The sequence below is a fragment of the Zeus faber genome (genome assembly GCF_960531495.2).
Source record: "Zeus faber genome assembly, chromosome: 9".
Taxonomy (NCBI): Eukaryota; Metazoa; Chordata; class Actinopteri; order Zeiformes; family Zeidae; genus Zeus; species Zeus faber.
This window is the reverse complement of record NC_137197.1, coordinates 24,038,735-24,182,913: the sequence shown is the minus strand read 5'-3', so window position 1 is coordinate 24,182,913 and position 144,179 is coordinate 24,038,735. Positions and strand designations below refer to the sequence as shown.

Below are 144,179 nucleotides of genomic sequence, written 5' to 3'. Positions count from 1 at the left end.
TAACTCAAGATTCTTTTGTCAAAAAACATTTTTTTATCTTGCTCTTCACGAGAAACAGCCATTCACTATGTGTGCCATGTACAGTATGTGCATCTCTGCATGTATATGCTGCTTCAATTGTTCGTGGCGGGGTCCATCTTTCCCAGCAAGAATGTACTGGCCGGGCATGCACAAGAAGTGAAAGGCAGCTGCAGTTCATTTGATAAAGCAGCCTAGATAATTGTGGTCAGTAAGTGACCAAGTTTTTGATTGAATTCTGGGACTTGCAGTGTTATCCACCCAACACAGACAATTTTATGGATTGGCACTTTAGTTAAGATTTCTGTTAAACTGCATGAAAACTCTACATGCTCTACTCTGCATAGAAACTGTCTTTTCTACAGCTATCAGATGCCTACAGTGAGTTGGTTCATTTAAATCCTTTTCTTTACAAACCATATTGACTATATCAAATCTCATCTCCAGAACTGGTAAACAAGGGACAAGGGGGTAGAACAGCAGGGAGGTGCTGCAGAGGAGAGGGGAGTTATTTACTTTTCAACTGGAACACTGGCATCCCTCACTATCTCTTCAGTGGATTTTGTGCCATTCAGCTTCAAAGAAAAGAAGAAAGAAAACACACAGTCCGACCTCGCTGTCACTGCAGTGGCAAGTCCCACTGATGCGTGCTGCACTCAACTAATATCACAGCTGAGCTTGCGAAACACACTGTCGACAGTGATTCTGCCAAAGTATAGCTTACATATACTGCCGTAGCTTATAGCTTAGCTTTTGCACATAAAATAATGTCCTGCGAAGCAAAAATTAATATGTGTTGTGATTAATATGTGAGTTTTTCACACCACAGAATATTGTGTTATTGACCACCCAGCCAGATTTGAATGATTTAAAAAATCACCAAGTATATAAAATGAGTTGTGGCAGACAAGGGGGAGTGGTTAAGCCATGTCTGGGGCAGTCTCCGTGGCACCGCAGCTTTCCTGGGTCTGCCCAATCATCCACTTTAGCGTTGATTGGTCGGACCGGGCTGGAAGAGTTTTCATATACTGTATGTTGTTCTGTCTTTAAGGGGGGAGTTCTGTCTTTTCAGGGTCCTTGCCAACGGGTGTCCCAGAAGGATGGAGTGGGCCCGCCGTGAGCACCAGCGGGACGTGAAGTGGCGCGAGCACGCCGCGACACATAGCTGGCCCACAGCTGCCATCCAGGAGCCAGCTGGAGGACAGGCCCCGAGTCCGGCCCCAGGACCCACGCGGGGTCCCCAGCCTGTGCCGGTGCCCTGTGGGAGGACCCCTGGAGGCCTGCTGCATCTGCCCCCAGGACCCTCGTGGTAGTCACTGGGACCACAGGCCTGCCAAAGGACCTAGAGGGGGCTGACCGGGGTTCCGCCTCGCGCTTTGGTCTCACGGGACGCTGTCTCCTCTTCCCTTACTGTCCCCTCTCTGTCCCCCATTACCTCCCAGGGCGATACTGCCAAGGGCGCACAGAGTGCTGCTCAAACGCCTGGGCAAGGGTGCTGGCGCTGCAGACGACCCGACCACATTCGGCAGGACTGCCCCTTGATGGAGGTCGGACATGTTGTTTGGGTCGCTGGTCCGCCAGGTCGGGGAGGGACCTACAACGTACCGGTAAGAGTACAAGGAGGTAGACATCAGGCTTTGCTGGGCTCAGGCTGTTTTCAGCTGATGGTCCAGCAACGCCTGGTTCGACCCAGGGCTTTGTTTGAGGAATCACGGCTGGACATTGGGTGCATGCATGGGGATATTCACATGTATCCGGTGGTGCGGCTTGAAATTCGCTACCAGGGAAAAAAGCATAAGGTGAAGGCTGAGGCTAGTTCCCACCTATCGCACTCCATGATTTTGGGGACGGATTGGCGAGGGTTTGACACTTTAATGAAGGCGGCTGGGGTAGTGCACTCATGGTCAGTGGGGAGATGTGAGTGTTGCGTTGTTGTACGTTATGGACCTGAGAGCAAAGTTATGCGCTGGGACAGAATTCACAGGTAGAAAATTTGTGCAGGCAGAATTGAAGGCCATGCTGGACATGGGGGTGATAGAGGAGTCTACAAGTAGTCACATAGTGCTGGTAGGTAAGTTAGATGGGTTGGTCCACTTCTGTGTAGACTACCAGGTTGTTTGGGGCCCCAGCCACTGGCACTGACCAGCCCTTTGTCTGATTTAACTCAAAATTATGTCCCAGATCCGGTCCAGTGGATGGAGGTGTGCCAGCAGGCATTTGAGAAGGTAAAATCAGCAATCTGTGAGAGCCAGTGCTGGGTATGCCTAACTTCTCTCTCCTTTCTACCTGCAGACTGACATGTCGCACAAAGGGCTGGGGGCAGTGTTGTCCCAGCAGGTGGGGGGTGTCGACTGACAGGTGCTGTACATCAACCGGAAGCTCTCAAAGTGGGAGTCTATGTACAGCACTGTGGAGAAGGAGTGTCTCGCCATCAGGTGAGCGGTCAGCGCCCTCCGGTATTACCTCCCTGGGTGCCCTTTCACTCTCTGCTCGGAATACGCCCCACTGCAGTGGCTCCACCGCACAAAGGATATCAACTGTTGGTACCTGGCTGTTCAGCCCTTTAGGTTCAAGATGATCCATAGGCTGGGGAGGTGTATATGGTGGTAGCCAACTTCCTCTCCCGCTTGGGGGGGGGGGGCTGGCAGCCAGATGGCTCCCCTGTATGTGGCAGACGAGGGGCCGTGGTTAAGCCACGTCTGCAAGGTACAGAGCTGGCTTGGCTTCATGGCGACGCAGCTTTACTGGGTCTGCCCAATCAGCCTCTTTAGCACTAATTGGTTGGACCCGGCTGGGAGAGTTTTCATATATGTTGTCTTTCGTCTGTCTGTTTTTCAGGTAGGATCGCATGCTGCGTGACGCAGAAACGCCTGCGGTCCAGAGTATGACCGCAAGTAACAGACTCTGATTATCCTTATTATTTTATGTTCGGGTTTGTCCAGCTAGCCTTTGTGTTATCATTATTAATCTCTGCTATCGTCTGCTAAATGACTAAAAATGTAAATGTAAATGTAATTAATAAAATCCTCAGCATGCGGGTGCTTCACTGCCAGAACAACTCTGTCTCCCTCCCTAAACCCGTAGATGTGGGTAGAGACTCCCACATTAGGTTTCAAAATCGTGACAAAAAAAGGCAATCCCCTCTGCTCTGAGACTGCGGGGGTGTGTCTGCTGAAGAGGCTTAAACCACACCCAATAGCATTAATTGTGTTAAACGTTTACATTGGAGTAAATTCCATGTTTAAATGTTCTGCCGAACCCAGGCCTGTGTCTCTAGATGCTCACCTCAAAGCGCCACTGTCTGGTTGCGGGACTCCCTGCTCTCCGGTGCCCCCTGTTCGCTCCTCCAGTCGGGGCTGTGCAGCCTGCTAGCATGCAGCTAATGCTAACATAACCAAACCTGCGTTGTCAAACCAATGGGACCGTTCTTTTTTGTTCTGGGCCATAGGCGCCGATATATGTTTCTGCCGGTGGGTGCCGGGGGGAAGGGAGCCCACAGCGGAGGGGAGATCCCTTTTACTCCAGGTATTTATTCCCAGTACAGCGTTTGATCCCAAACTCCAGGCCGTTAGCTTCAGTCCAAGCTCCGACCCGGTGTTTGTATCGTGTTAGGGGAGGGGATATGCCAAGTATGACAGCTCCACCTCATCGGGTCATGATCAAGCCCCACCCAAAAAATCCGGACCACAAAAATGATGAGGAACAGTTTAACGGTCTAACTCCATACTTCAGTACTACATCGTTCAGTCTTTTCATATTTGTTTTAGCAATCACTGAATTCACCTCACAGGGACTTTAAATACCTCCCTAGCCACAAATGAATGTCACTTCTCTGTTAGACTGAATTTGTTTCAGTCTCTCTGCGTGTCTGGCTTGCCTAACCATCACGCTGCCTGTCTCTCTTTTTATTTTCATGATCCGGTAAGCATCCCCATTAACCTCTCCTGCTCCCCCCAAACAGTTTCTCCTGCACCAATCAGCCAGATAATTTCTGTAATTAAAAACAGTGAAATTAAGCCATTGATGAGAAGCTGGAGGTGCGGAGGCTTCCTCAATGGCCCCCCCTGAGAGCAATCAGTGTGGTCGGACGTAAGCAGCCGAGGTACGGTAGGGGGGTGAAAGGAGCCGGTGGATGGTGTGTGTGTGTGTGTGTGTGTGTGTGTGTGTGTGTGTGTGTGTGTGTGTGTGTGTGTGTGTGTTGGTCTGGAATAGGGGAGGAGTGGTGGAGAGGGAGACTATAATGGTTTTTGTGGCCATTGTGCAGCCGCAAATTATTGGAGGTCACTCCAGATAAGAGCATCCACTTGATGCCTCATATGAGAAAAAAAAAGAAAGAGAAAACAACACGTCGGGTTATCCCAGCATGTTCCCAGCAGGGTTAGCTCTGCGGCCGGCGGTGCGGCGGTGCCGAGCGGCACTGGGGCGTGCGGGGCTTTGCGAACGCTGGAGGAACGGTGGAAAAGAGCGGCGCACACAGAAACACGCCCAGCAGACTTCCCCCGAGGAAATGGAGGGTTTCAGATGACTCTCTGTGGAGGAGCTCTGGCTGTAGACCTCATTTGTAAAATGTCATGTAGTGCAGAAGAAAGTGTTTGTGTGTACAGTATGTGTGTGTGTACTCTTGTGGGTAAGGAAAGGGAGTTGGGCGACGGAGGATAGAGAGATAATGGATAAGAAATAGAAGGGCTAAGAGGCAAAGAAAGAGAGGGGGAGGGGGAGAGAGAGGGGGGTGGAGAGAGGGTGGGGAAGAGGGAGGGAGGGAGCAAGCGAGAGAGAGGGGGAGAGAGAAAGGAGAGAGGGGGAGAGAGAGAGAGAGAGAGAGTCCTTTTTATTGTGGAGAACATCAAGTAGAATTCCCATTCCCTGTTTGATTTAGTTGTACTCAAGAGTTCAATAGTGAGTTTCTACTGTATCTTTGTGATTAAATGTGTGTTTATCGATGTTTTAAAAGGGAAGAAAATGAGAGAAAGGGAGTGGAAGCGGTAAAAGAGGCAGGGAGATGTAGCTTTAATGAATAATCCATCAGGCAATAGTCTAAATATATATATGGTATAACAGCACTTGGACAAGGCAAGACATCACAAACAACAAAGCACTGGAAGCATGAAGTGCATTAGCATCTGTGAAAAGCAATCATGGAGCAGGAGGAATCCAGCCTGTACCCCCAGTCAGGATGGAGAGAAGAGCAGGGGACGTGGGATGGGGAAGGGGTGTAGCTTGTGGAGGGATAAAGAGAGGAGCAGGGGAGGTGGGGTGGGGAAGGGGGGTGGAGAAGGGGTGTAGCCAGAGGAGGGATGGATGAAGGGATAGGCTGAAACATAGCGCAGGGAAAAAACAAGGGAAGCCCCAGCACAACTGCAGAGAGGAGCACCAGGGAAAGCCCCACTCCATGGAAAACCATCCCCGCCCCGATTTCTCCAGCATCCACTGTCTCCACCCCACACAGCATCCACCAGGTCTCATCGCAGCATCCACTATGTCTCCACACAGCATCCACCAGGTCTCCACGCAGCATCCACCAGGTCTTCACGCAGCACCCACTATGTCCCCACACAGCACCCACCTGGTCTCCACGCAGCGTCCACTATGTCTCCGCACAGCATCCACCAGGTCTCCACACAGCAACCGCTATGTCTCCACTCTGCAAACCCTATGTCTCCACACAGCATCCACCAAGTCCCCACACAGCATCCACTATGTTTCCACAAAGCATCCACTGTCTCCACACAGCATCCACCAGGTCTCCATCCAGCACCCACTATGTCTCCACTCACAACAGCATTCTCCAGGTCTCCACGCAGCATCCACAAAATCTCCACGCAGCAACTATGTCTCCACACAGCATCCACCTGAAGGAGATGGAGCTGAGGTGATGCCGCATCCCCAGCACACAGTCACTACTATAATTAATATTAACAGCAATAATAATGATCCTTCACACCCATACCCGACATAATGCGTCCTTAAACCGCTGAACCCTCGGGGAACAGCTACATATATAATGCTCAAAGCTTTACTGAGCCTTACTTTAGTCCCAGAAGTTGGAAGAAAGAAAATACCTTTATTATAGCGATTTAAGCGCTGAAAGTGCGCTCAGATAGACAAATAATACCAACCGTGCCCAGATCACAACAGTGGCCAAGTCTCTGCAGTTTAGAGGCACAACATCGAATAATTATTCACTAGTACCACTACTACTATGTGTTTCACCACAAAGAAATCGCCCGTGCGCCTCATCAACAAACTTCATCATCGGGAGGCAAACAAATGTCTGGGGACGGGTGCTGCACTGTCGGTGATCATGCACGGCTTAAAGGCGGACGTAACGGGACTCCGGGCGGATCACTCGCGGCCAACACGTCCCTCCCCATCGATTCTGCCAGGCTCTTCGGGTGGAGGCTGTAGGCATGCCTCCAGCGCACGCTTTACGCAGTCAGCGGGCACCTCCACAGCCCCTGCAGCAGCGTTGGGATTCCGCGCACGCCGCTCAAACCACAGGCAAACAGGGGCACGGGGAGGATGGACCCACACGATCGGGTCGGTCGGTTCTCAGTGGGGCGAGAGCATCCGAACGGAGTTTCTTCTTCTTTTTTTTTTTTTTTTAATCAAATAAAAAGTGGCTGCACGGGGAAAGAAAATAGTGACGCTGCCATGTGGGACCTGTCAAACCCCCCCAGCTACACGTGTTGCGTATTTAAAGAATATTTCACAGCTTTCAGAGTAGACAACCGCTACTACTATGTGTAGCTTAATGGAAATAGTGTGATGTTGGAATCGCTTTTGTGATGATGATGATGATGATGATGATGATTTTATTATTATTATTATTATTATTATTATTACTATTATTCATAACAATAATAATAATAATAATAATGATGATGATGATGATGATGATGATGATGATGATGATGATGATGATAATAATAATAATAATAATAATAATATTCATAATGATAATGATAATCATCATAATAATAATAATAAGAAGAAGAAGAATAAGAATAAAAACGCACACGTTCCACCAGCCAGTGCGCACCGCGCCGGTCACCCAGCTGGTTGCGTGGGGATGCGGGTCAGGTGTCTCTTACCGTGCCCGGTGCCGGTGGCTGTGGATGCGAAGCGTCCCGCCTCTCGCCAGGTCTCCGCTCCTCTCCTCGCGCTCCCTCGGTGTCGGCGCTCGGGCTCGGGCTCGGGCTCGGGCTCGCGCAGCCTCCGGTAGTAACTCCGCTCGCGAACCCGACACGCACGCGCCAACCTCCGCTCCCTCCCTCGTGCAGCTGGGCCCGGGCGGGGCGCGCGCGCGGAGGGCGGTCCGCCGTGCCCCGGTGAAGACGAACAAACACACATTGACATATATCAAAAAAATATATATATGCGTGTGTGTGTGTGTGTGTGTGTGTGTGTGTGTGTGTGTGTGTGTGTGTGTGTGTGTGTGTGTGTGTGTGTGTGTGTGTTATTTACCCAGAACCAAAAAAAAAAAAAAAAAAAAAATTTTTAAATTGGAAATCGACATTTTCTACATATCAAAACCTTACATGACTATATATACATAGATACCGTTACATATACATGTAAATCGTTGAAATATTGTCAGAAGTTTTACTGTGGCGCGTACCCTGCGTGTTTTCCACAGGCAGCCATCAGCCGCTTCCTTAAAGGATGAGTTTGCTGTTTTTCCACCCAGGTCCCATTGGAATATTGCTTCCCATCATTAACAGCTTCTCACTCTGCTCAAAGTCAGTCCAATGGGGCAAACGTTTGAGCCTTAAAAAAAAAAAAAAAATTAAAAAATAAAAGGTTAAATATCCTTTTGCAAAACAGGGAATTCACATTATGGACGGCCATGCCTTGGTGTATTTGTCGAACATGTTTTCAATAACAGTGATATCACATTTCACTGAGAAATACTTTTTTGCAATTGCTGCGTTCCATCCTGGGCGTAAGATTGACGACAGCAGGTGGCCAGCAGGAAGCGACACAACGTCCTGTTTCGAGTCTCTTACTGGACGTGAGAACAGATGTAGCCAAAAGCGCTTATTTGCAGAAGTGTGCTGATGAAAGCCTGAAAACTTGATCAAATGCAGTCTGCAACAATTTTTTCCTCCTACCGTATAAAGTGTTGAATGAAGCCCAGACGCCCAAAATGTCTCCCATCTCTTCACTTCAAGGTTTATTCAAGCACGAAGACAAGTGCAGCAGGTACAGCTCCCTGAAGGCAACGAGGGTCACATACGTTTAAATAGTGTTTTTGGGAGGTAGGTTTTTTCATCAGAGCACATGTCTTTGTTTGCTATATTATGTTTTTGCCTCCTGAAGACAAAACTTAAAATTGAGGGAAAAGTGTGACTTTGACGTTTCTTCCCCATAAAGTATAAAATAAAACAAATAGAACATAAGTTCATTCGCCATGCTAAATGGACCTATGCATTACTCCAAAAGTCCACACAAAAACTACGGGCAATTAAATCAAATCAATCAACCAATCAAGGTAAACTTTGCATTGCATACCTCGAGTACATAACACACCCTATAATAACCACCTGAACTCTGTAAATTCTACCTAAATCCAAGAAGGCAGTAGATTTCATGTGAAAATATTTATTTATATGAAAGAATACTTGCCTCCTGAAGTAGGTAGCCAGCATGCCCACACTGCCATCTTTTGTTTTTAATTCTGATATCCACACTCTTACAGGTTAATTGGCTGCTATGCATCCTGGCTGAATTAATACTGACTACAACCTTACAGAGGCAGGAAATAAAACAGAGATTGAAAGCTAAAAAGTATCAAGTCGGACCAATTACTTATAGCTACTGTGCGATGTTTAAAGCCCCCCCGGCAGTCTGCTGACCCAGCAGAAACAAAACGCCTCCAGCCAATCAGTCTGTGCACTGTCTGCTCCAAACTGTTTAGGCAGTACTTCCACTCCTCCGTGGCCTATCAACCAAGCTGGAGCCCATCGCACTTTCAGACTGTGCTCCCCCCCCTGACTCCCCCAGTTGTTTTAATTCCGTACTTTTCTTAACCCGTCCTGTCGAGAGGCGGGGGCAGGGGATTGCGGGATGAAGGGGGTAGTGTTGACGATTGACAGCAGAAGTAGATGCTGGGCCTCCTTCCACGGGGATGCAACTTTCAATTGTACTTTTAAAGGGTAAAAGTCTTCGACCTCCGCCTTGCAGTGTATACAGAGTGCATAAACAAAGCACTCTGTTCCCGTGTTCACTGACGTTCACTCCTTTCGTGTGGCACGCCGTGCTTGGCAGTTGTAAATGGGAGCCCTATTCTGAGGGAACACGCTGTTAAATCATCTCCCCGAGTTGGACGCGAGCGTGTTTTATAGTCCTGTCTTTTGTGGAGCTTGGATTAGACACAGATCATTGGGCGGGTGGAGCGGTGGTGTCCAGAACCTGCTGAGTGGACACTTGCACTGTAGTGTAATACTGCACAATAATATCACTCATGAAGTGTACAAGAATACAGATGGTAAGCGGATCATAGGACACAAAGTGTGCATTAATACTGGTTAATTGAGACTCGGAAACTACATTAATGGGCTTGCAGTCAGCTGCATAGATTGTGCAAGAAGTGCTAGACAATAGTTTGCAAATAGTAAAGGTGCTGTCTCCAAATGGGAGCAGAGAACAGACACACATCCATATACTGTATATATATACATACAAACACACACATCCATATACAGGATATACTGTACATGTGTATATATACAGTATATAGTGTGTATATATGTGTGTATATATATATATATACTGTATATACACAGACAGACATACAGTATATATATATATATATATATATATATATATATATATAGACACACATCTACAGTATATCTATCTATCTATCTATATATATACATATGTATAAATAGTGCTTATTCAATTAACACCATGCATCAGTTACCTTTGGATGAGGGGTGGTGAACCTCTTTCCTGCTTAGAGTAATGATTAATAATACCATATAGGACAGCTGGCCATGGACTATTACGGACCATTACAGGAACCAATCAATTCCAAACAATCATTACCAAAACTATTAACTATTTAAGTAAAAAATAGTCTCGAGCCATCATTTTATTTTATTTTTTGCAAATTTTTAAATAAGGTACAACTGAATACTTCAAAGTGGAACATATATATATATATACATATATATTTATAGATAATGTAGGATATGATTCTGTAATAAATAAACTGTTAGTATTGTGAGTCGCTTGGGACTGAAGCTGCTAAATGGTGAAATGTAATGTATAGATATATATATAGATACAGTACACAGCGTGCCTTCCGGGGACACTTCTCCCGCTTCCTTGCAGATACATGATGCTGGCCACGGCCGCCTCGTCTTCCGGCGCGTGACGCTGTGATCCTGTTATTGTGCTGATTATGTAGATGAGAGAGGCAAACACAGAAAAACGTATCTATAAATAACATTTTCATCATTAAATCATAGCTCAAACAGAGGGTGAGAAAGGGAGAAGGAAGATGAGAGTAAGAAGGAGAGAAGTAAATCCTGTCTAAACAACTTTAATTTAATTCAACACTACATGGAGAGTGGCTTTGATGTTTCCAGGGTTTAATGAGTTATTATATGTTGTTACTCACTCAACTATTGACCTTCTATATTCATTTGTTTTTATATATCTAATATACTGTATATACTTTAATTTTATTACACTCACTCCACATATACCCATCTGCTGTATCTATCTATGCTTACATTACATTTGCCTACATATTTAAAACAAATATATATATGCATGTATGAAAGGTGTTTATCTGTTATTTCTCCAATTATAGTGGTATCACACTACTCAGCCTCCCCGGGAAAGTTTACTCCAGGGTGCTGGAAAGGAGGCTCCGGCCGATTGTCGAACCTCAGATTCAGGAGGAGCAATGCGGAACTCTGTCCTGGACGTGGAACAGGGGACCAGATCTTTACCCTTGCAGGGTTGCTGGGGGGGATTGCCCATCCAGTCTACATGTGTTTTGTGGACCTGGAGAAGGCTTTCAACCCTGTCCCTCGGGGGATCCTGTCGGGGGTACTGAGGGTATGGGGCACCGGGGCCGTTGGTACGAGCCATCCAGGCCTTGTACAACCAAAGTGAGAGCTGCGTTCGTATGCTCGGCACAAAGTCAAACACTTTCTCAGTGGGTGTTGGACTCTGCCAAGGTTGCCCCTTGTCCCCGATTCTGTTTGTGATAATCATGGACAGGATCTCAAGGCACAGCTGAGGTCAGACGAGTGTCCGGTTTGGGAACCTCAGAATTGCATCTCTGCTTTTTGCAGATGATGTGGTTTTGTTGGCTTCATCAGACCGTGGCCTCCAGCAGGCACTGCGGCGGTTTGCAGCCAAGTGTGAAGCGGTCGAGATGACAGTCAGCACCTCCAAGTCTGAGGCCATGGTTCTCTGCCAGAAAACGGTGCCCCAAGTGAAGGAGTTCAAGTATCTCGGGATCTTGTTTCACGAGTGAGGGGAAAATGGAGCGTGAGATGGACAGGCGGATCGGTGCGGCGTCAGCAGCGATGCTGGGGTGGTACCGGACCGTTGTGGTGAAGAGGGAGCTGAGCCGGAAGGCAAAGCTCTCAATTTACCAGTCCACCTACGTCCCAACCCTCACCTATGGTCATGAGCTCTGGGTAGTGACCGCAAGAACGAGATCGTGAATACAAGCAGCCAAAATGAGTTTCCTCCGTAGGGTGGCTGGGCTCAGCCTTAGAGATAGGGTGAGGAGCTCGGACATCCGGAGGGAGCTCGGAGTAGAGCCGCTGCTCCTTCGCGTCGAAAGGAGCCAGTTGAGGTGGTTCGGGCATCTGATCAGGATGCCTCCTGGGCGCCTTCCTTTGGAGGTTTTCCGGGCAATTGGTAGGAGACCAAGGCGGAAGACCCAGAACACGCTGGAGGGATTACATATCCCAGCTGGCCTGGGAACGCCTCCGGGTCCCCCAGGAGGAACTGGAAAATGTTGCCAGGGAGAAGGGGGCCTGGAGCTCCGTGCTCACCCTGCTGCCACCACGACCGGGCCCCAGATAAGCGGAGGAAAATGGATGGATGGATGTTACTTCTTAATTTGAAGACTGTCCGCTTATTTGTTTGTTTCATTTTCTACAGTTGACATAGTAAAGTAGTAGAAATGGTTATGAATGGTTTAAATTATTTTTTTTAGTACTTCTAGTAGTACTTAGTAGTAGAAACAACAGTAACATGACTAAAGCTGTAGCAATCACAATAGTAATGGTGTTATTGGTTGTGGGTGTAGTAGTAGCAGTCGTAACAGTAATACAGGTACTCCTCACTTAATGACCTACCTGTTGAACGACCACTCGTACTTAGAACCATCTCTCCGATAGTTCTGTATTGTATGCTGTGTACAATACCGCAGCGTCTCAGCATCAAGCATCTCATCGCGCATCACCCTTTATATACTATATACACTATATACACTATATATATACTATGTACACTATATATACTATGTACACTATATATACTATATACACTATATAAACTATATACAGTATACTATATACACTATATATACTATATACACTATAAATACTATATACACTATATACAGTATACACTATATACACTGTAAACATCTCATCTAATCAACATTCTCAGTCTCGTTCCTGCAGTCTGTCAGTGTTCACTCCACTTGCGTTCGCCATCGCCACACCCCCTTACCGTGCAATAACATTACATATATTATATACACATATACACCAGCCACGCCCCCTTACCGTGAAATAACACTATATATACTATATACACTATATACACTAGCCATGCCCTCTTACCGTGAAATAACACTATATATACTATATACACTATATACACCAGCCTTACCTTAACCTTACCGTGAAATACAATATATGCTATATACACTGTATACAGCAGCCTTACCTTAACCTTACCGTGAAATACAATATATGCTATATACACTGTATACACCAGCCACGACCCCTTACCGTGCAACAACACTATATATACAATATACACTATATACGCCAGCCATGCCTCCTTACCTTGAAATAACACTATATATACTATATACACCAGCCTAACCTTAACCTTTTCGTGAAATACAATATATACTATATACACTATATACAGCAGCCACACCCCCTTACCGTGAAATAACACGGGTCCCCGCTTATCGACCAATTTGCTTAATGACCTGGTCCTAGGAACGGAACTCAGTCGTTGAATGAGGAGTACCTGTAATGGATGCAATAGTAACAATGCTTGTAGTTGTATAAGTAGCAATAGTTATGTTAATATTAATGTCATAAATATAATCATCGTAGTATGGATAGTAAGCTAGCATTTGTTAAACTGGAGAGAGAAACCAAATAAGTTGACATAAAGTGTGTTATCAAAGCGAACACCATATAAAAGAAAAATAAACATTGCAAAAAAAACAGTAAATAAAATAATTGGAGGAGATGCACATGTGCAGATCTGAGTGTTGAGTTTTGTTCGTTCGGACTTGTGATGTTGTCCAAGTCTCATCCTCTGCTCTGCCATCTGCGCTGGCAGCATCCACACAGTGGGCTTTTTTATTCAAAGACAGGACTTGGATTGTGTTTCTTGTGTTACCCATTATTTTTCCATAGACCGCATCCACGGAAAAACATAACAGACGCATCCGGAAGCCACAGCTGCCCGCGCATGTGCACAAGCACACGCGCGTGCGCATACACACACACACACACACACACACACACACACTAGTTGCATCTTTTCAAGTCTTTTCAAGTAATTATATAGGGTCTTTGTGTGTCGATTTGATATTGTGACGACGATGATCCTTGGTAGACCCCATCATCCAATTTTTGGGAGTAGGAAGTCCATAGAACTCCAAATTGGGCTCCCCTGACCAGGAATAGTAAACTAAAAATGCTGCAGGGGAAACACCAGATGCCATGAGCAGCTCACACATCACATTGACATCTGTAACGGGTCCTGAAGAAGGCTGAAAGGCGAAATGGTTGGTTAGGTATTCCACTTATCTTCACTCTATCTCCAGAAACCTGCTATAAACATTCAATTATCCAGCAGAGAGAGGGAGGGCGAGAGAGAGAGAGAGAGAGAGAGAGAGAGAGAGAGAGAGAGAGGGAGAGAGAGAGAGGGAGAGAGAGGAGGTTCCCTATATGATGCTTTGTACTGTGAAATGTTATGTGTGTATGTGTGTGTGTGTGTGTGTGTGTGTGTGTGTGTGTGTGTGTGTGTGTGTGTGTGTGTGTGTGTGTCTTTCGGCGCATCTGTGTGTCACAGCAAACCACAGTGGGCATCAGTCACGCTGTCAACCAGGACAACTGCAGTGACCTTTGAACCAATCCCAATTAAACACACACACACACACACACACACACACACACACACACACACACACACACACACACACACACACACACACACACACACACACACACACACACACACACACACACAGCTTGAGAGAGAGAGGTAGACACACACACACACACTCACACACACACACACACACACACACACACACACACACACACACACACAGCTTGAGAGAGAGAGATAGACACACACACACACACACACACACACACATACACACACACACTCCTATTAAATATAAAAGCACACATACTGTATGAAAAACATCTAAAACAAAAACACAAACAAACACACAATCTCCTTCTTTCTCTTTCTCTCCCCCTCTCTGTCATACTTGTCGTTTTTGGGAGGCGGCTGCGGGGCAGTCTGTCACCACGTTCTGGTGCAGAGCGCTGAGCCACCAAACCGGCTCCTCTTAGTTGTCCTCGTCGTGGGCGGTCTCCACTGTCCTCTCTCAGCTGTGAAGAGGAGAAAATGGAAAACTAAAAAGAAAACAACAACATCACAGAGTCCATGTTGCATCTTTTCACTGTTCATGGCAGAAAAATGGGGGAGTTCTTGGGTGATCATTCAAAGTGACTGTAATGAGACGGCGCAGTCGGAAAAAAAATGATGTGACTGGCAAAAAAACACTTCTAATGGAGAGGGTTTTTTTTTTTTTAAATGTGTGTTTATTCATGTTGACCTTGTTCTATTGGTACCATCCATACTTCTCTATGATACACAGCATCCGAGACTTAAACCTGCACCTGCAGGTCCTACGAGAATATTTTGGTCTATTTCTGCATAGAAACTCACATTCGTGTCCATTCCCCATGACAAAGGTATTGTAGGTCTGAATTTGGGGTGAAATTAGCAGCTACAAAAACAGTAGTGCTAGTTCAGCACACCAACGGTTTGTAAGCAAGGAGGAAATATTATGCACTGTACATATAATAAATAGATATACATCCAATGAAATTTTGTCATTTACGGGTTATGGTGTTTCATCTCTCTAATAACCTGTCATTCATATCCATATCTACTACTGTTTTGTGTCATTAAGCATGGTAAATACAAACATAATTTCTAAACCAAATCAAACACAAATTATTCATGTTTAACTTGTTTTGTATTTGTAATTTATTGCATTGTTGCTTTTGTTTGTTTTTTTCAAATTTAAAATCCAATTAAAATGTAAATCATGAGTAAATGCTTCCATTGAAAAGCTGTAAAATTATTATTTTTTTTCCTCATCGAGACACATCTGTGTGGTGGTTGGTTACCATTTGGACACGAATAGAGTTTGTCAGTTTCACACATATGATGCTCCAGCAGCACAAAACCAAATGGGCACAATGCTTTGCTCCAGGGCACGCTGGCAGTTAGTTTTGCAGAGTGTGGTGTACTGTAAGTTCTATAAATGCCACTCGGGTCCAACCACACACCTCTGCTTTAAAATCTGTGACATTCCAGTCATAGGCCTCTCTGCCTCACCAAGGGGTTTTCAAAATCTCGGTGTAGGTCGCGGTATCAATAATTCACATTTGAGGCCGGTTCCAATGAATCCCACAATAACTTTGACCAAATATCTATGCAACCACAGGTTTGGTGTGTCCATTGCAACTCAAGCCATGACCTGATGTGAGGGGTTCTGAGAGTCATTTCCACACCATGCCAAAAAAAACCTACTTGAAATGCAGAGCAGCACTACTACAAACATTTTAAAGCTTTTGCAAATAGTCCCTTATCAAGAAGTTGTTCAATAAGAAATCAGATCAGTAAGAAGAACCAATAATTTGCATTGATGTCTGTTAAAGTGAACCAAATAACATTGCCAACACACCGGGATAGCATTGGTCTGTATTAGAACAACAGCTTTTAACCATTTTTCTTGAATTGAGAGTTCTCAATCACCGTGATTTTATTTATTTTTTTCCTGGTTTTGGAGGAAACCGAGCACAGTGACCGTTTGCGCAGCTCGGATTGGTGGATCGCTACATCAATCACGCTTTTTGAATTTGTCACAGGTAAAAATAGCTTTACAGTCTTCCAACATCCATAAAATACTACATGTACATTTGCAGACAGCAAGAGTTTGTTCGCGGCTATAAAAGATGCCAAGAGGGCGTCAGCCAATAGCACAATAGCAAGAGCAATTTCAACAATATTCACATGATGAGATGAAGGGTGTAGGTTAGATAGGTAGATGTGTAGATGTAAACATACTGTAAGAGTGTGAATCCAGCCCCACAGAGGAGGAAGGAGCTTCCGTTATCACACAATATGGCGTGACGATGGTGGCCGATGTACCAGACATCACCTCCCACACCACCCGCTTTATCTAAATTAAAATCTGCAAGACTGTCCTCAAGTAGACGTAGAGAGAGAGAGAGAGAGAGAGAGAGAGAAAGAGAGGAGGGATGCTGATATAGATGTAGGACCAGAGAGAAAAGACAGAAGTACAATGGGCAGAAAAGAGAGCAAGAAGAGAAAAGAGAGAGAGAGAGAGAGGAGGGATGCTGAAATAGACAAAGGATGAGAGAGGAAAGACAATTACAATGGACAGAAAGAGAGAAAAGAGAGAGAGAGAGAGAGAGAGAGAGAGAGAGAGAGGTATGCTGATATGGACTGAGGACGAGAGAGGAAAGACAGAAGCATAATGGACAGAAAGAGAGCGAGTAGAGAGAAGGAGAGAGAGAGAGAGAGAGAGAGAGAGAGAGCATTAGAGAAAGAGTTGCAATATTGGAAATCATTGTGCTGACGTCCTCCTGGACGCTGGTGGAGGCAGGAGGAAGATAACGCTCTGGGAAGTGAGCGTCCTTCAGCGCCGTCCACAACGATTTTACAGACTTTCTGAGAGTGTTGAAGGACCTCGAGTAGTTGGTCAAAGTGAAATATATAACGAAATATAAATGACAGTAAGCACTAAGCACTATAGTAAGAAAATAGAAAGGTCATTCGTAGATGGACAGAAAGTCAGACGGAAGGTGAGATGTCGCGAAGAAGGAGCAAAGGAAAAAGAACAGATGAAAACAGATGTGAAGGAATGGAGTGAAACTATCAATCCCTATCGGGCCAGAACATGGGTGTAGTGGAAGAAAATTAAATAATAGAGGAGGAAGGAGAGAGAATGGAATTGAAACGAGGGTGACTCTGCAGAGCGAGGCACGATTAAATAGTGTGGTGAAGAGGATTAAGGGAGGTGGCGCAAATGGTTAAGAAGAGGAAGAGAAGAGGATGGGGTGGATGGAGAGGAAAGGGGAAGAGGGGTGGGGAGGAGACGAGGAGAGGAGGTGGGAGGAGAAGAGAGGCGGAGAAAACAGGAGAGGGGAGGCGAAAGAAGAGGTGAGGTGAAGGGGAGCGGATGGACAGGAGCAAAGGAGAAAGGAGAAGTGGGGAGGGGGAGGAGAGAAGGAGGAGAGGAGAGAGCTCATTTAAAGCCCCTGTTGTTCGTCTTATTAAAACAAAGTGATGTTGGTGACGCCTCCGCTGCTGTTACTGCCCCTGCACTGTGACTTTCGGTGTTTCACCTGTTTAACACTCACACATGCACTACTGTGTTGGCTGCTCTGGATGAAAACATGCAAATGGATAAACGTATTTGTGTGTGTGTGTGTGTGTGTGTGTGTGTGTGTGTAAAATAGCTCAATAAAAATCATGTAGGTAACCCTCTGGCTGGTGATAGGGGGGTGGAAGACAGAGGGAGAGAGAGAGAGAGAGAGAGAGATGCTTGAGGGAGAGTAGGGATAATGGGATATATGATAGAGGGAACGAGAGGTGATTGAGGGATGGATGACAGAGGGAGGGAGAGAGAGAGAGAGAGATGGTCGAGGGAAAGGAGTGATAGAGGGAGAGGGATGATAGAGGCTGAGAGAGGTGATAGAGGGGTAGACGATAGCGGGAGAGAGAAATGAGAGGGAGAGGGGGAGATTACAGTGGTAGAGAGAGAGGATAGAGAGAGAGAGAGAGAGAGAGAGAGAGTTAGATGATGGAGGGAGAGAGAGAAAGAGAGAGGGATCAGTAACAAGGACTACAACTTTTCAAAAATAATGAGATCAGTAAGTGTCCGCAAGCGTGTGTGTGTGAGATGGTGATTATGTTGAAGGTCCGCTCCTGTGCAGTCTAAAAATGGACTTTGGGGAAATAGAATGAGGTGAGGAGAGGAGCTTCTTCTTCATGTGTGGCATGGCAGCCGTCACTGCCGGAACACGGCACTTAAATCTAAAGCGAAGGATGGAAAAGAGGGAATTGTACGTAAAAACATACTATTAGTCACAGTGGACATCGGTGCCAGCGGTCAGAGTGGACCTTAAACACCGTACATAGAGGTGTCCCATGAAGTAAGCACTTAAAAAGCCAGTAAAACAGTGATATGTGGTTTACAATCTGTGTAGACTCCTCTCTTCGGCTTGCCATACCTGTTTTCACCTTGAAAAGTGAGTCCTACTGTTTATGACTATTGGAATATATGATTTATCTATAGTGATGGTCACAGCATTCCACCACGATAGTCATTTATATTTTCCGATTATTATGAGGTAGACTACCAACATGACTCCTTTATGGGTTTTTTGGTTGTTGTTGTTTTTTTTTGCTTTGATGCTCACAACCTTCACCGAAACACCTGAAGGAAAAACTTCACTTCAACTCTTATCACACAAGAAAACAAGGACATACTTGAATGAAGGAGTCTATTTTTACTCCCTTTCCAATCCTTCCACATAATCCTCTGCAGGAGAGGTGGAATTGGCTGCTGTACCAGGTCCAAATCTCACATTATTGTAACTCGGAAATAGGGCTGAAAACACAGAATTGAATTTATCTTTAAATATGCTTGAATTGTTTCAGATAATTTTTTTTAAATAAAAATCAAATCCAAAACTTTATTGCAAACAAACAACATAGGTAAATTCAAATAATATTTTAATGTTTTAAAATTATATTTGGATTTAAAAAAATCTCAAATATAATCTGGATTTTATTGTATATTTACATTGTGTATTGAAATGGATGAAAATGACGATAAATGAGTATCAGTTTTGTAAATTCCAAAATACACTACATCACCAAAGGTATGTGGACCTTCTAATTCTTGGGTTTGGTTATTTCAGCCACACCCATTACTAACAGGTGCATAAAATCAAGCATATAGCCATGCAATCACCTGAGACAAACATTTGCAGTAGAATGGATCGTACTAAAGAGCTCGGTGACTTCACTGATTGTGAAGTGGAAGTGTCCAAAAGCAACAACAGCTCAACCACGCAGCGGACGCCACACAAGCTCACAGAACGGGAGCACCGAGTGCTGACACGTTGCGTCTGTTCTCGGTTGCCTCACTCACTAGCGAGTTCCAAACTGCATCTGAGGGCAGCGTCAGCACAAGAACTGTTCGTCGTGAGCTTCACGAGTTGGCTTTCTACGGCCGAACAGCTGCACACAAGCCCAAGATCACCATGCGCAATACCAAGCGTCGGCCGGAGTGGTGTTAAGCACGACGCCATTGGAAACGCAGTGATGAATCACGCTATATATGGCAGTCTAATGGACCAATCTGGGTTTGTTCGATGCCAGGAGTATCCGTGCCTTAACGCATAGCGCCAACTGTCCAGTTTTATGGTGGAGGAACCCTTTTCTGGGCTGTTTTTCATGGTTTAGGCTAGGCCCCTTCATTCCACTCAAGGGAAATCGTAATGCTCCAGCATAAGGGTTTGGGCGGGGCCGCTTTTCTGTCTCAGCATGACACTGCCCCTGGGAGGTCCATAAAGAAGTGGTTTACTGACTGGTGTGGAAGAACTTGACTGTCCTGCACAGAGCCAGACCTGAACGCCATTAAACACCTTTGGGAGGAATTGGAACACTGACTGCAAGCCAGGCCCCATCGCACAACATCAGTTGCTGACCTCACTGATGCCCTTGTGTCTTAATAGAAGCAAATACCCCCAGCCATGTTCCAAAATCTAGTGGAAAGGCTTCTCAGTACAGTGGAGGCTGTTAAAACAACAAAGGGGGACCAGCTCCATATTAATGGTCATGGTTTTGAAATTAAATGTTCGACAAGCACAAATTGGTGTGGTGTTAGGTTGTCCACATACTTTTGGCTATGTATAACATACTAAAACTATGCGTGAGTGTGGTGTGGGGGTGGTGTGGTTTGAGCAGCCACACCTGCCCTGGGCCGAGGTGATTGGGCCCGGCATCAGTGTGGCTGTACACCTGTTGCTCTTGATTGGCCTAACGAGCAACAGGTAAAACCCCCACCTCCACACACACACGAGAGAGGAGCCCTTGTCATGACATGCTGTCCATCTGCTCCTGGGCGTGTTCCACCTAGCCCACTCACTACAATAAAACTGGTCTGTTCTGTACTCCATCATCTGCGTCTCTGTGCCGGAGGGCCCCGAAGACGCTACTCGGGTGGGGTGTGGCAGGAGCTAAAAGGACATTTAGGACATTAGTACCACCTAAATGTGTGCATTTGGGGGGAGATGGGCAATTAAAATGTCTGCCAAGCGGAATATATCTATTTAATCCGCTCCTGCTACTCCCTTACTTCTATTATCTTGCTTTCGTTAGAGTCAGCTGTGAAGACAGATTTTACCTCCTCTGGAAGGTTTTATCCTGGGACTCTGTAGTGTTTGCCGGGTCGGAATCCAATTGATGGAACAGCGGTTAAGTGGTGCAGTGTTTTGGCTTTGGCTGACAGCAGGTACTGCCTGTTTTCAGCAAAACAACACAATTAATCAAGTTTTTTGAGGTAACAAATACTGATCAAATGGGCAATTAGGTCGAAACAATATACACGTATTTTTAACAATAAAAAAATATCCCAAATTCACTGCTTTTATTAGATTCCACTGTTGTTGCACTGGAAAGATAACAAAAAGTTCTAATAAATTAGTGTGCAAAGCAGTGGATAACACTGTCTCGCTCTGTGCATTCACTCAATCAGAATAGTTAGCAGCCTCTGTAAATGGAAGGTATCCGTAAAGATGTAAATCTGTCAAGACTCATTTAAGGGGTAATTACATTCCAGCGATCACTAGAAAAACATTTCATTAACTCAAGACACTTTTTTTTTTTTTTTAATCCTCCAGTTGGAGCCTAGATTTGCAAAAAATCTGAAGCTCTCGACCATTTTGGACGGTTTGTGCTCCCCAGCGGCGAGCTGCGGAGGTGTCCTGAACAAGGCGTCTAACACCAAACTGCCCCAGTTTAAAATGCTTGGTGGACACCAGTGGGAAGGAGGCAGCGGCACGGGGCAGCTCACGCAGGTAAATTCCAAATTAAGGCTTGTGTGCTTGGTCAATATTTGCAGGGCAAATATCCAAATTAAATAGCAAAGATTTGGAGTTTCTGATGCATGATGCAAGGTTTCTTTGTGTGTGTTTGGAATAACAGTGGTTGAGTGAGGAGGAGGAGGAGGAATATGTTGATGTTGTCAAGTGTTTCCTCTATCTAAATAGTGGGAGAATTAGGAAAGGGAAAATGATTAGCGGGGGATGAAGGGATGAATGACAGAAGGTTAGAAACAGATAAGTGGATGGAGAGAGGTAGGAGAATTCCTCCGGCACATTAGCATGTAATTATACACAAAAAGAGAACTGAATTACACACACGCTCACACCCTCATTAATTAACTTACACTCATTGCCTGAAGCATTGGTGCATGCATGTGGTCGTGTGCATACGTCTACACGTGCACAAGAACACGCTATTACATCGGGATCACATTCACCTTGATCTGCCCCAGTGAGCTTGCCCACTCTACATATCTGTGATTATTCTAATTAGCACCAATCGATTCTAATTACATGTTATCTTTCAAGGGTCAAAACCCCGGCAGCAGTGAGGTTGGTCTCTCTGACCGGCAGTTGCAGCACGTCAATGGGCATTTTTAAGTCGTCACGCATAGTGACTAGGGCTGCCACTTCACAAACAGTGACATTTGCAGTACAAGAGTACAGAGTTTAAGTACAAGGTTTGAAATGGTTATTTTTTTTGGTAAAATGTAAATGTTGTCCTGAAAGCAAAACCACTGATCTAGAGCAGCGATGGCCAACCTCTGCAGGCTGCACCGCATTCAATCACAATAATAATAACTTCCAGGGGGTCCAAAGGGAAAGAGGTAGCTGAACGTCAAGCCTTTAATAGGCTTTAATAGTAAAGGCCTTTGCTCTTCCACCGGTCAATAAAATGGAAAAGTGGTTGCAGGTTTTAATCCAGGACAAAATGGTCCAGTCACACTCCTGAAAGTTATGCCAACTTGATGTTAACTTCTGTGAGAGAAAGCTCCCCCTGGATCTGACCAAAGTCAGCCACTCAATGGCTTCTGATATTCATTCAGTGTTTAGGAAGCTTGAATTGCCTCAGAGATCTGTTATATCATTTGTATGCCAGCTAAATGAAGCCCAACTCCTCAATGATACCAACGCGGCCTCTGGCTTGGACCACCTGTTATGAGCTTGCACGATGAATGCATCAACCATCCCAATGTTTTGACTGGAAGCTGTAATTAATTCACACTCCACATGCAGGAGAATGAAAGCCCTCATACAGATATATGCATTTATATTGGCTGACCACAGGTGGTAATAAACTGTAGGGCCCTAGATCTCAGAGAATTTCCCTAAAACTGTGGCTTTGAGGGTTGAGGCAAAGCAATGCGGTCTACAGAGACTGATTTATGCAAGGCCGCTCTGCCCGGTAACAAGCCGCTGAATCCCTGAATCATATCTCTTACTACATCACCTGAGTGAGCCCTTCCTCACGTGATGGATCAGAGGTGACATTTGGAAGAGATGTAAAGGGGCAATTCTGCTTGTGCAGCATTTATTGTGTTGAACTGCTTTCTGTGCTGCAGTTGTGCACATTCATTTGGAGAAGCCAGGTGACACCATGTGGGAAAATGGCAGCTATGGATTTTCCAGAATGAATTATAAATCCCAGTCTGCCTGTGTCCTGGTGTGTATGTGTGTGTTAAGATATTACTAGATGTTACTGTATGTGTGTGTGAGATCTGGAGGTCATTTCCTTGTAATTTCCTTGTTCCTTTCGTCATACTATAGCCTCTCAGGAACACTTCACCCGTGGTCACTCACGGTACAAATACAGTGAAGTATGGATGCGTGCGCACGTGCACACACACACACACACACACTAGTCATGGGTGCATTGGTGTGTGTCCCCTCGATTTTCTTTCAATACCACATTATTTACGCAGAAATACATGGAAAGACATGGGAAAACATAGGAGATACCTTGAGTCTCCCCTTTCCATACAATAATATATATCTATATATTAATTCAGATGGAAAAATCCATACAAGCAGTATAACCCAGTGTTTCCCCTTCAGCATTCTGTGTAATCAAGTGTTTAGTGACTGTAGCTGCTGCATGGAGGGATTCCCGCGTTCCCTTCCACACCAGTAGAGATGCAGCGCCACCTGCTGGATACATTCACTTTACTTATTCCATCTTGGCATGTTGACAAGGGAAATTTGCATTTCAAAATTTTGAAAATGGTGTGTGATGTGTGAAATAGGTGTGTGAAGCTGTGCTCTAAGTTGAGATTTGGGTTTTGTGGGACCGCTGAAGCGGCCACGGCACTCACATGGAATATAATGTAAAAATGCCCTTAGTAAAACATGAGCAGTAGACATGAAAACTATGAGAGCAAAATGCTAGGGACTACGACGACATGTTGCAGTTAAATGGCCTCTATCAAGGGGCAAAAATGTATATTAACATAATAAATACAACTGTTCTCAAATGGTTTACTAAAAATGTAGTTTAGTGGGATAAAAAAATATATATAGAGATTTTCTTTCAGTTGTTGATATTCTAAACACTCTTCACTAACATGTCCTTTTATCCTGCAGCGTCCAAACCCCTGGTCTGTGAGCTCTGACCTATCTGGACTCGCCTACAGCGATAAACTGGTTTTCATCGTCCAAGGTGCTCAGTGTCGCTGCATGTCCTCGGGGGTAAACAAACCGTCCCCGAGGCCTGGACATGGTCACCGGCCCCCGCGGCCCCCGGGGGCAAATGGCATCGGAAATGTGTCTCTGCAGCCGCGTTGGAAAGGTGTGAAACGTCATCGGACCTTAGCTCGGCTCAACGCGCTGACCCGATCACTTCTGGTCAGCCTGAATTGAGGAAACCTGGGAAATAAGCTTTATTCGGTCATTAAGGGACTCGAGGTAATTTGTTTACTGGAGAAGAAGTGATTTAGGGAGCTGTTACCGTGGCAACCACCGTCACGTTGCCTAGCAGGAATAAGACAAACAACATCGTCCAATTTCCAATTAGACTTCATCATTATTCATGGAGGACAGGAAGGGAGGCAATGCTTTTTGTGCAATGTGTCTATTGTAATGAATCTGTTTTGGAATAATGATGAAACCAGGAAAAATAAATATAATAGCTGAGAGAAATGTACAAGGTCCATGGATCAGTTTAGACATATTACACATTCCTGAAAGGGACAGTTAACTACTTAACCAAACTAACGAGTTTCACTTTACATAGTGACGTCATAACCTGGAAGAGAACACAGCAATGCTATGATGACAAGCCCGCAATGTTGTGGCTTTCTAGTTGTTGAGAGCAGTTTTTGTGTAAGGAATTTGAAAATCGTAATGGTAGTAATTCTAACAATAAACAATATCAATCAACTCTGTCCTTAACTTTTAAATAACTGTTGGAGACTTCGATTTTAACTGAATTATCCGAGCACTAGTGACAAAATCTAAATGAAACAAATATTCACTTGTAATTTACACTAATGTAATGACGTTGTGGGTTGTCAGAAGGTCCTTTCATTTCTGGATTCAAGGGAACTTTAAGAAATAATTTGCTAAAGAGTTTTGAATCCCGGACTGGGAGTTGGAGCCTTTCCAACTACAGGGAGAACATTATTTAAACCCAGAACGGCCTTTGAAATTAAGCAACCTGATCCCTTTTCAATGGCACAGATGTTGTTCACAGACACTAGACAAATAACAGAGGTTGGAGAGATGGCTGCCATTATTCACTGGAAACATTATTGCCCTTTACAGAAAACATGAATAGCTTGATACAGTTAGAAAGAATAGGATCGGAGAGGGAACGACTCAACGTTTACATCTTTGTCACCGCAATGGGATTTCTGCAATGTGTGACATCACAGGTCGGGGGTGGAAGTTGTAGAGGCAGACTACATGAAGTATAGAGATAAAATAGCTCAAATAGCTTAATTGGCTTTCAAATACCCTGGAATTATAAGTAAAGCTTCCCTAACAAAGTGTAAGACATACTATATGTACTATCTTATTTACTGGAGTGAGTTTGTCTATCACATAAAAAAACAGGCTGAAAATGTATATAATGGCATGAAAGAAAATGGCGTAGAAAGCCAAAAGTAGAATAGTAGTAGTATATCGTAATAAATCAACTTCATCTAAACAGGTCCCGTTTCATTTATTTTGGTTTTATAGACGATATTAATGGCATAGGTTAGACAACAAAATAACATCATCAATTTAAGGACACTGTGGCAAACCGGGGGACACAGCCAAGCCAACCTTCTCTGGGGGTTGGGAGCAGTGATGGGGGGGGGGGGGGGGGGCTATTAATCCAGCGCAGGCGTTGCAGCCAATCTGCAGCTGGATGTGGACACAGCAAGGCCGAGTCAGCGGAGGACAGGGTGCCAAATGTCCAACACCACCCAATTTCCAGCGGTGAGCGGTTGTGTCATGGAACTAACCCACCTAGAGACGGCCGGGGACAAGCCAGATCACCAGTGAAACCACACCGCTCACCGCTCTCTCTTGTCTTCCCTACAGGAGGACAGGAGCTCCCCAGTGTGAGGGGCGAATGATTTATCCCGTCAACTGTCTGGGTCATCAGGTTTTATTAAGTCTTGCCTCGGTCCCCTGGGTTGCCACAACATATTCAAAATAAATTATTTAAAAATGTATTCTCAAACTGCATTGTGTTAACCTCACAATAGGCAGATATGGTGGCTGAAGCTTAACCACGGTATTGGAGCACATTTTGTAGAAAAATACAAAAATATTAAGTATCAAAATATTAAAGTAGGTATCAAATCACCTATCGAAATATTGCTTAACCATCATGAGCAAAGAGTTTCATAAACATTGGCGACATGTGTTGTAAGTAATCTGTAAATGATGTATCAAATATTGTGGAAACAAGGAGGTAGAGGCCAAGGAAGGGATTAAGGGCGGAAACTAGGAATCAAGTGATTATTCCAGGGGGCCAGGGGAAGGGGTGAAGTGAAGGGTGAAAGGAGCAAGAGAAGGAGGCAAGATTAACGTAACGTGTCAGTGATTAAAGAGAGAGAGGTGCCGATAACAGGATGATTGGTGGGGTTAAGAGGATTACTCGGGATGAGGAGATAGTATCAATTAGAGGAGGAGGGGAGGACGCAGCGCCGAAGAATTAGATGCGAGGAGCGGGAGAAGGACTTGACAGTCAAGGGAAGAAGGAAGGAATCAAGGAGATATCAGATCAGGAGGAGAGGAGGGAATGTTGTTCTGGTGGCATCGAGGGAGTTCTCTCTGTCGTTGTGACTCTGCTGTTGGGTGACAGAAAGGAAGGAAGACAGAAAGAATTGATTGAATAGCAAATACAAAGTACACAACATACATACGGTACATAGAGTTTCTAATATTGTAGAGTTTCTAATCTTGGTAAATGTCCCATTTTAGCCTCATATCTGTACATATTGGTACATTTTTCTGAATCTATTGTGATTTAATTTCCCAACAGGGATTATTAAAGCGCTATCTTTCATGTATCTGTATTTGCTTAAATTTTGTCAATAAAAGTCTCTTCAAATTGTACTCCCTTATATTTCAAAGCAAACACCTTGTTTAAATATTCATCTTTTTCTTTGAACAGTCTCACATCACTTTAGGTTGAAAACAATCTGTAGTAGTTTCACGAGTACTGGAGAAACTTTGTTGCAGGGTATTGGTACTTTTACTTAGATACATGGTACTTATTCCACAACTTCAGAACATCATGTATTGATCTATTAACAAAGGGAAATTGGACTGACTTGTAACAGGGCGGCTACCTCAACATGAAATGGAAGATAACTGGCCCAAAACACCAGGGGAGCCCAAAGCCAAGAGCGACTCATGCAATTATGTGACTGGAGGTCCTTAATGCAAGAACAGCCAGTTAGCCTCCAACTGCCCTCAACCACCGCAGCTCCCCCGCACTGCGCTGCCTGTTTGAAATATTTTTATGGGTCATTTGGGGATCCAGCTGTGTAGCTCGGAGGCCGGGGCATGAGTTAACTACAAGGTTTTCGCATGCGGCGGCAGTGCTGCGAGGCTCTTTGGTTGATTAAAGTTGGCAGCAAACGGCATTTGTCTTGACGTTATGTGAACCATAGTAACCAGGTTTTCATCTCACAAGAAACCAGTGCAGGTTGAATTATGTGCTGTTACTCCCTCCCATTGCCTAACACACACACACACACACACACACACATATACACACACACACACACACACACACACACACACACACACACACACACACACACACACACACACACACACCCCGGCACTTTGCTCTGCAGAGCCTGTGCTGCATGTTGATGGGAAGCCATGCTGTCATTGCTCTGCTGTGACTGATGTCTGGTTGACAAGCGAGACATTTTTGCCCCGACTTGAGTTTGTTTTGATTTGATAAAGGTATATAAACACCCCGACATCAGCAGGATAATTTGTCTGGCGTCAGGCCCAACACAAGCGTCTCCCCTGGGAGACTGGAACAACCTGGAGCACAGAACAAAATCTTTTCCTTTTTTCTGCTTTCAGTCGTCGCGCTGGTAGGGAGTGGTTGGAGTGGCGAGCGTGCCAGCATGCAGACCCAGCTGTGCACGTGCAATACATGCATGCAGGTCCCTGACAGTGTGTGGCCGTTTGTGTGTATATGTGGTCGAGCAATTAATTTGGCCGATATTTGCCTATTTTGAGATAATCTGCATCGGCCGATGCCTGCACTCACGAGACCGATAAACAAAAAATGTCTGCAGAGTAGCTTTGTCAAAAATATCGATTTATCCATACATATCAATTCTGAATATTTGAAACTGTTTCAATGCTCATTTTCTGCACTATCCATATACCGGTATAGACAGTAGTCCTGTGTTTTTTGATTACATGTGGACATTTATTAAGTTGATAAAAAAAAAATGTATTAAAATAAGTGCGCTGCAGAGACAACGCAGACCATAATATTAATGTTAAATAAATGTTCATTTAAGTTGAGCAATTTTGTGTTCCCATTTGTAATTATTATTAAATTGTTGTATTTTATCAGATGCAAAAAAACCAACATGATCTATATTTATATTATAGCACAGCATTATATATCGGCGATCGGCCACCCCACTCTCCAAATATCGGCACCAGCCATTGAAAAGCCCATATCGGTCGACCACTAGTGTGTATGAGTAAACATTCCTGTGCCCATGCACATGCGTGCATGCATGCATACCAGGGATGAGTTTGTACAGGTTAAAACATCCCACCTTGTGTTTCATGTATGTTCATTGTGCCCACGAGCAGCACACACATGCAAATACATGCACACACAAGCACAAGCTCACCATTTCACACACCCACACACAAATGTGGGACTGCTCCACCCTCTGTCACTGAACCTGTCGTATATGCATAATCATAAACCTTAGTGTGGATTTGTGGATGTACTGAACACTACATGCCAGTACATTGGCATGCACGCCATGTGCACCTCTAAACTCATGACGCACGCAGACCTTCTCAGAAGTGTTAATGGAGAGGAATAAATTTGCCTTCTCACAAAAACCTCTCAGCAGTCTGGTCCACAGTGCGTTGGACAAGGTGCTGAGTACGAGGTGGCAGGGCAGAGCGAAACCAACAGGATGAGGCTGATGAAAATGTCAGATAAATAAGTAACAAGGGGAGTGGAGCTGAGAGGTATTTCTCAACATTCTTTGGAGATGTTGGAGTACAGCACACAGCAAGTGTTTTTTCAAACGATCTCTCAGACCCTCTGGTGTAAGCGCTGAGCAATAAATGAGGCGTAAACATTGAGAGAATGACATTTTTGAATGTCAACAGCCCATTTTTACAGTAAATTACATTTACAGCTTTAAAGTGATTTTTTTTTTGTTGTCCTCATGCAATTTGGATCAGTGTTCACCACTTGATCAACATCTACATATACTGAACAGACATGAACCAGTGGCCTGGAAAACTGACTTTCCTCTGCATTTCTTCATCCTCTACTTGATTCTATTGACACCATTGCTGAACGTGCATAATTTTTTAAGTCGTTTACCGAACCTTCTTTATATGCTGTACATCGCCTCACATAAATTCTGTTATCTTCTTTCCTCCTTTCATTATTCACCCTCGTCTCACTTTTACCAAACCTCCCTTATTCCTAAAAGACTCATGTGCCGTCTCCCACCCTGCTGAATGTCTCATTTAGCTCCTGCCAATCAGCCTTCCTGCCCACAGAGCTTCAAGCGCACATGTCCATTTGTTGATATTGCAGTGGGCCGTCCAGACACCACAGAGATTTTATTCGTTTTTATTAATCCACTTGTATACACTGTATATATATTATGTTTTTATGGTTATTATGTAAGAAATGTAAGCGTCTGGGTTCAGCTCTGCTTTGTGAGTTGAAAATAAAAGTAATTAGAAAACAGTCAATAAACTCCATCCGTGTAATTAACAATCTGGTTGGGAAATCACAAAAGTGTTACTAAGCTTGTGAAATGTTATTGCTTAAGGAGATAAGTGACATTTAATTATACTTGTTATAATTATGGGCAAAAAAACCCCTTTGTTTTGCTTTGAGGCAAATAGAATAAATTCCTTACATCTTTCATGAGCTTTGGTTTATTGTCATGAAATTTGGTTTTAGTCAGGTGCATCGTTGTCCATGGGATTTTTGTTATGAAGGTGTTTTTGCCTTTATAATTTAGGATATGTTCTCGGCGGGGATGAAAATAAGAATTTTGATTTATTCCATTTTCAATTATTCTGGACTTGAAATTGATATGTGTTTACTGACAATGGATCCATATTCCCATTTAGTTGAGGAGACATTACTGAATAATTTTGGGTATGTTAGGTTGTTTAGGCCAAGGGTTTTAACAGCGGAAAGAGAGGCGTGTGGTAGAGAGGGTTAGGGAAAGCAATTAGACTGTTAGGGTTTTGCAGTGCATCAACTGCAATGGATGCAATTCAATTTAGGCAATTCTCTAGAACAGAAAATAGCACACACACACATCCCCCTCTAGCCCACCTCAGAGGTCGAGGCAGACTGTGAGCTCCTCCAGCGTTAAGCTCCGGTCACGGTTCCTGTCGCAGTACTGAGCAAACTTCTTAGCGCACCGCCGCGGCTTGAGCCGGCGTCGCAGGTACTGTCGCAGGGGCCGCGCCTCCCGCTCACTCAGGGCCCCGCTGGAGTCCACATCTAGGCGGGCAAAGTGCCATCGCAGCGCCACCTCTGGCAGGGAGGATGGAGTGGTCGGAGGGTCAAGGTCCAGGAGTGTGGAGGTGGAAGGGGGAGAAGCAGATGTTTGTGGGTTTGGGGTGATGGCTGAGGTATTAGAGACCCTGGTTGAGAAATAACACAGTGAAATAACACAAAAAAAGATTAAAGTGACAATGTCTTACAATCATTTATGACCACTTAAGAGGGCACTAGTCAATCATAACCCAATCAAAACAAAACAAACTTAAGCTCCCCTGAGATCTAGCCACTCTTGTCCAATGTTGATTCTGGTGTTATCCATCTCTTTGTTTGACGTTTTGTTTTGCAATGAAAAGGCTTTTTGTTCCACACGTTTCAGAGCCCAAGCTTCTTGCAACATGTTTTGTCATCGAGTCTGTCATTTAACTACTTTCTTGGAAAGTAGAAAAAAGATGGATTTATCTAAGAGGATAAAAGAGGCTGCAATTACAACAGAACAGCTTCGTTACACTCAGCGGGAGCAGTCTAGGCCTCAAAACTCTCTACATACAATCGAGATATCTAGATACCACATAATATTATAATGTTAAGAGGGTCCTTGGAATGTGACATTTCACAAATCATTTATGGCTCCTTACTCTAAATTAAAAAAGGTTAGATATTGTTTCTTACAAATGAATGATTGTACCGAATACTGAACTCTAAAAGATATGTGCAGTTTGAGAAAAAAAGACAAATCTTTGTTTACATTACTAACTAAAATTAGATTGAACCTGATGTAGAAATTGTAGTTGATTTTTAACCCTTGGTTAAACAGATTATTTGACAACATTGAATTATTTCAACACTGGAGTCGAGTAATCCGGTCTAAATGGAGTTTTTGTTTCTCTAAACTATTTTCTTCCCGCTTTATCTCTTTATCAAATCCAGTTTTAATTACATAAGTGAGACTTGAGGCAGGAGTTGTGGCTCCAAAACGGGTCTCCACTCCATTTAACCAGCACAGTGTGTCGCCATCAATGGAGGCCACATCATCTTCGATTTGGGATTGCTTGCAATTTGGCAGTATGTGTGTTGGTGCATGCGTATGTGAAGATTTGTTTTTGAGGGGGCTGATTCTGGCATTTTACATAACACTCCAGATGCCTTATTGAATGATGCTAATTTATACAGAAAAGTACGAAGTGAGAAAGTCAAATGTACTAAAAGAGTGAAAAACGGAGAGAGAGAGAGAGAGAGAGAGAGAGAGAGAGTGAGTGAGAGAGAGAGAGAGAGAGAGAGAGAGAGAGAGAGAGAGAGAGAAAGAGAGAGAGCGAGCGAGAGACAGAACTGTTATCTCTCCTCCTGTTCTGGTACTTTGGTTGGTTGGCTGCTTAACACCTGCACACTTTATGCAATCACATACTGTATAAGAAGTGACATCAGGAATTGTACGAACTAGCTCCCATGCACAGCATTGAAAATACATCTGCTATCATGACACTCTTTCATTTGTTGGGGTCAGAAAAACTGAAAACACCTTTGAAAAGACTGACTTTCAAATTTGTTTTGAACTGCAGTAAACCCAACTATTTAGCAAGCTCACTGTTCACTTAAATTTCACTTTAACACCATGCTGAATCATTTATAAAAAGAGTTCCATGGTGATGCATCTTTATCCACGCTGGGAAAGCCAAGATAGTTGCTTGTGTATAGATGCTTCAATAAATACATAATCATTTTCTTTTTTATTGTAGATTACGATCCTCAAGTTATTTTTGTTAATACTACATGTAATGGCTTTATAGCAGTCAAATATGAACTTTTAATTATTATTCATAGTGGACTTGACGGTAAGAAACATTGTTGATACTGCCGCAGATTCTATGAGCAGTTTTTTAATTTTAAAACTAACTGTTGAGGACTGAGTTTCCCAGCATGCTCTGCTTCCAGCTGCAAGGCTTTGACCAGACTCTGGACAAATTCCTTCTTACGAGCTCCAGGGCACCCTGAAAAATAGAAAGGAGAACACAGAAAACAGAGCAGAACAGATCTTTATATCGAAATCAGAAATACATTTTGATTTTAAAAACATTACCATTACCGTTGACTGACTTTCTAATAAACAGTTATGCTACTTTATTTTGTCTTTCCTTTCAAGCCAGTATTTTTTTTAATCACTGTACAGAATTCAACTGAAGAGAAAGTAAATTACAGCCTCTTTTGTCTCGATGCAACTGGCACCAGATGTGCATCGTCAGTGCAGACCAGTCTTAACTCTGCAAGAGTTCCAAACTCCGAAATCATGAACTGTGACATCTCCTCAAATCATGCTCGCAGATATTTACCTGGAAGGGGCCTGTCTTTGAACCTCCTGTCTAACTTGGCCTCCTCTATCCCAGTGCATTCTGGGAGGCGATTCCTACAGAGAAAGAAGAAGTTCCCTTTGTAAACTAAAAATTTAGAAAAGGGCTGCACGATATTGATTAAATAAAATATAACAACACATTTGTTACCAATACTTTGATGCCAATAATTTGATGGTAGTACAACAATATAAATAAAATACATAACACAACAGACAACAGCCCGAAGAAAACAGTGGATTCACAAAATTGGACAAAGAACAGCATATGGAACAATATAATTGAAAATGAATTGATTGCAAATGTACTAATTGAAAACTGAAGATCATGATTGATTAATTAAATAACCTGGTGGAGGTCCCTGGCAGCGGCCTGCCGGTGTCCAGTCGGACACACCAACAGTAACCTGTAGCAACGTGACATTGCACAGGGTTGTAGCGTCCGTCTGCAGTGCATTCTGGGACAAAACGATCCTCCTGCAACACAGAACGCAGCTGGGAGAGCAGCGATGTACGCTCACGCTCGCACGTCGGAGGGCTGTCTGCGCATGCACACACGCGCACGCACACGCACACACACGCACACACGCACACGCACACACACACACACACACACACACAAGGATTAAAACATACAATAAAAAACATTACATCACAGCTAAATTGAATTATTTGCACTGTAATAATAATCAAAAAGGGAGTATTGTCACACCGGTGGGGCGTCTGGCGGAGCGGTTTCCTTTGGGGTCAGAGTTCAACTGGATGGTGACCCAGAGGGGGGGCGCTGTGAGCTCTGGAAGAAGGGAGCGTTTATTATTTTTCAATGCTATCATTTAAGAGGTCAACTCTATATTACAAGTCTATATATTAGGCTGCAGTGCACAGTGAAGGATGGGCTGTGATACTATACGAAACAAATGTTAGGAACCAAATTCAAACGTATGATGATCCACTATTTTCAGTGTCAAAACATCACCTCAATATATAAATTTTTGCAGTTAGGCTTTTCCATTGTTACAGCAACAACTCATGCAGGAAATCAGATGAATTAAATGATTTTTTTTCTGTGACTGGTGTGCTCTTCTCAGAAAGGCAAACTGCCAGGAGTCATTAAGCCAATATCGCCTAATGTAATCTAGCCAAATTGGATATAATCCAACTCTGATCTAGAGATTTATTTGTCACAATCACAATTATATTTGCACAGTGTGCAATGTGCAGTGAAATGCACAATGTGCAGTGAAATGTTCAAAGGCAGGCTCCAGAAAAAACTCTGCAAGGAGGTAAGGAAATTTAGTAAAAGGCAATTTTAAAGGAATATAATTTGATATTTCTAGATAAAATAAAAAATATATAGTAACCCAAAAATGCAACCAGAAAATAAATTCTGAAAAATATAAACAATTAATATTATATATTCTGTATTTTTTTTCATTTTCACTGAATTTAGTTCTCTGGTATACATTGAGGGGTGAACCCTAATTTTCAATGATGCCGAGATCACATTAGGCAGAAAGAAATAACACAAATAAAAAAACTAAAATAGGTCAAAAAGACAATAAGAACACAAACATCAAAACTGGTTAAAACAATTCCTAGTTAAAACAATTACATTTGAAAACAATGAGATTTGTAAGAATATTTCTAAAATGTCCCGATGGTATCAAGGAATGAATATTTAAAGTGCATTGTAGGTTATTCCACGAGTCTGGAGCACAAGGGATTTAAACACAAAATTTAAAAGCAGTCTTTCCGAGTTTAGAGTTGACCCGCGAAAGATCTAGTGAAATCCAGTCCTGAGAGCGGGTTTGATAAGCTCCTGTTTTGAGGTGTTATAGTGAAGAAATGTAAATTGTTAATTTTTTTAGGAGCACTTTGTGAAAAATAACAAAACACAAAAAAAGACACCAGTGTTGATCTTGTCTTGCGAAGAGAGAGGCCCAGCCAACTTTTTCATAGAGAGTACAATGATGGTGCTGTAGGTATCACCAGTAATAATTCCAAGAGTAGAGTCATTTATAGTGTCTTAGGGCTTAAGGGTGGTAACAGCAGCATGTCTATATATTAGATCACCATAATCCAAGACAGAAAGTAATACAATTTCAACAATAATTCTTCGACTAAACGTGGGAAAGCAGGTTCTATTTCGATAAAGAAAGCCAAGTTTCGGCTGCAGCTTTTCAACCAGTTTATCAATATGACCTTTAAAAGTGAGTTTATCATCAATCCAGATGCCTGAATATTAATAGTGTGAGACTACGGTAGCTACAGTCCGCTTTGAACGTTGTATATAAGGTCAAGCAATGGACCTAACAGGAATGGTTGTGTAGTTTATAGTGGAAGGCATACCAGTCCCGCTCAGTAGAGCTTAGGGGGCTGCAGGAGTAGTGGATGGAGGAGAGGACTGAATAGTGTATGAATGTGTGGGACTCACTCACCGTCCGGGGGTGAATGCATTGCAGGAGTGCAGTGTATATGTATATACACTGTATATGAATATACTCTGCACTGCATGTGTATATGTATGTGTATATATACACAATAATCCAAAAATGTATCAACACAAAACATCTATCATGAGGGGAATAAATAAACAAACAAACAAACAAACAAACAAACGTTGATAAGTAATAATAATAGTTAAACCGAACCAAGCTATAACTATTGGCAAGTGGCTATAATATTTAGGTTGAACCAATCAATGAAGCCAAGGACACTGGACAAAAATAGCTTGGGATTTATGCACTTAAGATGCTGGAAAAAGAGAAAATTGTTTTCGAAAGATATATTAACCACATTTGGAAAATGTGTGTGTGATTACATGGTCTTTTTGTTACCTGTTGCATGTCTGCTGGGCTTCATAGTCGGCTTTGGTCCACTGGTGTCATCTGGAATGAGAAATTATAAAACATCAATGCAATAACTAAATGTCTTTCACACATTCAAATTTAGTGTATTTATATTTAGTGACTTTGAAAGAGCAGAGACAATTAAAGACATTGTTTTTCTTCAACTTGTTCTCATGTTTGACACCCTAAACAATCCAGTTTTAAATTGCACTTTAACATATTTCAAATTATAAAGTCTAGAGAATTCAGCTGATGCTGAATGCCAGCACAGAAACATATTGATATTTAGGCCATATAGCTGACAGGTTTTATTGTGAGTGGATTGGATAGCTGGAGTGGATAGTTCACTTTGTATAACATGAAAGCCTAAAGTAAAAATGTCTAAGGACACGATACAGAATGTGTGAAGGAGAGTGCAGAAGAAGAGAGGAGGCTGGAGGAAGAGCACAAGAGAAAAGTGTGAAGAATGAGGGATATATTAGGCAGAGAGAAGGGCCATGTTGGTACGTTCAGCCAGCTGCTAACGTGCTTGGCATAATAATGCCAGGAAAACTTCCTGACAAACATATAACTTTTTGCTTTAATGATTGTAAAATACTTAATACTTTACAGCCTTAGAAAATGACAAAGTGCTCAGGTCATGAATTTAAAAGCCATGTCATGGTGTGCGTCATAATTTAACGACTGACAGGTAGGTTAATATGAAGGGTAGAATAGTCCAGGGAGGTACATGGTGGTCCATGTCCTCCTAGGGGTCCTTGAACAAATTTCAGAAGGTCTCAATCAAAATTATAGAAATATATATACATAACATTTTATCATTTAGTTTATTGTAAAAAAAAATATGCAAAATATATGTATTCATCTCTAATAACGCAGAGTTTTACCACTTTTCGTCAGTTTAATATAAATGTTCAAACAACATTCTCAGCCAGAGCTTCATTTTCCAAGGGGGAATTGCCATAAAGAGGTTTTGAAACCAACGGGCTAATATAAAGGGTATCTGTTTGGAGGCACACTTTACTGCTGCCTCCATGAATGTCAGTAGAATTAAATGAATTTGCAGTGAAGCCTATTCCTCACCTCCGTGCAGAGATGACTCCCCACCAGCGGACTTTCTCTTTAGCTCAGTCAGGTGATCTGTGGTATATGCATGCAAGATAGAATACTTCACAAAGTGATTGAAATAAAATTAATTGCAGATTTCTGCTCAAAGAGGCTGTATGGTAGACCAATTGCTCTGATCTGCTACTGAGGGACTCCAATCCTCTGGAGATGCTGGGGGAAAGTGTGCAAATAATACCCAGTCAATAGGTGGTCTAAAAAAAATGTAACGAAGCGTGCTACAGTTCAGCAATAAATCTGCATCTCATTTCATTTGTGATCCCCCTCAGAGATCAATATCTGCTTCATCAGCCTCCACCATAATTTACACAATGCTTGGGACCAAGATGACGAAGACTGTGGAAGCGCTAGGAAGCTTGAACTGAAGGCTGTGATGCGCTAAGCAATTTGTTCTCAGAGAATTATAAAGCACTTATAATAGCACGTTATAGAGCACAAGACAGACGCTTAATGTCAATTATGCCTTTAACTATATGAGACCAAGCTCATTCCCTAATTAACCACCTCATTTATATGCAATGATTTTCAGAATTGCCATGCCATTTTTTCAGATTAATCTTCAGTCAATCACATCCTGAGATTTTTTTTTTTTCCCCTCTTAAGGTGCCCACAGACTACATGACTTTCAACATCCTGATGTCGCCGGGGTGTTCACACTACATGATCCTTTTTTCTTTTTTTTTTTTGTCTCGCGGACATAGCGGTGTTCAAAATACACGTTGCGTCCCGGACAGGGGTGATCAAACTACATGATCCTACATTCGGCGAGCGATGACAGCCGCGGGAGACACCCACTGTTTTGAGTAAACACCGGCAAAGCTTGACGAGAATTTAGTTTATTTCCACGTGATTTTGCCAAAAGCAGAAGAGTAGAACTAAAGGAGCTTCATTATGAATAAAGGTTTGCTGTGCAGTTGCGTGTCTGCTCATTTCCCCATTTCACATTCCCGGGCTCCACTATATGGTAGCCCACTTCTTCTGGATAAGTCAGTTATTAGGATGGGTACAATTCAGCGAAATGCTTTTTGTTGCCTCAGTACTTGTACTCTGTGCAATCAAAATTAGTTGAATCTAATCTAATTTATTTTGTGCAAAAGAAAAAAAAAGAAGATTATGTAAATTTGGAGGAGAGAGAGATGTGGACTGCATGGAACTGCGTGGATTAATTCTGCAGTGCGAGGTGAATTATTATACATATATTATAAAATAAGTCCTAAACAGTGTTCAACGAAAATACCTTATATTCCTTTATTTTAGTATACATTACATGCATTTCATATATGCTTCTATATTACTCCTCCTCCCCTGGTTACCACTTACGCTCTCTTGGCTCATACACTGTTGCTTCTGTCATCGAGCTCCCGGTGCTATTTCACATCACATGAGCTTGTGTCCCCGAGCTCCTGATGGTATTTCAATCTACAAAAGCTTTGTGCTTGAAAACCTTGGGAATTTGGGGTAGCTCAAAAAAGCTTTCTTGGGCAGGTCCTGGTGTGTCAAAGACCCGGCCAAACTATACAAGCGGCGGTGATGGGAGGGCACTGCGAGAGGTGCCGCTGTGAAGCATTTTGATCCCGATCTCAGAAATTTGTCTGGGACAGGCAGATCTGGGAAGATACTGTGTAGTCCTAACAGGGCATTACTCCCATGCATAAAAAACGGATCTTAATATAAGTGTAAGGCGACCCGACCTGTGCAGTTTGGCGTATGATGGAGGACGGATGTTCCGCTGACAGGTTTTCCATCCGGGGTGGAGCACCAGCAGTAGCCGGTCTGGTTGTGGCACTGCACATGCAAGAAGTGCCCGTCCACGCTGCACTGGGGCACAAAGATGGCCACCACGGGGTTACCATGATTACCGCTGCTGCTGTGAGCTGTGGCCTCCAGGGCCTGAGACCGGGCTAACTGGCATTTGGTCTGGCTAGGGTCTAAAACAAGGCAAGTCAGACATGCAAGCATTAGTGTGGCTGTGTGTGTCTGAGAAATCACAATTGAAAATATAGAATTATATTTAATGAAAAAATAATGCACTCTTGTGCATTGTTTGTAAATGAGTTTTCAAATCTCTGTGGAAAATGTGCAGCTGAGCAAACTACTGACTATCGCACTGTTTTAATTGAGAAGGACACGGGAGACCGAGTTCTCCTATTTTCTGAGACATATTTTGTGATGCGAAATCCCAGACACGTGCACTAGACATATTGACATGACAATGGACGGACCACTGCCTGCATGCCAATTAAAACACAAAAGATTACCACCATGTCCACCAGACTCTGAAATGGGAGCCAGTGGAACTGGGTTCTGTCTGCTCACTAGCATTATTGTTTCCTTGTTGTCCATCTTTCTGCTTTCAAATGCATCCATTCAGAGTTCTGATGACGAAGTACTCAAATTGCATGTTTGGCTTTTTCAGATCTAGAGCATTAAACAAATGTGGCATGAATTGCAATTAAAAGGATCAAATTCCATATGGCCTTTTTCCATCATACTTAATAAAAACAAACCCTCTAAAGTAGCCTTAGTAATATGATCTTCTGTGGGTACCGGTGCAGTGTGTCCGTGCGGCCGGGCGGAGCTGCATGTTGACGCACTGCGCCCTCTGGAAAGAGCACAGTGACTTGTACAGTCGCCCGTTGCTGCCACACACGGCTCGGTGGCGCCCCCTCTGGCAATCCAGGACACACCCCCGAGGCCACATGTTCTCTGTGATCAGGAAAGGCTGAGCACACACACATACACGCAGACACACACACAAACACAAAATTGTTTTTCTTCATAGTTAATGTAGATGCAATTAATAGAATTAGCTTTGTTGTTGGAAGTCATTTAGACACCAAAGCTGCTCACACACATGCACTGTCAACCTGAAATTATCCTGACATTACCCGGATGAGCTGTATGTGTGAGATACCTCCAAATACATTGAGTATCAACGCAAAAAAAGCCCGACTACTGATAAGTCTGTAGCCTCAGCCGCCATCATGCATGTATGCTAAAACTCGCCCCTTGTCTAAACCAAACTGATTATTTCAAGGGTAGTGTAAACGCGTCTGACACGGACAATCTCCGGCTTTTTGCTTCATGTGTGAAAGGGTAAATCAAGACAATGTCCAGATAATCAGGTCCGGACATTATGAGGTCAGGCTTTGTCCGGCGTGCATGTGTGAAAGCAGATCAATATAAGGCAGTATTTGCTGTTACTGGTATAAATGCTGCAGCTGAAAAACACATTCAGTTAATGAAGGGATCATTCGACATTTTCAAATTGATTTTCTTTGTTTAACCATTGCTTATGATGGATTATCAACCCACACAAACCCTATGACAGATAATAGGAAAACAAAAAATCAACTAATAGTGTTGCTGGAAGAGCATCATGCCGACAGTCCATGAGTGTGCGAGAGAGAGAAAAACATTTCAAGAAAAATGGAGAGCAATGTTTGTCAAAAAATGGCCAAATTACAGGGTGAATGGAGGCAATACATATGGGGAAATGACTGTGTCTGTGTGTGTGTGTGTGTGTGTGTGTGTGTGTGTGTATATGTGTCTTGGCCCTCGTTGGATGTTAAATCCATGAGAACTACAATTATGTAAACGGCCACATAAACAACTTGAGCTAATTGAGGAAGGGTTGCCAGATTTTACCCCTGCAGACACACTCTGTCAACAAGCTCCATTGACAAACCTTGCTTGGCTCCATAGGGAAATACATTTCTCCCAAGACGATCACTGGGATTTCTTTCTCCCCAGCTGAATGTGAGCTTGGCTTGCACAAGTAGCAATCCTTCTTCACACTTTTCCACCAAAACTCTTATATTTTGCTATTCTTAACCTCACATTTGATGTTGACCAAGTCAAATGTGTTTGTTTAGTGCTTTATTGCAATTAGTCCAAAAGGAGTTGGTATGTTTCCCTAACCCTAAGCTCTCAGAAGGGCAAGGTCCCAAAAACCGCAGATGGAAAAGGGAAACAGCTTGAGAGGGAAGCCTTCCAGGATGGCTAAGCAATAAATAGCGGCCAAGTGGGCAATATACGGTAAATTATGATTTAAAAAAAAGACAGCAACACAGACGAAAAATTTCTACAGGAATATGACAGTAATATATTAAAATTTCCATAAACCAAAGAACTTGGAGAGAGAGACGATTGTCGGATAAGGTATCAATGTGTGTTATTCAGCGTCAAACAACGGTGGCCGTGAAGAGATGTCCCGGTGGCAGAGGGGAGAGTAGAGGACAGAATGGAGAAGGAATGAGAGGAGGGAATCATGGTTTAGACAGGTTTCTCAATGAGATAGGTACCGGAAAAACCCAGAGGGCGCTCTGAGATCACAGGGGTCACTGGGAGCTAAAGGCTGAAAGGGGGGCGTTCCAGCTATTATGAGGGGTGTGCCAACACTACAACAATAGTATGGTAAAAGCTATGTTATTTACATGAAACCTTTGACCGATTTTGAATCATATATTTGGTGTTTTTTTATTACTTTGTGCCATTTTACAGGATATCAGATCAGATCTTGGCCCCGCATCCAAGTTACTGCCACATGCTTCCCCAGGGTCTTGATGCCCATCGTCCAGCTAAGGATCCCACAACCTCACACGCCTCCTCAAAATGTACATTTGACCGTGAGGCTACCACACACATGCCTGAAACACATGGAAGCAAATACACACACACAGGCCTGCCTCCCCACTGTATCCTCAATCAATACCTCTTTGTCTGCAATTCAAATCCCCCCGAACACACACACAGCACCATCACACATGAGAAAATTTGTTATGGTATGTATACAGTGTTGACATAATTTAGCAGTGAAAGAGATCTCTGTGCTGGATGTGGCAGCGATGTTAAGTCATGTATTGACTGTGAAGCCGGGAGCCAGGAATCAATGTGGAAATAATGGATGGATTTGACAGGCCTGGGGTAAAATAAATGCAGTATATGAAGGGTGAAAGGGAGGGAATAAATGGAGGGAAAGGAAGAATGAAAGCGTGACCAGTGACCACAGTGAGGTGTGCCACACTGCTCACTCCCTGTTTTTAGTATGTTTACACTTTTTGGAACTGTTTAAAAAAAAAAGGGGGGGGGGGGGGTAACTCAGATGAAAATGTGGTTAAATAATTCAAACTACAGGCATAGTAATTAAATAGTGTATAGCCATAATGGTATTCGATTATTCTAACAGAGTAGACTTTTGACGAAGCAGTATTAATAAAGAGGCTGAGCCCAAATGGGGTGAGAATTGTTTCCGTGGAAAACGTATCCAGAACAACGAGGGGAGTTGGTTGACAGTCGAGATAAGGGATAAAAATAGCTGACAAATAAACTTCTCGTGGCAGTTTCGCCTGCCACATCAGTGGCCTTTTCAGGGCCCTCCGTCACAGACAATGGAGTAGAAACACACCAATTTATTGTAGAGTGAGCTCGGTGGAACAAGCCCCCAGACGGACAACATGTCATTACAAGGGCTCCTCTCCTGTGTGTGTGGGGGGATTGGGGTTTTACCCGTTGTTCGTTGATTAGTCTTAATGAGCAACAGGCAAACAGCCTCCCTGATCCTGGGCCCAATTACCGAGACCCCAGACAGGTGTGGCTGCTCAAACCATCCACACACCACACTTTTACTGGGTTTTTAATTGTAATTTTTACACAAGTTGAAGTGACAATCCATGAAATTGGTCATGTTGGTGGATTTCACTGCAAGTCCCAGAATTACAGGTCACTTGTGGAGGTGGAGATATTCTTTCATCCGAGGGTGCTGTTGTTTTTGTGAATATTCATCCATTAACGATAACTAGATACACTGCATCATCAAATTCCGCACAGCTGCCTTTCACTTCCTAGATGTGCCCAATCTTTGCATTCTCGCCGGCAAAGGCGAACCCTGCCATCAACGATGGAAGCGACATGCATAACGCAAATACATTAAATGGCTGTTTCTTATAAAGTGCCAGCAAAATAAAGTATCAAATAATTTTTTTTAAACAAAGTAATCTAATGGATTGACATTTCAATGCCATAATCATGACACAATGCTGCCATGATTGTCCCTCAGTGTTTTGGCTTAGAGGAATTGCTGGTATTTCCAACTGTACTGAGTGGCCTGGCTCTTCACAAATGTAAACATAAAACAAAAAATTTAACATGTAAAATCTGGTTAATCAAGTCATGAGAAGGTCTGTAGAAATGAAAGCAAGGTGTCTAGCTGGACATGGGCCATTTTTTTCCCGTCCACTCTAATTTCAATAAATCATTTTTATGACTTCAAATCATGCCGGCCCGTGCTTTTAAGTGGGGGGTGCTTTTCAATTAGGAAACTAAGGAACACAATCTTGAATAAAATCAGTTTTGTTTTGTTTGGAGAAACGGGGGGGAGTTTTGGAGAGGCGGCACAAATTGGCGGAGAGGAGCGGAGACGTCCCACTCATCGCGTGGCCCCTACACTGATCGTGTGGGCCCCCTCCTAGTGATTGTGGCCCTACACAACCGCATGGACTGTAGAAAAAGCGCTTATGCTACAGTACAGACCGCCCCTGCTTGAAATAGTAATATGATTTAAATTGATAATGAATTGCACAAGAAGATGTGAATGGATTTCTTTTGAGAACGAACCTGCCCTATTGTCAAGGAATAGGGAAATCCATGAAGAGAACATGAGGAAATGGCAAGAAGCAGACAGGGATCCAAAACAAGATGGGAGTGGTGTGGGTATAAAGTTTTGGGCAGACTAAGTTTCCTGTCTCAGTCGAGCTACGGCTGCAATACTACAATGTGCCCTGTGTTGAAAAGTGCCAATGCTAAGACGAACAGCCAGACAGAGGAAGTTAAAAAAAAAAAAAAAGGTGTATAGTGAGTTAGTGAGTACAGGCGTGAAAGAAAGAACAAGCCTGCACTGTCTCCAATGCCTCACACGTCTCAGATAGGCTGGATTTGAGCCTATAGCCGATTATGAAACATTCAGGCTTTTCCACAACATTTCTCGGAGCGAAGAAATATGATGTTTGTCCCTGAAACGGTTGCTGATGCCGCTGAAAGGAGCGTGTGAATGGCAGCGGGGTTTGGATTTACTGTCTGAACAAACTCCCTGTCCTGTCGTGCAGCGGCCCGTGGCGGGCGTGTCCTGAATCGGCCGTTTGTGGGAGAGGGCTTTCTCCATTAATCTCCACGGCACGGCTGAATAGCCGGACAGTCCTCGCTCTGCCTCTACCGTATGTATTTGTGAACGTGTGTGATTAGTCATGGCCATCCACGTCCGTGACCGTACTTGAGCGCGCACGCAACGCGCCCATATGGGAACATGTGAAGCAGGTGTAGTCTCCGAGGGCCCGGGCGGTGTGTGTGCGCTGCGCCGCACAAGCAACACCTTCACACACACTTCGGCGCTGACATTTACTGTGTGGAGACCAGGCCAACACACATTCCCATTCCCTACGCTCTCCCACACACACACACACACACACACCTGTCTCTCTTCCCCCTGGGTAGCAGCTTAAATATTTACCTGGCAGGGATGTGTGTGGCTGCGGTCAGACCGATCTGGCCAGTTTTTATATTAATCTACAGAGGCCTCTCTCCAGGGAGCTCGCAGACCCCAATACCAATATTTGCGCCATCACGACAAGTAATTTCTTCATAATGTACATGTCTCATAGACCGGCGCAGAATTCACAATCGGCGTCAATTGATGAAATGCATTAAATCTCAATTAAAATCAGCGCTGTCATTATTAGTCATAACAGTATAGTCTATTTTAAAGGTTTTACAACGCAAGTGCAAGAGATGAGCAGGGCAATATTGACAAATTCAAATATCACACTTTGGATTTTTTTTGATGAATACAACGACACGATTAATCTGACAATATTTTGGGGGACGACTGTTGGTGCTTTCATGAGACATTAACGCGCAAGAAATATTTGAGAAACAATCGTTAGCGCATATTACGACCGAGCGCTAAGGGGCGTTGATTGGAGCAGCTAGAAGAGTCTGTTGGGTTCAGAAAACGACATTACTTGACTGTGACGCAGCCTTTAAGACAAAAATACAAACTACATCGCAATATTACCACCAACAGACGACAGTCTCACAGCACAACATCCATGGAACGTATCGCTCCGCCCCGGTTAGAGATTAACCCCAATGACAAACGTGTACAAATGTGTAAGATGGTTGACAAAGGAGATTCAGGGTTTTTTGGGGTTGTTTTTTTTGACACTGACATTCTGGTGGATGTCTCATGGAGAGAAAAAAAAACAAAAGTTACTTTTCAATGAGCCCCATCTCGAGCTGGAGCTGCACAACGACGGAAACGGCGTGTGTCGCCTATTTGTGGTCAGTTCTTACCGTTTTCAATCATTCGTTAGCGTGAAGATTATCATCAATGAGGGGAGATAAAGAAACCACCCGCCTAAAACTACACTGCGGGTGCACTGGGCAGTGCACTGACTGGGTGGGACAAAACAAAACTAAACAAAAAAATAATAATCAACACGACAGGGTTATGGCATCACAAATACAGGGCAGAATAAGGGAATAAAAACAACGAGACCGCCGCACAGTTATCGGCGCCGTGTTTTGATGACGAACTGTTCGCGCATTACAGCAGCTGCGCTCAAAACGAGGGAAGAGCAACGTTATCATGGGGCTTCAGTTTCACCGAATCGGTACAACAACAACAACAACAACAACAACAACGACGACGACACATTTTAAACGTTCTAACGACGAGCGGCGGGAGGCGGCGGCGCGTCGCTCCGTCTTACCGCTGATCGGTCGGCGCGCGCGGGCCCGCAGAGCAGCGCGAGCGGCAGCGCGAGGCACGTGAGGGTGAGCGCGAGCATCGCTCCCGCCGCTGCGCCGCGGGAAACGAGGCGGAGCGCGTCGCTCGGGTCGTCGTCGTCGTCTTCTTTTATTTTAAAGTTCACCCATTTTTTTTTTTTTTTTTTTCAATATTCGTAAAAGGTATACTCTCAATGTCTCCAGTTGATCGGTTACGATAATATTTTGTTGTGATTCTTACTTGGGAGCGCTGTGCACCGTCCACCGCTCGTTAATGGGCCCTTGGCGGTGTGGCTGCCGGTGAAAAGCACCTTTCCCTCATGTCCAGCCCCTTTCCATTCAACAACGTGTCTTGAGTGGAGAAATGTGAGGACAACTCACGGGTTGTGGAGGTACAGAGTTAGAAATATTAATACATATTACTAGTAATACATTATATATTGTATTCTATTATATATATATATAAATATATATTAGAAAATAATATAATAGTGTTTTTTTATATTCTAACAACAAAACTTTTATATTCTAACAATACTACTATTATTAGAAATGCCCTGACACAGAGCTACTCGAGCAAAAGCGCCACATTGACATGGCAGTTAAAGTAAAAGTATTTAAAAGCTCTAAAAAGTACTTGTCGTTGCCATCAGCACCAAAAACAACGGGTGATAAAAAAAAGAGAGGCAGTCAGACGAATGGTGTTTTGTAAGGAAACTTTATGTGTGCTTGTGAAATTCACTTTATCATTAAAGACAGAAGGCGTTGCAGTTTCCAGTACAGCAGATAAGGTTTGATATTAAAGAGTACAAAAAAAGGAAAATCACAACTCCCGGGTTCATTTCTCTCCAACCTCGCAGGGGAAAAAAAAAAAAAAAAAAAAAAAATTAAAATAGGAAAAAAAAAAAAAAATGACAAGCTTTTGGTCCAAGTCTTTAGTTCCTGCCCCGCCCCTCTTCTCTCATCAACCTCAAATCCTTCCGCCCCATCCGAATTAAGCCAACACAATACTGAACTTGCAGGCCTATAGTGAATTTAATTTAGACAACACATTTTCTCAAAATGAAAAAAAAAAAAAAAAAAAGGAACAAATCAATTGGGTCAATAAATTCCCGCCGCTACTTTTAAGAACTCCGATTTCTGAACACCATATGATTGCATAGATTTGTAGACAGCCATTTTGTTTTTTTAATCCATTTATTTAGCACATAACGGAATGCTTATAGAGACCTGCCTCACACACGCTGCTTCCTCCTGCACCTTTTTTTGGGGGGTGGGGCGGACCAGCGAGGGGAAGGGATGGTGAGACGTAGAAGGAAGGAAAGAGAGAGAGAGAGAGAGAGAGAGACAGACAGACAGGGCTTCAGCCACCGACAGGCACATTTGTTCAGATTTCCACAAATATGCCAACAATCACACGGGGAGTTCGCACGAGCACCGTCACCATGGTGAACCTACGGGGGCCGGGTGAAGCGCCGGAGCCCCCGCCCGGCCGGTGGCGGTGGCCCCTGGCTGGACGCGAGGCCTTCGGTTCCACCGCTGCGCTCTCTAAGCGCATCCCACCGCGACGGCGGCACGCGCCTCCTGCCCCGATCGGCGGCCGCCGCTCCCAGGGGCTGATATTTCAAACGCCAGTGTTGAACGCTGTCGGGTTTACATGCAAGGCTTTTCAGAAACGCTAGCCTAAACTAAACAGTTACCAATATATATTCCATGACAAAGTATTCAAAAGCTCCAAAACGTTACTTCTGGAAAGACAAACCTATCTACTGGTGAAACTGCACTTTCTTCTTTTACTATCATTGGCTTTTCAATTTATGATATAATATATATATTTTAATAAATGCCACTATTTTTGTCCTACTGGAAAGCCTGTGATTGTTGATTCTCCATAATTGGGTTTCATGTGTGTCATTGGTAGCACTGGAAAAATAAGTATGTACAGCGCTGAGATAACCCCGACCCCTTCCTTTACTCAACTTGCCCCCTTCCTGTCCTCTTGACCCTTCAGCCCTCCCCAAAAACCAACAGTAAAAAAAGAACAAATATGATCCAACAAACACAGGGGGGGGGGAAGGAAAAGGGTTAATTTCGGCCATAGTTCACCTTATCCAGCGATGTGGGAATTATAAGTAAATACGTCAGGTTTTTGTTTTTTTTTTGTTTATTTTTTATTATTATTATTGTTTTTACTTTCGGGTTGGTCAATCCTCGCACGCCTCGCCGGTCTTACGACCCCCATCATAAATCTCTCTGGGTTCTAATAGACAAACCTCGACACGTCAAATCTAACACCCTCCCCCAGGTCATTCAACCCCAAACCCTCTGCAATACACACCCAAACTCTCCTGGCAAGAAAGACAAATTGAGAGAAAGAAGGAGAGAGGAGAAAAAAAAAAAAAAAAAAGCAGAAGTATTAGATGAAGCTTGTGCCCCTGAACCCCCTAGTTCCCTCCCAACCCACCCACCCCTGTCCCTTCCCACCCCAAAAAGGCAGAGAGGGTGAAGCTAAGGATCCGCACTACAGAGTAACCTTCCCTCTCTTCCTTAGTTGCCCCTGGATATGCCCGTTTGTAGCTTTACACATCGGAACGTTGGATTATTGTCGATCCGCTTTACGAGATCTAACGGAGCTAGAAAACAGTCCGTCCTAGACGACAAGCTGGCAAAGGAGTTTGGAATTTTTTCAAAAAATATTTCTAAACCGGCACACTCAGGGGCACCTGAGAACGCAACACATCATGTAGGGCGGAGTCCCCTCCCACTTCTACAAATAGCCAATTGCTGAAAAGTCTTTTTTTTTTTTTTTCCTTTTTTTTTTTGCCACCCTCCCAACTCAAACTCATTGTTGACGAATGGTTTTCCACTTGGAGCCTCTTCTCCATCTCCTTGCGCCTCCTCCTCCGCCCGCTCGGCTCTCCTCCCACTCCTCACAGGTCGCTCTCTCCGTAGAGGGCGGTGGAGAAGGACATGTAGTCCAGCGCTCCGGGGGCGGCGTCGGGCCCCGCGTAGGGGGCCATGCGGGCGATGCAGTACTCCGCCTGGTCGGGGGGGAGCTCCCGCCTCAGCTCCTCCGCCGTGATGAAGTTCTGGTGCGGAACAAGACGAGAGGCTGTTTAGTCCCCGGGGGGGGGGGGCAAAAGGCGGCGCGGCGGGGGAAGGCGCACTTTGAAATGCGACAAGAAAGTAACACGCACGCGCACATCCGTCTACTCCTCTAAGACGTAGAGGAGGTGTCTGTGACGGTAAATCAGAGCTGAAATCAAGGATCGGGGCCTGTGTCGAGAACACCGAGGAAAATCACCCAATTCATTCACTGAATCTCTTGTGTATCTTTGCTTGACAGCACTTTCACATTGTTCCTCGTTTCTATCGTCAAGAGTTTGAATTCCAAATCCAGTCGCCCAGCGGCCTTAACCACTTACTCGGGCAATGGCGCTGGAACTGGCTGACTCTTCATTTCTTAATTTCAGATGGCTTTTTCCAATTTGTGCAGAACATCCGGCGCACTAGTTTCTAAATGAATTAACAGCTTTGACTCGTGTTTGACCGACGTTCAAGGTAAATTCTGTTAAAAATTTTTTAAAAACACCCGAATTCCTTTTATAAAAACTCAACGATCACATTCTTCACACTTCCCCTTTTTGGAGTAAGAAACATTTCACATTCCCACGAGGTTAATGTATAATCCATGATTTCATCAAATTCCAAATTTAAATATAGATTTTTTTTATTAAGTCATAAATTTAACAGTAGTTCCACTCTGTTCCTCTCTGGTTGACCCTCCGTCAGTCTCCTGCGCCCTCCATGGAATATCTCGGAATATCTCCGTCACCACCTTCGGGGGCAAGCCCCACATTTTGGGAGCCAGTGCAACATTCTATTCAGGCGATACACGACCCGCCACTCTTTTATGACTAGTTGTGGCTCTTCAAAGTGTTGTTTAAAATTACATTACAAAACTCTAAAAGAGTACGTCAATAGACTTGGTCTGAGACATTGTCTGCAGTATTCAGAACTGAATTTCCCATGAAACACATCATCCTATGACGGCTTTGAGAGAGAGAGAGCGCGTCGATAGAGATGTGTTTCCTGATCAATGATCAATGATCTGTTAACTGAGTGATCAGTGGCTGATCACCTGGTTTCCACTGCCAATTTTATTATTAATTATTCGTAGTCAATCATATTATTACCCAATTTAAGTAATAACCTTTTACATCAGTCCACGTTTTTTATTTAAGCCGTTTAACTTCATTTAAGCGCGATATTCCGGAGAACACGGCATCTACGGCTGCAGCGCAAAAACCCCGGCAGGCGCAGCAGACGCGCAGTGGAGTCGCCTACGTCTCCCGTAATCCACGCGAATGCACCGCAATCTATTCTCACGCTCTGTTTGCGGTGTGCGGGAAAATCCGTGTGACAGCGGGAAGACAATCTCATCAAGAAGCTGGTAAGAAAAAAAAAAACAAAAAAAAAATGGTAATAATTATAATATGGTAATAGTATTTATAAAAAATTGAAATAATTGCCTACGTCATGATTTTCATTCCTTGATAAGATATTAAGATGCCCAATGGTCTGTCTGGTTGTGGAAAAGGGACGTTTCAGAAACTGGGCTCTTGCAAAAATATTTTTGTAAATGCGGCTCCTGTGGAGGGCAAGGTTGAGTACCGCTGCTCTATCCCAAAAAACAATCCAACACAAAAACACAGAGCTACACCCGCCCGCCTCCTCCTCACCTTGTCTCCGGCCAGGATCTTAAAGGAGGCGATGACCTGGTCGGCGGTGTCTGTGTCCGTGGTCTCCCTGGACATGAAGTCGATGAAGGCCTGGAAGGTGACGGCGCCGCTGTTGTTGGGGTCCACGATGCCCATGATGCGTGCAAACTCAGCATCGCCCTGGCAACGACAAAAAACACAGGTTAACCCGGAAACCCACACCCACACCCACACCCACACACACACACACACACCATAGGCTCCTTGAGCACCAAGTACTCAAAGAACAGGTTTTGTTCTTGGAAGGTTTGTCACTCCCGTACTCGGGCCGGACGGAGCGTTTCCCTCTGTATCGCCTGTGTGAAGGCTGCCTCATGATTGTACACAGGTTACGGAGGATTATTCAGAGAAATCGATTAGGCTGAAATCAATTTCCAAAGCTGAACTAAGTAAGTTGTACACTTTGCCACTTCCCATTTTGAGAGAGATGGGATGAACAAAACAATCTGTCTCATTTCTCTCACGACTGAACGTTTGTTGCGGCTGCACTCAAACGGCCCTTATTTAAAAGTCAATTACACACATAAAATGCGCTAAAAGCAATGCCAGTACCATTACAGAAGGAACACGGGGAACATAAAATACAATGCTATATCAGACTATGGACATGTCATTTAACTGAAGAGGCGAAGGGTTCTATGAATAGCTGTGCTGTGAGACAGGGAGGGGCTGAAAGAGCAGCATGTCTGCAGGAATCACCACGTCATACAACCTTTGACTACAGCACAACATCACAGCTCCTTGATATACTCTAATACTATATTAACACGGTTTGCTCATGGGTAATTCATGCAATGTAGTACCCCACCCCATTCCCCCCAAAACAACCAGCGCTGCGGTAGCCCTGCCATAGAACAGTTTTATCAGCCATCGTCAGCGAGTCAGGGTTAGGTTGGGGGTTGGGGCAGTACCAGGCTGTTTCCTGTAGAAATTAGAAGCGCCCGGTAATCGTCGGCCGCCATCTGTCCGGAGCGCTTCTGTGGCCAGGCGGTGCCGCGGCACAGCAGGGGGGAGGTGACGGGGGACAGAGAGGAAGAGGGGAGGGGGCAAGGCCGGAGGAGGGATAAAAGCATGGATGGATGGATACAAGAAGAGTTGAGGTAAGGAAAGAGTGAAGAAGAGAGATGGCAAACACGAAGGAGGTGTGAGACATGACTAAGAAAGAAGGAGCAGGGGAGAGATGAGAGGAGGTGGTGGTGAGAAGAGACAACAGGTTTGGAGGAGGAGAGCGAATCGGGGGTGGGGCGGGTGGGAAAAGATAAAAGCAAAACCAGTTAGCAGACAGAGTGTCATAGCATAGTGGCGGAGCTACAGGGAAGCCAGGAAGCCCAGGGGCCGGGTTCGAGAGGAGCCCAGCTCAGCGCCAGGGAACACCACCATGGAGACAGAGCCCCGTAGTGGACGAACAGGAGAACTGCACCGCTGGTGAACTGTCCCTGCTCTGCCATCGCGCCGGGAAAACGGTTTCAGTTCAGGAGGTAGATTTGGCCTCAGTGGAGGAACTACAAGAGGCTGAACTACCCAGCTTTCCAGTTCATTCTAAATGTACTTATAAGGAAAGTGGTTAAGTGGGGAAAGTGAGAGTTGGGGTAGGAACATTTAGACACCCACCGGTTTCGCACCATTTTTAATTGACTTTTCAAATTTATTTAAATTTCCTTAAGAATACTTTTTTTTTTTTTTTTGCAGTTAAATAACCACACACACACACGACAATTGTGTTATTACTGCATTATGTCATTTTAAATAGTTTTAACCTTTCTTATAATTGAATGAATTCATTATTAATGTCTGAAAATGCAAAACAAAGATAAACCCTAAAAGCAACAAGGTCTTTGAAGATTTTAATTTCGGAAAATCGGCGAGCTCCATTTCTTGAAATTCCTCCCACTGTGAACGCGCGCCCTGGAGCGGCCTTCCTGTTCGGAGACGGGTAAGAAACGCATTCTCTCTCTCTGTCTCTTGCTCCTCTGCTTGGTCATACCTGCTTGTTGTTCTCCACATCGTAGCCCAGACTGATCAGACAGGCCTTGAACTCCTCCGCCATCAGCGCACCGCTGTGGTCCTGAGATCAGCCAATCACAGGCCACGTCATGAAGATGGGATCGATCACAACACGGGGACGGAGGTGGAGGGTGATGGAGCGGCCCGTGGCATGCATGGAGAATACGGAGGGGATGGGATGGATGGACAGACAGACAGATAGACAGAACAAGACACATTCACAGATGTTTAGACCGTGCCAAAACTACAGGTGAGACACTAATGATCTCATGGGAAGCAAACACCAACACCAGAGAGGCTGACGAACTAAACAAATGGATGCTTCCAAACAAACAAACAAACAACAAAAAAAAAATCAAAAAAACAGTGATGGACCAGTAAGAGCGGGGATGTATTTTTTAAAACAACAGTACGGTGCAAGAATGACTCTCAAACACACCAGACAGTGGCATGCAGCACCAGTGGGGTGACACAGTGGGTGCGTAGGTGGTTGTCTGTAATGGAGGATAGGTGGGCAGGACTTCCTGTTCTTTGTGGGATGCTAGGTTGCACAGAGCTTCAGGTCCAACCCAAGTCTATCTTGACAAAAGCCCTGCTCCGACTGAACGCTATCCACGGGTTGGTTTTCGTTGTTGACCTTTGGGCTCCGTCTCATGATCTATAGACGTTGGCAGAGTGGTGTTACACCAAACACCTTCCCCCACTCCCAGTGCTCCGACCCGACATAAAAAAAATTAAAAAAAGTTAACCCACTCTGTGAGTGTCTCAGCTTTGGTCACCAAAACACTGATACAAGCCTGATATAGAAATACTGCATGTCCCTACGCAGGCCTCTTACTCACACGCTTGGCTCCTCTCTCCCCCCCTCCTGAGGTCTGAACAGATCATACATTCCACACATTGATATCAGTCCAAGTTACAAACAATGCACGCAAATATTACATCTGTGAAGCAGGTTCAGTCACATTTGTTTGGAAAAGACAGATGGAACATGTATCTTGATTGAAAATATTTTGCAGAAATCTTGTACTTTGTTCAAGGTTATGTGTATGTATTAATTAAGTTGTATGCATGCATTTATTGGCATACTACCAAAGACGCTGAGCAGCACATTAAAAATATTAATGCCATGTAGAGTACAGTAGAGTAGAGAGCCTTGTAGAATTTTGGGATTTTAAAAAGTATGAATTCTGAGAAAACGGTACATTCTGATTTTAATGTCAGAATTCCACGCCATAATTGTTTTCATGTGGCCTGCATGTATATATTAATGTTTAAATGATGTATTCATAAACGTGTATACAGCTATATATTTGGCTAAATCTTGTTTTCAAAGTTCTGCAGGTAGGAAGAACTTTTAAATTATGCAAATAAATTCCGACATTCTGAAAAATTAAAATAAAATAAAATAAAAAATAGCCTTGAATTCAGAAACAGCTCTCTGCCACGGTACCCATGTGTTGGGGGTATAGAACCCCCACCTAGGCTTGCCTAGTAATTTGACCTTTGATCCAAGCGCTGTGCCCCTGACCTTGTCAAAGTGGTTGAAGGAGGCGCGGTACTCGTGCAGCTGCTCCTGGCTGATGCCCTTGGCGTCGCGCGTCAGGATCTGGTTCTCGATCTCGTTGATGGTCCTGGCGATGGTGGTGAGCAGCTGCTCCCAGCCCACACGGAGGTGCTGAGCGGGCAGGAGGGAGAAGAGAGGAAGGGAGGAAAGGCAGAAAAGGGAAGCGCAGAAGAAAGGAGTGAAATGGGAGGAAAGTAAAAGATAGAAAAGTTAGACAGCAACTCACTCACCAAGAGAAAGGAGGCCTTGTGTAGTAGTGAAGCTTTTGGCCGTACATAAAGGGTTAACTTCCATTATGAAACGGACAGCTTGAACTCTAATTGGCTGATATCACACACATCTAATTGTTCGACGCAAAGCTTCAACGGCTGTGTTGACTGGTCATAAGCAGGCCTACTTTTAAGGAACTGTATTTCTTGATGGCAAAATGTACATGAATAAGTCCCGTTATTTATTGAACATCGGTGTCTCCGTTCTATTGTTGTGACACACTAACAACCCCCTATCAGCCTTAGTGTAATCACTGCAACTCAATCACTTTATATCGATTCACATCTATGCAATCCTACTGAAACAGAGTTCACAAAGAAGCATACGGCACAGCGAAACAACAACGTGAAGCTAAAAAGTCGTGCACAGCCAGGCGCCCGAGCGCACCTCCATGGTGTAGGCGGTGTATCTGTTGTCGAAGATGAGCGCCTCCTGGATGAGCTGGTGGTCTCCCTCCAGCTGGTCGATGTTGGGCTTGTACTCGATGATGCTCTGCTCGTACTCCCTCAGGTTGGTCAGCTGGTCCTCCAGCGTGCCGTTCATCTCAATCGATATCCTGCCGATCTCCTGAGGACACGGCGTTACGGTGTTATAGATATTTTATGTTTAAATTATTTTTGGTCATTTTTTATTAGCATTGTTTTTGTTGTTATGCATCATCCTGTACTGTGGTCTTGGGGTTGGCAGGGTAAGAATAAGGAATTGTATCTAATTATTTATTGTTTAAATTGTCATGTGATTAAGCTAAACTCCCCTTTCAAAGACCTTGTGCGACTTTAACTCTGTAAAATGCTGCGATGTACTTGTACTTTCTGCAGTTTGGCTCAGCCCTGGACAAAGACGACTCAAAGTCAGATTTATGAGTTCAGCCTGCTGGAGACATCCAGTCTCTAAATGAAGCCTCCCTTCACAGGTTACGCTCACATATTCATGACTCGGGTGGCGGGCATGACGGTTCACTGAGTAATGTTCAGCTCCCAGTCTAAAATATGCTCATCACGAATACTCAAACACTAGATGAGGTGCTTAAAATATTGATGAGTCGGGAAAATAAGAGCCTGGATCTCTCTCTCACACACACACACACACACACACACACACACACACACACACACACACACACACACACACACACACACACACACACACACACACACACACACACACACACACACACACACACAGACAGATCGGTGGATCTGATTGCTGTGTCATTTTAGCGTGTCAGGTAAGAAGAGAGTGTCTCTGCAGTGAATCGATTAGAGCTCAGCACTGCATCACCTCCATCTTGGTCTGGATCCAGGGTCCCACGATGTTGGCCTGAGTGGCAAACTTGCGTCTCAGATGGTCGTTGGACTGCTGTTTTGACAGTTCCTCCAGAAGGGCCTGGTCACGCTGGGGCACCAGCTGCTGAACCTACACAGACACAAAAGAAATCAGCACAATCATCAAATGTCGCACCAAGATTAACCAGCCATATATTATGGTTATGGTTGCAATACCAGAACATGACCACCAAGTGGCTAGTGGATGGCTACAGGATGGGTTAATGGACATTTGACAGAACCTTAGTGGAGCAAACATTGGAATGTTTTGCAAATTAATTGAGATCATACCGCTTCTGCCAGTTGTCTTGACATTGTCAACAAGTCGAATTACCTCGCATGAATAAAAGTATTTTCAAGAACAAACTGAATTGACTCAAGCGGAATTGTTTGACTTGAATATGCACATTTCACGGAAGCTTCATAATAAAATTAAGAACCAGACAGCGAAACAGATTTGTGATGAGATGGAAAATGACTTGCACATTCAGGAAAAAGAAAAACTACTGAGGTATTTGACTCCACCCCACCTTGTCCCATTTGCTGTCGATGCTGTCGGGTGTGATGGTGGTGTAAGGGTTGCCCCCGGACAGCTTGATGCCATTGTACTTGGCGATCTTCTGCACCTCGGCCTGGATGGCCTGGATGGCCTCGCGCTCCTTGTTGGCGTCGGGCAGTGTGGACTTGAACTGCTCATGGGCTGTGATCAGGCCCTGGAGGAGACCGAGCGGGAGGGTTACATGTGGGGCGGGTGGGGGCTAACGCAGGGGTTCTCAACGCGGGTCCTTCAAGGGGGTTCAGGGGCTCCCAAGCAAAATGGGTAATAGCTCAACTTCAAACTTAGCACTGTTAGAGAATGCATAACAATGAAGAAAAAACTTTGTTTTGAACTGTTCATCGCCCACTCCCCAACTAGAGTACAGTGTATTACAGTGCTGAACAAATGAAAGACTAAAAAAAAAAAAAAAAAAAAAAGAACATATGGAATAGAAATAAAAAAAACAGGTCAAAATAACTTTTTTTTAAACAGTTTCTAAGAGCTTGCTTACTTGGATCTCCTCAATGTTGTGAACGATGAACATGTCCTGCAGGTCCTCCATGGCTCCCTCCATCCAGTTGTTGAAGGGTGCCGCCCTCTTAGCGTACTCCAGGTATAGCTCATCTATCGACTCCAGCTGCTTCTCTGTCCTCTGTTGGCAGGAGAGATAAGGGAGAGATGCATTAACTTGCCAAGATGGTGGATTCAAAAGCCCTTGTAGAGAAGTTGAGACATGGGGATGGAATTGGTGTCGGGGAGCGGCTCGTGCGCATCGTTTTCCAGGAACCGAGCAGGAGGAAAGACGTATCCTTTTAAAATACATTTTTTATGTGAAATCCTCAGTTAAATGACCGCCCCCCCCCCCAAAACTGCCAATATCACAGCAAATCATCATATCTGTGTTTGTTTCTATGTAAGGGTTTGAGGGGAGGTTGGTGGCGAAGCGCCCCGTACCTCCAGGGACTCTCGGCGGCTCTGGGTGAGCAAGCCCAGCACGTCCCACTGCTCGCAGATCTTCTGGCAGCGAGCGTTGACGCTTGGAGAGTCGTAGTAGTCCAGCTCGCTGTGGCACGCACACACACGCACACCAGATCAATATACTTGTGCACCTGTACGCTGTTATTTTCACAGTTCATTATTTTACAAATTATCAATCAAAAGGAATTTCCCCGAGGCGGCACTATAACCTTCCTATCTCTGTCCAATGACAATTCAATAACGACAAAAGATGACAGGCGCTGATAACACTTTATCTCTGTGTCGCCATCTTACTTGAGCTCCTGAGCGATGGCGGCGATCTGCTCCACCCGGTCCTGGTGGGCGGCCAGGTCGCTCTCGAAGGCCTCGTGTTTCCGCAGGAACGCCTTGACCTCGGACAGGGAGGCCGTCTCATAGTCCTTCTGGGTGAGCATGGCCTCCTTACCTACACAGACACACACACACACACACACACACATACATACAAACACACAGGATTAGGAAAGAAAGCATTTTGAATAAAATCTCCAGAATTTTATCATTGAACCTGATTACAATGTGTTTTACCCAGACCCCTAGTGTGTATGTCTGCACATATGTCTGCGTGTTCCCAGTGTGTGTGTGTGTGTGTGTGTGTGTGTGTGTGTTACAGCTTCTCCGTACCATCGGTCCAAGCCTCGTGGATGGCGGCCTTCTGGCGGAACTTCTCGGCGAGGTGGTCCAGTCTCTCCAAGCGTCTGATCTCGTTGAGCAGCCACTCCTCGTAGCCCTTCTCGGCCCCCTCCAGGGTGTGCCACGCCCCGTTGATGTCCTAGGGACGAAGACATTCATACACCGAGTCCAAAGCAGATCATTTTTTTGTTTTTACCAATTTCATCCGCTCTCTGACTCTTGACATGGTACAGTGGTTCTTTCCACGAATCTCCTCTGTACTCACAGAAACCATGCGTCCCTCCGAGGGCATGAAGGCCGGTCTGTTGCTGAGCCGCAGCTTGGTCTGCAGGGTGTTGAAGTTGATCTCCAGCTGACACTTCTCCTGGACCTGAGGTCAGAGGTCATCAGGTCACAGTTTGAGGAAATATAACCAACAACCAAGCTCCGCCATACTTAAAATATCATCCAGATTTAGACAGCGCCACTCTCATACGCCACCTAGTGGGCAAACCTATTTAATTAACATCATAAAAGTAAACAATAACCAACAACAAAGCTCTGCAATACTTAAAATGTCACCTAGATTTAGACAGCTCAGCTTTCATACTTCACATAGAGGGCAAACCTATTCGATTAATATCATAATAGTAAACACTAGAAAAGCTAAGCGAAAACAAATTCAAATTAAGATCTTGCCCAAATGTATTCACAGATTCACCTGTTTAAAAAAAAAATGTTGGTACCTTGGGGGGTTTGTGGACACGGCGGTAGCCTCTAAAGTCCTCCAGCTTCTGCTGCATCTCAGCCATGGTCTTCTCTGGAGCTCTGTTCTCCAGCCAGGGGATTGTCCGGCGGATCCACTCCAGCAGCTGGAGCAGAGAGGAAGGACAGCTCTGTGTTATAAACCCTAAACTGCTGAATAGCCTCGGAAGAATGTTCTAATTTGTGCTCTTTACTAATACATTTTCTATCTTCATCACCAACAGTTTAATGCTTGTCTTTGTTCCATATTGTAAAGTCACAAGACTTATCTCAGACTGTCAAGTTAACATTTGGACCAATTTTCAAGATGTTGACAATTAAGTTCAGATAACTTTTACTGTAAGTTTATACATTACTTGCTTATTTTGCTGTAATTTTAGGGTAAAAAAAAATACCATTGAATTAATGGATGACTATAAAGTAATTGTGAGTTACACCCCTAGTGCATGAAGGATTTAAAAAAAAAATGTATACCTCCATAATTTTAAACTCAAAAACTGAACAAAATTATTTGTTCAAAATGAACAGAAGGAAACAACATGTGCCAGCTATTGTAGAGTCAGAAATTTATAACCATAAGTTTATAACTTATAACTGACTTGTCCTTAAAACCACAAAAATGGACGGCAAACTGTTGATATGGCAGTTAAAATGTAGTGTGTGTATATCAGTGTGTTTTACTCACATCGCTGGCAAGCTTCTCGTAGTCCTCCATCAGATGCTCGTTCTCCTGGTTGACAGCGAGCACCTTGCAGATACGATTGGCGGCTGTCTCGGCCTATCACGGAGCAGAGCCGTCAGTAAGACTCACAGTGATTGCTTGAAAGGCTCCACCGTAAACTCCATTCACTCTGACCCAGCGTGAGTGTGAAATTTTACTCTTTAATAATTGGGACTGGATAGATAACCTTTTTATGTGACAAGCCAATGCAAGCAGTCAGCTCCAAACGCTACGTGGCCGTTTTAGCGGGTGTTTGCCGTTGGTCTCGGTTAGTGTTCGATGCTACACAATCTATCATCACTTCCAATACTTTGTCTCAAAATTTTTTTTTGGTCTAAACAGGCACACACAGGCAGTGACGTTCAACACATCTAATGAGACACAGCAGGCTCTTTGCTTCCGAGAAACTGAAACATGCGGTTCCTGGCTGCCGGGTTAGTTCAATGTGCCGTTTTTCACTCTGTGATTTAAAAACTCCATGCGCGTCTGTTCATACGTCTAGTTACAGGTTCTGCTGTTGCGGTCCGAATCGCCCGAGCTGTCTAGGGTAAAACGCTATTGTACCACTGGAATAGAGAAACAGCAGAGGCATCTTATAAACTTTACATTCAATACTTATTGTACAATAAGCCACCACAGTTTTTCAAACATATACACAAGCACTACGCTGATGTACTGTGAATACACCCCCGCCCCAGCCGTCATAATCGTGTTTCAAACGACCAATTAAAAGATTATAAAAACAATATAATATGTTCAATAAACATTTTTGGATCAAAAGTGTTAGTGGATGAAAGGGAACTGGACTGACATCAAGCAATCTTCCCTCGGTCATAAGTAACAAAAAAATGATTTTACAAAACGATTTAATGATGTCCTGCGTTCCCAAACCAAGTCAGCAGTGTGATCTTAAATCTAAAGATCATAATCATAAAAATAGTGACTATCTTTTAAGGAAGTTCAGTGGGTGTCAATGCACTATGACAATGGCGATAAACCGATAAAAATTAATGCAAAATGTTAAATGTTAATGTTAAAATCGATGCAAAGGCAAATCTAAGAGGCTTGATGCTGTGTCACGGTCATAAAACACCACGGACAGGGTTTGACATTTGGAAAATGAGAAAACACGGATCACGACTGCCAACTTGTTTATGGGAACACCAGGAAAGGTGAGTATATGAGCCACCAGTGAAGAGGAAAACTGGTGCTGTCTTATCTGCATTAAAAAAAAAATTTTAAAACAAAGGCATTGGAAAAAGGAGCCATGGAAAGTGCCTCTGTTTCAGGAGTGTTTTTGTGAGGCGTCCGGCGTGAGGACCAGCGCAGAGGGGCGGGACAGAGCGGAGCAGAGCTCACCTTCTGAGCGCCAGAGAAGGCGTGATAGAAGCAGGACACGTAGGTCATGATGGCCTTCTCGTCCGGCCGCAGGGTGCCCACGATGTCTACGCGCCGCACGGCGACCAGCACGAGAGCGAGCGAGGTGGAGGGAAAGAGAGGGGAAAGAAACGAAGGAGAGTGTGAAGAGGAAGAAAAAAAAAAAAAAAAAAAGCAACCCAAAGCAAGGAGGGACCCTTGTTCCAAACCAGCAGCGAACCAAGCCCCCCCCCCCCCCAGTGGCGGCCTGGTGGAGGGGGGTTCTCAGGGGGATGTTAAAGGGCTGCGGAGAGGGCTTGTGAAGAAGGAGTGAAGAGTTTCCCCTGGAAGAGCCTGAGGTTGTGTTTTGAGACACACACACAGGCACACAATGGGTGTGCCTTATTCGAAGTGACAAAATAAACATAATTGAATACTGTTGTTTTATACTCTTACTTGTGGCACCTCTGAGCTGGTATTCATGAATAGAGGCCTTTCATAAAGCCGAATGACAGTATGAAAGACCTCTATTCATCATTAGACGTTCAAAGAAAACCTCTAACAATCGTGCAGATTGTAAAAGAAAACGCTAAATATCAGTCACTTCAAGATTTTACTTTTATCGTAGAAACAAAATGTGATTTCCAACCCGTGGACAACCCTTCTAGTGGTCAATTAGGGTACTGCAAGCGGGCCGCTAAAACATAAAAATAAAATAATAATCTTTAAACTATTTCACTGTATCACTGTGATAACGTGTGTGTGTCTCTCAAAATAAGTCTCCAACTTTCATCGAGGCTCCGCACTGCGACAGCAACAGAGTCAGACGGTAAAGCCATGCCGGAGAGAAGGAAGCACATTGTCGGGCAACGTCGTTGTTAGTATTGGAGGTCGAAGGTCACCCGGGGTGGGGGTGGGGGGGGGGGGGGGTCAAAGGATACCTTCTGCGCTCCAGAGAAGGCATGGTAGAAACTGGACACATAAGTCATAATGGCTTTCTCATCTGGACGAGCGGTGTTGACAATGTCTACAAAGCGGGAGGGAAGACGGGAGGGTTATGTACAGACACACAGACGTATACAGGTCGGACGGCGGACACTGGTGATTACTTACGACAGGTACGGCGCGCGCACACACGCGTGCGCACACACGCGTGCACACACACGCGTGCACACACACACACACACACACACACACACACACACACACAGCCAAGCACATGTGCAGAACACAGAAACACAGGTACCGTAAATACAATCAGCGACGATGGTCTACACACAGCTCAAAATGCATCAAGGCGTTTCAACTTGCCGGACGACGCAGGGTAAACAACGAGATACTACAAATAAACAGAACAACACAGGGGTGAAATGAAAGGAAGGGGCTGTGCGGATGAAGAGGGATGTAGTTCATGGACGCGGGATCAACGACTTGGTTCTGCTGCTGGGTTGAGTCGTGGTGGGCTGGAAGAACTGAACGGCGGTTCAAAGGAGTACTCCACAGACACACAGCTGGAAGATTATTCCACTCATTATTAAAATGACTCTGGTCTGAATTACGGAGGTAATAAACCCTTGAATACTCCAAGGTGATAAATCTACGTTGGACTGTTTAATGTGGGGTTTTAAACAGGACTGGATTTACCAGCAGACATCAGATTTAATCTCAATGTCGTGGGAAAAAAGCCAATTCGATAAATAAGATAAATAGTTGTTACTTATCACCCCCCCCGATATACTGTACATATATTTTACATAGGTGCTTATAGTTATAATACATACAGATATGTGTTATTGAAAATATCACAGAGCTACTTAAACAAATGATCATATTCATCAAACGTAGTTTTAACCACCTTGTTCCTTGACAAGTCCTCGACAACTTGAAAAACACAAGTGTGCAAACAAAAGACAGGGATGTGTCAATTAAAAATACCTTCGGCGTCCAACATCTTAGGAATGTCCAGGTACTTCTCAGCCACCTCAAAGGCGTTGTTCAGATTGGTCACCGGGTCGTCCTAACCATCCAATCACAGAGCGGGAATACATTCAACAGGCATTTGGACGTCTCACTGACAGAGGGTCAGTTAGCTGTATTGGAAAAAGCTGTGTGTGTGTGTGTGTGTGTGTGTGTGTGTGTGTGTGTGTGTGTGTGTGTGTTGTGTGTGTGTGTGTTCTCACCTTTCTGAGCTTATCGTAGTCAATGAGCTCAGGTCTGTGTCTGTGGATCAGAGCATTGAAGGCAAGACCATCCTTCCAGCTGTTGGGAGGGGTGGGGGTGGTGGTGGGGGGGGAGAAGCATGTTTTTGAGAGATTTTCATCCATGTAAACATCCTGATAGGAGTAGAGCAGGAGCACAAACTGATGCGTTTCAGTCCGTGACCTTCATTCCTGCCTTCAGTGATCAGTGTGTCCCCCTTGCCACCAGGGGGCAGCATTCCAACAGTGAATCATTCCTTGACAACTTGACCGTTTCCATATAATGAACCATCTTTACTTCCTACAAGACATTTCTGCTTCTGCCTGTGTGTGTGTGTGTGTGTGTGCACTGTTGTTTTTTTTCATTTATAATAAGAAATTTAATGTTTGGGAGCGTATGTTTAACCTGATATGGAAGTTCTGGACGTTGACATTCTTGTATGGAGCCGTCTTTCTCTGGCACCACAGCAGAAGACCCTCCTTCGCAGAGGTCTCTGAGACAAGAAGAGACACCGAGTTAGTCAAACGTGAACATAAAAGGTTTTTAAATGTATTCAGCCTTCTAAACTTGTTTTAAGCAATGCTTTCCTGTGGTGTAAGACCATATCCATCCCATCATCCGCGACTAGTGCTTCCTATAGGGGCTGCATGATCTTGACATTGTTGATATCATTTTTTTTTGGACGCATACCTCAATATTGATACTTTCACCATATTTTGGTTGACATATTGGTGCCTTTGTTAGATATTTATGTATGAGAAATATTTCATAAAATATTAAAGCAACGTAGCCCCAATTCATATCCATCCAAACCCTTTAACCAGAGCAACAAGACAAACGGACGCCAACTGTGGCCTAAGCACCAATCTATCAAACAAAATAAATAAATCCACAGTGTATGGGTGTGTATTAACCAGGGCTTTCAAAACTAAAACCATGTTTCGGAGGTATTTAATTTTAAAATAGGCTAACGCAATATTTTATTTATTTTGAATGGCATTGATAAGGCCAAGCGCACGCGTCCTGTGGCTTCTTAGAAACCCACAGGGAGGGCAGAGGTAATCTTGCGTGGCCAAAGAACTCTATGCACATTACACGCCAGATTAGTAAAGTGCCAGTGATCAATAGAGAATAAATGTGAACTAAACAGATGCCTTTGGTTTAAAGGGCTCAGCGAACAAGAGATATTGCAATGTGTAATCTGTGTGCAGTCCAAAATATAAAAGTAGATTGTGTTTAAATATCATACGAGAGAAACCATGGATGAACAATGGATTGTTTCGCTGGTTTAGCAATCCAAAACCTTGGATTTTCAAAATACAGGATCCCTTGCAGTGGTGAATACAAACATATGAGAGAATTTATTAATCTTTGTTTAATCAGATGGTAGTGGAAACAACTCAACATCACACAGCACCCGAGAGTGATTTCTTAGTGGAGCTCATGTAGGCCAAGATCAAGATCATGTAGGCCAAACATGCTACGCCTTGGCCCGCTCCCATTGGCCCACTCCCACCGGTACCACTTTCCAACTGGAACTCCTTACTTCCACTCTACTTCCCCTGAGGAATTTGACAGGGTTCACAGCTGGGTGGGAGGGGTTGAGTGAGTCGGGGGTGGGGTGCGCGTGAATAAAATGAAGATACTATGGACGGTTACGTTACGTCTACAGTAAAGGACAGTCGCATCCTCACTGTCGGTCGAGCTACAGTAACCAGTTACTGATAGGGCCGACAATCTTACTCCAATCAAGCTGGGGTTTGGACCAGTAAGAAGCGTAAAACTTGTCATTTTATGCTTTCCTTCCCCGTTCCTGCCGCCGTGGTTGAGCAAGGCACCAAACCCGGACTCGTCTCTTAGCCGTGAAGGCGTGCATCTATGCACCTTCCCCTCGTAATGTGATGGGGGTTCTGATGCTGCAGGCCGGCTTGTCCGGCAAAGTGCCCTGTACCTTCTACGGAGATGTCCTGGATGGCAAAGCGGAGGATGATTGTCCAGATCATTCCAAGAGTCATCTTGGCGTTTCCGTCCACGATTTCTGCGTGACAGAAGGAGACAAGTTACAACTACTTTTCAAAATTGCCGTGGTGAATCCACAGGGTAACATCGGCTTCAGCAGGCCACCAGTAGGAAGCGACACAGCTTCCTGTTTCCAGTGCAAAAATGTCAATAAAACCCCGGAAAAACTGATATTATGCAGGCTCTGTGACCATGATTTCTCCAGTATACAATAATGTGAACTACCTGTTTTTGAAAGATAGATGTAATATTTTAACTATAGGGCTTAAAACATTTCCCCATCAGACTCAACCGAAGCAGTGAGTTTTAAATTATAGTGTAGTTTACTTTTAAATTAAAGTGTAAATGTTGTGTACGCTCCAATTAAATGTTTATTTTTGGAAAACATTTCCATGCCTACAATTCCTTCCAAAGGTGTCAGTCAGCACTGTTCTGCTTTTCTGTATATGTGGATTCATTTTTTTTGGATTCATAAATGATTTATTCCACCAAATACATAGCTACATTATGTAGGCCGAGTTAAGCTATAAATGATAACGCTTAAGATAAACCTAAGTGTTGTAATCCTGTCCATATGTACACACACACACACTCACATTCATTGCACACATTTGAGAGTGAACTGTAGAATTGAAAAGCAATCTCCGTCCTGTTTGAGCTTCCATTTTGCCTTCAGGACTTCAAGCAGAGATCCTCAAGGCTGCGCACATTCTATCTTTGAGGCATAGTGCTAACAGCATCGGCCATATTTAATCACGCGCTTGTTCCATCCAGTGAACATTTAATCGCACTCTCCTTTCACACACTGCGCTCAGACAGAGTAACTGCACTAAACAGTCTCCTCTGTCCTGGGGATAAATTGTGATTTGAGTCGGGTGAGGGGACAGAGGTTTCTGACCAGCCCCTAAATCACACAGAGGAATGGACTCTCTCTCTCTGTGTGTGTGTGTGTGTGTGTGTGTGTGTGTGTCTGATAACAAACACCACAGAGCGCGCCTTAAAAATGCAGAGCTTGCCGTCATGTGCACATTTTGTACATTCTTTCGTGCCTTTCATTTTGTCTGTGGTAGTAGTGCTATGTAGTGTCACTTAAAGGGGGAAAAAGTTGGTCGTATTTCCTGTTTAAACAATAGTTGTTTAAAGGATGGTTGTTCCCCCCCCACCTCACAACCCAAGCCTGACTATATGTTGGGCCAGTGGTTCATTCTCAAACTTTTTTTAGTAGTGTAGATCTTTTTCAGCCGAGTACCCCCTTCACTGGCACTGGGAGAAAAAGTAATACAATTAAAATAAATGATGTACTTCATGTGCGCCGTTTTTTAAGCATTATATATAACTAATATTTTTTTTACACATTTTCTTAATTTTCAGAGTACCCCCCCGCATACCCCAAAGTACCCCCCATTTGAGAAACTCTGTTAGGTAATGACAGGACTCCAACGGGTCCAATAACAATTATTACATCCGTACCATTAGTACTTGCAAAACAAGGATTGACCAGGGGCCCAGTTGAAAGAAACGTAAGCGATTCTTAAAGTATTTAAATATCATTAGAGGGTTACCTAAGGCCCACAGGTAGATCGGTGAGTTATGTGGAATGATGGGCTGCTGAGAAGGTATGGCCCGTCACATTCCACCCATTGTTAAACACATACCCAAAGCATTCATCTCTTAAGGTTATCAAACCTTCAGTCCATTCTTTCATACTTCCTCACATTGTGTAGTTATCATGTTTGAACAGGGCCTCAAAAATCTGATTTCACAAACAATTTAAGGTTGTCCATTATCAATTGTTAGAAATATTATCGAAGGAAGCTAGGAAAAGACATGTAATCCAAAAATCAAGGTTCATACGAGAAGGGAGCAATGGGACATAGCGTAGATCCTTGAAATTCATAACAGAAAAATCCTGATGGGTTGGATTTCTTAGGCCCTACAGCCCAGAGCCACGCCAACTCAGCTATTCACGTGGAGTTACTCGGGGCTGTTGAGTTGTGTAATAGTGGAGACTGAAGAGAACAAGCGCTTCAAGAGTTAACATTGGTTCAGTTGATGAGGGGCGTGACCTGCGGTTCACCAGCCACACCCATCCAGCCCACTTTGAGGTTGTTGTTCCTGTTGTTGTAGAATAGGAGCCGGGAGAAACTGAAACTTCCGGGCTTAGAGGCTCTATTAATTCTACAGTGTATTTGTTTCCACGTTGGATTTTTTTCCCCCCAAGCCATTAGATGACATTCATTCCACTTATGGTTATAAAAAGTGAGTTTGAGGAAACATCAGCCCCGACGCGCCACAAAACGGACTTGCCAGAAATGGAATATAATATTCATAAGTATGTTTTAATTTGTGTATACACGTTATCCCACAAAAATAAGAATTGTGTTTCTGTTACCTTACAATGACCCTTTTTCATCTACTTAGGGAGCGGGTACGCTGTACGGTGTTGCACCGCCATGTTTCTACAGTAGCCCAGAATGGACAAACCAAACACTGGCTCTAGAGCCTTACGTGTTTTTGGCGAGTTTCGCAGCCACCGTCTCTTCCACGGAGGCCGCCCTCATGCATCGCCATGGGGAGGGGCGTTCAGTTGGTTAAGATCTGCAACCTCACCGCCAGATGCCACCAAATTCTACACACTGCACCTTTAAAAAAAAAGGTTCACTTCCATCTGATTAAATTACATCCAAATTGTGTTGTCTGACGGGTCGCCACTAGGTTGGAAAGAATGTGTAGTCTGTCTAACATGTCATTTTGCCAAAGTTCCTCAGAGAAATTTTTTTTTTTATTTTATTTTTTTTTAAACACAATAGGAAACAGGAAAATCCGATTTGGCCCAATGTATGATTCTGGATGGCAGCCAATCTAATTTAATCCATTATTTTCATAAACTCTCCCCGAGAGTCTAGACAATGTGTAAGCCTGAGTGGTCTAGAGAAGGGAGGAGTCCCTCCTGCCATCCCAGTCAGATAGCCAATAGTGAAATAACACTAAACAGCTTGTTCAACTGGAAGGGAGAGGAAGTTGCATAATAATAATAAAAAATGATGAATAAACTTCATGCTTGCAGACATTGTTGGATGATATTATTTTGTTATTATACAAAATTGCTGAAATTGTGGCTCTCAGATGTTTTATTCATTCCACTGTTGTTTCCATGCCCTGTTGGACAGTCCTAATATCAAATGACGCGTAACTGAAACCACCGCTGGGGCTCCGTGGGTCTAAACGGGGACAAGCCGTGTTCCTTAAGAAAACGTGCGCGTCCACTCCAAGGCCCTTTGACTCGTCGAGCCGTGGGAAGTGTCCCGCCTCGCTCGCCTGCCTCTCAAGGTTCTGGCATTCCTGGTCACTTTCCAGCGGGGCGACCTTCTGTGGGATGCTGGCCGGTTCTTGGCCATGAAATATCTCTACATGCGCATGTGAACACGCCTGTCTGAGCAGGGGGGTGGGTGGGGGGTGGGGGTGTGTGTGTGTGTGTGTGTGTGTGTGTGTGTGTGTGTGTGTGTGAGAAGCATTGGGAACTTAGGGGACAGGAGTTCGAGGCCAGGATGTCTATCATGATAGTACAGGTGGACGGTCTGACACACGCGGCCATTATTCAACGTGATATAGTATCCTAGTCAGGGCCCTCTGTCCTCTCTCTCTCTCTCTCAAGGAGACGTTTGACTCGCTCTCTCAGCACTCGGCCTCTTGCGTGAAATGAGTGTGTGAATAAATGATCGATGGGTCTAATGAACGTTTGATTGAAAATGAGAAAGGGTGTTAGCCGTGTTTGCTGAGGTGCTGAAGTCCAGCCACAACAATTCAAAGTCCAATTACCATTATTCTATTGTATGGTTTAGTCTGAACAACTGTGTTGTTTATAGACAATGTCTTAGTAAATTGGATTTCAGGCTGTTATTTATTTATTCATTTTTTATTCCTTTTTGAGCAGCATTTCAAACCAATTTTGTACTTTAGCAGAAGACAATGTTAACACATTTTTGTTTTGAGTTTATAACTTTAGTTTATATTTTTTCTGAACATCATATCCCCTTTATGAACAGATAAATGTATGCATGCTCAGGTGTTTTTGTTGTTTGTTTTTTAGAGGCAAACAAAACCGCTAAAATTGAATTTCAGATTTATTAATACAATTTGAGGGCTACATTTTTATATTAATTAAGGACCAACTGATGACATGGTATAATACTACTAGGGCTGCCGCAGACTAAAGATTTTTCTCGTCGAGTAGTCAGTTCAAGCCATCACTCGACTAGTCATTGCACGTTTATGGTATTAATTGAGTTATTTAAATATATATTTTTGCGGCATCAGAAAATGGTTTGAGTTCCAGAGCTGAGAAACTACTCTTACTGGGTCTAACGGGAAAATAATACACTCATGTGTGTATCCGAACAAATGATGGTGCTCTGTGTCAGTGAGTGTATGACCTCCAATTTCTGTTTGTTTGTCCATTTTGATGTCTCCATTTGGGTTAATCTTTATATGTGTGTCTTAGGGCTGCGGGAGCAAAATTTGAAATTCAAATTGAATTTGAATATAAAAAAATAACACTATTTGAATGCTGAAATTACCATTCGATTGTATATATATTTTATACATGATATACATGATAATTGATTCTTCTTCTTCTTAAATGTTTTGGCTAAAGTTAGCAAATCAATTCACATGCAATAAAGTTCAATATACGTTCATCCAGTTTGTTGCACAGTGAATTCTCAGAGAGAATAAAAAAAAATAACCCTGATTTTCATGGGTTCTTCTCTGGTGAAAGAGCTCCGGGTACTGTTACAAAAAACTGTTTACGAAAAAAAAACAAGACAAAACAACGCAGAACGTCCTCTAGTACAGAGGATCCCAACCACTGGGCCGCGGACCGTGCGGGGACGCGGGGCATTTGCCACCGGGCCGTGAGAATGTAGGCAGGAAATCTTTCAGAAGCGATCTGTGATCGCAACGGAAACAGAGTAAATGAGATACACCGAGGGTATTATTTTTCACTGTTTGGAGAAAAGATCGCTCTGATTGGAGCTGCGAGACCCCCACCCCCTGTACTAAGTTTGAGCATTGAAAATTTGAATATATACAAATATTAAAAACAACACATACAAATTTGAATGGGATTATAGAGGAATATCTGCAGCCCTAGTGTGTCTGCACTCACCCTCGGCTCCGATGGAGACCAGTTTGACTCCTTTGCTGGCGATGAAGTCCAGCGCTTTGTTGACGTTGTTGATCTTGTGGACCCTCATCTTGCCTCGCTCGGGCTTAGGTAACCGTTCACCTGCACACACACACACACACACACACACACACACACACACACACACACACACACACACACACACACACACACACACACACACACACACACACACACACACACACACACACACACACACACACACACACACACAGCTGTGGCACTGGTCTATTCCACCCCTAGCAGTTGTTCTTTGTGTTTCATCCCTGTTTGAGGTCTCCACCCCAAGCTTGAGAACCCTTCCAGCAGCTCACCTGAGATGACCTCCAGCAGCAACATGAGTTTCAGCCCATCCCTGAAGTCCTCCTCGATGTTGTCGATCTGCGTGCCAGCCTTGCGCAGGTGGGAGTTGCACCATGCTGTGAAAGTCTGCCGGAAAGGAGACAAAAGCAGGAAACAAACTGGTTATTCTGAGAGGTTGTTGATTGTTTTGGAAAATTACGTAACGTTTGATTCCCAATTCAAAGGCGCCTTGGATTGAGAATCAAAGGTAAAGTATGAATCAATTCCAAAGGAAAATAACTCGGAGGGTTTGCCATGACAACTCAGGAGATCACAGGGTGCAGAGAGTGGAGGGGTGGGTATGATGAAGATAGGAAATGGAATAAAAATAAGGCTTTGACAAAATCATTCATCACATTGAATATAACAGCTAGTACACTATGAAGTTCAGAAAGCTGCATCACTGGAATACAGCTTTACAGAGCACATTGAACTATCAAAACCCCAGGCGATATCTTATCTCTATCAGGATATCGATACTATATCGTCCAGCCCTGGAATAAAAGTAGTTTTCTTGTGGAAGCCATATCGAAGGTTTACAACCACAGCACAGGTTCAAAGTTAAGACTGTACCGAATTGATGTTTAGAATCTGGATAAGGCAACTAAATAAGACCAAACTTCTACTTCTGATTCAAAGATGCGCAATGGTGCACTAAATCATGGACATCTGAGAAATGCGCACGCATGCACGCACACACGTTGGAAACTGTGTTTTCGTACTTCGATTTGTCGGGATTCTTGGGAAATGTGTTTTGAATCATTTTATTTCGAAAAATGCCACGACGGGAACGCAGACACGCCATTGGACCAGACTGTGGAGGGCATGGTGTGTTTCCTACAGGCTACTTGACGCAGAACACCACAGTCAGTCTGCCAAGCAAGTATAGCACATGATCAATCAGCTGGGAATAAAAGGCCGAATTAAGAGACTCATTTCCCAGGCAATAGTTTAAACACAAAGCCAAAAAAAAAAAAAAAAAAAAAATTTTTTCATGGAAAAAAGGGAAAAATAGTTGCATTCTTTGACAAGAACGTCAATACTGCATCAAGGCATAGAACCTCAACACCCCCACATCCTTTGCTTTTCCTGCTTCACTGAATTGAATTTGAATGATGAAATAAAATAGAATTAATGAAATAGAAAATTCAGCGGTAAGCAGTGTAGTTGGGACGCTTTTTGGATTTTGGAAGACTCTGCACCACTTAATTCAGGGGAAAACTTCCCGCATGTTTTGTATGATTGTTTGTTTGGAAACTGATCTGACCCCCCCTCACCCCCAGCCACCGCCATCCAGCATAGTATTCCTCAGCTCCCCCACCTCAACCACCAACCTTATCCCGGTCCCGTGCACCGTGTGTGTGTAGAATAACATTATGACAGGGTGCTGGTCACGGTGCTGCCCCCTCTCCGCCTGCCCCCACCCACCCCTCTGTGGCCGTTGGCACAAAAGAGCCATTGATCCCCCTGGATAATGGTCCCCTTCAGCCCCACGCTCTGCCTCGAACCCTCCCCCAGAACGGACAGGGACACTCCGTGGGGGAAGGGGGGGTCACACAAATTCACAGTCCACACAAATAAACATACAAGGGGACTCAAGGAGGGGGGGCAGATAGATGGATGATGGACTGACAGACTGAAACAATGCTCTGAACCCCCCTGCCCTCTCTCCCACAACACTGTCCCTCGGGCTTGGAGCCGCATTTGATAACAATGGGCGTCCACGTCAGGAAGTGGCAGTCCCATGACAGGAAGTTCTACTGGGCCATCAGGAGCCGACACGACGGTGCTTTTTTTGGAGTGGGCCGAAGACATCGGCATGCCCGGCCACCCGCTATCTACATACCAGCAAGGAGGAAATAAAGCTATGTGTCACACATTCCTCTACCATGGAACAGCACATTACAAATCACCGGTTCACTAACATGCACGGATAGCTTTAACTAAATGATATCTTACAGTAAAACCCTTCTTAGAATGGGGTCCCAGAGACAAAACCTTATCAAATGTGGGCCCTGGCCTAATGCATATCAAAAAGAGCGTTGTTGATATAAGAAACGTGCGACTCACTGCTTTAAGAACTCATTGGCACATCACTAGATTCTACCGGTTTCATTTCCCACCATTAAGAGATTACCTGCTGCCATTATACAGTATGATGGACTAGAGGAGGGCTGATGCTATAGAGCGGTTTGGACAGTGAGCTTAACTGGATCGGGTTGGGTTGAACTAGAGAACTGACATTGGCAGCGTCAGCCATGAAACTGTAGCAGTTGCACAGCCGTTGAATCCTGTTGCGAGGAGGGAACACACAAACAACGGGTTGGGACCTGCAAAACCACTCATCTCTTCAACTTCTCAGCACATGCGAAACCTATTATGTCAGCATCATAAACAACAACAGGGGTATGACAAGCAAAACAGATGCTTGTCAGGCCGTGTTTACAAAAGTAATTCTGTTGCGGCATTAATTCTATAACTTACACTTACACTGCCAAGGTGTTTTAATAAGTATTGACAGACAGCGCACACTTAAATACACACTGTTTATTTTCGTGTTGCTGTCATGCCTGAGCCTGAAGGAACATCACGTCGCCATCGTGCCATAGTGTATCAATAAAGCTTTCCCAGCTCAGTTCTATTATTCCCAGTATTCCAGTTTGCCTATTCCAATTCATGTCCCTTGTTGTGAAAAGCAGGGCAACACGCCAAGCTCAATTCCTTGCACATGCAAACGGTTTGATTTTGAAAAATAGATAAACTCGTCTCCGGTGTATTCTTTGCAGATAAACTCTGCCGTGCTGGGAGCAGTGTACTGTGCCTCTGGCAAGCTTGCGTAAGACTCAAGGTGTGGTGCTGCTGTTTGCATGGAACTGGTCCCAACATGCAGCATTCTGCAGCTCTGGGCCTGAGAAACTGTTGCAGCTCCCTGCACACCAGCAACCAGGATGGCTCCGGATGCACGTGATGCTCCTGTTGCATTTATAAAATATAAATAAAAATTATTGGGCAAAGAGCTGTGTAGGTTCAACGAATGGATTTCCCACCATAACCGATATAAGGATATCACAAAGCACAGTGATGCAGCAGATCTCAGTCCATTTCAAATATCAAGGAAAGATGGTCGATAACACGTCCCTTCCTGCTTTATAAAGTCTGCTCCGGAACAACTGTCCCCCACTCTATCAATGAAGTAAGACACTGCACTGCATCTCTGACCTTTGCTTTAATTGGCTCTTCAATTTCTTCTCCATGTGGTGTGTCACTAAAGCTCCGTTCTGCAAGAGTGAATCAGATCTTCAATTACTCAGATGTAACGCGATGTTCCCTGCAGGGTGGATGGATGTAGAGTTTCCCGATGGATACAAATGAATGTAAATATCCATGACAATTTCATTTAAATGCCATGGATATGTCTGATCATTTACACTATCTATTTCAAGCTTTTTCTATATCTTCAACAGATATAGAATTAATTCACATAGTTGATGTTCATTTTTGATAAAGTAGTCTAATAATTCAATGACACATGGCTATACGCCTAGTCATCCTTGAGTAGGGATGCCTCTTTACAGTTCATTATAAAGGTTTGCCCCGCCACTAATAAAAGATGAGATATCTCCCCTGTGGATGAATAAAGTGCTAAGAATCAAAATAGTAACATATGAAACATATACAGAATATAAAATAAAAACATTTAATAAATGTCATATATAACAAGGTGAACTGTAGCAAGGAGTGTTAAGCAGTGCATGTCAAGTGAGGGGATATAAGGCTTTCTTTGGGAGTTTTTCCATCCCAGCTCATGATTTAAAAGATGTATCCTCATTCTCATATATAAAACATCTGTAAATACAAAGCAGACTGGTCTGGAGGAGACGCTCGGCTGTAACTCCTGGTGTAAACGACCCAAGCATCCGCATGTTTTTCCGCATGTTTCCGACCCCGGCAGCTGAGAGGGTTTTAGTCCCGAGCTCAGGACACAGATAACAGGATAGACGGTGAGTAGAGCCAGGAGAGTCCTGCTGGGAGGAGATTCTATCAGTGCTGACCTCTTAGCCGTGTGGGTGACGCTCTAGTAAGCAGGATGTGAGCGCTTCATTATAAACCAGTTGTAAGGAACCGAAGTAGTTATCAATAGCTAAAAAGGTCCATGTAAAAAATATAATAATAATAGTAATAATAAAGCTAGTGATAAAACAGTGTAAGTCACCTCCACACGTTTCCCATTATACTATATTTTCTCTGTCTCTTTATTTATTCATCTTATTTTGTGTCTCTACCAATTATTTATCTATTTATTTACTCTTTATTATGTGTTTATCATTGCTTAGAGTTGGTCCATTATGTACCCTGCAATCTATTCCAATGTATTTATTTTTTTGGGCAAGTATCTGATAATTTTGTCAAAGGAAAAAATAAAGAAAAAATGTAAAAAAAAAAAAAAATGTTGAAAAGTGATAAACCCTCCTGTACCAACTGCAGTGTTGCCATGCGACAAACAATTGTGCAATAACGTAATTAAGAAGAACTAGGCATAACCCCCCCCCCCACTACATCAGCGAGGACCATTTATGTTGCCATTTAATACCACTACAAAAAATGGTCCAAGATAGAGAAAATATTTATTTCAACTTTCTTTTTGGTTTGGAGAAGCGTTTGTTGTGTTTGGAAGTAGTCAGTGTCCATCGCTTCCCCCTGCGTTGACATGACAGATATACAGCAGTCTCTTTACTGCCTCTCGAACTCACGGGAAGGACCTGATGGGGGTCAGCTGTTTGATCACACACACGCAGCCTTTCAGCTCTCGCCACTGGCCCACAAGGTCAAATTTTGGAGACATTATCAGCTTGCTGGCCATTAGAAAGCACACGCACACAACTGAATTGATTAGGGATGCAGCAATTGTCAAATACGGGGCTGATACCGATACCGACAGCAGCGTGTGTCCAACAGCAGATACCGATGTTTTCTGAGTTCCCCTGAACGCAGCATCACTTCCTGCTTGGAGTGCTGCAGAGAGCAGTGTCCACGCCTTTTAAAATTGAATGACCGTGGAGTCGTCTCCGAGAAGGATAAAAAATAAAAATAGAAAATGCTAAAATGGGTCACCAAATATACTTTGGCGGCAGTAAATATACCTGGGTGGCCCACTCATGTAGTAACACACACACACACACACACACACACACTCACACTCACACTCCTTGGACAGGAATGCTCAAGAGACAGGAATTGACAACCAACCACTTACACACAGACACACCCATAATGTCCTCATATTGTTCACGTCACCTGTAGTTAATTTTCCACAAATCACAGAGTCACACCCAAAGTATTCATACTGGACATGCACAGCTTTATGAATGTACAGGAAGCTTCAATGCTCAATATGAGTGTACACACACACACACACACACAGGTAAGGGTGTGTCACATTTCAGTTGGAAAAAATGACAAGGTTTAAACGCAATGTTATTACACTGCTGCCTTGCATTCTCGACATGATTTCAGCATGGTGTGTGTGTTTCCTGCGGCTCACACACACCCTGATTTCTCACCAAAATGAATGAGCTCACACACTACAATACTACTCTGCGTGTCAGAACGTTGATATCACAGCACACAACAAAATGCGTCATTCTGAATTCATCACCCACGCTAGATCACCAGAAAATTCCTGACAAAATGTGTAAAAGGTTTATGCTCAGAAAGCTGAGAACACAGATTTGAATCATCTACTGCCCAAAACTGCTGAAACTTTCCCAACCCAACACACACACACACACACACACACACACACACACACACACACACACACACACACACACACACACACACACACACACACACACACACACACACACACACACACACCTCAAAGAGTATGTATGTACACACATTCTACTCACACACCTTTCACAGTTTGTCAGTTAAAGCGTTCCTCTTTCTCACACACACACACTCTCTCTCTCAAGGTTCCCACTATGAGCTGAAGGCCAGCAGCCTGCCAAAGCAGGCCGGCAACACGCCAAGCTCAACAGCCATCCAGCGAAGCAGCCTGCCAGGCAGATGCAAGTATGCAAGGTCTGGTTGAACTTGGAGAGCACAGCGGACAGAGGACGACTTTGACAGAGCTGTAGTATGCACCCTCTCAGGGGGGAGAAAGAAAGAAAAAAAAAAAAAAAAATCCACTGAGAAAGTATGTGAAAAGATTACAAATAAATAAATAAATTAATAAAAAAAAATCTATAAAGAAATAATTTCTTGACTATGGCATAAAGGAATAAATCCTTGTTTGTCTGTAGTTATGCTCTCATTCAGAGCCAAATAACTTCCATTAACAGTGTGGTGGAATTTTCCCCTCATTTCCTGTTAGCTGTCAGCTGATGATTTGCACATTTTTGTGTGTGTGTGTGTGTGTGTGTGTGTGTGTGTGTGTGTGTGTGTGTGTGTGTGTGTGTGTGTGTGTGTGTGTATGTGTGTGTCTATGTGGTCTCAGAGAGATTTAATTAAAACGATGAATGCATCTAAAAGGATCTGCATGTTAGGCTAACACACACAGTGTGCCAAAGCCTCTTGAGGCTGAAGGGTGAACCGTTGTGTTACTGCGCAACAGGGATGATGATATGATGATGATCCGCTTTTAATTTTGGGATTCCTCGTTTCACAATTCTTTCATTTGAATTCTGTCTTTGACTCTTTTTTTTTTTTTACGGTCTGGTCTACTCTGGTCTCTTGCAAACAAGATGTTGTTCTCACTGGGATTTTACCTGATTAAATAAAGGATATACAAGACAGAAAATTATAGAAATGTGAGATACCTTCCAACAAGGTTGAGGGTCAGAATGATGCACTATTATATAGATGGGAAAAAAGGTAAGCATGACAAAAACAGCAGGACTGGCTGTGGCTGAGGAAGGGTGATTAAGGAAAAGCTGGTTGTAAATAACTGATGGATTTAAAAGGTTTTGCAGGTTGCAGAGCTATTACCACCTATGCGCCAAAACTACCCTTGAGCAAGGCTTTATTGCTCCAGTGCTGCTTCAAACTGCGGTCAGAGCAGACAGCTGCCCGGTGTGAATGAGTCTTTAACCGTGTGAGAGTAAATCAGGCCACGAGTTAAAAGGAGGGTACGCTTTCTCAGCTGAATTCTGCCCTTGGTAACCACCGGTTACGAGGCAGGCACCGCCATGTTGCTGCCCTGTCGAGAGCCATCAATACCGTGGGTTAAAAAGAGGGATATAGGAGCCCACTTGGCAGGCGGGACAACCTCAAAACTTGGATGGAACGGTGCTGGACCCGACCGAGCTCAACTGGGCCAAAACCATGCTGGCCTGGCTCAGTGAATAAAGCTGGGTGCAGTAGTCCAGCCTGGCCTGGTCTGGCATGGTCTGACACAGGGCTTCCTATTCCTGGACGCACCAATTAAAGCAGGTCCATGGCGTGCAGCTCAGGAGCCTGTCAGAGTACAGCTCGGTCTTTGTGACGGGTCGGACACACACCAAACCAACTGCAGTTTAACTGCATTTTCCCAGAACAACACGTGTCAGCTGTGCACACTGTTCACAATCATACTCAAATTTGATTTACAATACATTTTTTGTTATCCTAAGAATTAGGTGGACTCCAAAATTGATAAGAACTTTCAATTCCCAACCCCCCTGGTATCAAGTGAGTGCAATTTCATCTTGTGACGGAAGAACAAAATACTACCACAGTGTTTGTGTGGGACCTATTCCAAAATCTCAATAATAAATGACTTTCTGGAACAACTGAAATCACTTTCTAAAGAAACAAAAACAAAAAAACAACATCGGGTAACACTGACCGACCGCAACAAAGAAAATTCCGTTTGCCATTTTCTGAAACCACATCAGAATTCCACAACTGCCATTCTGCTGGGTTGATGCGCCATGAAGCCCAAATGACATTCCATTTGTTCTGGTGTGAGGAAAGCATTTTGAAGTCATTCCAAATTCAAGTCCAAGAGTAAGTTTAAAAAATAAAAAAAATATATTAAAAAAAGACGCAAAAAAAAGCGTGCAAAGAAAAATAACCCAGAGTCGACACATGCCACTCCAACAGAATCTTTTTCATGACAAATTTATCTTCTCCTGCAATTAACAGTTAACTTGCTTCAACCTTACATGAGCTTCACAGGTAGATTTTGGTAGTAAAGTAAAATATATGAAATCTTAAAATGTATCTATATTTCCACTTTATTACTTTCATGTCATTTTTTTCAAAATCAAATACATTGCTATGGTTTAAGAGCCGCAATTATGTTAATCAATTACAAAGTTATGCATTTAAAGTTATTGGTTAAATAATACGTAAATATAAAAAAAACTAAAACATTCACATTCTTTGGGATAAAAAGAGACTATCAGTGTCCAGTAAGTTCACTAGAATGAAGACATGAAGTTTTCACTTTGTGGTGCTGTAAGCGGATCTGTAGCCTGCTACTGTAGAGCTGCTTCCAATCACACAGGCAACATGACACACACGTCTAGCAGTGTTGTAGATGTAACAGAGCACCACACACACACACAATTGATAAGATGGCTCAAAGTAGTCCACTTCCATTTCATATATCATCAGTCTTACAATATGCAATTCTTAGACCTATTGAGAGAGAGAGAGAGAGATTCAGCTGAATGTCTAAACACCTGCTCACCGATTCCCATGTTCATTGACACACGCTCGGCAGAATAAAGACATTAGACACAATGCAGTTCAGGCTCATTCCAGCCAACCTACAGGTGGAACAGCCATCCAAGTCTGCCATCTATCCCATCAGACAACAGATCGCTGCACAGGGAAGAGAGGGAGGAAAGAGGAGGAGGGGGATGAGGCTATTAGGGAGGAAGAGAGAGAGAAGGAAGGAAGGGAGCAGAGCATAAGGACAGAAATCAGAAAGACCAGAAGAAGAGCAAAGAAAGAGGCAACGAACTGCTGTTGCTCTGTTGTTATTATCCTCTCAAGTCTGGACAGGTGATCATTAACGTAGACACACACATTCAGAATAAGGGAACCGCCCTCTTAACTCAAGTGCTGACAGGTAGTCAGTTGAGGAGGACTGTCCCTCAGTGTGCGCACACACACACACACACACACACACACACACACACACGCACACACGCACGCACACACGCACACACACACGTAATTGGCATGCACGTTTTGGCCAACCCGGTGCCTTGAGGCGGGTCGACAGATTACCGCTGACTGTTTAACAAACACAGCCTCCTCGGTGCTGCATGCAGAATGTCTTACAGGAAACACAGGAAAAGGAGGGATCGGGGAGTGGATGGGAGGAACTGGAGGAGGTGGAGAAGAGGAATGGAAAAGGGGATGGATGTGGAGATAAACTTACGGAAGGGAGTTCACAATAAGGGGGTTATTATCAATATCATTGTGTTGAGGCTAGTAATAGTCTGGGATACTATGATATAGTTAAATGTTGTCTTTAAGGCTGCATTGCAGTACTTGTGTGAAAATATCTTAAGAAAACACCCATAGTCATCCCCAAATAGCATAAAAAAATTAATCATATTGCGACAACGGTCATAGAATATTGTGGTATCAGATTTTTTTGTTGATTTAATTGATTGATTTCACAGTCGGATGAACAAGTGATGAGAGCAAAGAACACCAAAGTAGCAACGGATAGTATGTTTTTAATAGAATCAAAGCGTCAACAGTCAAACCCAGCCACCCACACCCCCCCCGCCGGGATCCTTGCAAAGTTTGGGGCCGGTGGGCCCAGCGGTTCCGTGGGGTCAACCGAAGAGCTGATTTCCTTTTGACCATCACAATTTTTTACGGTTTCCTGCTCATAGCTGATGAGTAGGCAGCCACCCACGGCGGTGGAGACGGAGCGCACATCCAACAGCCATGGGTGTAACCAGTAATTAGATTCATTTCTGTCACGCGCACCGTGGGCTATTTAACTGTCTCTGTTATCTCATCCTGGGGTTATGCTTTGTTCAGGTCATATGGAAGTTGCTGTAATTACGACCTCCCCACTGGGAAACACCGGCGTGTCAACGTCCAAGTGGTGAATGAGAGAGAAAGTGAGGTCTCACAAGTGTGTGAGAAATAAATTGTTGACATTAAGTTTCCTCAACGGGACCTGCACGCTTTGGAGTCGTAGTAATTCTGTTTTGTCCCCAGCATGCACCTCCGTGCTACATGACGTCAATGCGGCAGTCTCATTTGAGCCAGCCTTCTTTGAGTTTTCCTGGGTGTAGTTCAACAGAACCTCAGTTAAACAAGCAAGGTTTGTTACGTTTTGGCATTCATTTTTGGCACACAGGAAAAAACAATCAAGTCCAAATGAAGACTGTTTACCTGCCTCACTGACCTTGCCTTTTCTGGAGTGTATGCTCAACTCAACATTTCAAGGTTACAATTTTATCTACCAATCCAGAGTATAATTTGGTGTGTGTGTGTGTGTGTGTATGTGTGTACATGAATATGTCATGAATTGAACATCAATGTCCAATGCTCATTTTGTGTGAGTGCAAGGCTGCAAGGAATGGATAAACACAACAGAAGAGAAGGATGGACAGTTGAAAAAAAGGAAATGAGGGAGGCTGGGAATTTAGCATGCCCTCATTGGCTGAGTTATTCATGTCTCTTCCTGTCTTTGTTGCTCACACAGACCAGCAGAGGGTCAGGTTGCACTGCCACCGGGGGAAACCTGTGTGTGTGTGTGTGTGTGTGTGTGTGTGTGTGCTACTGCCTCCCTCCCCCCATCGACCCTTTTTAGGGTGCGCAATATCCTCTTTCCTCAGGCAACCAGAGCATTTTTATGAACACACCAATGTGTTGCGGGATGACATCTTGCGTCCCTGGGCTCCCGCTCCTCTCAAAGCAGTTATTAGGCCCAGCGATTCGGCTTTCGTCACTTAATCCCCTTTTCCACCAAATTACAGGAACCATTTAGACCTGGAATCTCCCGGAGCGGGAACCTTAGCAGTCCATAAAAAAATATATTGTTTTGCTTTCCCAAGGTAGCAAGGAACCATGACGATCAGGAAGATGAAAGTTTCTTCCAATATTGTGCTGCTTGCTTTTTGACACCCTCCGCATGAAAATGTCTTCTTGTTAATCCATTGTGTTGGGTTTTCTTTAAGCTTTGTGAAGTGTCCCCTATCCATAGTGATTGAGAGATGATATCTGCCAGGGCATTTCAGCGGGGCATGTGGGTAATCCATCAACACACGAGGTATGAAAGAGGAATTGAACTCTGAGGGGGAGGGTTATTCAGGTTAGAGAGCCTCCATGCCCACTCTAATCCACCTAAACGCATCGTAACCTTTTCTCTCTCTCACTGCAAAACGCACTGGGTACAAGAAGCCACCCCCGGCTTAAAAAATATTAATCCTACAAAGAATGTGAAGTCATTGTAGTTCTTAAGGGTCATATTTTAAAGAGCGGGGGGATGACTGTTCCTTCCAGAAGGTATTCCAATTAGCAGTGCGTCAGAGAGTTCTTGGGAGTCGGGAGGCAGACATCACCAGCTGCTTGTGTAAAACACTTAGTGAGACGCAAGTACTACAATACCAAAACCTGACAGAAGCGTAACATGATGGAGTTCATCTATCTCCTTTTCAACACAAATAAAACTATATTTCAGTTACTGGCATCTGTGGAAAAACATAGTTTGAGTATAAGAAAACCTCAACATATCCTGTCAGCCAAATAAATTTTTTTTTTAAAAAGCGATGTTGGGAAACCATATATCTGTCTGCGGGAGTCACCCAGGTGGAAACACATTGGAAACTAAGTCGACACAGGGAGAAGAAGGGTTGGGACTGTGGACACTTGAAACGGGGGCTTTCCCTTTGATGGAGCGAGGGACTTGCTGACCATTTAACGGTCTGGCAAGAGTTCAGCGCAGGTCGACATTAAGGGAAGGCAGCAGTCAGAGTGGGGGCTGTGGGCAGGGCAGCAGGGTAATTTGGTGGGTTGTTTGGGGTCTTAATGAGAGACCACGGCCCTTCCTTGGATGGACAGAACTAGAGGAGGAGAAGGGGGAGAGGAGGGGCTGGGATTGTCTTGGTTGTATCCACAGCCTTTGATCTCACCCCCAAAACAGACTCTTCCTCATTCTGAGAGAGAGAGAGAGAGAAAGCGAGAGAGTGAGAGAGCGAGAGAGTGAGTGGGCGCCCAGGGTGTCTGCAGGTATCAGAGTTAAATTTCATACTTTTTAAAACCTTTAAGATAGATTAAAAAAATAAATTAAAAAGTGAGAGTGGTTTTGTAGTTTTGGGTTCAGCGGTAGGCCTACGGTCTAAGAACATCAGAAATGCTGACTGCTGCAAAATAATTTGGCATAAATGTCAGAAAAGCAATATACAGTACAAATAAAGCGTGATGTTCATGTTGAAATGAAGACCTCAGAAATACAAATGTAAGACTATTTAATGACTTGTAAGGGCTCTTATTGTGAACATTTTAAATGTCCTGCATACATCCTAGAGAGAGAGAGAGGGAGAAGGTGAGAGGAGAATGAAGGAGGTCAGCAGCTAAGAGAAGGAGAGGAGGACACAGAAAGGGATGAGAAGAAAACAGTAATGACAGAGGGAGAATCATAAAATCAGACCTGGGTCAAACAGCACATGGCGGGAATTCCTTCCATTTGTTTTACCACAGCTGGACATTTCAAGTCATCTGTCCATCACTGAAAGGTGATTCACAGGACAGTTCACAGTACCTGGCAAACGCCTCCCACCAGGCATCAAAGGTGACTACATTCAAATTGTATTTAATTTTTTTCATGCTGGACTTGTGCAGCATTAATTGAGACTACAAGAGCATACATTAGGTTGCTGGGGGGGAAAAAAGATCCAAAGTCAGCAAAAAAAACAAAACTATCTCGACAGCAGAGATGTCAGTAGTCAGTCATTCCCCTCCTTCGCCTCCCTCTGCTCCTTCCCCTTCTCTGTTTCACCTCCTCCTACCGCCCATCTATCTTCCCTCCATTGCTGTCCTCCTGCTGTAACATCAGAAGCCACGCACTGTGCTGTTAAAGGGGAAAAATTTATTACGACTTAATGGGAAAGCGTTGGCGGAACGTACGGTCTGTACGGATGGGATGTTGGGTTCAAAGGAGTGGGCGGAGGGAAGAGAAGAGCGAAGACAGGAGGCAAGTCTCTTGATAGAGGGGTCAGTAACACCCAATCCGTCTTTTTTTTTTGTCTGTTCATGCATCTCTTCACTTGTTTCACACGTGTTTTTCTATGTATGGTCTTCTCTGTTCCAGGCTGCATGTCCCGTTGCCATTCAAACAATCTTCACTCACCCACTGTATTCACACAGTGGACATTTTGCTGGGAGGTGGGAAACTTCACCCAGAAGAGGCAGTAAACATCAGGAAAACCAAGCAGTCATGACCAAGTGGACCAAAAACTTGAAATGACAGAAGAGTGGGGCAGATGAAGATGGAAATATTTCGAAGACAACCCAGATTAAAGACTACAGCAATTTTATAGAAAGATATCCACAATGTTGAAGGTGGGGTGACCAGTGTTGTCAGGACATTAGTGTAAAAGCCTACCGCCAAATTAGCAAAAATTCAATCTAATAAATGGGTAATATCCTCAGCCAATCAGCAGCCAGGAATTCTCACTTCCTTCCCTTGGAGGAACTAGACATGAAGCTGCGGATGTGTCCTTTGTCGTTTTTTGTTTTTTTTGTTTCCATGAATGAGGAAACCATTACCGCCAACCAACAATGCAAAGTCTGCCGCTGAGCCGCTCTCTGTCTCAGCGCTGATGACTCAAAATAAACCGGGATGACTCACCAATAACAGTGTGTGAGATCAGCGTAAATTAAGTTGCTGACGACTGATAACAGCTAAAGAGGTAAAAGGTGAGTGGGCTGTCGGCTATCTGTTGTGTGCGGGTGTCCATCACTGCTGGCTCAGTGCAGCGGCCCAGTATCAGTTAATTATACTGTAATTATGTCAAATCTAGATGTACCAAAAATGATGTGTTTACAGAACAAGTCACTCAGTTGACAATTGGAGCAACTTTTCTTTGTAGAAATTACGGAATACCTTTCAACATGGGCAGAAAGAATAAATATTTGTGACGCAATTTTTTCCCAAATTAGCCGGTTTGTCGAAAAACAATTTTCTGAGGTTAAGAAAAATGAAAACCATATTGATCCACAACCTACTTAATTACAACAGCGCGATATTTGTTTTAGTCAGACCCGGTCCTGTTTGCCTGAAGCCACTCCTCAGGTAAACAAAGCAGTTGGGACGACCGAACGTTGAAGATAAGGCCAGGTGTCGCAATCAGTTTTACAATCAATGAACTTCAACACTTCCCGAAAGCTACTTGAATGACTCAATGATGTGATTTTTAAAACGTTGTTGTCGCTCAATTGACATGACTTCTTCTCAGTGTTCACGGTAAAATGAAACTTATACTGTACATAACCTTACCATCAAAAAACAGCTTATTTTGACAATGCGCTAATAAACAATACAAGTCAAAATAGTATGACTGAGGATATAAGGAAAAAAATGTGAAAACACCATTTCCATTTTTTTTATATGGAACTACGCGACTTCTTCAGATCATACCGTTATCGGTTTGTTTCCAGGTACTGACTGGGTAATCCATCCATATGCTATCCCATCTCATTGCTGCAGAAATAAAATAAAAAAATAAAAACTGGATATGCCCATTTCAGGACCCAATGCCAGTATCTCAAAAGATGATCTACCCTCTCAATTCTTGGCAGGGTTCTCTCTTCGTCGCCACTCGCTAGCCAACACAGCCAAAAACCTTTTACAGGGAAACCATTTGTTGGATTTCCGTATCTCCCTCAACATCCCCCTTGGGTTTCAGATCTTTTTCCACCCTAGTCTAAACACAGCGGGTTTCAGCAGGAAACAGATAAGGAAGCCATGGATTAGGTAACTCAGCTTTACATCACTCATCTGACTTAAACTGGGTCTCGAAAACAAACACACCCTTCTGTTAAGACACTCTCTACAGGAATTATTTCAGCGATGGTGTTGACCTGATTTGGGGACATCACCAAAGAACGCGCGCGCACACACCCACTTTGCCTGGCAGCCTTTCAACTCTCACCACTGGTCCACAAGGTCAAACGTCAAGTTTTGGAGACATCATCCACTTGCTTGCCAATAGAACACACACATAAAAATGGATCAGGGGGCCGGGTTTTTAACAAGATTGCAAATGTCAGCCAGCACAGAACAAAATCTAGCTCACATACAAAAGAGATACGGCACACCCATTCTCTACGTTAATATGCAAGTGTGGGCAAGTATACATAAACGCACAAGGTATGTTCCTTATCCTGGCTTTGTAAAGTGCAGCAGGAGGTTTTTGTCCAGATAAGGATCCCATTCAGGCGCCACCATACGTATGCCGGAAGAGTAAGCCAGGGTCAGGAATAACTCTTGGAAACTGCCATTTAACCACACACAATGGAACGGCTCAATGTCTACAGTGGGCACCAATAAGGACATACTTCCAGATAAAGAGCAATGTTCGCCCAGATAATTTAACCATTAGACAAATGTGGAACTAACAATAAATCTAGAACAGGTTGCTGGAGTAATTTGTCCTTACAAAACAAGAGTTTTGCATTTAAACTCCTATTAGACTCCTATATTCTATATCCAAGTCAAAATCCTTCAGACAAAAATATGCTAACTATGGGGGTTACATAACCCTGACTGGAAGATCAGAATTTTAAAAGTGTAGTGTTTAGAATTTACAGAATGGACATGGCAGAAATGGAATATAACATCCATAAGTATGTTTTAAATAGTGTATAATCCCATGAAAATAAGAATTGTGTGTTCATTAACTTAGAATGAGCCGCTTGTATCTACATAGGGAGCGGGTACGCTTCCACGGAGGCCGCCATGTTTCTACAGTAGCCCACAACGGACAAACCAAACACCGGCTCTTCCTCTCCCTCTCCCTCAAACCTCTGTAACGTTGCCGGGTTGTCTATCTGGTGTCTTTCACTCTGCAAACTGATAACAAAAAAATGTGTCCCGCTAACGCTATCTCGCTATCAAACTAAACGCCTAGAATAAAATTACTTTTTAGCATTAGTCCGCTAATGTTAGCTTGTAGTCACCGTAGCTCCTCCTACGTCGTTGGAAAGGGAGGGGTGGGTATTCAGTTTGTTGCAATCTGCCACCTCACCACTCGTTGGCACTAAATTCTACCCAGCGCGCCTTTAAAGAGACCAAAATAACCTGATAAAAGACGGCCATTACGATCCCTTTCTTCTGAGTGTTGCCCGCCGTTATTTTGTGCGTCTTTGAGACACTCGACCTCATTCTGCCACTGGAGGTTATTCTAGTAGAGTAAAACTTCAGAATATGAATAGAACATTTGAAATGACCTTTAAATGGCACAGTTTGATACACATCAACTGGCCGTTCAGACTTTGTCCTCTCCCGAGTCGCCAGTTGGCCGTAGCTCAAAGCCTCACTATCAGAAGTCAACAACAGAACTGAGAAAGAGCTGGCTGCAAACAGCAGCACAGACCTTGGCCAACGATACGAACGTCGCTCCTAACCTTGACAGGCCTTGGTGTTGCCCTTAGGAAGGAATTGAGTCACTTTTTAAAGTTGATGACCGAAACCACCGTTGCAGCGAGGCGGAGGACGGTCGGAACCCACACCCCTTACACCCCCTTTCTGCAGGCCCTTTCGAGCTTCCGCTTCCAGATTTTTTCCCCCGTCTGCTTACTTGTCAGAATATTGCGCTTGTGAACAGATATGTGGGGATTACAACAGTCATAACAAAGGGTCATTTTTGTGCCTTTTGGTGTCCTGAGGTGGCACTGTGTGTGCTTGAGTGCATTTTATGGTCCCCAACCAGGCGCTTGGCAGGCCGGACAGCAGTTGACAGCGAGAGGCGTCAATTGTTTGCGTTGGCCTTTCATTAAATCACTCTAGATCTCTGTCAAAGCGTTCTAGAACTTTGCGAGGTTCCACGGTTCATCGTGCCGGGAGAAAACACCTGCTTCAAACGTCAGTCAAACATGTCAAAACTAAAGTATATTTGTGAACACATACAATTAAAATAAATACAATACGTAGAGTAACGTTTGTGGCTCTATGATTAAATGGCAGGATACAGCAATTTCCCCATGAGGGAGAAAAAAGCTGCCTCTACTCTTATCTCACCTTGCCATGTAAAGTACACTGACAACAAGACCATCAGAATAACAGCAACTGATCAGACCTAAAATATGACTTTCATACAATAACAAAAACCCAAATCAAACACCATAACATAACACTATATACAGTGGAATTTACCATTACTGTCAAACTAGAATCACACAGAAACACTAGGAGTCTCATGATTCCGATTCAAGATCGAAATGAGCGTTCGGTTTCGAAATCACAGGTCAAATTGCGGCGGTAAACAAATGCAGTGTGCCCAGGGGGGCGTCGACCGCAGCTCGCCCGGCTCCGAACGGACTTTGATGAAATTTGGTTCCGAGTTGGGAGAGCTGTGGTTGGCTCAGGAAGGGTCCGCTGCACCGCATCCCTCGACGTACACTGCACCTGCCCACCTGGCACTAGGGCTGCGAGAATGAAGTTCGAATATTACAAAAATAATAACAATATGTGAATATGAAGATGAAAGTGGGCTGTTCTCTAGGGGCTGTTCTCTAGTGCAGAAATTCCCAACCACCGGCTCTTGGACCACACTGTGGGGCATTTGCCTGGATTTTTTCCAGGAGCAATCTGCTCCCCAGCAGAGCGGCAGAAGGAAACAAAGTAAATAAAATACATATACAGATTTTGTTTGGTTTGTTTGGAGAAAATATCGCTGTGATCGAAGCTGCAGGTAGTAATATGCCTTTTACTACCAGCGTTCCCCTCTGGCAAAAATAGCATTCATTTTTCTGCGCTCATTTTGGTGAGTAACTTAAAAGTAGTGTAATAAGTATCTTATTGTTTATTATTCCAAAGTCTAGTTTTGCTAAAGCTCTTAACTGTTTGGGTGTGTTGTTTAAATATTCTCATATTTTTGTTATTATTTATAATTTTTAAACAAGTTTTGAGAAACCTGTTTGAGAAACAAGTGTTTTTCTTTACAAATCGAGACTCTGTAGTCTAACAATGGCATTACCGTCAGTGCTGAAAAAATGATGGTTAAATCTTAAAACGAATCGTGACCTTAAAATCAAAATGTCAAATCGAATCGTGGATTTGGAGAATCGTGACACCACTAATAAACGTACATCAAGGTCTACCGACCACACAAAGGGCCAGGTGTAGGTGTCACTATGGGAACAGAAGGTTACAGGCTTCATACACGCAATAGGCATGGTGGCTGCTGAATCAGTGATGGTGAGCGTTTTCAATGGTCTCAAGATTCAAGAGGTTTATTTGTCACATACATATACATACAGTGCATCGGCAAAGCATTCACACCCCTTCACTTTCCCCCAAAAAATGTCTGCAGCATTGAAGGTCCCGAATAGCACAGTGGTCTCCAACATTCGTGAACGGAAGAAGTTTGGAACCACCAGCACTCTTCCTAGACATGGCCGCCCAGCCAAACTGAGCAATCGGGGGAGAAGGGCCTTGGTCAGGGAGGTGGCCAAGAACCCGATGATCACTCTGACAGAGCTCCAGCGTTCCTCTGTGGCGATGGGAGAACCTTCCAGAAGGACAACCATCTCTGCAGCACACCACCAATCAAGCCTTTATGGAAGAGTGGCCAGACGGAAGCCTCTACTCAGTAAAAGGCACATGACAGCCCGCTTGGAGTTTGCCAGAAGGCAGCTAAAGGACTCTCAGACCATGAGAAACAAGATTCTCTGGTCTGATGAAACCAAGATTGACCTCCTTGGCCTGTATGCCAGGTATCTCTCATCACCTGGCTAATACCATCCCTACGGTGAAGCATGGTGGTGGCAGCATCATGCTGTGGTGAGGGGAAAAAAAGGAACTGAATCCATTTTGGAATAAGGCTATAACATAACAAAATGTGGAGAAAGTGAAGGGGTGGGAATACTTTCCGGATGTACTGAATATGCAGTAAAATGTCTGGTAGAATAGCACCAATGGTTATTTTAAGATGGCACATGTTATATTGCTTGAAGTGTGCATATGTAACTGTAATGTTATCATGTCTCATCCTGATGATTGAATAGTAGATGTGAGCAATAAATTCCATGAATTCAGTGCAGGGAATTCATTTGACACAAAGTGGTTACAGGGAGGGTTTTCTTTTAAAAAAATTTTAATGTGGCAGATATGTTCAATGTGTGGATATGTTCAACACCCACGTTGTCCAGATGTAATTTTAGGCACAGTCCCAACCAGGCTTATGGTACAATGGACTCAATATGTGTCACCCAAAAATCCCAGAGAGAGAGAGAGAGAGAGAGAGAGAGAGAGAGAGAGAGAGAGAGAGAGAGAGAGAGAGAGAGAGAGAGAGAGAGAGAGAGAGTACCTTTGCTTGCGTTTGTGTGTTGGCGTGCGCATGCAACAAGTGCATGTGCATTAAAGCGAGTGGGCGAATTTGCTGATGTATGCATGCATTTGTGATTAAAGGGTGACTGAACGGAGCTAGCGCCGAAAGGATAATAAAGATGATGACACTCACAGAAAGCCATCTGTTGGTTAAACAGCAGCTTTGGGACCGAACAACAGGAACTTCAGCACATCTGCACCGGTACTACAGGAAGCGGTTTCACTGCATGCACACGCACACAGCGGCTTTAGTCAGAACTCTCAGTGGGAACATTACCAAGTAGTACGGCAATAGGCTGGGGTTTATATGTTTTAGATACAGTTGTGTTATTACAACCTTCAGTAAAATTCTAATGTGTATAGATGTAATAATGGCGCTAGGTGCATTTATTTTGATAGTTGGGAACACGAGGGTGATAGTTTTACATTTACAAGCACGACTTGTACCGTCATTCAAGATGAACCGCAGAGGAAATGCATTAAACAGAAACCACTTAAGGCTGCTTACAGCTCTGTGTGGAGTAGCCATCATAGGTATGCCGCGGGTGTCTACGCTGGTGCTTGTACTTATAGTTCTGCGGCAGTGATTACCCACGTAGACCACCGAAACGCTAGATGGCAGTGTCGAGCCTATTTTAAGCACGGAATAAAAAGGGGTCGCAGATATTTCACACCACGAATTGAGTGTCATTTGTTGGTCTTTATAATTAGAAAATGATGCGTCCTATAAATGTATGTATTTGGAACATTCTCAGCCAGCCTCTTTGATCTGCTCCATTTTGTTTTTCCACTGTTGGTCGAAAATGAACCGGAAACACGTAGCGGGAAAGAGTCGACCAATCACAGCTCTTGCTGCCCCACACTCCCCGACGTGCGTTTCATTTCTGGGAAGGTACATGTAAGCTATGGCGGCGGCATCTGCGGGCTACACCGGTGACGTTGAGACCTACGGCGGCAATTCGACGAAGAACTATAACGCAGCCTTTAAGGCCAGTGCATTCACTCTTTACTCAATGTTAATTTTGTAAGCCAATAATAGTATGACACCGTGAGGCCGAGACGGTTCCTAAAATATCGAGGAAGTTGCATCAAAACGTATGTGGTTGCACTAAAACATCAGGTTTCAAAATCACCATACAATGTCAAAAACAAGTTTCTGGCTGGGCCAAATGGTCAATATACATGTATATTCATCCTGCAATTCAGAGCTCCCTGATATTTGATGAGTATTTCGTTTTATTTATTGAAATTACATCACAGATGTCACATCTCCCCAATTTTTACTTTTCAAGGTTTGGTGTAACTTTGGTGTAACTAACAATTCACATTAGGTTGACATCTCAAATTTGGCTGTGACTGTTTCCATGTGGGATTTAGAATTACCAAATGATAATGTGTTTAATATAAATGGATTTTATTCAATGATATGTAAAAAGAATGAAGACGCACAAACTTTGAGTGAATTCAAACCTAGAAACGAGGCACGCAGCGCTATACCTCAGTATGAGATCTACAGGCTCACATCTTGTAAAGGATAGCATCAGAGGTCTCGCTTCTCAGAAGGTTCTTCCTGTTTCACCACAGCGCCGGAAGGCTGACTCCGCTGCAAACTGATCTTTTTGCAACCTCATTAGAGGCAGTTGGAGGAAGTCATTGGACAGAAAAAGAGAAATAAAAGAGAAATAATGACCGACCGTGTAAGACTTTATAAGGGTAGTGAAGAAACATACAAACACACACCCACACAAGACACTGTTCCAAGAAGGCAAGCGCCATGGGCAGTAAATTATGTGCATGTTTGTCTGACAGTTTGTGACTTAAAGCCACAACAGATGGTAATGAGTACATGTAAGTGCTAAACTTTGTGACTATAGACTTGAGGAAGAACCCCACACACACACACACACACACACACACACACACACACACACACACACACACACACACACACACACACACACACACACACACACACACACACACACACTTACTTCAGTCTAAGGCCTTCATGCTGAAATTCCTGACTGGTAGGAATGATGAGAAATGGGTATGGAGAGATAAGTGAGAAAGGAAGATGACATTGGGAGCGAGAGACATGTGAGTGTGGTATGCTGTCACATATCAAAGGGTGTTCCATTCTCATTCTTCACATTCCCAGCGAAACATGTGCTTGTAGCATAATGTCATGTGCTGCAAAAGTAAGATAAATGATCTTACACAGGGAGAGGGAGAGACGGCAAAATGCACCAGACGTGGAAAATAAAATGTTCCATTGCGACGTAAATAAAGTCTCCAAAAAACAATGCTTTTGTAACTTTAAAGAAAGTATTATAACTTATTAGGATTTTAAGGCAAACCCTAAATAAGTGACGGAGCGAGACAGTAAAAACAGAGCGTGTTTGTGTGAACTATGTGTGCGTGTATATGTGTGCACGTGTGTGTGTGAGACAATGTGGCCAAACAAGTGTTTCAGGCTGACCCAGTAGCCCGGCAGCAGACAGCATTGTCACGGTAACAAGCTCTTCCTGCAACCCCCCGCCCAGCTCGCAAGGTTTTACCTTATAAGGTAACACACTTTACTGCTTGTCAGTCACCACGACAACACTGATGTAATAAGGCTATAAGGTGTGTGTGACACACACACACACACACACACACACACCCACACCCCCCCACACACACACACACACACACACACACACACACCCACACCTTAAGATTTAAATGCAGAATGGCTTTCCCGCACACAAACTATACTTATTTTCTCAGATCAGCAAATAGCCTAATCACCTCTTTACAGGACGGTTAAAGAAAAGCAGAGAAAAGGGACTTTGAGCAGTGTCTGGGAACCAGGGGGGGGGGGTCAGGCTATGTCAAAGAGAAGCCGTGGGGGAAGCACAACACCTTAAATTAAATTATTTTACATGCAAGTTTACAGCGCCATAGACTCTTCTTGCTTCTGAGTAAAGGAATGCAAAGGCAGATATCACTCAACCAAATATTATTTGATTGAGGGATTTCTGATCCGATCTTTCAGTACCGAAAGCTACTTGGCATCGTGTTCACTGCGTCTTGTTTTTTTTTTTCTGTAACGTATAAAACCCATTGGAAGAAATATTCTGACTGGCATACTTTTGACTCGAGTCTGCAGGAGCCGGCAGGATTTTTAACATAAATGCATATATATATGTTCCTAGACAATCAATGTCGAGACCTGGCCGTTTCCTTTGCCTGTGTGTGTTTGTTTTGTAGTGCAGGAATGTGAACAATCCCCCCGCCCACACACACACACACACACACACACACCACCCCCCCCCCCCCACTGGGGAGCTTCCTATGAGGCAGAGATAGATATGAAAGATATGGAAAGAGGGAAGGACAGAGGACTGGAAGAGGTTTGTCAGAGGTGTTACTTTCAGGTGGGTGAGAGAGGCTTTCTCTGGAACAAACAGGCTCAATTTCCTGTTTCCAGAGTGTGTGTGTGTGTGTGTGTGTGTGTGTGTGTGTGTGTGTGTGTGTGTGTGTGTGTGTGTGTGTGTGTGTGTGTGTGTGTGTGTGTGTGTGTGTGTGTGTGTGTGCAAACTGAAATGAACTTGATGAGTGACTGGCCTGAGAATCATTTGTAGAGAATAGAGTAAAGTAGAGCAGAGTGTACTCTAGAGTACATTGTAGAGTACAGAGGAGAGAGAAAAAAAGTGTGTAAAGAAATGTGCAGCGCAGACCGGGTGAACACAGGCTGTAAAAAGGTCCAGTCAGGGCAGGAGAAGCAGCTCTCTTTTTGTTCGTGTGGGTTTCCGCCTCTTGATGACCCATGCATGAGACACACGCACACACGTTTAGCACCCCTCCGAGCCCCGTCACACATTCCAATGGTCACCCTGCCCTGGGTTTATGACTCACTGGGCCCAGCGCCTGTCTGGCACGCACCCACCCGGATGCCAAGACTTATCTGTACACAAATGGGTATTAATCAAGGACCGAGGAGTCGTGTCGCGCAAACACACTGAGGAAGCTGAACGTGGTGCGCACACACACACACACACACACACACACACACACACACAAGTCTGTGGTGTGGATAGTAGGGGAGGCTCCGACTATAACCCAATATTGACCATTTGATGATATTCCAGGGATGACTATTTGTGCTTCAGTACGATATTTACACACAGAGATATTTGAGAAAAAATCGTTAGTAATGTGGATATTATGGCCAAGCAGAAACTTGCATTCACTTCACTGTAATGTCGTATTGACAACATTTTACTATATCATGGTATTACAATCCCAGTCGATATTTAGTTTCATATCACAATATCATATTTTTATACTGCCCAGCCCTTTATTACATGCATTAGGACTGAGGAGATACACACTGCCACAGCCACAACATTAAAACCACCAGTCTAATGTTGCGTTGCATCTCTTCCCCAGGTAAACGGTGAACACACACCCAGCCATCCAAATGATGTAAAAGAAGACGTGATTCATCAGACCAGGCCACCTTTTGCCATTGCTCCATGGACCAGTTCTGATGCTCACATGCCCATTGCAGCCGCTTTTGGCGGTGGACATGGGCACTGGCCGGTCTGCGGCTACCCAGCCCCGCACACAGCAACCTGCGATGCACTGTAAACATCATTAACTTTTTCTGCAATTTGTGCAGAAGCACAGTAGCTCTTCTGTGGGATCGGACCAGAGGGGCTAGCCTTCGCTCCCCGCGCACATCAATGAGCCACTTTTGGTGGGTACTAACCACTGCGTACCGGGAACACCCCACAAGACCTGCTGTTATGGAGATGCTCTAGCCCTGTCGTCTAGCCATCACAATTTGGCCCTTGTCAAAGTGGCCCAGATCGTTACGCTTGCCCATTTTTCCTTGCTTCCAAAACATCAACTTCTGATTAAACTGAAGGACAACTGTTGACTTGCTGCCTAATATATACCATCCCTTTAACGGTGCCATTGGAAAGAGATGAGCAATGATATTCACGTCACCTGTCAGTGGTTTTAATGTTGTGGGTGATTGGTGTATGTGCTAGATATAGTCATTGTGTACAATTCCCCACAGTTGTTGTGATAAATCCATGTCGCCCTTGTTTCATACACGCACACACACGGCCTGAGGGCTCGGCGGCCTACTTTTAAACGTAGCGTTGATGATGTTTGAAGACATTTTGTTCACCAGAGGGACTCAGTATCGCCCCCTCCCTACACTCACTAAAATGCACACATGCTGCATTTACCCTCTATACTTTACTGTCCCCGAGGCCGGTACACTGAACTGATAGTGATTTCCTGCCCTAGTAAGACTCCTGCAGAGACCTCACTCTACTTTACACACACACACAGACAGACACACACACAGACAGACACACACACAGCTAAGTGACACTGGGGTCCTACTTTATGATGTTGGGTTGTGTGTGGGGTGGGGGTTACAATATAAGATCAATGTAATCCCTTCGAAATGACTTCTATAATATGCAACACCGCCCTCCCCATTCCCTTCTGTTCTGTATGGAACAGTCCAGTCGAGTGTGTCTGTGACAAACTGCTGACCGGGTCATTTCCACAAACCTTCAATGTCTTACATAAAAAGAAAATTGGGGGGGAAACTGCAGACTAGACAGCAACTGATGGCCAGAATAAATACACAGACAGAACAAAATGTTAAAACACCCCATCGTCAAGTCTGGTCTACATCAAAATATTCCACATCTAGGTTCAAGAGGTTATTTGTCACATACATGTACATACGGTCATACATATATGCCGTGAAATGTCATGACACCCGGTGATTACGCACAATAAGCTCTCAAAATACTAAACTACTGTAGCAGACGTATTATGACTTCTGTTCCTCCATCACCAATATTATACGGATGAGGAACATGGGTCAAATAAATTTATTCTTGCATCTTGCACCCTTGATAATAAAAAAAAAAGTCAGATTGGAATTGGCTTCGAAAAAAAGCCACTGTAACATGGGATAAGATCTACTTTTAGAATGAATCACATAGATCCAAGTGGAGTCACAAAGCCAGTCTGAAGGTAGAAGCCGGTACTAGTGAGAGCTGTCACAATGCTTTCATTATCGCCTGATAAATAATGTAAATTATATTAACTAATCAAATATTTTGCAAAATCGTTAGATTTCATAATTATTCATGTTGCGATCCAAATGTCAAGAGAATATTTAAACCAATGTGATCTTTTGTGAATTTTTCTGCATAATGTGATCTCGGCATCATTGAAAATGAGGATTCATCTCTCAATGTATCCGCGAGAACTAAATAAAGGTGAAATGAAAAATGAATTAATGTATTTTCTTCATTAAAAAGCTGGATGTGCATTCTTATAGGCTTATACTTTAGGGGAATCAAATTAACATAACAGCCTTGGTACTAGTGGTTGATATTCAGGTGCCAGCATGTTGGTCCACAGCTCGGCTTAACTGTTGCTAAGGAACCCAGCAGAACTCGGTTTCTGAATCCACCGCCATAGAATTGAGCATCCCAGCAAAACAGAGTCTACAGAGGCTACAGAAAGGTTTGAGGTTGGACATTCCATTCAACATTATAATGCCAAGTCAATATATATTGTATAGCGAGTTAAGATTGTAATTCAATTATTTTTCAAATTTGACAGATTCTTAATAACTAAACCTTAAAAAAGAAGCCGATGTCAACCTCTCCTTTCTGTCTGTTTGAGCAGCTTTGGCTTTACTGCATCTGAATCTCCTGTTTTTGGAGCAGACAAAAAACATTTAACAATGTAAATTCATGTTCAGTTTGGGATTCATAATGTAAATGGACTCCCAAAATAGAACATTCTGATAGTTGGATTTCCTAACTCAATACTGGACACTAATACTCATGATATGTGAGTGTTTCGGTTTTACTTGAAAACTTGAGTTTTGGTCCGATATACCAACATGATTCTTTAATATTGATATCATTTAATATATGGATGAAATAAAAAGTTAATACGCAAGCCCATCTCTTCTATAAATTCACACAAGTTTGAGTGAAATGTCTTCGTGCTCCAGCGAAAGGAACAACGCTGAACCCACGCTCACAAACACACACTATGTTCACACATCCGTCCGGCTTTGACGCGACTGCAGGGCATCCGGCTGTGTTAACGCACATGTCTGAGTCTTCCCACGTGCACGGCGACGTGCAATCCCTGCTTCATACTGTGTAAGTGGTGGGCGAGGGGACGACAGAGGAGTCTTTGTTAACGAGGCGAGGGGTGGGGTGGGGGTCTGAATAATGCCTGGGGGTTGATTGGATCAGACAGGAGAGCAGCCTCCAACAGACCCACTTCCCTCGGACACATTCAGCGCAGTAGCTCGGCCCGCCAGGAAACTTACACTTCTTTCCCCTCCTCTCTGCACCAGCTACAGCTGCCGGGGTTTCCCCCGCCGGACCCAAAAAAAAAAAAAAAAAAAAAAAAAAAAATCCCGAAGCAATTTTACCCTTAGAATTATTCATTTTTTCCTGCCAGTATGATTGGGAGTAATGAAACTACGGCTGTTGCATGCAATGTGGAAGGAGGTGTTGTTGTGCAGAGTGAGACATGTCTTTCTGCCTCACTGCACGTCCCAGATAACAGCTGCTTGAGAGACTATAGGTATCACGATATGCTTTAACCAACTACTTTGAGATCAATAACTTGATGATGACTATTAGTGTTTCCAGACCAAGATATTTAGTAATTTTGAAATAATCCTAAGTTATATGGACATTACGACTAAGCAGAAAGAGGCAGTGATAAAAACAGCCTATGAAGTTCATAAAACTGCATTAATTTACCGTAATGATAAAACTAATAATAACCGAATAAACAAAATCCCACTGAATATTTAGTCTCGTATGACAATATCGATATTATATGAATACAGATGTATGTATTAGAGCTGGGCTATGTGTGTGTGGTGATGCAGAGTATGTATTTGACATTGGGAAGGCGCAGCAAACCTCAGTCTTCCTTCCTCTTTGCAGCCCAATTATGTCTTTTAGAACTCAAGGAAAGCAGAGCCGCCTCTCGACTACACTTCCTCACAGCTTCTCACTTCCCCAAACTGTCATTTATACACGATCGGTACACATGACAGTGAGGGGCCTAAATAATATCTCAAATGGGGTGATGGTGTGGGTACGCGTTGTCCTTGGTAATCTTTTATGGACTACCTTTTTGGACGTATGGTGCGTTGGTTAAATGTGTGTGTGAGCCGAGCCGGGGGAAGAATGAACTTCATCTGACGTGACCAATCGATTTTGAGGTGGATTTATCTGGCTATATTTACAGGTTTGAATCCAGTTCTATACTACCATCGTGGTGTGATAGTTAATTAGATGGAGACAATAAGTGTATGGTCCAATTTCTAAAAAAAACATCCCAGATACGACATATTTTTCCACGGTATAAAAGTATTGTGAACGCATTAATATTTTGAAATCACACTCTAATGAGACACTTGAAAATTTTCCTCCACACATTACCTATTCCCATTACATTTCCATTGACAGTCTCTGATACTGCGGCAACACAACGTTTTGAGAGATGTATAGCCCAGTACCTCTTGAATTTTGAATCATATCAGCATTATTCAGTATTACAGGATGGAAGGGAGGGGATTCACCTCATGTGTATCGTTCATTGACAGCTTAGAACCCATTTATTTTATGCGTTTGTGTGTTGTTTTCCCTCCTTGGAGCTAGTCCACATTCTCCAGAGTCCTGCATTATTCCGCCCAAGAACCACAAGAAACAAAACAAAAAATAAATAAATAAATAAATAAAGAATCTGTACATTTATCTCTGTCTGTTGGATCTATCTGACTATGCTCCGGGCTCAGTCTCTGAGGACCCACGTCTTTCCCTAGTGCTCACAGAACCACCAGAGGAAGAGAAAGATCAAAGTCTGGACCTGCCTCGGGATGCCCCTGAATATGGCCGCGCCGAACCCCCCCCCCCCCCGGACGTACAGTTAGTGGCTCCAGAGCGGAAATGCTAAACCGCACAGACAAAGGAAAACCGTTACACTCCACAATACGAGTGGCCCAAAATCGAGAAAGAAAAAAAAAAAAAAAAAAAAAAAAAAAAAAAAAACAGCTAAATCCTCAAAATAGTCACTCGATCAGCGCTCTGGTGGGCACAACAATAATTCAAGATTTTTTTTGTGTCTTGTGTTTGACGTACATGGGCCAGACGTCACCGTCAAACAGACCGGGCGGGTCTGGCACAGTGTAGTTCCTTGAGCAATTAATTCTGAAGCCATCATCTAGAATTACGCCGACTGTATCGATGTAAATAGCGAGAATCCCCTTTTCGAAAACAAGGAGTCCCCGGGAAACGGGCAGAAACGCTTTTTTAATCCTCTTTAAATCAGGAGCATGGACAGTGAACACACGTTGGAAACAAACAGGGAAACAGAGACACAATGAGGTTCGACACATGACACAAAGCAGCAAAACAAAGAGGGAGAGATTATTATATCTATACACATATGCACTGTATATCTCTAGAGAGTGAGAGTGAGTGACATGGAAGGAGAGGTGAGGGAGGACAAGGTAGAATGTTACTTGGGGTTAATTTCACAGGCGCGAGTTCCTTGGTGACTAGTGTGGTGGAACCTGATGGCTGGGCCGAAGAGATGAATATTTAATAGTGCTGTAATGTGCCCTGACAATAACACACACACACACACACACACACACACACACACACACACACACACACACACACACACACACACACACACACACACACACACACACACACACACACACACACACACACACACACACACACACACACACACACACACGTAATTGTGTGTGTAAAACTCTCTTTTGAGTGAGGCAACATGTCTCCATATTTAAAAATCCCTCTTACCGCCTTGTCTACAACATGCAGTTCACCTTCACACACAAAGTAGATTTCCACCTGGTCTCTGTCCATCTCCTGGGAAAGGCTGGAGGCCAATATTCTACAGAACTAACATGTAACATGTGCCTCCTTGAACATGCGCGTATGCTTCTCTATTGTCTGGTCTGGTCTCTCCCACTGGGATTGGCCTCCTCACCCTTTCGCCCCAGTTAGCATGCTGTTAAATAATACAACGGCAGCTAGTGGAGGAAATCAGAGACAACATCGGCGCGCACGCACGCACACACACGCACACACACGCACACACACACACACACACACACACACACACACAGTTTAAAAAAAAGGCATGTTTAAAATCAGGTAGATATAATCTGGGATTTTGGTTATCATAGCTGCTTTCACACATGTAGCACACAACCGGAGATTGTCTGTGTCAGACGAGCTCACAACTACTGGAAATACAGTGGTACCTCGACTTACGACTGTAATTGGTTCTATAAGAACGGTCGTATGTTAAAACAGTCGCATGTCGAAGCAATTTTTCCCCATATAAATTATGAAATCATGAAGGGTGAAAATAAACAAAATACACAGCACAAACACAGTAAATATGAAAAAAATATCGATAAGCCACGAACTACGTGCACACACCATGTAGGTCGCCCGCTGACTGGCCGCTGACTGGCCGCTGACTGGCCGCTGACTGGCCGCTGACTGGCCGCTGACTGGCCGCTGACTGGCCGCTGACTGGCCGCCGACACGCCAACTGCAAATTTCCATGGTCGTATCTTGGAGCAGTCGGTCGCAAGTCGATACAAATTTTTGCGACTATCGCTACTCGTATCTTGGATTAGTCGAAAGTAGATGCAGTCGTAAGTCGAGGTACCACTGTACTCAGTTTGGTTTAGATGAGGGGCGGAGCCTGCAGGAGGCAAGAAGTGACGCAATGACGCTGCAGAATTTTACAGCACATCCAAGATGGCAGACGAGGCTATGGAATCATCAGTAATTGTGACTTTTTTGTGTTGATAGTCCGTGTATTTGGACATATCCGCAATATAAACTAAAGAGTGGAAAGGAATAATAAAGAACGGAGAAAGGAGTAAGAAGGAGCTACGCTCCATGCACAAAGATCTGCGCGAAGGTAAATAACTGGCGCATGATAGTGACATCATCGACACGCCCACACGCTCGCTGTGAATTCTCTGGACAATCATCTGTTCTGTTCACGCATACCGCTCAATCAGACATACCCAGACCTTGCACTAGGGTGCTGGCTGGGCTAAGTCTGGTTAATTACGCTACAAATAATACAGTCATTTGCGTTAACACATACAGCTCCTCCGGGTAACGTACAGATAGTTCCAGGTTCGCAGTGCCAGTGTGAATGCAGCTATAGACTTCTTTCCCCTATATTGCTCAAGGGCAACCTATCTTCGTAGAGGGAAATCCAAAGTATATAATTTACATAAAAATTTGACAGCTAACCTCCCATGCACCACAGTGTGTGATTTATACATAACAGGAGAAAACGGTTTTCACTTTTTTGTGGTGGATTTCCTTTTCCTTCCACAGAAGAGATTTTGATCTTCGTACCAACATGTCGGTGCAAAGTGAGTTACATGAATTGCCCATGGAGATGTAGGTGTTTGAGGTCACAGTGCATACGTCCCAATGCTGTCACCTGACCCACAATGCACTGCTAGAGTTTGAATGAACAACCCGTCACCTCTATCCATTCCACTCTCCAGGAAGCCTCAGAGCGTGGCATGTGTCGTTCTGAGATTATCCAAGCTAGGTTATCATAATCTATCCATCTCAGCTGCTTATAATCTATCTGAGCATGTAACAAGGATATAATCTCGAGGCCGTGGGGGGTGGGGGAGTGGCCTGTCACAACACTGCCAGATGTCATTCAATTGAAGGACCATCCCAACCACAGTTTGAGTGCTAAACCAGTCAAAACATTAGGGGACGAGAGACGCAAGGTATCAAGGTAAGGACCCCAATGTAGAGTGCGGTACAAGGACCCATTGTACCGCACTCTACATTTAGTTAGTGGTCTCACCTACAGCTTCACCACCTACCACAAAAATACGCCGGCCACATGTGGCTTTAACAGTTTTGTCGCGTCTGTAACACATTAAATTAAAAATTAGCTCAAGGCCCAGCCCGCCTACATCTATCTATAGAGCAGGGTACATGAAGCAAGTCATTCCAATAGCTGACAGCGATGCAGCAGTTTCAAATAGCAGCACATGCAAACGCTTTTTAAGATAGTGTGGTTTGCCTGCAACATCTAAACCTCCTAATAGTATCCTTTTATTATTTTTAATACATTTTTTAATGCTCAAATTTAGTCAATTTAGTACTCCATTTCCTGCTGCTGCTCTGCTGTGGAGAATATCGCGGATCACTCCTGGGAAAAAAAAAAACAAAACAGTCCGTGTTTTCACCGTTCTATTTCAAAAAAATACACACACACACACACACACACACACACACACACACACACACACACACACACACACACACACACACACACACACACACACACACACACACACACACACACACACACACACCATTTTTTTCCCTTCTTCTATTCTAAATTAGTTCCCGCAGCCTTACTGCCCTGCCTATTCCTCTCTACATTACCCATCTTGTGCCAAGTGGTTTGGGAATTTGTTTTGCCTTATGATTCAGCAAACCTTTCCTATTGTATTATATTGTATTTGGGCCATGATGCTCCATCCTACCAAGTGTATTTCCTTGTGCATATCCTCTAGATTCTTGGTCCTCTCTCGAATGGTAGAGCTCTGAAGAGGTGCTGCCAAAAATACCACCTGCAGAGCACTGGATAACACTGGCTGAGAATAGAGAGTGCAGAGAGGCAAGCTGCAGGAACACACACACACACACACACACACACACACACACACACACACACACACACACACACACACACACACACACACACACACACACACACACACACACACACACACACACACACACACACACACACACACACACACACACACACCCCTGCAGCCATGGTGATGGAGCTGGAAAGATGAAATGAGCCGTGTCCATGAACAAACACGTACAGCAGAAGAGTGTTGAGGCTGCAATTAGCAGCAAGATGTGTGAGTGAAACTACATACACAGAAGTTTGTGTTTAAATAAGAGTTATGAATATGACGTAAAATGCAAATCATTTCATACATTTGACTCTTTGACCTTCAGACCAAATAACACCCCCCCCCCAAATAAAAACCCCAAGGCTTTTTCAAATGTTCCTTTACGTCAGGCTGAAAAGGTTTTGTATTCCAAATAAACAAAGAAAATATAATACAGGATTTCTCACAATGTGGAGACTAGAATTCATTATGTACGTAAAAATTGGATGAAAAAATAGAATTGTGTTGATTTCAGTTTTATTTGTTTAAAAAAAAAAATTAAAAGAAAAAAAAAAAAAAAAAAAAAAGGTGTTTCAGATTCAGAGAAATTTCTGCATTGGTCTGAAACTCTTGTGCCATGCACACACCTAGAAAGGGGTCTGTGTTTGTTTTACTTAGCAGTGTTTAGACACTACCCCAGGCAGAGAAACCCACAGCTATGCAACGGCTGGAAAACTAGTGGAAGGGGGACAATCATTTCCAAGTGCTAGTCAACCCCCTTCCCAACAAACACGCACACACACGATATCCCCACCCTCCAACACAGGCATCTAAACACACACCGCCACACCTAAACACACATTCCTTTGTTGTCTCGCCTTGCCTGCAAGCAACTAGAGTAGAACACCTCAAAAAGCAGACTGGGTCAATCCTTGTAAGCAGTCTCTTTATAACATACACTCAAAGAACATGCTAATTGCAGGAACAATTTCTCATGTTGATGTAAACAAATGTTGACACTCTCCTGCAGACATAAAACACGTGCTGCAGTGGCTCAAACTGCTGCCGCTCTCTTGGCTTTGATGGGCGGATAAAAATCCACTGTATGTCGTGGAGTTAACCGAGAACATTGACCAGCTCCCGTCGAGTGTCTCTCACAGTTACATTAAACTCCATCTAGGTTAACCATTGCTGACCTGAGAACACGGCGAAATTTATAGACCTTCCCAGCTGCTGGACTCCACAAAGTGACATCGCAACCAGCCACTAAACGCGAACAGCTTTGCTTTGTCAGCATTCATAGTAGCAGACTAGAATACCAAAGCACAAAGTAAAAATCTCCTAGTCACACAATGGTGAATAGATCAAACAGCATGACTGTCCAGAAATCCACCCCCCACCACCCCAGCTAAGTTCTGAGGCTGTGTGTGTGTGTGTGTGTGTGTGTGTGTGTGTGGGTCAATCTGAAGCGATCAACACGCATATTGGCCGCCAACCAAAAGGGAAATTCTTAGCGCCCATTGTTGCCAATTTCAATTCATCAGTGGGAAATGCCATTCGCTAATCCAAACAACTATGCACAATACAAGTTCTAACCCACGAAGAACAATTACTAAGACGACTAAAGTTCCAGCCCGCCACAATGCGCATCAAGAATTCATGGCTTGTATGACTGAGGGAACCCAAGTCAACCTCTCGTTAGGTATAATTTCTCAAAAAAATGCTATCCCTGCCGCACGCACGCACACACGCACACACAAACGGGGGTGTCGAGGGGAGAAACAGACCGGAAAGAAATCTCTTTGAAACAGAAACACATTAGGGCAGCAGCCCGCCTCGTGGACACACGGACCTGTAGCAGAGCTCTGGACTCTGATTGTTCAATTCTGGATTGTCCTTTTATTCAAGAGTTTCGTACTTTGAGCTTGCCTGTCACAAGGGAGGCAGGTGTTTTTTTTATTTTTTTAAGAGCAGCCAGTCACAGTCAACATTCGGAGCAAAAAGAAATACAGAGCCACTACAAGGAAGGGGTGACCTACAGATCTGTGCTGTATGGAAAATAGAACACTTTCCCCCTCTTAAATCTCCTTCGCTCTGGAAATGGATTCACCCCTCTCCAGTTTTCCTTCCCTACATCTTGCCCTTCCTCCTCCTCGCCGCCAACACCAAACAGGCCACATCTGCAGCCCTGCAAAACCCAACACTTTTTTGAGGGGTCAGGGGGAAAAAAAAAACAAAAAAAAAATAAAAAAACGGGACACCCCGCCCACGTTATTGGAAGCCCCCTCCCACTGGCCTGGCAGGCTATAATGGGCCACCAATGGAATGTTTCCCCCTGCATGCTCTCTCACCGTGGCTTGTGGGAGAAAAGAGAGGGAGAAAGAGAAAAAAGGGGGTTGGAGAGAGAAAAAGAGAGCGAGAGAGAATTCCATTCCACTCTGTCCTTTAGCTGGCTGCGTTGGCCTGCTGACTGGTCGGTTGTTTGAGACTGGAATCCGATTCTGAACCACAGTCAGCTGTGTGTCCTTGGGTCAGGGGGGGGGGCTACCCCCCCTACTGCTGATCCAGGATCAGCTGGGAATCGGAGTGCTTTTGCCTGGTCACCTCATCAACCAAACTGTTTCAAGATGACTACTGTATAGGTGAAGAGAGGTAGTCATAGGGCATTCATATCACAAATTCCATTAACTTGGTCAAGAAACCTCAAGTTATCCGTTTGACAAGGAAACTATTTGGGGAACTGGCTTTTCAGCTAGGGCTGTCAAGTCACACAATGGAGAAATAAACCAGTCAATCCAGGTCAATATCCGGTATATATCTAGTGGTCAATTGGAGAGGATTTGGTCAATAGAGGATCACTGGGTCAAGCAGATTAGAGCTTAATCTCCATTCACAGAGCAGCAATGAGGCAAACAGATATCAGCGTGATAAGAACAAGGTTAAGCCATTGTTTCAGACTGTTTAGCTGAAACACAGCAGAGAACAGAATAAACACTGGGTTCTGGATGACATTTTTTGTTTAGCCAGGTATCTTTTTGAATTAAATTCCCAAAAAGCTCACACACTCACAATAGGCCCACAGAAACGAGGCGAGTGGCTGTGAAATGATGTCTGCTTTCATTTTAAGAGCAGGGTACATTCCTCCCATATCCAGCACACTCTAATCAAGAGTATCCTGCTTCACCACATCAGCCAATCACGTCACACGCAAAAAAGAATAGCCGGCCAATCAAAGCTGCCAATCCTGCTCCTCTACACAAACACTGTCTTTTGTTTGACAAGTCGCCTATTCGGGTCAATCTTTATCAAACAATTACTGCTTCTTCCATTCTTTAGATGGTTTTTGTTTTTTTGTTTTTTTTCAACGTGAAGAGAATCTGGGTGGAAATCCCTCACAGTGCCGCCTGTTTTGAAGAGAACTAGCGCAGTGACTGTAGCACAAAGCACACTGTTCTGGCTAAAATGTCACTCTCCGCCTCTCCTTGGCCGACCCAACACGTATGAACTGCCTCGGCCTCCATGTTAGTAAAACAAAAAGCATCTGAAAAGTGGGTAGGGATTAAACAGACTAACATTGTACGCAGCTGCCCACCTTGGGAGCGATGGAAATCTGTGTGTTGGTGTGTGTTTGCACTCAGGGTGTGCCGAAGGAGAGAGCGTAGCAACAAGTTGAGCTACTCACTGAATGCCATAAGAAGACATAACCAAATGGACTTATAGTTGGTAAAACAAATGTCTACAAAGTAAAATCATTTTTTAACTATTTTGAGTTCTACTTAGCTCTTTAAATTGCACAGGGGATGGTTACACAGCCTGTGTGTTGGTAAATGTTTGTCCAAAAATAAGTGAGAAGGTGTGAAAAATGAATGGAATCTGTAACATTGACGGATAAAAAATATCCGGCAGTAGGTAGCCATTTGCACATTAGCTTCCTTTATGGAAAAGTGCCGTATGGAGTCTGTTCTCACATAGATGACTGTCACGGAAACATTACGTAATGCTCGTGCAAGAGGTGTCCAATATCACGTGAGACGAGGTAACAGACACAGTTTTGTTTTTAGACCAGCATTGGTCTCCCCGCCCCACAAGAAAAGAGCCCCCGTGCCCAGAAGCAATAACCCTAACCCAATGATATTAAATCAGTGTGATCATTTTAAACCCGTCCTACACTGTCTCTGGAGAACGAATGTTCTCCACCCGTTCTCTCTGGCTCTGCGTTGCAGCCGGTGGGCAAGCAAAAGCGCTGCTGCCCGATGTCCCGGCACCCCTAATTGTAAAAGACACAACTAGGGTCTGAGTGGCATTTTTTTAAATAAAAAGAATTAGATTTAAGAATATTAAGACCTGTCTGTAATTTTTTTTTTTTTTTTAATATCTGTAGGAAATAAATATTTGTAGAGAAAACAAAAGAAAACCATTTGTGCTTCATTTGGATTCAGCTCCACCCATACTTTATGGAAATCTGATGCGTCCAAATTTGCGGAACCAGTTTTACGTAACATTGACACGGTTCCTGTTCCCACACGACGCCAATAAGGAACATTGCCAGTAGATTTATGGCTTTCAGTGCAAGTGGAAAAGGGGCTTAAGAGATATAAGGGGACATCTTTTATTTTAGGAACAGCGCAAATGTGAGTTGCAAAGTCAGTGCATTAATAAATTGACAGAGTCAGGCACCCAATCATACACGTGCAAGCAGGGCAGGATATTGAGACAGCTGTCAGCAGAAGGAAATGATGACAGACGGCCAACGCAATGAGATAACACAGTCAGTAACCACAACTGGCTCTAACTCGTAGTTAATAAAGTGCTATTGAGCTTAATTGGTCTTACTCACACTCACACACACACACACACACACACACACACTAAATTTGTACCATAACCTTCTCTCACAATGGTGACTTGGGTCGAGTTGGGGCTTTATTTCCAGTCCTGCTCCAGCACTGGAATATATTTCAGATTGCACGCTCAAGGTGAATCGGAGATTTTGTTTGTCATAACAACCAGACCTTCTTCAATTAAGAGATTTAAAAAAGATCCAACAACCACAAGTGATGCCGTCTGTTCCAGTGACCGAATGGGTTTTTGAGTGACTCAAAAGAGATTATACCTATCGACGCCACCAGTAGCTTTCTCCCCTTCTCCTGGGAACTTTAGAAAACGTTAACGGTTGCAGAATGTGAGGATTTGCGTGTAACCCGGGCCAAGAAGTCCCAATAAAAATCTGGTGGCGTCACTGAGCTCCCCGACATGTTTGGACGTGTGGGCAATCCCAGAGCAGTGAGAAAGACTTAATTATAGCCTGTCAGGCGAGCAGCACAGTCCGTGGGGAGAGCGGCAATGTGCACTCAACTGGACTGAGTAACACCTGAACGCTGACTAGATTCAACGCCACATCCAAAATGGACAACTGGACGACGCTTCAGGTGCTGGTTCCAGAGGTGCGTCACAGTTAAGCACAGTCTTTATACGAAGTGTTGCTCAACATCATAAGTAAATGATGGCCAACTTCCAAAACACACCTCAGGAACTTACATTGCTCAGAGGCATGTCATGGAAAAAATAAAAAACAAAAAAGATACAGACTTTGTTCCTAGAGACTCCATCTTACAGACTACAGTGACAAACCCATTCCCACACTCATTAAATCCGCTGCCCTCTGGTGTGTGTGTGTGTGTGAGTACAACCCGCCCGGTTTCTACGCAATAACTGGCACAGCAAGGATGACTACACCACAGGAATTTGCCCTTGGTTCCTCCACTTCGCCAGGCCCGGCATACCTCAAACTTGGCTGCTAAACTTCATGTCCCCCACTCGGGGATATGTCATACCCATGAATGTCCCCATGGCTTTTCCCCAAATCAAGTATCTCCTTTAGAAATCACTGGTGTTTGCAAGGGTTCTGATATTCGGAGGAATGAGCACAGGGCTCAGGCGAAAGGTTGTTAATGTTAATGATTGGCTCAATTTCCCTTTCCTGCTGTTGCGAAATAATCTTTGCTCTGTGTGGCCTTGCTGGACAAACATTGTACAAAGACAGAGGGACTGACACAAAAGGTGAAGAGACCTCAGAAATCAGCCTTTGCGCTTGATGGTTATCAGCCACTGGAATGTTTAATGTTGACTTTCATAAAGCTGAGCAACCAGATTACAAATAGCACTCATTTGGGTTAGGACAAATAGATTTAACACAAAATGTAACTATCCTGATGTAGAAGAACTCGACTAAATCTGAAGGAAATGTACGGGTCAATAAAATCTGACAAAATGTCTACGTTCAAATTAAGACCCCATTCACCGGAATTTAAAACTGTCGAATGAACGTTAAGCCTAATATCTGCTAAGCCTAATATTTGCTAAATGTAAGACTTTTTAAAGGAGCTGCAGACACCCTGGTCCACTATAAAGAATGGCGATCCCCTGACTGTGCATCAGACACCATTGGTGGTATAGTGCGGCCCAGTCAACTTCTCACACAAACCGCCAATACGTCACAATACGTAAAAATGTGGTCCTGAAGTCCTACAATCACCTAGGCGTCCATCTGGACGACAAACTGGAATGGTCCGCCAACACGGGGCCATCTACAAGAAGAAGGGCTGCTTTAGTTCCTGAGAAGGTTTAGATCCTTCAATGTCTGCAACAATATGCTCCACATGTTCTATCAGTCTGCTCTTGCAAATACCATCCCCTATGTTGTGGTGCGCCGGGGTGAGGGCATCAGAGCAGAGGACGCCAATAGACTGAATAAACTCATAAAGAAGGCCGGGTCTGTCACTGGACCCAAGCTGGTCACAATGGAGGAGGTGGCAGAGGAAAGAATGCTGGGGATCTTGGATAACAAGATCCCACCCCCTCCTACGCAGCATATCAGCCAAGCTAAAGAGAACCTTCAGCAACGGACCGATTCAACCCCCGGTGTGTAAAGGAGCCGTACAGGAGGTCATTCCCGCCGGGTGCTATCGGACTCCAAAATTCACCTGCCTTTGCCAGGCCTGCTGACATTGAACTGTTTGTGGAGTAAACTTGCTTTTTTATCATATGTTTTTAAACACTCGGCTCTAGTGTCTAAAGTAGTTCCAAGTATTCCAGTTTGTCGTCCAGATGGACGCTCTGGTATTCCCGCCCTATCGGGACTACCAGAGCACCTGAATGTGTGTGAACGCTGAGTATATCTGGACTGGACCTTGGACCCGGCGTTTTATTTACTTATTGTCCTGATCACTTTGTCCTTGCACACTGTAGTGTTTGAATGGTTGCTTGATTATATTGAGCGTTTGAATGTCCCTGTTGTCATCTGTGATCGAATGTATCTGGCTGCTATAAGGATTCAATTTCCCTCTGGGGATTAATAAAGCCATCTATCTAGCTATCTATCCATCTATCTATCTATCTGATGAGATAAAATCATATTAATCGCCAAGGGGAATTGAGGTGGTACAGCAGTGTGGAGGGAAGACCCAGGGTGGAGGGTGGTGTGTGCTGGGTGAAGGCCCCGATGTGCTAACGGGGAAAGTGGAGGACTTGGCAGGGGGGGGCATTGGGCTCCGTCTTACCGGCCCGATTACACCCCAGGAACAACATCTCGTTGGCTACTTGCCCTTTTTGTTATTGTTATTTTATCCTTATTACTGCGAGTGTCACTGTTATCGCTCGAAGAAAGGTGTTGAAATCCAACATTAAAAGCAGCTTCCCGGCGGATTAGCACCAGGCAACTGGATACCTGGTTCCACCCAAAGCGAGCCGACGGGTTTTACTGCCAGGGGTTTTACGTTTACAGATACGGGTTGTTGTTTTTTGGGTTTTTTGTTGTTTTTTTTAAACATTGAAATGACCTAGAAATAAAAACAGAACATTTTAAACATTGCTCTTCCACCACCTATGCCTCCTTCACCTGGATGTGTCAGGAAACACATGGGAGTCACCAAAGCAGCTACTACTGAACACATATGTTAAATAACAACACAACGCATATATTATAATATGTTATATTATATGAAGCTGGATGTGATTCCCATGCGTTGCAGGCCGGTATCAATCCGCGACCCCTCACTCCCTTCCTCGGCCTTCCACCCGTCCCTCCCCGGCCTCTCACCCGTCCCTCCCCGGCCTTCGACCGTCCCACCCCGGCCTCCCACCTCCCAGCGCCCCCGGTCCCCGGTCCTACCTTCCTCTGCTGCTTCTCCCAGGCGGGGTCCAGGAGCAAGTCCCGGTCCCAGTCGTTCTCCTGCTCCATGTAGGTCGGTGGTCCGCCGGCCGAGTACTGGTTATTAGCGGCGTGATAATCTACCATGTCAGCGGGAAACCCCGAAGAAAGCCGCGGCGTTTTTCTCTCTGCTCCCCGGGGAAAAAAAAAACAAAACCAAAAAACAGAAAAAAAAAAAAAAAAAAAAAACGGGGAAATAAATCGAAAGAGAGGAGAAGGGAAGGGACGTGACCCGGTTGAGGTTTACGGTTGTTGTCGTTTGTTTGTTTTTTTTTTTCCTCTCTCTCTCTACTTTAACGGTCGGGAGTATCCGGCGCGAGCAGGGAGGAAAAGCGGGGCCGCTGCCGCAGAAGGGACGCTTGCTCCAGCCGCGGAGGGAACGGTGTGACGGGGGAGGAACCAGCCGCTCCTACAGCGGCGACGCAGCGACAAACGGCTCCTGAATATTCATGAGGGCGGCGCTCCGTGGGCGCCGGGGGGGGGCGGTTCGTTTCGAGCTCGGACCGGGGGAGCCGTCTCTTTTCACGCGGCTCTCAAAGGTTCGATGGAGAACGATATAAACACTGGATTGGAAGTGGCATCATCAGATATGGACCTCGTTGTTTTTTTGTTTTTATTTTATTTATTTTTTTTATCTCCGTCGCATTTTATTATTATTTTTTTTTTTTACAGCCAAGGATGCTCTCTCACGTTTAAAGTGGTAATCCGTGACATGATTTTGTTAAAAAAAAAAAAAAAAAAAAAAAAAAAAAAGTTAGATATTTATCGCCGGCCACTGTTAATTTTTCCTTTTCGACCAAGTAAACCGCCAGTAAACCGCAAAACTGCTGGAAGAAGTACTCAGACATTTTACTTAAGTAAAAGTACAAATACCCTGACACCGATTTACTGCAGTTAAGTAGACAGGAGACATTTCTACTTGAATAAAGTTAAATACGTACTTCATCTTAAATGAACTCGAAGGGTCATATCCAGTGCCCTGATACAACCGAACCCATAATAAGGCATTTAAGTGCCTATAGTACCTTTATTTCTGAAGAGGAGTGCTCCTGACTTGGCTTACTTTTGATATCTATGTAAATATAATTTTTTATTAAACCCCAGCAATTGCATCAATTGGTTTGTATTGTGGAGTGTGCTGATTCTCATTTAGAGTACTTGCGTTTCCCTGTGGACGGAGAAAAACGAATTACAGACAATTAATCACATTCACAATTAATTATATTCACCACCAATATATATTCAAGCCAAACGTCCACATTGGACTTGAGCAGAATTACATTTTAACCAACCGATGTGAGTTTGATCCTTAGAAAGTGCGGTCGTGTCGACTCCAAACTGAGTCGTTCGCTTTGGTTCGTTCGTCCATATTCGCCCACCAGCAGTGAATGAAGTGGGTTAACTCGCTGGAATTCTGCCCCCGGATGTGGAAAACACAGTCTCGGTCGGTGCTGGACATGTCAATGTCATTAATCATCCTTATTATAATTTTTATTTTTTTGTATCTTGGAAAAGTACTTAAATATAATATTTGAAAAGCCCACGCCCAGATAATGAATAAGCAATGCGGCTGCGTGTCGCTGGACGACGCCCCTGCCCCTGAACGCTTTCGCACGTTGGGAAGCGAATTCCTTTTGTGCGGCGCTTCCCTGTCTGCTGATTGGTCGAGCCTCAGTGACGACATAAAATAAAGGAAAGTAGAAGAAAGAAAGAAATAAACAAACAAACAAACAAATAAACAAATAAATAAATAAATAAACAAATAAACAAATAAATAAATAAATAAATAAATAAATAAGCAGATAAATAAATAAATAAATAAATACATGAATGAATAAATAAATAAATAAATAAATAAATAAATAAATAAATAAATAAATAAATAAGCAGATAAATAAATAAATAAATAAATGGATAAATAAATAAATAAATAAATAAATAAATAACATACAATAAAATACAACAAAACATAACAAAGCAGAATGAAAAAAATGTAAATGAAACAAAACAAAATAAAATAAAATAAAAACCTACAAGCGTGAAGAAAACATACAAGTGCAAAAAAAATAAAAATACAAAAATAAAATGAACAAGATAAAACTACGAACCCACAAACTCGTTTTTATCGGTCTTTCGTTGTCTGAATTTCAGATGGTGCAAACAAACATTAGAATTCTAAAATAAAAATATAGTTTGTCAGGCTTTTTTAAAATTATTTTTATTTTTTACAAAGTCTAGCTCTAAATGACCTGCATGTTCATGCTTTGTTGTGGTCTTCATTAAAATGTGTCATTTGATGATGCACAGTTTGGTAAAAGTGTGTCGTCATAACCTGTTGCAACAAATACAACCTCATATTTATGTACAGATGAACATTTTTTCATTTGGCTATCTATTTCAGTTATGTCATGTAATTGTTTTTTTCTAATCAAGCTGGTCGTTGCTAACCAGGGCTCCAAAGCACATTTTTGGAGAAATTTGCCAAATTTGAAGGATTTTCAGAAAGGCCCCAAAAATGGTCAGAGGTTTTTTTTTTAGGGTGCAAAAAAATACATAGTGTATGATCCAAATTTGGCACAGCGTGATTTTGAACACATAGGAAGAGATGCTTTTCACTTGTAAAGCATGTAAAAGAAAATAGTCAGTGACTGTACAAAGTCACTCTCCTTTTTTTACTTTTGCACCCCCTAAAATGATCTTCGAGTGCATGGCTTTGGTATTTCAGGACTCCCCTGTGAACTGGGTCCTTGCGCCCGCGCATCTACAGGAATAAAAGCATCTCATATTCCTACAATTAAAATTTCATCGGCTGAGGGTGGGTTGCGATGCCTGGAAGAGCCACCGAGGGAAGTAGGTCACACTCTGCGCTGTCCAGCTGATTAGCATCACCCCGGCCCCAGCGTGTCATGGAGACGCCGGCAGGCCCACCCGGCCAACTTTGAAGTTCTGACATTTTGTCGTGTGTTGTTGGGCCTCATAGCAGCGCGGTGCCAGTAATAGTTTGGCAATTTGTCACAAAGGTCCTGTGGCTATTCAGCCCCAGTGATTCATAGCGAGCGACTGGGTTGGGTCTCGTTAGAAGGAATGTGGCCGTGGTTGAACGCTGCTCCTAAACGGTCTCGAACTGTTTGTATCTAATCTGTTTCCGCGCGGGAAGGAATCAATTATGTATGACTATGGACCTTAAACCCGTCGCTGGGAGACAGAGGGTGGTGGTAGCCACTGTGCAGCTACGACAGGGGGGGTTCTCAGCGGGTGGGTCCCTAATCCAAAACCGGGTCACGTGTACATTTTGAGTGGACTACTAGGTGTGTTATTTTCCTGATGTTCTCATGTGGCCTCTCTGCATCTCAATGCTGTCCGGATGAAAATCCATTATGGGAGCTCGGGATATGAGTAGCTATTCGATGGATTATTATTTAATCGGGGTTGTCGCCCTCGCTGCACTTTGTGTCGTTGTATTTTGTTCCGGACACATTGTGCACGAGTGGGCACTGCCGCGGCGCCCGCTGCGTGAAATAAATTAAAGTAGTTATTCAATCATGTTTGGGTCAGGGACGGATCCGGATCCTGAGCGGGGAGCCAGTTGAGAACCGCTGCTCTGCAATGCTCCGTCGAGCTGTATCTATGTGGAAGTCATGTTGAACCAGTGGAACAGCAGCACAACAGGAAATTGTTTGAATCTCCATACCCAACCCCCCAAAAACACACACACACACACACACACACACACACACACACACACACACCCACACACACACACACACACGTATGTGTATCTCTGACTTTTAATGCTTCAGTCCAAGATGATGGAGGACGGATATTTACACATTCCACACGTCGTTGAGCAGCACAGCGTTATCATTTCTCCCTGGTGGTCGATGCCGAGCGGCCTCTGTGCGCAAGCCGCCGACAGAATTCGATTGGGCAATCTAATAAAACTTTCTATTTTTGACTCAACGGATATTTATTCATGTTACATCATCCTCCAGCTCGGCGCAGGACAGAGACAGCAGAACACCAAGCTGGCATGAAATCTCAAGAGTCGTTGTGTTTACATATATATACACACACACATATATCAATCAAAAAAATCAAGAAAGGAATTAAGAAAATAGTATTTGGCAAAGGGTGGCGTTCACGATGAACTTTAAGGCACCGGTCATGGCGCCTTGAGGAACATCTCTGCTCAACCGTTTGCATTGAACTTATTCACATGGTAGATAAAACACCGATAAAAGTCGAAAATCCCCATAGCCAGCATTGAGCTGAGCCGGGACGAGCTAATAACAACAGAATTAAACAAATGCGAACTCCAGAGTCAGAATGCAGAGGTGGGGGGGGTCCACCCAGATCCGCGGGGCTCAGTTGTACATCGTCATATGGAGCCACTGAAGAGAAGGAGGAAAAATATGTTAATAATAAAAAAATAAATATGTTTAAACAGTATACACCGTACTAACCTCTATTCTCTGCTCGAATCTGGACTAAGATGTGAAATGAGAGCTGTGTCCAAAAAGCCAAGCCATGCTTCAAAGACTTCACACTACTCATTGTTGCCACTGTATTCCATTCCTTATAAGTTTTTAAAAACTTTTTTTAAATTTTATATTTTGTGCTGAATTGTATCGTGCACACTGCTTGATATTTAGTATTTTTGTATTCTTCCTACTATTATTTACTATCATATACTATTTTATCACCCGTTATGCATTCCTACACATCCCTCGTTCCTTTACCATTTTTGGGGTAGCGCCAGTAGCAGCATCTCATTGTTACCTCACTAACCCACTGTAATGTTACGCACGTGACAACATTTTACATTTATATTATAAAATTTGAAATGTAAAGGTGCGGCGTGTAGAATTTAGTGGCATCTAGCGGTGAGGCTGCAGATTGCAACAAACCGAACCGCGCCCTTTCCAGCGACGTTGGAGAAGCCGCGGTGGCCTTCGGGCGCAGCGGAAAACAACAACAACAACAACAACAACAACAAAAAGCCAAAGTGCCTCATTAGAGCCGGAGTTTGGTTCGTCCGTTCTGGGCGACCGCTGCGGCTACTCCGTAAAGTCTACACCACACCGCTCTCAAGAAGAACATGATCTCTGTCAGCTGGAAGTCCCTGAGGCAGCCAGTCGGCGCCCTGCGGGATGACGGTACCTGCTTAAAGTTGATGGACACGGTTCCCATCCCCGCCATGTCGAAGGCGTGGAATTTCTCTGTGTGATAAAAAGAAAAAAAAAAGGAACCCGTCATTCAGATGGCATTTTGTTTTGTCTCTTCGTTCGAATAGTGTCCGGCCTATGCGGTATTTGGCAAGGCGTGAGTAGGAAACGCAATCATCTCCGAGAAGTCACTTCTTTGTAAACAGAGTTTGGATGACACGCCCAACTCTGACACGGGCCTGTCCCTTCTTTGGGGACAGGCCCGTGTCAGAGTTGATCTGTGGCAAGGGCCTCGTTTCATCCCCTCAAAACCGTACCCGATCCACAGAAACATAACTTCAACGCTGTTGGATTTAATCTTTTAAGTTAAAACACGCGGCACATTTCCTCGTATCTATCACGGCCTGCTGCTGTGCTCTGTCTCAACGGTTCTCTTCCCTCTGCTGTGTCCCGACCCTCCCCTTTATCACCCTCCAGCTTTTTTCCCACGCCTCCTGTTTTTCCCTCTCCCCCTCATCTGCCATCCTCTCGCTGTGGCCTGTCTCCCGTGACCCCTCCCTTCCTTCCCCCCTTCCTTCCTCCCTCCCTCCCTCCTTCCCTCCCTCGCTCCATTACGGATCATGCTGTCCAGCTTCATCAGGAGGTAGAGGAACCCCGGGTAGCTGATGGTCATGTCCGGCTCGGTGTATCTCAGTCCAATCAGCTGCATCACCAGGTCATCCACGGCGATGCCTTAGGTGGAACCAGACCAGAGCAAGCAAACACAGATCAGAGTGGTTCGCGTGCACATGTTGACAGAATGTGTGACGCTCAGTGCCAGAGGAAGTGGCCATTAATCGGTGCAGTTCCAGTCCTTGTTGAACTAAAACATTTTTTTTATTTTTTATTTTCTTATTTCTGGTCTAAGACTCAACGCTGAGAAAGAGATTGAACGTAAATATAGGTATTTCAGCGCCCTCTTCTGGTGATTATATGATAATACTGATAGACATTTGCAGTCAAATAATTAATATCTTATTATAACGATTATTATTATTATTACAACAACTTTATATTTGTATCGCACCTTTGATACACAACATGGAACTCACAGTGCTTTACATTAATAGAAGGCAATCAAATAGTAATAATAAAAAAGCAAACTGCATTTTATAAAAATAAGTAAACATTACACTCTAAGCCATTCTACAATGATTCTCAAATAATCCTCAAAATAACCCTCACAACAGTTTATTATATTCATCTATCCACACATATGGAATCTTCTTCCGCGTGCTAAATGGAGGGCTGTTTTTTATTTTTTCAGTTTGCCTTCTCCTGATCCGCCACAGTAAAATAATGAGGTTCCATTTCCACTCCAGCGTACCTGCAGCGTTCAAGGCTGGTGGAACCTCTTTGTACTCCAGCCGCTGGGTTCTATTCCTGTCAAACCTCAGGAAGATGTCCTGGGGAGAGATAAAAGACATCACATTCATAAAGGATACTGCAGGGAGGAAACCGTCACTCACTAATGTGAAGATCAAGCCGTTTGAACAGAACTAGAGCACACTCCAGAATAAGACACTGATTTACGGTTGACGGTTGGAAGCGACTTTCTTTTTATCTGGGTTGTATAAAAAAATGAACGTGTGAATGCTCGAGACTATATTAAAACAGTTCTGTAAATATGGCATGCACAGATGAGTTCACTATATACAGTAGTAAATGCCTGGTTGTCTCTGGGATGGGTTAGAGACTCCCACCTTCACTTTCTGGTGCCGGCCCCATCATTACTCCGAGTCTCTACAAGACTTTATACCATTCAACTAATGTTCCTGGTTCAATTTAACGACAGACAGTGAAATGGTGATAGGGAGAAAAGGGCAAATCTCCATGTAAAGATGGTGTGCGGTATCCTCTGGGTCTGTAGAAGCGTATGCACAGTATGTACAGTAGGTATGAGAGAACGGCCCTTGGCGGCGGTGACCTTGCAGTGACTTTGCGGTGACCTTTACCGTCCATATCTTGATCTTGTCCCAGAGGTTCTGGAACTCCTCCCAGTCCAGATGGGCCATGCCCTGGCTCTGAAGACGGGGGGGGGGACTGTCAAGGAAACCTGAACTTTCTTCCTTAACTAACTTTCAACAGGAATGTCAAGCAGCAGATCATCAGTCCGCCGCGAGAGACGGCACACTGGGTTCATCGTGGGTTTTTTAGGGGGGGAATTTCCCTGCAGGGATTGATAGAGTTTTATCTAATCTTAAAACGTCTACGGAGGATACATCCATGAGGACCACCATGCTCTTACAGTGCTCCAGTGCCAGAAACCCCTCACTGCCAGCCAGCACTGCACCACAAAGAGATGGAGAGATTATCAGCGTACATGTGCACATGTATGCAGTAACACACACACACACACACACACACACACACACACACACACGCACACACACACACACACACACACGCACACCAAGCAGCAACCATTTTGGCAAGTGTTGAAGTCAATGTGAAAGTGCCTTGAACTGCCGTTTGGCTAATGGCCGCTAGATACCTCAGAAAACCCCAGACTGAATGGAAATCAATGCAAAAATAAGAGACTTCTCAGGGGAAATACACAGTTTTCTATGAAGATTTTATGGTCTCTACAGCAAGTTGAATTCCTCTTATGAAGATAATCACTCCATAAGGAGGATATTCAGGCTTAAAGAGGGGTATATTCGTGGGGGGAGTTGATTGACAGGTCTCTTGTTCACAGTTTGAGAAAGGTGGATGTGACTCTTCCTGTCTCCGACTGCCGGGTGGTTTCGTCGCTCCCCTCCCCCTCCAGCCCACCTCTGGACTCTGCTCCGCCGCCCACATTTAGAAAGTTCTGATTCGGTTTCCTGCCAAGATGGCAGCCAGCATAAACACAAACTCGAGGCCTTAAATAGTACAGAAATGTGACTTCACAGACGTCACTGTACGTCTATCCCTTAAAATCTATACAGTCTGTGACACTCACAAAGAAAACGGGTCTGCACGGACGGACATATCCCCTATAGCATTTCCCTTTCAAATGATGAATGGGCAAATGTCATTTGGAACTTACAGTATGTGTGTTTTTATGCTCTCTCTCCTTTTTTTCATGCACACACGCGCGCACACACGCACACACACACACACACACACACACACACACACACACACACAAGCACACACAGAAGAAAGGATGGGGTGTTCATGAGAAAGTCTCTCTACACCCCGCTCTTCCTGTTGTGACATCATCTCCACTTCCTGCAGTGAAAACACAATGAACCAGCTCTGTCTCCATCTCACGGTTCTCTCTTTAAACACGAGAAGCTTCCTGTTGAAGCGGCGACGTGAGGCGAACCTGACACAGACTGCAGCACAATACCGTTTAGCGACCTAGTTCAAAGCACAGCAAATGTATTATTAGAGAACTTAAAAAAAAAAAGTGGCCCAAAGTGCTTTGTAGAGGGCGGGAATTAAGAAAGGAACAGATTAAACATAAGCACGTGACATCAATGAGCTGTGCTGAAGTCTCGACAAACCAGTTTCAACTGTCATACACTGACCGACCGTTGTTTACCCAGTAACAACTGGCTGACAGATTATTCCCATTTTCCTCACTGACCTCCGCCCTTTATGGCCTCGCTCAGCAGGCGGTGGAACTCCAGGGGCCTGCAGACCCCCTGCCGGCCGAGGAGAGACACACACACACACACACACACACACACACACACACACACAGCACGGAAACAGTGTTAACAACATGAGGAACACAGAGACTGCTGGGTCATGATCGCGCTTGAACCAGAATGAAGGTTACTATACTCCGCTTGGACCCCGAGACGAACAGGAAAGGAGGGTTCATCATAATAAAATGAACCCTGATTCAAATGTCCTACTTGACGACACAACTGAGGTATAATGTGAATGAGGTACGGGTGGAGCGCTCACCTTGTGGCAGTGCTTCTTAAACAGGCGTCTCGTGGAATTCGGGGACGGGAGGGCGGTGCGGTGCGGAAAGGGAGCCTGTCGGGAGCGGGGAGACGGAGCGTGGGTGTGGTGGAAGAAACGCTGTTTAAAAGACAGAACGGCAAACACAAACACAACCAAGGACCACCACCGAGGAGCACAGCCACGAGGGAGCGGCCCGTTTGAGGTGAGGCGCCGAGTCGTGTTTGTTCTTCCACGGCTAGAACAAATCACGGGGAGCCACCCATAACAACAAACAGACAGACAGGTGGATAGGCGTATGAAAAGATAAACGGGTGAGAGTGATGTTTGCCCAACCTCGGTAAACGTAGGGATCTCCGTTGTCCCCGGTTTCTCAGCCAGACTGCAATCACCATGACAACAGGGAAGAAGTCCACGTTATATTCCCACATGTTTTTTCTGTGGCTTTGTCACCTGTTGTCCTCAAAACCAAACCAGTGAAGACTTCACCAGTTGGTACGTAACCTCCACTAGATGTCGCTGTGGTAACAATCTCTAAGTAGATGCAGGAATAATGTCATAAATATCTGTACATGTATTATTTTCAATGGTCAAAACCATAAAACAGTTAGAAGGTTGATATTGGGTCGCATCAAATTCAAACCATCATGTTTTCATTGCGTACATTCACTTTTATCAACTTTCACGTTTATCAACACTTCTTAGCCCAAGAAACGTCCTGCAACAAGGCTTTTTTTGCAACGCAGCATCTATAAACTGTTATTATGGGATCCTCTTCCCTCTTCAGTACTTTATCAGCTCCTAAAAACATGACTTCATTCCTCCTCCAGGGACTCACGTGGCGTCGTTGCCCTTCTCCGTCAGCACCCTGAGGAGGAACGCCCCCTCCTGGCCGGGCTCTGCGGTGGAGGCCACGACAACATAGTGACCGGGTGGCAGGCGGCCGCGCAGCACCACCTCCCGCCGCTGGGTGTAGCCGGGGGTGCTGAGCAGCGGACGGAGCGTGCTCAGCTTCTGAGCGGACAGAGGTGCGTCCAGGGAGCCGGCCTTGAGGGAGGCACACAAATATTTCTGCTGTTTGCACTAACGCACCAGTGTGTGTGTGTGTGTGTGTGTGTGTGTGTGTGTGCGTGTGTGTGTGTGTGTGTGTGCGCAACGCGTACTTGGTATATGTGCAGTCCTATGGCCAGGTGTATCCCTGCACGTCTCTGGTGCTTCTGCATCAGAGCCACCAGGAAGGAACACGTCATCTCTGGATCCAGGGGGTCGTCGTCCTCCTCAAGCAGCTTCAAGTTGAACTGGGGGTTCTGCCAGAAGTAACCTAGACACAATACAGAAATCAGATAGAGATATATAAAACCTAATATCATAATTTCTGCCTCTGAAACAGAGCGGAAAATATTCCCATTATAAAACAAAGAGGCCTTCCAGCGGCACTCCGCGGGGCCCTGGTCCTACCCTGGTTCGGGGCCCCGCCCGCAGAGATGCGTGGCACCCAGCTCCCATGATGTGTCGTGCATTGCCAGGGCCGCGCCGAGGAACCCGGCCGGCTCAGGGTGTCGCTCAGGTGGCACACCTCCAGAACCTCCAGGTTCTGACGGAAGTCCGACACTGCCATCCTGACGAAAGAAGGAGCAGGAGAGAGAGAGAGAAAGTATTTTGGATGTCTAATTCAACTCTGTCCCTGCACTTGATTAAAGTTGACACGTTAAAAAATCAATTTTGCCATCAATTTAAAACAATTGAATTAATAGAGGAAAGCAGATACAGTATCTACAACTCATTGTGTTGAACAGCTGCCTTCCTGGGTTTGTTTTGTCTTGACATAATTCAAAAGCGCGTGACACATTCCCAAAGACTTGAACTACAAGAAAACCAGATTCTAGACAATTTCCCAACCGGAGGCCCGGGCTGGCGAGTGACTTTCAGAAACTTGAAATATGTCACATGTCAACTGCACAACAGTGCATCTGAGCCTCTCAGAAACACTGGAAACTTTTGGGTTATTGTTTCACGTGTGCCGAGGGATTTGAGAAGCGTCTCTCAATACATATGTTGAATAGGACGTGTGCGCTCCAGGTCTCATCCTTCTCGGCGCCTCTCGTCAGGAAAGGTTTTAAAACGACTGAACCCTGCAGCTCTGTTGTAACGGCACCACTGGGTGACTCGGTGCTCACCAGAACTCCCCGTCCTCCTTGTTCACTCTGCACAGACGCAACTGCTCCTCTGCACTGACCATGTTCCACTCTGAACTGAGGGAGGAAGAGAGAGAGAGAGAGAGAGAGACAGGTAGAGCGAGAGAGACGGACAGAGAGAGAGGGGTAAGGAGTCGGGAGACGTGGAAAGAGGTTTTCTTCGTTACTTTTCCTTTATGAGTCATTCCTTCGCTTAATTCCCTTTCCAATGATTCACAGAGACAGCGAAACATTGAGAGAGAGCGACAAAGGGATAGAGGATAAGAGAGACGGGGGGGGGGGGGGGGGTTGGCAGTCAGACAGGCAGACAGACAGAGAGACAGACAGGAAGATGGGCAGACAGAGAGGCACCAACCCTCTGAAGTCGCTCCACGGCCCCTCCCACTCCGTGTTCCCCCAGGGGTTGTGCAGTCGAACCAGGTACACGGAGCCCTGCACCATCTTCACCTGGAGGAGTATTTTAAATAGTATTATATACAGTATTTAACATTTTCACTTTGGTGCATTGTTTCTTTCTCGCCCTAATTATGGTTCAATTGGTGGTTAAACAGAAAATAGAATTGCATTCGTATTGTGCTAAGCCTAATAAGGGCTTGAAAAACTATAATTTATGCCCAACTGGGATTTGGCTCAGGCTTTGTAACGCTAGGGTTCATTCAGTGCCACGGAGGCGAAACGCCTGCAGCGACTGGGGTTCGAATCCAGCCTGTGGTCATTTCGCCGCCTGTCTCTCTCTCTCTCTCGACCCCACACGTCCTGTCTCTCTCCACTGCCCTCAACAATGAATTAAACAAAATAAAAAGTGTGTCCTTGCAATGTCATTTCCAAATGCTTGGGAAAATTTTGTTTCAGCTCAGACAAAGCTCGGTGCAAACCGCCCGTGGGACCAGTCTGTCAGTTTTTTGCAATTTTGGGAGTTTGACAAAAACGTGTTTTTGTGTTGTTGTTACCTTCTCCACTCCCGTCAGAGAGTAGGCATGTCTGAACATGATGCCCAGCTCGTTCCTCTGCTCGATGGGACCCTGAAGAAGACAAAAATACACAACATGGTAGCCCACTGCTCCTAGATACGTCAGTGGCTAGAATGTCTAAAATGCAGAGAAATGCATTTTGTTGCCTCAGTACTTGTAGTCTGTGCAATGACAATTTGTGGACTCTCATCTCAATCTCTGATCTCAACAAATCCACCCACGCCGTCAGGGGAGAAAGGCCAGCGCCGCACTCCGCCCCCACTGCTTCTTTCAAAACATGCTCACGGGTTTGATCTTTTATACCGATCTGTGATACTGATCTGCGATACCGACATTATGCGACGGATCCGCCGAGGGAAACGTAGAGTAGCCTTTTTATATATTTATGTATTTGTAAAATAAAATTCAACGCATTGGAGCGCACCAATAATTTCCTGCAACTGAGAGCCGCCCAGTACTGAGAACCAGTGTACTGATGCTGGGTGGACTCCTCTTCCACTGCTTCCTATCATAACAATAACTGAACTCTTCTATATTGTCAACAATCCTCTCTACAATTGTTTTATTAGAGGACATTAGCAGCTATCAAAACGTTCAAAAACAATTTTTTTTTGGGAAAGGAATCTTTTAGAAACAACAATGCAATGGGGAATTACTGTTGAGAAATTAAATTAATTGTGGGTGAATTCTGTTAATTCTGTAAAAATAAAACTCACTAAATAAAAATAAAATGTAAAACTTTTGAAAAGATATATTATATAGACCAAATATATATATATATTTTTTTTTTTAGCTAAATAAAGGAAAGCACCGCACAAAGCAGTTTGTCCTCTGAAAATTAACTTCACATCGGAGGTTTCAGAGCCCGACGGCAACGTTGCACGGTTACCATGGAAACCGAGGGAGGTCCTACCCGGCAGTTGGCGCAGTTGATGAGCGCTCCCTTGTGCAGCAGGTGTTTGAGGAAGGCCGGAAGGTTCCTGGGCAGCGAGGCGACCGACAGAACCTCCGTCACCCCGCCAGTCAGGTCCACCATGGCCTCGTGGGGGAATCCCATGTCCAGCGCCCGGTAGCCTCCTTTCAGCCTGCGGGACGGGTGTGGGTGTGGGGGGTCAAGGAGCAAAACGGATGTAATCAATGTCCGTCCTGGATGACAGTTGCCGAGGTCAAAGGTGAACCAGAAATGAAGGATAGGTAGACAGGAATAATAAATAATAAAGGTAATTTCATTTAAAGAGGAGGAGGTCGAGGGGGTTGACTTGAAAACACAGTAGAGTAGTATAGAGACTGACAAGTCCCTTGTCCACTCAGAACTTATTACGAATTTTTTTTCTGTGGTTGAATTTTGCATTGCTTTGTTGAGAAGGTTGACATGTGTGGTTTGAATGTCCTCTTTTTCAGGTGTTCCTGAAAAGCCTTTTGACACTGAGGTTGTATATAAATAAACCCAATTTGACTTGAATTTATCCAAGCAGGAACACACACACGCACGCACGCACACACAAACGCACACACTTTTCCCATGGTTTTTTCCTGTGTTTAACATTTGCTGAATTACTTCAGGCTCTGGAAGTCACCTTATCATTATTATACAAAAGTTTGTTTATATTAAAACAAATACATGCTCTAAAAATCTCAACTAATTGCATACTAGAGAAGAAAATACATCTTTTGGCGGAACAGGACTGATTGAAGGCGGGGGCGGAACCCACTTGGCGTAGGCCTTCTCCAGCAGCGAGCTCCAGAACTCGTGTTTGTCAGGGGAGCTGAGGTACATGAGACGCCCGTCCCGAGTGGGCAGCAGGTCGTCGATCCTCACCCCCTTCCACTGACCGTACTGCCAGAACTAAGAGATGAATAAAGAGAAACGGAAACATTTAAAACGGAGTAAAAGAGTTGATGAGGCAGATAAAGGAGGAGGAGTGAATAAGGACAAAGACATTTTATTTATTTATTTATTTTATCCCCACCGGACCACCAGATGGGTGGGTTTACTATGTAGGAAGATATAACGATGGTGTGGTGTGTGGATGGGGTGGTTTGAGCAGCCACACCTGACCTGGATCTGGGTGATCGGGTCAGGGTGGCTGCATACCTGTTGCTCATCCGTTGGGCAAGCAGTAGGTTAAAAACCCCATCAACCCACACTCAGGAAAGGAGCCCTGTCATGACATGTTCCATCTGCTCCTGGCTAATTCCACTGAGCGTCCTCTCTACAATTACTTGTAGAGACGACTTATCGTCGTCTTCTGTGTCTCTGTGGGGGAGGGCCCTGAAAACTCCACTTGGCCGGCGTGTGACAGGCGGAGCCGCTACAGATGGATAATGAGGCCTTTTTCGAGATTTGGCAGTTTGATGCTGGGACGCTCACCTGGAAGTAGAAGCTCCCGTCGTATCCCTCCTGGAAGCTCTGTCCCGAAGGAACAACCCTTTCCAGCAGCGCCCGATGTAGGGAGAGGGACGCCAGCGCAGACAGGAACCAGCAGTCACCTGTTTTGATTTGAAGGTAGAAGTTAAGATGGGGAAGATTGTACTTAGAGTCAGTCAGGTTCTGTATTTAAGAATACAAATATAATCAATACTCTATATGTACTTTAATCTGTAATAACTACAATTCAAGATGACATATAACCAAATTGTACAATTCAGCGTGACATATAACCAAATGAATTGTCTGTGATGGAACACATGTTATGTTATAAAGGCAAGAAATCTGGCTCTGACTATGACATAACATTTCAAGAGGTTTATTTGTCACATACATATACATACGTTATATATGCAGTGAAATGTCTTTGCAATGTACCCAGAGATCATGCACGATAGTTTCTAAACCGGACATAATAGCTAACCTAATTGTAGACTACCATTCATTTGGACTTTGACTTTGACTAACAACATAATCATGATAACCATGATAATGCAATCCTTTGCATATGACAGTGTTTTACTTACTGAGTCTCCCCTGGTGCACGTCCATTCGTGTTGCTCCATCCACGATGAACTGGGGTGATGAACAGAGCTCCTAAATGGAGGGGGGATGACATATTGAGACAGAAAAAAGAGAGAAAGATGGAGGGGGAGAAAATGAGAGAATAAAACAGAGAATCAGGTGTGTAGCACAGGTAACCACAGGGTGCACTGGTCCACCCACTAAACGCCATATTTGAAGTTACGGTTTCTTTCTACTGTTCAGATGGAGTCTGTTGAGTATATCTCACTTGATTAGATTTCAGTGAACTTCATATGACTGTATTCCAGTGTGTTTCAAACTATCGATGGAGAGCCACCGAGATGGCCACTTATGCTCAGGGAGGAAAAATGAAATGCACAATATTTGCCACTGATCGAAAAGTTTCTACATTGATCACATAAAGCCCACAAAAGCAGAGAAGAAAATACTAATCGGGTTTTTTTTAGTGCAAATCATTTTACTACTATAACTATAACTTGTAAATACTGGTAAAGGCCAATGAGTAGTGTGGTTTTCGGCTTAGAAATGTGGAAAAACATATTTTGATTGTTGTAACCTCACGCAGTAATTTAAATATTTTTGAACTTGCAGGATAAAAAGCCTCCACAAATGGAACCAATGTCAATAGGGTTGAGTTGTTAGTGACGTCATCAATTCTGCAAATACATGTATGAAAGTATGTAAATGTATGTAACAAATAAACCTCTTGAATCTTGAATCTTGAATTCTGAGGAAATGCGAATTTAGGAGACAATCGCTACCACTACAAGGGAGCTTCACTATTACAAGGAACAAAGTCACAGTTTAGTCACAAATGACACTTGGTAATCTGTACCGTAATTTCCGATTGTTTTGGCTTTCAGTGGGATCTGCACAGTTGAAACACCTCGGCCGTCTGCTCTTGGTGTGTTGACCCAGTCTTCGAGCTCATTTTCTAGTTCGGGCCATCTGCTTTTCTTCCCTGTGAAAGCTTTTGTTGTCTTTTTCTGAGTCAGTTCCTCACGCTGCTGTTTCCAACGTCTTATCATCGACTCATTAAGGCCAAGCTCCTGTGCAGCAGCTTTTCCAACAGCCAGATCGATCGCCTTCAACTTGAAAGCTGCATCATATGCATTTCTTTGTGTCTTTGCCATGATGAGGGTGACGAAAATGACTACCGTAAATGACGGGAAGTTTGAGCGCGCTCGATTTAACGGAACTAAACAGTTACATTGTTTCACCTTACCCCATCGGCAATTTCATTTCAAATTATGGTAATTACTTTCCCTATCATTATCAGTCATAGTGTGAGCACTCCCCGGTGATATATACACACGAGTGTGAGATGACACAACTAGTCGAGCAGGATTTTAAAACTACAGCGGAGCACACATGGTGGTGGGCCGGAGCCAAGAGAGAACCACGGTCAGGAGGCCGGAAAACAGATAAATACAGGTAACATCAAAGGTGAACGTACATTTTCGGCATGAGGCTTCCCTCCAGCGACCAGCGACATTTGAAAAGGGAGGTTTTTCTACAACCATGATGAGGGAAAGAGCAGAATGTTTGCTTTTCTGTACTACATTAATTTGATTGGTAGCTTCAACAACCTCTACCTCAACCTCAGTCTATATTCTAAAATTTCCCCCCGAGAATTTAAATCGGATGCAAATATCTTAAATAAATAAATAAATATACAGTATATGGTTTGGACACGTGTGTAGGAGAGATGAGTGTTACATTGGGAGAAGGAGGCTGAGTATGGAGCTGGCAGGCAAGAGGAAAAGAGAAAGGCCAAAGAGAAGCTTTATGGATGTGGCGAGGGAGGACATGCAGGCGGTTGGTGTCAGGGAGGAGGATGCGCAGAACAGAAGGTGTTGGAGGCAGATGATCCGCTGTGGCGACCGCTAACGGGAGCAGCCCAAAGAAGAAGAAGAAGATATATATATATATTTATATCAGAATGAGTGTATTCCACCACGAAATTGCCAAATCTACACAATGGCCCAAAAATACAAGACAGTAATGGTTAAAGATTTAAAAAATATAAAGAATATACAAATGCAATTGTACAGGATAATATAATATATATATATAATATCGCGTCTGAAAAACGAATAGATGGTTGCGATCTGCAATCTCACAGCTAGATGCCACTAAATTCTACACACTGCACCTTTAAGATGAGTTTATCTTGTATTTCACTATAATAATACTGTCATGTTCAGCGGTTATTATCATTTATTCACTGTGGACAATATAATGAGCTGCAATGGACCAAAGAGCCTCCAAGCTGTCATTGTTTTGGGTAAACGTTCTAATTTCCACTGCAGGGCACATCAGTCCATTTTGCTGATTCTATCTCTGTGAGATACTGTGGGAGCCTGACGTGTTCATCACACATGACCCGTGTTGAAGGCTGGGGATTTGTTCTGTTGGGACAAGGCCCTGCGTAAACATGACGTCAGATGGAGGATCAGTTCAAGTCTGCACTGCCCACAAAAACATGGTCTTGTGAACCTGCTCAGTATGTGTCCCCCCGCTTCAGATTGTTTGTGATAATACTGTGGTGTCAGTAGTCTTTAAAAAAAAGTCAATATCAAGGTTAAATGTTACCAATTTTATTGCTGACAAAAGGCCAAAGTGTAGGTTTAAAGCACGGTTTTAATTTATTTCAATTGGGCAATTATTAATTATTATTGTTGTTTTAATTATTACTACATGTTTTAAAATGAAAGATTATTATTTGATTTATTTTCTTAACTCTATGATGTTTTTTTTGTTTTCTTTCATACGTTTATCAGCAAATAGAATCAATACAAAAGTATAGTGTGTACATCAACAACATGCTATTTCCAAAAATTATTTCATAGTAAAAAAAAATTTTAAAAACAAAACAAAACCATTGTAAAAGGGAAGTACAGTCATATAAGGTTTAATGTACAAACGGGAAAAAATGATCAAATTACAAAAATAACATTTTGGTATAGAAATAAAAAATAATAAAATGTGTATGATGATTTGACCTGTGGGACCTTCGTGTCTCAAAGTAAAAGTAGAGCATCAAAAATCCCGTACCTCTAATAAATCAACACTTAATTAATAAGTAATTAATAGTATTAATAGTAATAACACCCAGTTTTGGACCGGGAGCCACCAGTTGAGAACCACTGGTTTAAAAAGAAACCACTGTGTTGGCTTTGTTTTGAAGTCACAGGATTTATTTTAGAAAATGCTTTATATATGTTTAGATAAAATACATATATACATACATGAAATGCTTTTATATATATATATATATATATATATATATATATATATATATATACACATATATACACACACATACACACACACAGACACACACAAATATACACATTTATATGTATAGAAATATCACTATAGCAACATCACTGGGTTTGGGAACTGCACTGCTCAGGACAGGCGGGCCCTGCAGAGGGTGGTGTGTTCAGCCTCCCTGCAGCCTCATACACCAGGAGGTGTAGTAGCAGAGGCCGCAGGATCATGAAGGATCCTCACCGCCCCAACAACGGACTGTTCCAACTGCTGCGGTCGGGCAAGCACCTCCACAGTCACACAGCGAAGACGCAGACTGAGACGGAGTTTCTTCCCGCAAGCCATAAGGACTGTCAATGCTGACCTCACCAGGGGTCCTCACAAAAAGCACTAAGACACTCACACAGGCCCCACTGCCTTACTGTACTGTATGTTGCATACTGTACTGCATACTGTTCTGCATACTGTATCACTGAACTGCGTGTTGCATACTGTTCTGCGTATCACTACACTGTATGTTGCATACTGTACTGCGCACTGTATCACTGAACTGGGTTACTGCATACTGAGCCGTATTACTGTTTTGTTCTGTGTTACTGTATTGCTGTGTCGTACTGTTGTATACTGTACAGTATATCTCTACACACACTACCTCACTTTATTCACATGCCACTTTACTGTAGATACTGTATCTGTATATACACAAGTCTATTCCTCTTTTGTATCCCCACTCAGTATAATACCTTTTCACTCTTATTTTATTCTATTAACTAACTGAATTACGTTTCAATAATCTGTTAGTTCAGTTAGTTAGTAATTACTTAGCTATTATGGCTTAGTATTTATTGTGCATAATCTCCGGGCACTTCAGATAAGTGTGCTCGTATGTATATGTATGTGATAAATATACATCTTGAAACATGAATTTATTTATACACACACACACATATATATATATATATATATATATATATATATATATATACACACACACACACACATATATATATATATATATGCGCCTGTATACACACACACACCTGGCCCCTCCCGCCCTAGCTCACCTTGGGGCGCATCCACTTAACCGCAGTCTGCAGCTCCAGTCCCGCCAGTGGGAAGTTATAATCCACGAACAGTCCGTCATCGCCCATGTGCTTGGGATCGTCCGACCCCTGGCGAGAGAAGATGTCCGCCAGCCAGCGCCTGGACTGGGAGCCCAGCAGCTGGTCCGGGGCCTCGACGGAGTCCTCTGAAGACACACTCATGGCTCTGCACCGTCCCGGCGGCTTGGAGATCAACGGCAGGAAGCCGACGAGCCCTCAGCTTCTGCACGACAAGCCACGCCCCTCGGAGTCCTTTACCTGCTCACTACAAGCCACGCCCCTTCCCGAGTACTTTACCTGTTCACCATGAGCCACGCCCCCTCTGAAACCTTTACCTGTTCACCTAAAGCCACATTCCCAAGTCCTTTACCCAAATTTGGACTTTTACTTCATTACATTTCAAGGGAAATGTCTATACTTTTTTACTGTAGTACATTTCTAACAGTCAATTCACTTTAGTTGGGAGGAAAAAATATATCTGGGTTTATATTTACTGTATCTACATTAAAAGTACTTAGCATTTCCAGAATACCCCAAATCACATTAAATAGGCTGAAAAGAAAAGAAATCAGGGCTTACGCGTGCACACACACGCACACACACCCTTTGCATATAAATGGCTTAACGGACAAGCCAGGAAGCCCAGGAGGAAATTATTTTCAAGACAAATGAGTCATTTAATTTAATTCCTTTCAATCAAAGCCTTCATCCAAACTCCCAACGGCTCCTGCTGAGACTTGATAGAGCCGTCTGGCCGACACCCTGATTTTCCAAGGAGGTATTGCACTGCCCCAACTACCAGTATTTCCAAAGAGAGATGAATAAAACTTTTACGTGGTAATAAATGAATTGTCATGTAACAACCATCAGGAGATCAGAGAACAACACAAAACAAAGGTTTGTAAATGATATATTACATTTATTGCAAAAAAGTTTTTAAATTGAGATTGACCAGGTTTTGTAGACTTTTATTATGAATGCAAAATGTGTGTGTGTGTGTGTGTGTGTATCACTGAGATGTGGCCATGATGCTGGATACACCTGCGGAGGGGAAAACACAGAAGTGGAGGAAGAGATGGAAATAAAGAGGAAAAGAATCACGGTTAGTTATGTCAATTGATTCATAGAATATATTGCATGCTCTCTCAATGAAATGCACCAAGTTTTTATAATTATTTCAATGGATTTCCCCCATCAACTCCACTCCGATACAGCTGAAGGAGAGGAGGTTTAACTGAATATGATCGAATAATCCAAGTCAGTCAATCAGAACACGCTCCGGGCTTCTTTCACATCAGATATTAGGAATAGGGTCTGTCAAAATATCACATTATTCGTAATAATATTGTGCATTTTGTATGAACGTAAAAAAGACATTAATTATTACTACATTTTTCATTGCCGGCATCCACACTGGTTCCTAAATCCTTGTTTTATGTATAGCAATTCTTTCTCTTGTATTTGAAACGTTTGTATATTATATTTTTTAATCTGCTCATAGATCATATACTAGTTGAACACTTATACTGCTTCTAAATAAAACCATCTCTGCCTCTTCAAAAAAACCTATAAAACGACTCCTTCCATCCACAATATTGTAACAGATATATTTACTCCAATTATTTAAAAAGCTGCAGTTTTATTTTCCGCAGCCTTTACAGTTTCATTTTCCCCTGACGCCGAAGAGAAAAGCTAACGAGGTTCCAAACCTCACTTGATGCCCAAATGTCAAGACGCCCCAACGTCCGTGACCGTCCCCCGACACCCTACGAAGCACCTCCAGCTGCAGGCAGTGGAAGCACCACCTCCTCCTCACTCACTCTCAAAGTCGATCTTCTCCACGATGTTCTTGGGCTTGACGCTCTCCTCCTGGTTGAAGATGAAGATCTGTCCGTCCTCGTTCTCTGTCCAGCCGTACTTGGTCATCCACACCTTCACCTGCGTGTCTGGAAAAGAGGGGTTAGGAGTTTCAGTCGGCGGCAGGTGAAATCTCAAGGGTCCAAGTCATTGATTGAAGTCTCCTCCTCGTTTGGCAGGTAATGGTTCTACTCCAGAACAAGTTGTTTTTTTTGTTTTTAACACATAACAGGGATTTTTTCTTGAAGCCCCTCAATCAAAGTTCTTACCCAGAGGATCTCCCAGCATCTCTGCCAGCAACCGATGCTCGATGTTCTGGTAAGTGATGCCCACCACGTGGCAGATGACTGGAGGGGAAGAGAGGAAAAAGTTCATAACGGCGGAAATTAGTTTATTTTTTGCATTCTTCTACAACATACCTGGCGTTTGCCTTGATAACCAGGGCTGGGTCCTGGTCAAGATTTCACCAATTTCAAAGCCGCTTTCAATTATTCTTATTGATCCAATTTATTCATTTCCACTGTATATTTTTTTTCAGGGGAAATTAAGTCATTTCAGGAGTCGTAGAGTTTGTCTTCTCATGAAACCAAAAAAACTCAACTAGAGGCAGGTCTACGGCGGGTTCATGTACCCGGTGAACCGCCCCGAGGGGGTAAAAACCTGAAAGGCGTTCCTTCACAAACGCATCTACTCACACTTGCGTACGGAGTCTTCAAATCCGGTGATGCCATCAATGAGCTCCCTGTTCTCCTCCAGACTGGTCTGTCCGGAAGACAGTGAGGAGGCAGTTACGAGCGGCGAGAACAATGGGACACGATTAAGAAATAAAAGCAGCGGCAACAGTTTCACATCTGCTTTAAAAAAGGAGGCAGAGAGTCTGCGAAACAAAACTCCCCCCCCGAGAAGAATAAGGCAGTTGGTCAATGTGTCCGTGCATCGTACCCAGAAGCTCTGGAAGTGGCAGGTTTCCAGGAGGTTCCCCAGGTAGAGGATCTGCCTGATGGGGCGTTCCTCTTGCTGCGTCACAGTAGTCAAGGAAGCACGCCCTGTCCCCAAAATGACCTAACTAACCCCCACCCCGCCTCCCACCCCCCACACCCGCCCCGCCCGCCTCTGGAAACAAACCCAGGTCAAGTTCCGAGGCAGAAGAGGGGGCAGCATTGATAGATTAGGGATTAAAATGGTCACAAATTCACTCAAACACCAAAGGGATACGTGTGTCTGGTCGATCATGCACTTGCACAGAGTGAAGTCGGTGTGGGGCAGGTTGGTCAGAGCCTTCAGGAGGATCTGTGATGTCACGTTGGTCTGGAAGTAGGCCGGGTTGAACTGGTACCTGTGGGGAAGGAGCGGAGAGAATTCAACTTTGCTCGCTGACTTGCTTCGACACGGTAACGGCTCATGCTGTGGCTGCATAGTTGTTGGGCTTTCCAGGCGTCTATCTTAAGACCAGCTGTTAATCACGTACAGTTTGAGGACCGCCAGGTTGGCTTCCAGGTCATACGCGTTCTCTTTTGCTTGAGTCTCCACGTAGCGCTCCAGTGTAGCCAGGTTCTCTGGGTTGTATCTGGGAAGAAAATTGAAAAAGTAAGATTGCTATATACACCGATCAGTCACAACGTTAAGACAACTGACAACAGCGGTGTAACAGAACGTGGTTGATCCGTACGGGTGCCCGCTCCCCCACGGTTCGGCTCGCATCTGAACCGTGGAAAAATTGCAAAATTTAACCATCATAGTGAAACACAGTTTTACTGCCGCTGTTACTTTTTGTTACGGCAGGTCTTGTGGGGTGTTCCCGGTATAAAGTGGTTAGTACCTAACAAAAGTAGTCCAAGGAAAGACAACCGGTGAACCGGTGATAAGGTCATGGGCGCCCAGGGGCTCATTGATGCACGTGGGGAAGGAAGTCGCTGTGAGGACAGTGGAGATGGTTGTGGACTTCAAGAAGAACGCTGCCCCACTCACCCCCATCACCCAGTGTGACTCGCCAGTCGACTCTGTGGAACCCTGCCGCTTCCTGGGAACCATCATCTCCCAGGACCTCAAGTGGGAGCTGAACATCAGCTCCATCATCAAGAAAGCCCAGCAGAGGGCGTACTTCCTGCGGCAGCTGAGGAACGTCAACCTCGCAGAGACGATGTCGGAAGCACTTCTACACCTCCATCATTGAGTCCGTTCTCACCTCCTCCATCACCTTCTGGTACGCTGCTGCAACCACCAAGGACATGGGCAGACTGCAGCGTGTCATTCGCTCTGCTGAGAAGGTGATTGGCTGCAATCTGCCATCTCTCCGGGACCTGTACGACTCGAGGACCCTGAGGCGTGCAGGTACGATTGTGGCTGACCCCTCCCACCCCGGACACAAACTGTTTGAAACGCTTCCCTCTGGCAGGAGGCTGCGGTCCAGCAAGGCCAAAACCTCAGCTGCCAATAGGAGAGTTAATAATAATTAATTATCAAATAGCATCGTAATAATTAAGACCTACACATCCAACACATTTGATATAGTATATTATCTATTTCTGTATGTTTTGTTTTTCTTTTGAAGGCTGTGGAGCTTGTGTATGGTCACCGTCTGTACCTTTACGAAGAAAAATGATTCGTATATGAAGTGTACTTTGCCCAAATAAGCAGATTATGATTCAGCGCCGATCCCACCGACTGATGACAACAAAAGCAACGGGATCTTGGCTCACAAACACCTGTCTTGGTAAAGCTTAGTGACTTTATTCTGGTGGTCTCTAATGACAAATCATAACGAGCTGCACTGATCATGTTCCCATTCAGCAGAGAGATACTTAACACCACATCGGGCTTATTTAGCTTCGTGCTAACAGATACCTCAATGCGCTAGCGTTAGCTAGCACTGAAAGCTAGCCCGGCAGTCACTATGTTCCGCCGGCGTCCTCACCGATCTATTCCCCGCAGGAGCTTCCCGACATTCGCCCTCATCTGCTCGAACGACGACGCCATTTGGTCCATGTCTTTGGGGTAAAAACCTCAATAGAACCCACACGTGGAGGGGATTGGAGTGGAGAGGAACCCGGAGGAGAAAGGAGGCGGACCGGAAGGAGCGGAAACCGGCCGGAAGAGAAATTAGACGGACCCGTTAAGATTTCGAGTAACAATACAACGAAGATCTAGTTGAACTGACTTTATGAATTTTCGTGTAAGATACAATTGATACATATGCATATACACACCCAATTCAAATATGAATGGCGTTATATACCACACGTAGAGGAATATAATACTTTTGTAAAATACGGGATAGATGGAACTTCCGGTGTCCCAGTTTGGACAAAACCCAATCTATGGTTCCTAGTGATTTTGGTTCCTAAGTAGTCACTCTATCGCTCTCCTGTGTAGAGTACGACGCATTACAGAAAGCGCCTCATCAGATGCTAAATTATTCTGAGAATGTGATTTCATTTATTTGAAAACTAAATGTAAAATATCCAAAATGTCTGTCGTCACGCATGTTTTGGTCCGTTTCAATTATATTTACAGTTCTATTTTTCCTTCCTTTTATGTCTTTTCTTATATATTTTTTACTTTAAGTATACATAACAATCAAATGTTTCATCACTCGAACATCTTATTTTATATTTACCAGTGTCAAGTTTAAATTACTGTGCAATAATCCCACCACTCTGAAATGTCTTCAGGTCTATACATATAGTGTTGTCTGTCTATTATGTCCATTTGTTGTTGTGCTTAATGTATTTGCCTTTTATGTCTATATTTGCACATTGAGCCTGGAGAAAGGCAATTCTGTTCTGCTGGTCACTCCTTGTTTTATGGTCTGAATGACAATAATGTTCACTTTGACACTTTGACACTTTGACACAAATCTCCTCTCAATCAGTTCCTATTTTTGATGACTCGACCTGCCTTTGCAGACACAGAACCCTCTCATCATTTAACTGCACCAACCTCACCGAGTCACCTTCCTGTATGTGCACATATACTTTGCAAAGTAAAATAATTCAGATTCTGATTTTGATTCATACTTGATCCGTAATGATGTATCTGACAAATAAAGAAACTTGAATCCTGAAAAGAGTAATGCACAGAGTATAACCTTTATTAATGCGCAGGCGAATTAGTTTAGGTCCGTTAATGATATTGCCAGACATAAACGTCAACAGTGTTATCATTACAGATTTGATGAGGTGGCTGTGGTTAATTGACCTATGAAATTTGTGTTTACTAGCCACCGGGTAGACAGGAAAGTGTAGGTTGTTAAGTTTCAGTGCCCTAAAGGCAGGATTGCAATGTGATGTGAAGATATGATTAGAACTAATGAAGTAAAAAGTCAAAATAAATCCTTATTGAAAGCCCCCCCCCCCCCCCCTTTTTTAAATCACCAATTGGATTTACTTAATGGCATCGGCATTGCATTGAATTAGGTACTTTCCGTTTTTCAAAGTGAATTATAATATTTTTGTATAATTTTTATATAATTATATAATGAAATTCTAACATTTTTCATCAATCAAGGTTCAAGATTCTTTACTGCCAAATTTAAACAAGTACAAAGGAATTCCTACTCACCATTTACTCCTGCAGTATCATATCCAAACATAAGTTCTAAACAATAAGTTTGGGTAATAAAACGAATCATTACAGTCAAAAACTGACTAAGCAAAGGTTATCAAAACTATGGCTGGTGGCTATGGGATGTGCAAAAAATGTGGTAAAGTGACCAAGTGAACTATAGTCATAAAAACAGCATAATCAATGGTCAAAATGAGGTAGAAACAATATAATGATGAAGTATAATGATAAATGATAAAGTAACCAGTGCGGAACAGTACAGTCGTTCAAAAGACTGTACATCATACTCTACATTGTCCACAACAAAGCCTTCAACAGGAACAAGCAACAAGCAGTGTCTTCATAGTTCTTATTTTTTGTTCGCCTTTTTTTCTCTTTATTTTATTTTGTTTTGTTTGATGGTGGTTTAAGGGATGAAGATCATCGGCAGGTCGTTGTTGTTTCCTCTTGCTCTTGCTGCGGTTGATGGCGTTTCTCCCTCCCTCACAAACTTGATCAATGGTGTTGGTTTCCTATGTGTTTGGTGTTTCTTGTGTCTTTCCTGCTCCGGGGTGTTAGCGAGTGTCAAAAGAACCGTGTCATGGCGTCATCTGTATCTCTTCTGGTGAGTGCAGTTTTGCACCCTGACAGGATGTGCGCCACAGTGCCCCTCTCCCCGAGAAGCTTGCATACTGTAGTGCAGGGGTGGCCAACCAGTCAGAGACTAAGAGCCACTTTTTTTACTGTGTTACTGCAAAGAGCCACATCATACACATGGGCACACATGAACATCACCCCATCCCTTCCTCACACACACACACACACACACAGACCTCTGCTCAGCCAGATTTATTGTAAATGTCACACACCAACATGATAATGACAGAAATTGACTCCTAGTCCCCGCGACCCGACTAAGGATAATCGGTTGAAGATGGATGGATGGATGGAGTACTAAGACCACAGGCCAGTTATTTTCAACAATTAACATTGTGTGCACTGTCTCACACACACAAACTCTCAGTTCAACCAAGTCCACAAACAAAAATATAACATTGTGTGCACTGTATCACACACACAAACTCTCAGTTCAAAAAGTACTGTTGTTTATTTATTCATAGAGGGGGGAATTGGACTTCGGGTTTAATGATAAGGATGTATTTTTTTCATGTTGGGTCAATTTATTCAATAGTGTCCCTTAAACCCTAACCTTTAAGAATCAGCTTTGGCTCTTGCCTATCATACACGATCCGATGCTTTGACCATCCACATATACCTGGGGACTAGGTGTTCCGGAGCCCTGGCCACATTTTTGAAAATGTGTGGTTACGAGGATCGAACCCGCTATCGGAGCTCGAGTTCAAAGCCGCTACCATTGAGCCAGGACTCCTAAATGAAAGTACTGCGTTTCCGCGGTATACCTCTCAGTTCAACCAAGTCCACAAACAAAAATATAATAATTAACAATAGCGTTTTTCTCTTAATATGCATGTTGCTTAGTGGGACTTCTGGCATTCCTTGTCTTGAACAATCCTCTTCAAATGTGGCTTGAATTCCGTTGTTGCCACTCGAAGCAATTCTTTCACATGGGTGTCAGTCAGAACAGATCGATGCTTTGGTTTCACATGTTTTTGGGTAGAAAACACAGACTCGCAGACGTATGTTGACCCAAACATTTACAGTATCTTAAGCGCAGCCCGTTTGACATTGGGGCATTTTTCCATTGGCACACTTTCCCAGAACTCAATGGTCCCTTCCCTTAAAGCAGCTTTCAGTCGGTCCTCCTCCTGCAGCTCGCGAGTCGCGACACACACACACACACACACACACACACACACACACACACACACACCCCTCCAGCCTTCACAGTTCTCCATCAGAGATGTCCGATACGCAACGCAATTCACCGGCCGATCCATCTTATATGTTGACTACTAACCATGTCAATAGTGTTGAAAATAAACTTCCAAAGCTTTTCGAATCTTATTTGGTGTTTTATTAGTCCTAATGCCGCGTTAGACGCGTTCCAGGCGACTGGAACGCGTCTATACGTTGACTTTGTATGGAGGCGCGCCGCCCCGGCGCTTTTGGTGTAAACGCGGCATTAGGACTAATAAAACAGGCGTTAATGGGACATGACTCCTGCTGCTGTTCGCTTTGAGTAAATGAGGAAGTGATCCGCGGTGGAAAACGAGTGATATATCATAGCGATTTTATAATCCTAATAAGGAATGAATGGCCGCGCTTTTTTTTGACGCTTGTCATGTGAAAGCCCCTTAAGAGCCGCATGAAACCAGCCAAAGAGCCGCATGAGGCTCGCGAGCCGCGGGTTGGCCAGGCCTGCTGTAGTGGGTCTTCTCTCATGTCCCACTTGTGCAAATTGATAGATAGATCCGCCGATGTGATCCTCCTCTTGGGAAGGTCTCATTTGGTCCAGGCTCCCTGGAAATCGAGCTCCACAGCCCCTGATCTTTGTCCTTCCCTTTCCAGGTTCCATACTTCCTCCTGGATCAAGGCTCCTCTCTTCTTCAAGATTCAAGATTCAAGATTTTTATTTGTCACATACATATACATACTTCCATACATATATGCAGTGAAATGTAATGCAACGCACCCGGTGATAGCACACAAGAAGTCCTAGGAAAAAGTACTAAAAATAAAATAAAATAAAAAGTAGAAAATTCCTTTCTAATAGACCGACTAACTGACTCCTAAAACGTAATACAGTAAGTGGAATACTTATAGAATAAGATAAAAAATATATAGAATAAAATACAATAAAAAATAAATTGAAATAAAATGGAATAGGTTGAAGGAATATGGCTATGTATATACAGATATGTGCATTTAAAGTGGCATGTGAATTAAAGTGGCATGTGAATGTGAATAGTGTGAGGTAGTGTTTGGGATAATACAGCACAGTATACAACAGTACGGCGCAGCAATACGGCATCACGAACAACCCTGAACAGTGATACAGTATGCGGTACAGTATGCTACATACAGTACAGTAGGTAGTGGAGCCTAGTGCATGGCTCAGTTAGGACCCCTGGTGAGGTCAGCATTGACAGTTCTGATGGCTTGAGGGAAGAAACTCCGTCTCAGTCTCTCTGTTCTCGCTGCGTGACTGCGGAGGCGCTTGCCTGACCGCAGCAGCTGAAACAGTCCGTTGTTGGGGTGATGAGGATCCTTCATGATCCTACGGGCTCTGCTACTACACCTCCTGGTGTATAACTCCTGCAAGGGGGGGAGGGTAGTTCCAGTGGTACGTTCAGCTGAACGCACCACCCTCTGCAGGGCCCGCCTGTCCTGGGCAGTACAGTTCCCAAACCAGGCAGTGATGTTGCCTGTCAGGATGCTCTCCACTGCTCCAGAGTAGAAGGACTTGAGGATCCTCACCGAGACCCGGAATTTCCTCAGCTGCCTGAGGTGGTAGAGACGCTGCCTCGCCTTTCTCACCAGAGTGTCTGTATGAACAGTCCATGTTAAGTCCTCTGTGATGTGGACTCCCAGATATCTGAAGCTGCTCACCCTATCGACAGAAGTCCCATTAATCCACAACATCGCGTGCGTCCTCGATTGTGATCCACGCCTAAAGTCCACAATCAGCTCCTTGGTTTTGTTGACGTTCAGGTGGAGGCTGTTGTCCTGGCACCAGAGTGACAGGTCAGCCACCTCCTCGCGGTAGGCCTTCTCATCGCAGTCGGTGATCAGGCCCACGACCACGGTGTCGTCAGCAAACTTGATGATGGTGTTGGAGCTGGACCTGGCCACACAGTCATGTGTGTACAGGGAGTACAGTAGGGGGCTGAGGACGCAGCCCTGGGGGGATCCTGTATTCAGGGTGAGGGAGCTTGACATGTACTTCCCCACCTTGACCACCTGGGGGCGGCCTGTGAGGAAGTCCAGGATCCAGGTGCACAGCGGAGCATTCAATCCTAGCTCCAACAACTTGACAGCCAGTCTGGTGGGGACTATGGTGTTGAAAGCTGAACTATAATCAATGAACAGCATTCTCACATAGGCCCCCTTCTGGCCATCCAGGTGCGTGAGCGTGGTGTGCAGTACCTGAGAGACCGCGTCATCCGTGGATCTGTTCTGCCGGTACGCGAACTGCAACGGGTCCAAGGTGCGGGGGAGGGAGGCGCAGATGTAATCCTTAATCAGCCTCTCGAAACACTTCATGACCACCGAGGTGAGGGCCACCGGACGGTAGTCATTCAGGCAGGTTGGAGAGGCGATCTTCGGGACAGGAACGACGGTGGACCTCTTGAAGCAGGACGGGACCACTGATTCAGCCAGGGAGATGTTGAATATTGTGGTGAACACCGGAGCTAGCTGGTTAGCACAGGTCTTCAGTACTCGTCCAGATATGCCATCTGGGCCCGCAGCTTTCCTGGTGTTTACCCGCATCAAAGCCCTCCTGACCTCCTGCACGGACACTGAGAGTGCGCGCTCGTCCCCAGCGGTGTAACTCCAATTAGCCGGCGAGCTAGCGGTGTTGCTGCCGGACTCAAACCGCGCATAAAAGGAGTTCAGTTGGTTGGCCAGGGAGGCGTCCACACTCGTGGCTGGGGAGGAGCTGCTCTTGTAGTTTGTTATTGTTCGCAGCCCCTCCCACAAGCGTCTGGTGTCCCCCCGCTCCATCTGCAGCTCCACGGTGTCTCTGTACGTCCGTTTAGCGTCCCTCACCGCCCTCCGCAGATTGTACGACGCCGCTTTGTAATTGTCCATGTTGCCAGATACAAGTCCGTCGTTGTAAGCGGCCGTGCGAGCATTCAGAGCGCAGCGGATGGATTTATCAACCCATGGTTTCTGGTTTGGAAATATCCGAACTTTCACCGTGGGAACGATTTCATCCGCGAGCGTAGCCACAAAACTCACTACAACCTCCGTAAACTCGCTGACGTCACTTGAACTCGCTCGGAACATGTCCCAGTCTACGTCAGTCAGAGCGTCCTGAAGCGCAGCCTCTGATTGGTCCGTCCACCGCTCCACTTCCCTCGTCATCACCAGATCCCGCGCGATCAGAGGCCTGTAAACAGGAAGCAGCGAGATCGCGGCGTGATCTGATTTCCCGAAAGCAGGGAGCGACACGGGCTTGTATCCGTTCTTGTAAGGAGTGTAACAATGGTCCAGAGTTCTGTCTCCCCTGGTGGCACACGTCATGTGTTGGTGGAAATTCGGCAGAACTTTTTTCAGGTTGGCCCTGTTAAAGTCCCCAGTCACCACCACAGCCGCATCGGGATGTCTGTTCTGAAATCCGCACAACACATCGTGCAGAACCGACAGAGCTGCGTCGGTGTCCGCTTGCGGTGGGATATAAACGGCTGTAATGATGACCGTGCTGAATTCCCGGGGGAGATAAAATGGACGGCATAGTATGGTCAGCTGTTCCAGGTTCAGCGAGCAGGAATGGGAGAGGAATTTGGTGTTGTTGGCGTTACACCAGCGGTTGTTTACCATTAGGCAGACGCCTCCACCTTTGGATTTCCCCGACTCTGCCGTTCTGTCGCCGCGGAACACGGAGAAGGCTTCGGCTGGACGTATGGCTTCATCCGGCACCAGTGGGTTCAGCCATGTTTCCGTCAGACAGAGGACGCAGCAGTTCCTCGTGTCACGCTGGAATTGAATCCTCGCTCGAAGTTCATCCATCTTGTTCTCCAGGGACTGGACGTTGGCAAGAAGGATGCTTGGCAGAAGTGGACGGTAAGGTTGCGTCCTCATTCTGACCCGAATGCCGCCTCGTTTACCTCGGTGCTTCCTCCGTGGGCCGGCTCGTGGAACAGCGACTCCATTTTTGTTGTTGTTGCGAGTGTTCCCGCGTAGGATTTCCGCCGGCCACTCTGCTCCCACGGATAAAAAGTCCCAAAGTTGTTCGTTTAGGGAAATTTTTATATCCATGAGTGCATCGCGGCCGTATGAGTTAATTGTTGATGTTTTTCTGGCGAACATTGTGATAAAAAAAGGAAAAAAATACTAAAGAGTAAGAAAGAAACCGGAGCGCCTTGACGTCCGCCTTCCTCCCATTGCTGGAAATGGGAAGTTCTGAGACCCAGTCTTCCTGTGCATGGAATTCCAATGATGTCACGTAGCTTCAACATGCTTTCAGCCTGTGCCACAGAGCTGACGGCATGTCTGACTGGTCTGAACACGGGGGACACAGGCATTTGGAGCTGTCCTGATCCAATGTAGAGGCCTACTGAAGTGAAGCTTGGTGGGATTCCCAGCCACCTCCGGAGGTACTTGTTGATCCTCCTCTCCACTCCTTCCACACTGTCAACAGCCACATGAGTCTCGGCAGCAGTCCGTGTTGGTAGAGCCATGCCTTGGTAAGTTGATTATCAAACCGCTTGGATTCTTCTCTATCCATGGAATAACCTCTCCCTGCACTTGCAGCTTGAACCGGTTTGCCTTTTCTGATCACCATACTCCTGGATTTATTTGGCTTGAACTTCATCCTGGCCCATGTTGCCATGTGGAAAAGCACTATTAGTGCCCACCTCGCCTCCACATGGGTTGTGGTTGTCGCATTGAAATTGTCCATGAAACCTCTTATTGGGGGTTGTCGGATGCTCAATTCCAGTCTTGGTCAGCAGCTGTTATGAGGAGGTTCATTCCCATGATGCAGAGGATGGGGGCGATTGTGCAGCCAGTTACGATTCCCTTTTCCAGGTCTTGCCACTGAGGTTGTAAACTGGGCTGTTTTGAACGGTAGCTGGAGGCCTCCAAAGCAGCTGGTGACCAATCCTTTTGATGTGCAGAGGAATGTGCTAGTGGTCTAATGCTGCATGGAATGACCGCACGCATTGGCCAAATCTAGCCAGACCACCGTCAAGTCGCCTTTGCTTGCTTTGGCCTCCTGGATCATCTGACTGAGAACTACGGTGTGTTCCAGACATCCAG

The 144,179-nt window shown here is 44.2% G+C and overlaps 4 protein-coding genes across 8 annotated transcripts; all 4 read right to left on the bottom strand.

Annotated features, from left to right (window-relative positions):
- Positions 1 to 25,853: 25,853 nt before the first annotated feature.
- Positions 25,854 to 46,327, bottom strand: LOC307235112 (SPARC-related modular calcium-binding protein 1-like). Of its 2 annotated transcripts, none has more exons than XM_080007097.1 (11): positions 45,981 to 46,327; positions 39,763 to 39,937; positions 38,907 to 39,143; positions 37,174 to 37,230; positions 36,079 to 36,129; positions 33,954 to 34,034; positions 33,591 to 33,783; positions 33,225 to 33,298; positions 32,792 to 32,885; positions 30,727 to 31,040; positions 25,854 to 26,980 (listed from the first exon to the last, which is right to left on the bottom strand). In XM_080007097.1, exons 1-10 carry the CDS (start codon positions 46,056 to 46,058, stop codon positions 30,728 to 30,730), a joined length of 1,353 nt encoding a protein of 450 aa, XP_079863223.1. In that variant the 5' UTR covers positions 46,059 to 46,327; the 3' UTR covers positions 25,854 to 26,980; position 30,727. The 2 variants fall into 2 exon arrangements, with proteins under 2 accessions (XP_079863223.1, XP_079863224.1); XM_080007098.1 differs by having other exon boundaries at positions 25,854 to 26,977.
- A 2,167-nt stretch (positions 46,328 to 48,494) lies between these two features.
- On the bottom strand, positions 48,495 to 111,346 carry actn4 (actinin, alpha 4). Of its 2 annotated transcripts, none has more exons than XM_080006936.1 (22): positions 111,210 to 111,346; positions 70,691 to 70,805; positions 70,338 to 70,457; positions 65,103 to 65,189; positions 63,557 to 63,644; positions 63,133 to 63,211; positions 62,888 to 62,969; positions 61,894 to 61,979; positions 59,561 to 59,653; positions 58,857 to 58,982; positions 58,397 to 58,501; positions 58,123 to 58,270; positions 57,754 to 57,904; positions 57,436 to 57,544; positions 56,993 to 57,133; positions 56,474 to 56,656; positions 55,900 to 56,034; positions 55,006 to 55,185; positions 54,313 to 54,459; positions 52,762 to 52,842; positions 50,739 to 50,897; positions 48,495 to 49,085 (listed from the first exon to the last, which is right to left on the bottom strand). In XM_080006936.1, exons 1-22 carry the CDS (start codon positions 111,333 to 111,335, stop codon positions 48,927 to 48,929), a joined length of 2,700 nt encoding a protein of 899 aa, XP_079863062.1. In that variant the 5' UTR covers positions 111,336 to 111,346; the 3' UTR covers positions 48,495 to 48,926. The 2 variants fall into 2 exon arrangements, with proteins under 2 accessions (XP_079863062.1, XP_079863063.1); XM_080006937.1 differs by lacking the exon at positions 61,894 to 61,979 and adding an exon at positions 60,956 to 61,041.
- Positions 111,347 to 115,246: 3,900 nt separating this feature from the next.
- LOC307235449 (calpain-1 catalytic subunit) lies at positions 115,247 to 131,047 on the bottom strand. Of its 3 annotated transcripts, XM_080007546.1 has the most exons (20): positions 130,836 to 131,047; positions 126,477 to 126,546; positions 125,893 to 126,011; positions 125,234 to 125,367; positions 124,435 to 124,606; positions 123,501 to 123,572; positions 122,906 to 122,997; positions 122,533 to 122,607; positions 121,814 to 121,974; positions 121,519 to 121,676; positions 121,194 to 121,402; positions 120,692 to 120,737; positions 120,356 to 120,430; positions 120,030 to 120,087; positions 118,675 to 118,739; positions 118,408 to 118,476; positions 117,780 to 117,858; positions 117,029 to 117,145; positions 116,409 to 116,467; positions 115,247 to 115,639 (listed from the first exon to the last, which is right to left on the bottom strand). In XM_080007546.1, the coding sequence occupies exons 1-20, from the start codon at positions 131,034 to 131,036 to the stop codon at positions 115,613 to 115,615; spliced, it is 2,058 nt and encodes a 685-aa protein (XP_079863672.1). In that variant the 5' UTR covers positions 131,037 to 131,047; the 3' UTR covers positions 115,247 to 115,612. The 3 variants fall into 3 exon arrangements, 1 of the variants encoding a protein (XP_079863672.1); XR_013844346.1 differs by lacking the exons at positions 115,247 to 115,639; positions 116,409 to 116,467 and having other exon boundaries at positions 118,380 to 118,476; XR_013844347.1 differs by lacking the exons at positions 115,247 to 115,639; positions 116,409 to 116,467; positions 118,408 to 118,476; positions 118,675 to 118,739.
- A 725-nt stretch (positions 131,048 to 131,772) lies between these two features.
- eif3k (eukaryotic translation initiation factor 3, subunit K) lies at positions 131,773 to 135,789 on the bottom strand. Its single transcript, XM_080006822.1, has 8 exons — positions 135,646 to 135,789; positions 134,200 to 134,298; positions 133,947 to 134,067; positions 133,674 to 133,751; positions 133,427 to 133,493; positions 133,001 to 133,078; positions 132,695 to 132,820; positions 131,773 to 131,915 (listed from the first exon to the last, which is right to left on the bottom strand). Exons 1-8 carry the CDS (start codon positions 135,714 to 135,716, stop codon positions 131,884 to 131,886), a joined length of 672 nt encoding a protein of 223 aa, XP_079862948.1. The 5' UTR covers positions 135,717 to 135,789; the 3' UTR covers positions 131,773 to 131,883.
- Between the last annotated feature and the right edge of the window lie 8,390 nt (positions 135,790 to 144,179).

What these genes read in the sequence shown, in the direction of transcription:
- LOC307235112 (XM_080007097.1), bottom strand. Translation starts at nt 46,058, where the DNA reads ATGCTCGCGCTCACCCTCACGTGCCTCGCGCTGCCGCTCGCGCTGCTC. An exon ending in CGCGCGCCGACCGATCAGCG is followed by an intron (nt 39,938 to 45,980) that starts GTAAGACGGAGC and finishes GTGTGTGCTCAG; the next exon opens with CCTTTCCTGATCACAGAGAA. An exon ending in CAAAGACAGGCCCCTTCCAG is followed by an intron (nt 32,886 to 33,224) that starts GTAAATATCTGC and finishes TCTATTTTTCAG; the next exon opens with GGTGCCCTGGAGCTCGTAAG.
- actn4 (XM_080006936.1), bottom strand. Translation starts at nt 111,335, where the DNA reads ATGGTAGATTATCACGCCGCTAATAACCAGTACTCGGCCGGCGGACCA. An exon ending in GCTGCTGGAGGTCATCTCAG is followed by an intron (nt 70,458 to 70,690) that starts GTGAGCTGCTGG and finishes GTGTGTGTGCAG; the next exon opens with GTGAACGGTTACCTAAGCCC. An exon ending in TCGACAGCAAATGGGACAAG is followed by an intron (nt 56,035 to 56,473) that starts GTGGGGTGGAGT and finishes GTGTCTGTGTAG; the next exon opens with GTTCAGCAGCTGGTGCCCCA.
- LOC307235449 (XM_080007546.1), bottom strand. Translation starts at nt 131,036, where the DNA reads ATGAGTGTGTCTTCAGAGGACTCCGTCGAGGCCCCGGACCAGCTGCTG. An exon ending in ACGGGAGCTTCTACTTCCAG is followed by an intron (nt 125,368 to 125,892) that starts GTGAGCGTCCCA and finishes TTCATCTCTTAG; the next exon opens with TTCTGGCAGTACGGTCAGTG. An exon ending in ACCAGCCTTGAACGCTGCAG is followed by an intron (nt 117,146 to 117,779) that starts GTACGCTGGAGT and finishes GTTCCACCTAAG; the next exon opens with GCATCGCCGTGGATGACCTG.
- eif3k (XM_080006822.1), bottom strand. Translation starts at nt 135,716, where the DNA reads ATGGACCAAATGGCGTCGTCGTTCGAGCAGATGAGGGCGAATGTCGGG. An exon ending in AACCTGGCGGTCCTCAAACT is followed by an intron (nt 134,068 to 134,199) that starts GTACGTGATTAA and finishes CCTTCCCCACAG; the next exon opens with GTACCAGTTCAACCCGGCCT. An exon ending in GGAGAAGATCGACTTTGAGA is followed by an intron (nt 131,916 to 132,694) that starts GTGAGTGAGGAG and finishes TCCCCTCCGCAG; the next exon opens with GTGTATCCAGCATCATGGCC.